The sequence below is a fragment of the Corapipo altera genome, unplaced genomic scaffold, assembly GCF_003945725.1.
Source record: "Corapipo altera isolate COAL_440 unplaced genomic scaffold, ASM394572v1 46, whole genome shotgun sequence".
Lineage (NCBI taxonomy): Eukaryota > Metazoa > Chordata > Aves > Passeriformes > Pipridae > Corapipo > Corapipo altera.
Window position 1 is genome coordinate 3,660,588 of NW_020884883.1, and position 144,179 is coordinate 3,804,766.

Consider the following 144,179-nt stretch of genomic DNA (forward strand, 5'->3'; position numbering starts at 1 on the left):
AATGATATCTTGGTTGGTGCTGAATAGACTTCTCCCCCATTTCAAGGCCAAGTGCAAGATCCTGCACCTGGGTCAGAGAAATCCCAAGCACAAGGACAGGCTGGGCAACGAATGGCTTGAGAGCAGCCCTGGGGAGAAGTATTTGGGGTTGTTGGTGGAGAAAAAGTTCAACAGGACCTCGCAATGTGCGTTTGCAGCCCAGAAAGCCAACTACATCCTGAGCTGCATCTAAAGAAGTGTGGTGTCCAGAGGTGATTCTATCCCTTTACTCCACTATTGTTGAGAATCCTGGAATTCTGTGCCCAGCTCTGGGGCCCCCAACACAGGAAAGACCTGGACCTGCTGGAGTAAGTCCAAAGGAGAGCCACAAAGATGATCACAGGGCTGGAGCACCTCTCCTATGAAGACAGGCTGAGACAGTTGGTGTGGTTCAGCCTGGAGAAAAGAAAGCTCTAGGGAGACCTTTAGGCAGTCTGTCATTACTTAAAGGGAAGGCTACAAAAAAGATGGAGAGAGACTTACATAGGCATGTAGTGGCAGGACAAGGGAGAATGGCTTCAAACAGAAAGAGCGTAGGTTTAGATTAGGTTTTAGGAAGAAATTCTTTACTGTGAGGGTGGTGAGGCGCTGGAACAGATTGTCCTGAGAAGTTGTGGATGCCCCAAGCCTGGAAGTGTTCAAAGCCACACTGGATGGGGCTTTGAGCAACCTGGTCTAGTGGAAGGTGTCCCTCTTCCTGGCAGGGGCATTGCAACTAAATCTTTAAGGTCCCTTCCAACCCAAAACGTTCTGATTCTATGATTCCACTTTTGTTTTTCAGCATTTATCAGCAGTGTGGCAATGAGTGCTACCCTACAGAAGGGGACCTCTGTGTATCAGAAGACAAATCCTTGCTACAACTGAAGCTAAGGTAAAGTTCCTAACCTTGAGAAGGCAAAACAAGTAGATAGCTCTAGAATTTTACTTTTTATATAGTAATTTTTTTTTAAGCTATCAGAAGAGCAATTGTGACTAGGAATCTTCAAAGAGAAAAATCTATTTCCTTTGGCTACTGTGTTCATGACCAGAGTCCAAGGGATCTAGAGGAAAAGATGCTGGCATTGTGCTCAGGAATATGCAAAGCTCAGGGCTTCTTCAGAGCTCAAGCTGTAACAGGCTTCAAACATGTGAGATGGCTTTTTAAATGACAGAAGTAACTGATCAGGAGAACACATAGATGGTAACATAGGAAAAAAAAATACTTAGCATGGATTGATGCAAAACCTGTATCCTTTCTGCTAAGAATGTGAGTTACTGGAAAGCTACATTAAGAGTATGTATTGCTTGAGAGTGTGATGGCCACAGAAAAAATACTGATTGGATTGTTTTCAGAGGCATATAAATACATCAATAATCTCTGTTTTAAACTGTAATTTGAGCAGCAGTCTGGCTCCTAGTAAAGTCAGGAGAGTAATGAAGAATTTAAGTAAATGTAGAATTTAAGTAAATGTAGCACCATTTAATATTTAGTATATCTTAAGCTACCAAAAGAATCCCACTGATGTCAAATGAGCTGGAACAGGCCCAAGTATTTTCAGCATTCCCAGAAGGAAACAAGGGCTTAGTCTTAAAAGTATGAAATCAGATATGTAGAAGGAGTGATCCCAAACATATCAAATACAATCTTCGGCTGCGAAATCTTAGGCAGCTTGTTCAGGTTCACATTTGTAACAATCCGATGGCTGACACAAAACCAATTAGAATAAGAGACTGATGTTTTGAATTTTTGGCTTAACTGTGGCCTTAACTTTGACATCAAATATGACAGAAGGAAATTGGGAAAATTAAAATACAATATGCACTAAAGGGAATACAAGGCTGAGAGTAAGTAATAGCCTGAGACAGATTTTAAAGTTAATGGGTAGATCTAGTTTCTACAAAAAATGACCACCACAGAATGTGTAAGACAAATCAAGCCTAGTATTTTAACAGACATCACCTCTGTTTAAAAATAGTTCATTTTGGCCCAAATTTCTGCAGTTGCTAAAATATTGCAGAATGGCACCTATTTAAGTGTCTTGATGCTTTAGTAATCAAAAATGTCTCCCAAGCAGCTAGAACTATCAATCTGTGACAATAGTTCTCCATCCAGGTGCTTTATTTATTTCCCTCAATAGCATTATCTAAATTTATTGTGAAGCATAAACTCACACGTAGTTGGTATGAAAATTAGAGTCTAAAATTATTTAAAACCCTCAGAGAAAAGGATTTGACTAGCATTTGCCTTTGGAAAATAAACTTATGTGTCTGAAAGTATAAAAGGACTGCAAATATTGTGAAAATACAGCGTTCAGAAACTCAGAATTCTAATAATGTTTGATGTGAGACCACATATCGGATTTGACAAAATAACAATTTTCATTTAGAAGAATGTTGTGAAAATTCAGGCTGCCAAAGCCAGTTAACTAGCCTTTTTTTTTTTTCCCTCCACAACTAACTACGTGGAACAGTGGTTAGCATTGCTCAAATGTTTAGAGGGAGGCCACAGGAAGGTTAGGTTTAATTGCCCTGGACACTCTCAAACATAGTCCTCGAGCATTCAGCAAGTCAGACACTAAGAGGCCACACATAGCACAGGAATAGCACAAGACTGGACAAGGATACATAGGTGGAAAAGGAGAAGAGTGGAGAAGAAAGTCTTTGCTTCAAAATGTCTTAAACCATAAAATTATTTTTACTATGATTATCATTTTTGTGAATGGAATTAATTGTATTCAAGCAGTTCTTGGATACACTCCATATGCTTAAAAAGCCCTTCAGGCTCATATTACCACTACAGACAATGTCCTCAGGTTTGACAAGCAAGCAGCTCCTTGTTCTTCAGCTGGACAGCTCTTCCACGTACGGTTAGCTCCTCTAGGCACTGCCCAGCTTGCTTTCTCTGCCTGTAACGGAGACTCCAGTATAAAACAACTTCTCAAACTGAAGGCTAGAAATATGCATAAGCATGCTAGAAGTATTTGCCTCTTCCAGAAAGTTAAATGGAATGTGAACTTTGCCAGGTAAAAGGGCTCAAGAACTGTTGAAGAGAACTGTAAAATGTTGAAGAGAACTGCTACGTAAAAGCTTTATAAAGGCAGATGCAAAGGCTCATCTTAGCAATGCAGATGGCAGAATTCCTCTGCAGTCTACAATTATCACAATTTTTAGTTTTACTGCTAAAAAAAGATTTAGGTTAAGAATTACAGGATGGATGGCAGATATAGAAGAAGATGTGGATATCAATCTAGTGTAAGGATTAGCATTCATTAGTTATACACTCCTCACATTTAAGGAACTATTTGCACTTCATTTTAAATGAAATTAACTAAAAATCTTTTCCAAAGAATGAAACTTTTTATTTATTTTTCTTACATTAGTTATGGCATGGGAAAAGCCCAAAAGGTTTTCTTTGCAGTATTTCTAATTCAATTAAGAGCAAAAACCAATTAAAAGCTCAAATGGTTTCCCATGAACTTTTAGACTGAAGTGTTGGATAAATTTAGATTCCCAATAAAACCTAATTTAATTTCAAAATGTTCTGGCCAAGTTTTTTTAGAAATAGATGCTTATAGGTAGGATGCTATGTCTATATTTTTAGGCAACACAGAAGAAGGATCTAAATTTCAAAAGTTCTGTGCATCTAAGAATCCTAAAATAAATCAACTGAAATAAACTGAAATAAATCAGCTGAAGTTCAGTTTCCTGAAGATCAGTCAATTTTTTTAAAGATCTATTGCAAACATGAACAACTCTTTTTGTCTTCCTTATGAACCTAGAGGCATAGTTTATGTATAGAACTGATAGAAATGTACAAAATATGGATTTAAGTCTCTAAATTTTGATTCAATTTGTAAAAATCTTGTTTAAACATTTGTACAGACATAATTAGAGTTACTGTAGAAATTTATTGAGCTTTCAAGGGAGAAATGCAGTCATTTTTCAGGCAGATGCCAGTACTAAATCAAGAATTTCTGTCTGCCATCCTACTCCCAATTTATTAAGGCCAACAGAATAGAACATCACTGAGGAAGACATTCAGTCTCAGATTTGGCTTATCCTTATCCAAACACAGATCCAAAATAACAACCCAGTGTGCATGTGTGTGTACACAAATACAGGAAAAGTGAAATTAAACAGTTAATCAAGAAAGACCGGCCTGAGGAGTTTTTGTGAAAGGTTCGATAAACAGGAATGTTTGCCCTGATATGAGAAGGCCAAACATATGATATGAGAGTGAGATTACATGTGTACTTGTTGCTGAAGACATGGAGATATTAGCCATCAGGGAACTTTACACCTACATCTAACAGAAATATTTTTTGGTCAGCAATGGTCTGCAAGGAAAAAAAAGAATTGAGGTAAAAATTTTGCAGTTACAGCTATTAGCAATGTAACTTTTAAAATTATGAGTTAAATTACTAGTAAATTAACAGTTGGGTTTTTTTTTTAAAGACATCATAAAGAATAGAATCTGAACACTGTCTAATTATGGTTTTGGCCAAGTATTTAGAGTATCGCAAACAAACATAAAGGGAAAAAATGATGTAAACTGCCAAAGACATGTTAGGAATCACAGAATCACAAAATGGGCCACATTGAAAGGGACCAGTGGGCGGTACAGAAATTACTGTTGTCTGAATAGCTGTGTTTCAACAATAAAAATAGTTGTTTTACATGCTGAAGGTAACTGCTTATAAAAGCAAGATGATGAATTGAATCTGCTCAACACCAGAAGTACTTCACCTGTAACCTCTGTACCTTTTATTAACTATCCCCTTGAGGGAATCCCATGGCTCCATAACTCATTTTTTCTTTCCTAGAACAGATTCCTACTGATTTGGTGCTACAGACATCTATTCTCCCAGCCCCCACTAAAAGCTGGATTTAATGTGTCGATAAACACATTAAATACTTTGTGCCAGAGGCACCATCTTCTTCAATATCTTCTCTTTCTTCTGGATCTAAGTCAAGTATCCAGTAGCAAAGGAACACATACATGGATTTTCTTTGATGGAAAACCTCTCTTACCAGAACACGTGTCTCATGGATGACTCTGTATCTCTAGGTTTTTGTTCCTAGACCTACTGCAGAGAACCTGCGATACCATTACCTGTTCTTTACAGATCTCTTAGTTTACCCAAACATGCAGGCTGCCTTTTACTGTAGTGTTTTTGCTGTAAAAACACCTTTGGAATTAAGCCTAAGCCCACTGAGCTGATCCAGCCTGTGTCAATGACATTTGGAATCTGGTAGTAGATTTCTGTAGTGCTCCAAGAAGGTTTGGTTTTGACAACCAATGGCTTTTCTTGCATTAGGCTGAATCTTCTCTCTCCTATATGATATTTAAACAAAGTAAGACGTATTCCAGTTATGAGATAGGCTTCCCATTTAATATTTCCCCCTCAAAATGCAGCTTGGATTTAGTAATTAGTCAGTGATATCCTGCAGAGTCTACAGACTATCATGAGTACTTAAACAACCGACATATTTCCCCAAACTCAGCTAAGGCAATCCAAGAAACTGAATTTATATAAACAATAATAAGATTTTTCCATGCAAGTTCATAAATTCTGAGAGTTTCATGGAAGAAGACACTTGAGATGAGTTAAGAAGCTTTAACAACTCTACACAAAGGCAAGTATTTGCTGAAAAAGTAGTCAGCATTCTGGAAATGACTAATGAAGTATTACAGCACAATTCTGCTAGTGGATGCTTCAGTTTACACTGCACAGCTAAAGAGCAGCAACATGGTATCATAAATGCAGGAGTCATTCTTTGTGAATATGTGACATATCCAGCTTCTGAACATTATAAATCCTGTTCACTGAGTCTTGATAGTGGATTATTTAGTGTTTTCTGGATTAAGAAGCAATAGATGCAGCCTGTCAAAGATAGGTAAATACAGAACCTGCTTTCTCACCTCAAACTGGCAGATGCTACAACAGTCCTTCTAAAGGCATATATTAACACTTCCAGTGCAGCTACATAAAGGTTATATAACACATCCCTGCTGGTTGGAAAATATTTTCTAAAAAAATACCTGCAAGCAGCATGGATTTGTTTGATGATTGTATCTATGTGAAGACAGATCACACACACACATCTGTCTGGTCTATGAGGAAAAGTCTAGGAAGGATTTTCATTGAGAGATAGTAAACACGTTTGACTATGGTTTCAGTCTCTTCTGTCTCATTTTAAGTTTATCAAACATGTGTGGCCCAGTCTGAAAGAAATTCAGAAATTTTTGCCAATGAGTAGAATGGAATGATTTCCCCTAATGATGCTAAATCTTCATCTACACTAGGCTTAGCCTTGCCATTCAGATGAGACAACTTGAGGTTAAACATTATCTGATAGATTAGTGGATCATAACAGAAGATCAACTGTAACTTGCTTGCTGGAAATATCATACATACTAATTTTCTGGTACTTACAGCACTGCTAGAAGAAACAAGGATTTAACAAAATACATTTTCAAGTGGGGAAAAGCTGAAACTGAAGGAGTATAATTATCATTTTGTCCTTAACTCCATACAAGAGGCAAATTCAGCATATTCAGCATTGAGAAGGAAACTAAACTGGTTCTCAAAACCTCCAAGTCTCATTCTCACCTCTGCTCTGATTTGTCACATCAATTTTAAAGTTGTATCTGTGAAATATACTCAAAATTAAGCTGAAATATGAGAATGATAGTGCTTTACATTACTATTACATACATCCTACAGAAATACCTTCCCTTTCTTACTTATATATCCCTTACTTACTTATACTTTACCTTATAAATTTACTCTGTTTACTCTGCAGTTTACTCAATGTTGCTCTTTCCTTAAAGATTAAACATTATAAAAGTCTTAAATGAGAAGAAGCAGGCAGAATTCAAGCTTACTTATGTACCAGGCAGAAATTTCTCTATCTTGTCTTCCACCTGTGGAACAAGCTCCTACAGGAATCAAGGATAAACCTATATATGTTCTGAGGGACTATTCATGCATTTTATTTAAAAAAACCTTTAAATTCTTCAAAGATGAGGGCAATATGAGACAAGCTATCAGAGAAGTTGAACTGCTTAACTGTTAGAATTTAAAAAAAGGTCTTTGTATGCCTAACAATGACAAACATTAGAGACCAGACCTAAAATAGTTACTAAGAAAAACTGCAATATCTACAGTGATTTTTAAAACCAAGTATAAAGGCAATTTCATCTGCCATATCTGTGAAAAAATATCTGTATTTAGTAAAAGTAAGGAACTCCAACTCAGAGATGGTTTGAAGTAAATTTAGAGCACATTTATTAAAGAAAGAGACCATAAATTTTATTTTAATAAGAATCAGCATTTTTTCAGCATGTCTAGTTATAAGTTGTTTACAGTTTTTTCTCTCATGTAAAAAATAAATCCACACAGTAAGACTGAATTGAAACTAGACACAAATTGGATTACTTTTTATATGGCAACTCGCTCAAAAATAAAACTCTCATCAATTGATTATCACTTACTGTTTATTTAAGAAATAAGTTTAGGGGAAAGTTATGATCATTCAATGCATTTCATTTTTTTTTGTTAGAATAGTCTTGGTTGAGAATCTCATTTTAATAAAATCTGAAAAGTTAAAATATATTTTTCAGTATGAATATATTACTGCCTCAACATTTTATGCTGTACAAATCTAGTTGTTACTTATGGCAACATAATTGGCTGGAAAGATGCCAGTTTGTCCTCCTACTGTTCCTTCCCACCAATCAAACTGGGAATTTGTTTTAGTTGTGACTGTGATTTTGTCTCCAGCTTTGAAAGTCAAGTCACCTGGCTGTTGTCCTTCAAATGAATAAAGTGCTGTCACTTCTACTGGATCACTCCAAGAGTTATCTGAAATGAAAGAAATTAAATAAGAAGAAAATTACTAAAAGGAAATGACTAGTGTCTGCACATACACTAAGTTCTTAAATACAGTATTCTTAAACAATAGTAGAAAGCAGTGACAAAGACACCAAAATAATCTGAGCATATAAACCACTAATGAAAAAACCCTTCCATTTTCACTATATTCTTAAGTAAGTGAAATTTGAATTCCAACTTATTGGCACCATCTATTTAATAAAGTAGTACTCTATACAAAATAAAGATCAGCCATTTTTTCTGTATGCCTCATACAGTCAGAGACAGTGAAAGTGTGTTGAAGAAAGCATGAGTGCTTCCTGAACGATTGCTAATGGAACCCCTGCCCAGATTTTAGTTTTAGTATGTGTTGTGACAGTTTCTTCACAGAAAAGCAGAGAAATTGATTTTTTACTCAAAACTCAGCATACAGGATGGCAAAATACAAAATATCCACACCACTTTCCCTTCTCTTTTCATAGGGTTTGCAGTGCCTGGGATTTTCGTGTATCTTGCATGTTAAACAAAACACATAAAATGTGCCAGTGGAAAAAACTGATTATAGTTTGATGTACTGGAAGTGAGTTAGTTTGCATAGTGGTATTTTAGACCGCATATGCAAGTGGCTTTTATTCTGTTTACACCAGGTTTTACATATTTCCTTCAGTTCTTAGCTGGTGTTGGAATCATGCCATGAGTCTTCCGATCTAGTTTTAAAATCATCAAAATCTTGGATATCATTATCTAGCCTCAATTCCTGTTGAAAATTTTTAGTCAATGTCTCAATGTTTATTACTATTGAACTTTTAATCTAAGTGAATATCCTCGATTTACTAATACTTCTGTTTTCTCTCAATTTCTTTAACTGTCTGAACTATATGCGGTAGTTGCCTTTGTTTAACGTTGATTTAGAAAACAGTTAAATCTCTTGCATGAATGCATCTAGAAGTGAAAAACTGAAGGTGCAATGGAAGACTAGTTAAGAGGAAATAATGATGTTTACACAGTCAGGTGGAGAGATTTCAGGATGTACTTCTCATATGGACATGATGGCTGCACAAATGCACAAGCATGCAAGATTAAAGGCTTTTAGCATTAGCTGCACCTGCCTGCTGTCAAAACTGCTGCAAAATAGGAAACCCAAGGTCTTATTAATCTACACATTGCAAGCACAGAGTTAGAAAGGATGGTGAGAAAAGCATTGATAAATTTTTTTTTTGCAGTCTGTCTTCAACAACTGATACCCACAGATCTTTTCTTCTTATCATTTCAAAAGAAAGAGGAAAAATTCTTTCCCCCCAAGGCTCACAAACAAAAACAGAATCTAAAAGAAGACAGAGAAGAAAATTGGGCTACAAAGGTATGCATAAAGAGCAGAGGTTTTTTCCCCCAGCATCTGTCAATATCTATGTTCATTCTACAGGTCAGTTCTTTCCTTTCAAGATCTGGATTTGATGCAATCATCAAGGACTAATACAAGATTATTTGGCCATGCACTGGAAGATAGTTGGTTGCAGAGAAGTCAAATGCTGTCTTTCTTGATCACACAATCTCCCTCTCCTGACATCTGTATTCATGATCTAAAATCACACAACACTATTTCTTTTGATGTGAAAATGTTTATGAGGTTCATATCTTCACCAGTTACTCCTACCAAAAAAGGCAGCATTACAGCTTTTCTAAATAGCTCTTTTACTTTCACACTTGAAAGCCTGACAGACTGAGTATTCAGCAATTACATGATATTCCTCCAAGAATTCAAGCATTTGATGCAGTTGGGATGATATGATGTGCTCCTATGCAATGTGTGGTTTGAACATAGATATTTTGATTGAGGAAATCATAGCAAAACCCACAGAAGTAAAAGACTGACTTTTTATTCCTAGTATTAAATAATAGTCAGAAAATACTGTGGCTCAGGACTCTTTAGGCGTTAAGGCATGGAAACAGTTAATACTCAGTTGCGTATAAGAAGGAAGAGGGCGTTTTACCTCTCTGCCACATTTAGGCAGCACACGTGGGTAAAAGTACATTTATATGTTACAATGAAGGCAACAAATTCCTATACTTTGAGTTCTTAAATATATGTGTTTCTGTCACCTAAATGTTCAAATGAATCATCATTCAAAGAGAATTAGAGTTATTATGTATTTATAAGTGCCCAAAATCCATTAATAAACTTGGAAAACATAAATATTTGACAGAGCAAAAGAAGAAACGAAAGTGCTAAAAGTGATGTGAGAGCTTCTTTTCCTTACATTCAAAAAAAGAGCTGTCAAGACCACTATAATATGCTGGACGTAGCAATGGCAGCAACTAATAGTTACCTCCTCCATGGCTGAACTTGCATTAAGACTATAATTCCTTTTCCACAAACTCCTGAGTATTCTGAAATTAGCTTAGTAAAAGTAGGAAGAAAAATGAAGGGAAACTAGACACAACTTAAAGCATGAAAAGATGGAAAAAAAGAAGCATGTGTGAGATACTAAACTGTAGGAAAGCATTCAGTGCACCTCAACTATTCCTCCAACTATTGTTCGCTCTGTCATATGAACAAGATTATTTTATGTGTTTATCTTCTCACTTTTTGTCCCTGTACATGTGTATCTTTCAAAACATACAGAAACATCAAAGCACTGCAGCTGAATATGAACATTCAGTTCCGTGTCCTTGCCCCATTTGGTACCTGCTGTCATTTAAAAGTGTTTTACAGCTTTATTCCTGTCAGATATTTCATAACCATTTCTACTTAATTTTCCCTAGCAGCTTTTCCTGTATTATAGTTTCATTTCATTTCATTTTATGTTATTTCTCACAAAGATTCTAATTTCTGTGCTTAAATTCTGTAGTTTTGTAGCATAAAGCAGATAGAATGCATATTTATCATCTCCAGATTGTAGCATCCCATGTCTCATATTTATATGGATCATCCAAACAAACAGGTACCTTAAATGAATGCACTGTTACAAAATCTACCATAGATTATGAGGGGGAGCTATTTCATGTTCTCATTTCCCAATTTCAGTTGCATATAAAAGGGTTTTAAATAAAATTGTTTTATTCAACGTGAAGATTGCTGAATGCATATACAGAAAACACATTTGCAGCTCACACAAGATGGTGCTACAGTGCTACATACAGCATATGATACTGAAATCATTGAGATTTATGAGTATGCACAGTGCAATAAAAACAAACTACACTGTGGGAAATCCTTAATTATTGCTATTTGAATATACACATCACACTTCCAAAAACACAGTGGTCAAAACAGAAATATAGAAATTTTGGTTGAAGATCAATTAGTGCAGCAGCCAGCATATATATATACTTTAGCATACATGGGTATGGCATATGCTCGACAACAAACTACTCTGACCACAATATTCTTTCATTTTTATTCATCTTTACATAATGTAATGATTTGAAGTTTTTGCTAAGGACTACTTCTATGGATAAAAGACTTGGTGGGGTAGAAATTAGAGTGAATTTACAGCCTCTTGGGTGTGCTGTAGTACCAGCCTCAGGGTGAACGAAAGAGCGACAAAACTATCTTTAATTATGGCATGTTTTAAAAAGTTACAGATACACTGTCTACATTTCTATGAATAAGTTCAAGAGTGCCAGAGTCTTTGACTGTAAGGCCAACTGGCATAGACTGGCCACACAGATGCTAGCAAGCACTCACCACCCAGAGAGGAGAGCCACAATCAAACTGTCTACTGGTTTCTATTCTGGAGTAACAACTAAACCACATATAGGAATTATTTAGAAAACTGCAAGGTGAGAATAATGCCAAGGAGTTTTCTAACAACACAACCACATAGGTAAATGAGTTATAGTGCTTGGGCCCATGCGTTCACACTGCTTAATTTACTAGGAGATATAGTAGCCACTACTTTCACATTCTAATGTGAACATATAAAATATTAGTAAAGCCATAGGCTGTTTCTAAAACTGGTTTTCAGAGAAGATTAGGAATTTTACATAATTTTGGCTTGATCTTTTTGTACTTTCAAACCCCAAATTTGAGTTGGAACACAGAATAGTGGAGTCCAGCTGTGGGTCCCAAATTTAATTTTACTAGCATAGATGTATATATTCCCTAGCCACCAAATGCTTGATGCTGAACAGCTTGCAGGATATATGCTGCTTTTGGCCATGGACGCAGCAGTAAAACTGAAATAAGTTTCATGTACTTGAGGTTAGTGGTGAGATTGCTAAACATCCACTTTGTAAAATTTGCTAATTGTCAGTAATTTGAGAACTAGCATGATTTTGTGGGTCATGTGTGCACCTATGTCATGGTTTAATGCCAGCTGGCAACTAAGCACCACACAGTTTATTCCCTGCCCCCTCAGTGGGATGTAGCAGAAAACTGGAAGGCTAAAACTAAGAAAACTCATGAACTCATGGGTTGAGATAAGAACAGTTAAATAATTGAAATAAAATAACAATAATTTAATAAAAAATTAATGAAAAGGAAAATAACAAAAAGAGAGAGAAATAAAATCTGAGAAAAACAAGTGATGCAAACGAACAGCAATCGCTCACCACAAACCAAATGATGCTCAACCCATTCCCAAGCAGTGGCCCCCCAGGCAGCTTTCCCCTGAGCTTATAATACTGAGCATGACACTGTATGGTGTGGAATACCCCTTCGGCTAGCTGGGGTCAGCTATGTGTCCAACTGTGTCCCCTCCCAACTTCTTGTGCACCCCCAGCCCACTTGCTGATAAAGCAGCATGAGAGGCTGAAAAGTCCTCGACTTAGGGTAACCCCTACTCTGCAACACCTAAAATATCAGTATATTACCAACATCATTCTCATCTTAAATCCAAAACACAACACTGCACCAGCTACTAAGAGGAAAATTAACTCTACCCCAGACAAAACCAGGACAAACTATGATAGCAACTATAACTGAACTACCATAAACTATTACTGCTGATTTTGGGTTCATCTAAATCATATTAAGAAGCTTGCAAAAAACAGCCCTGCAACTCAGTTGTCACCACCAACGGGCCATCTGATCAAGGGTACTGATCACTGACAGGGTGTCCCTGTTGCTGACTGTCCATATATTATGCATGTTCTGCTAAATACCTCCTTCAGTAAATGGACTGGGGGTCCAGTTCCTTTTGAAGTTGAAAGGTTATAACATTTCTTTTATTGGAACAAAACATATCATATGAAAATGTGTCTATGTAGATATACTGAATAGTGTCTCTATCTTACTCAAAATTTTTGTGCAACCTTTAGAATGCATGGGTATAGTAACTGCTATTTAAAAATCCATCTGAATGAGCAACACATTTCATATTCTGACTCCTACTTTCTTTGTGTTTTTTAAAGTAGATAGAAGTGACTGGAATTGCCACAAAATGTTACAAGTCTGATGAGTCTCTAGTATCAGAGATGACAGAAGTTGTACAGTGCTGGCATAAAAGCTCCACCAAAAATTGTCAACTTACAGAAAAGCTGTAATAGAATTCTCATCGTTTAAATGGAGACCTAGAAAACTAAGCAACTCCATGGACCCTGTTTGTGCAGAAGTAAGAGAAAAACAACAAACAGACCAAATGATGGAAAACAACCAACGGATTAGGTAGATGCAAACACCTATGCTTTTGAAAACAAACCTATCAAGTATCAGAAAACATATCAAAGTATCAGAACATATCAGGTATATCAAAACATATAAAGTATCAGAAAGGTTTAGAATATTAGTACACTGCTCAGAGGCATTGAAAGGATCAGGTACTGCTCATAGGTTGAGGATGACAGATGTTACTAGCAGTGAACAGACAAATCTTAGTTTTTTTACCCATTATGGGACGCTGGGCTTTTGTTTGGAAAGGATTAGTATTGAATTTATAATCAGAGTTCAGGAAAGAATCCAAAGTAGGCTGAAGAACTAGGTTAATTACTGGGCCCATTGCAAATCTGAGTAAAAAATGATAGTTGGTGCCAGTGAAAATGAAGACTTTATAGGAAATTTTAATGGCCACCCTTGGAAAATGGTCTGGACAACACCACCTGTTAAGATATGCCTATGAGTATAAATACTGTGTGTTTATACATATATTGGTTATACTAAAATGCCCGAAAGATGTTTGCCCTAAATTAGCACATTAAAAAGGAAGACTATTGTCAGGCCCCAGCTACCAGTGATGCCCAGTGACAGAGGCAATGGGCACATACTGAAATAAGTAAGGTGCCATGTGAACATCATGTTTACTGAGCTTTAACTAGTAGTTATAATGAAAGGACTTATTTAACTAGTAAGGAGGGCAAGTATGTGTTGTGATGATACAACTGGGCTGAGAGGAGAAATTCAAATATATAATTAAAAGCTCTAGCAGTTCCCTGAGAAGCTAGAATGACTGTCCTTTTTTGTAAAAACAAATCAGTTTAGCCTAGGACTGACAGAGTGACTGGGGTTACTGTTATGATTAAGGCAAGGATGAGAGTTTAATAAAATAAGGGTCTGAAGAGAAAGATTCATTGGTGGACAAGGAATACCAGAAATGAGATGAGGCATTAAATGGCAAGAGTAAGGATCTTACAGATACGTCTGCATTTGCTGTGTTCCTCAACAGATAGAGTTAGATTTGAAAACTAAAAGATAACACTGGATCCTTCCAGGAGAAGTGAAGGATAGAAAAGAGCAACAATTATCTTACTGCTCACTGAGAGGCATACAAGTTACTGCATTACAGTCAAAACCAGCTTTAAGGGTGGAACTAGAATATGAGTACAGAATACAGACAGCAACAGTTATTCAGCTTCTGCACTCACTGTTACTAGGGGTCTGAACCAGTCCAGTTCTTTTAGTGACTACACTGCCCTTCCTCCTTCATATTGCCTTCACTAAACCTTGAGATAAAGGGTGGATCTGTCAGGGAATGCTTTTGGATCTGTGAGAGCTCAACAAGCCTTGAGGTTTATTGAACTACATTTCAGGAAGGGTAGGGACTGCAGGCACCAGAGAGATACATTTTCTGCTGGATCCAGCATACTATGCATTAAAATGTGAAAGGCAAGGGGTAGGCAAAGAAAATGGTATATAGTAAATTCTGAAGGCATCAAGGTAACTAATGACAGAGATAGCTTCTGAAGTAGCGCTAGGGCTCCTGATAGTAGGAAGTAAAGATATAAAATTCTGATTTGAGGAATGTAGAAGCATTGGGTCACAATCGTGCCTAAAGGCAGGTGGAGAAACAGCTTAAGTTCAGCTTTGAAGTAGGCAGGTGAACTAAGTTAAATCTGTAATGCTAACAAGACTGAAATGAAAGCTGGATCTGCCAGGGAGTGCTTTATGTTCTGTTTGAGCTCAAAGACATACTTAACATGAGAGCCAGTGGAGGAATGTGAAGGATGGACAAAATGATAGGGAAGGAAATTAAATGTGATGCAAGAACTGAATCTAGATGAGAGTAAAGGAATATTGAATTTGCAAAGGTCACAGAGAAGGATGTTGCAACAATTGAATCATAACAGGACAAAAGCGTAGACACAAGCGGAGACAAAGAAAAGGCTGCACCTTTAAAATATTATTCAGAGAACATCTACAGGACTCATTGCTCCTATAGCGAAAGTGAGAACTTCTAAAGAAATTCGAGTTGAAGAACACACAGGCTCTGCAATGGTCAGTAACAGGAAGTTTCAGATTCTATTTGGCCATTTTTAGCTTGAATTCATAATTAGTTACGAGAAGAGTACCAAAGTCAGGGAGAAACAGAAATATTTCTTTGCAGGAAATGTTATCTAGCAAATTAAAGGGACAAAGGATAGCTATCTGGGAAATCTTAACAGAAAAAGAGAGGGCTAATATGGAGGCCTTCTCAGTGAGACACTCAAAATATACATGTAAATGCAATTACAGACACAGCTCAGCAACAGAATTCAGGGATCACAGATACTACCAAAGAAGACAGAAGATAAAAATTAATCTATCAGGTTGCATACAGAAGGATGGAATGTAATTTCTAATATGTGATTATAAAGAAGTCAGCAGAGACTTGGTGGTAACAGTTACATTTACATCAGTGAATGGAGCAGTACTGGCCCTTTCCATGTTATGTTCCCTTTTCCATATTAACTTGATGTCTCCAAATCAGAGTACCTTCATTCATATTGACTACTGGGGAAAGTCTCTGGCACATGCTAACTTCCCACTTACTAAGGACAGTCATACTAAAATCATCAAAATCATGGATACCTGGGACAGAGAGAGAGAGGGGGAGGGGGGATAAAACAATGAAAATCTTCTGCATCTGTGAAAGCTATAAAGTATAGAGAAGATATGAGATGAGGATGAGTAGAACCATTATATCTGTATCAGAATCCTCCTGAAATATACACTATGGACTGGTCTGAGGGGACAGACCCTGGCTAGAACCTGAAGAACAGTCTGGTAATGCAAGGCCTCCATAGAGGTGAGACTGGCAGCACATAACAAAATAAAGTACATTCTCTGAGACCTATGTCAGAGTCTGGTGTGTAGCCAGACAATAAACCACATTTTTGGCCACTCCTCTTTTTACCCCCATTAGTCATCTTGGAAGGCTATTTCAGAGCTGTACTCTCCCTGTTGCTAAGATGGCTCCCTTAACGTCTAGTGTCAAGTAATTCAGTACTAGTATACATCCTTTTTTCGTTTGTTTGTTTGCCAACACTGTCCTTTGGTTGAAACTTTTCTTTCTTGACATTTACCTTCCTTATGTTGTGTAGTCAAAAACCATTTTTTCAAACATTCAGACTGTTACACTAAAAATCAGTGACTCCTTGCTCCACTCATTGAACTTATTGTTCTCCACATCTATTCAGATGAACCTATTGTTTCCTGAAAATGAGTAAACAGAATATTATCATTGGGTAAAAGGCCTTTAGGTAACTGACCTCTCACAGTACCATTAAATAAAGAGTTGTTTAAATGGAAATGTGAAAGAATTGAAGGAACAGAGAACTCATTTTGTGGAGATCACGGATTTATTTCTGAATGTGAAAATAGTAATTAAAAAAAATTGGGATGAATCAGCACAGCACTCTGTCAGAACATTTTTTGTTGATGAGGAGATAGTCATGAATGAAGAAATCAGCAAATGTAAAATGGAAGGGGAAGGAGAGCAGAAAACACTGGAAGAACTGGAAGCCACAGAAAGCTGATGTACAAGAACAGAAGAGATATTAGTGACGTAGCAGAGACATTCAGCTGAAGATTGAGCTGAACGCAGAATATGTAATAAAGCTAGACAATAGGTAGCTAAGGGGTCAAATCTATTTAGCAGAATTTTAATGAAGTTACAAAAACTAACAACAAAGATAGAGAAAAATAAAGGGAATCTGTACACAATTCACTGCAATATAAGAAAGATATTAAGCTCTTAGAGAGCATCCAAAGGAGGGCAATGAAGATGGTGAAGGACCTTGAGGGGAAGCTGTATGAGGAGTGACTGAGGTCACTGGGTCTGCTCAGCCTGGAGGAGACTGAGGGCAGACCTCATTGCAGTGACAACTTCCTTGTGAGGGGAGAGAAGGGGCAGGGCACTGATCTCTCTATGGTGACCAGTGACAGGACGCGAGGGAATGGACTAAAGTTGTGTCAGGGGAGGTTTAGGTTGGATATCAGAAGAAGGATCTTCACCCAGAGGGTGGCTGAGCACTGGAACAGGCTCCCCAGAGAACTGGTCACAGCACCTGACAGAGTTCAAGCCTGACAGAGTTCAAGAAGCATTTAGACAATGCTCTCAGGCACATGGTGTGACTCTTAGGGATGGTCCTGTGCAGGGCTAAGGGTTGGACTCAATGATCCTTGTGGGTCCCTTCCAACTCAGAATGTTCAGTGATTCTGTGTAAAGAAACTTAAATATATATAGAGAGATCTTGAATACAAATGGATGTATTCCGTATCCCAGAACTGTAAACCCAGGGCCATATTACAATACAACATAATACAATATTGAACATAGATGTTACTCATTAAATTGATGAGTGTTAATCCAACAAAAAGTCATTGGTTCTACAAAGTGCTCTAATATTAGTCACTTCTGAAAGGAGAGAAATCTCTGTGTACAACAATGGAACCTATTCCAAGGTTACAAAAAAATAACAACAAAAAAAGGAAGCTAGCAAACAGAAAACTAGAGAGGTGCAAAGTTAGGAGGGAAAATAAATATGTCTTTGCGATTAGTGCTTTTATGTGTTCCCTGACTGTAAGAAGAAATATGAGCACATGATGTAAAAGGTGCAGCTGTTTCAAGGAGTCTAAGGAAACAGGCCTAAAACTGACCTGTTGATATTAATTTAGAAAATAGTTAAGAAAAGCATTAATCAAGCTGAAGTCAAAGCATTAATTGTGTACTGGACCACCAACACAGAGAAATTGGATGGTGTGTTGTTCAATACAATGCTAATTCTTCATCTCTCTTTTCTCTGAAGAATTATAAAGCTGAAAGTACTAATAGCCTCAGTGATACAGCACCTTTTTCAAGAATGAGGCAAATCCAATGTCTTGGTTATGTATAATCAGTCATACTGGGGAGTATCGACCTTTTACTATATCTAAACTTACCTTCTTGGTTTCCATTACATTTTAAGTCTATTTCTGAACTATTTTGTAGAAGAGCAGCTATGAAAATAACTTATGAACATAAAGTAATGCCCTACAGAGATTTGATTTCTTAGGTGAATTGCATCAGGGATAGTCAAAGAAGCACTGGAAGGGAACTGAGAGGGGGTGTGTGGCAACAAGATATAATAAACAGTTTAGTGCTCGGTTTTTGAGGAAACCACTAATTATTTAACAGACCAATTTTCTGAAAGCTGCTCAGTTTAATGTTAAGGATCTCACACCTTAGGTCACTATTACATTTTATAATTGTCTTAAACCATTTTAAATCAGGAATGAATACTAGGAAATTATATGAATAAATGAAAAGTTTAAATTCAAAATATGTGAATTGACCGTGGTCTTGATCGTAATAAGTCTAATGAGTCACACTATGAATTAGAACAAAGGAACAACTGAAGACACACTTTGTTGATATTCTAAAAGCAATCTCAGAAATTTTTCAGTATCTGAAAGTATACATGTATGCTAAACTTGTCTCCTTAGAAACAAAGCAAGGGAAATTATTTCATTTAAATTACCTTATATGGCAACAAAATATTACACATTCTAATGGCTACTTAAAAAGTCTTCAAACAACTCTCATTTAGAAAGAAAAATAGTAGCCTATCTCTATCCTAAATACTAGAAGTCATGAAAATAATTTCAGTTATTGAATCACACTAGTATACAGATGAGCTCTTTTCTCCACCTAATGTGCTCATTTTCCATACTCTTAGCTCTCACCTCTCAGCTTTTAGTTTAAGACAAAAGGGGGTTTATCTCAGCTTCTAGAGCAGAACAGATGTATATCTACTTACAAATTTCGTTTTAGTTTCTGGACAAATCACAAAACAAGTGAAAACAAACATAAGTGAAATACAAATGTTCTATTTGGATTAAACTACTAATTTCCTTAATGGCTTTTTAAATTTTTTTTTTAAAGTAGACTCACCTCAAAAACCCCTCACCATACACAAAACAACAATCTCAGATCTCACTGAACAGATGTTTGGGAAGGCCTAAATATGCACAGTAGATTTGACATTTTATATCTACAGGTACTAATCTGCTATAATCAGATATATTCTGTACAGATACTGGAAGTATGTCATATGCCACCATTGATCCAAATAATCTCCAATAATGCTCATCTGATCAAAGGTCAGGAGACATGATATTCAGCAAATCACACTCAGAACAAATAATCTCTTGCCTTAGCTGGTTTTTTTTTGTCAAATATGGCTTTTTTGGGTAAGTAAACAAAACCACTTTACTTTCTGGAAAATAAAAAAGCTTCTTAAGAAACTCAAAATATTTAAATTCAACATCGAAATCTGAAAATAATCAATTCTTCATGTCTAAGAAACAAGGATGGACTTTTGGGGGTAAGTGAGCTGCACTATCACTGTGGTAAAACAGTATTCCTTAAATGCCCCATAAATGCCTATTTTGCTATCAGTTACAAAAACCTGCTCTGAAGAGGGAGAGAAAACATGAGTTTCATTGCTCTCTGTCACTTATGGGCAAAGAATTGTTCTATACCCAGAACACATGATGCCTGTTTTGTTACAGCAGCTGTAGATTTAAGCAATTTCAAAATCAAAGAATCACAGAATGGCTTGGGTTGGAAGTTCATACAGTTCCAACCCCCCTGCCATGAGCAGGGACACCTTCCACTAGATCGGGTTTGTTCAGGTCCCCACCCAACCTGGCCTTGAATGCTTTCAGAGGCAGGGCATCCACAACTTCTCTGGGCAACCTGTGCCAGTGCCTCACCACCCTCACAGTAAAGACTTTCTTCTAAATATCTAATACAAACCTATCCTCTCTTAGTTTGAAGTCATCCCCCCCAGCAGTCATTCCTACTTGCCCTTGTAAAAAGTCCTTCTTTATCTCTCTTGTAGGTCCCCTTTGAGTACTGACAGACAGCTAGGTCACCCCAAAGCCTTCCCTTCTCCAGGTTGAACAACCCCAACTCTCTCAGCCTTTCCCCATAGGAGAGGTGCTCCACCCCTCTAATCAAATTGGTGGCCTCCTCTGGACTTGCTCCAACAGGTTGATGCCCTTCTTGTGCTGGGAACCCTAGAGCTGGATGCAGCACTCCAGGTGGGGCCTCACAAGACCAGACTGGAGGGGCAGAATCCCCTTCCTTGACCTGCTGACCATGTTGCTTTTGATGCAGTCCAGGACATGTCTGGCTTTCTGGGCTGTGAGTGCACATTGCCAGCTCATATCCAGCCTCTCATCCACCAGGACCCCCAAGTCCTTCTCAGCAGGGCTGCTCTCGATCTGTTCATCCTCCAGCCTGTATTGATACTGGGGGTTGCCCTGACTCAAGTGCAGCACCTTGCACTTGGTCTTGTTAAATCTCATGAGGTTCCCCTGGGCCCACTTCTCAAGTTCGTCCAGGTCCCTCTGGATGGCATCCCATCCTTCAGGTGTGTCAACTGCACCACTCAGCGTGGTGTCATCTGCTAATTTGCTGAGGGTGCACTCGATCCCTTCATCTAGGTCATTAATGAAGACATTAAATAACACTTGTCCCAATATGGACCCCCAAGGGACACCACTTGTCACTGATGTCCATCAGGACTCTGGATGTGACAATCCAACCAAATCTTATTCATCAAACAGTCCACCCATCAAATCCATGTCTCCAATTTAGAGAGAAGGATGTTATGTGGGATCACGTCAAAGGTTTCACAGAAGTTGAGAGAAATGACATCTGTAGCCCTTCCTTTGTCCACTGATGAAATCACTCCATCATAGAAGGCCACTGGGTTGGTCAGGTAGGACTTGCCCTTGGTAATACCATGCTGACTTTCTTGAATCACCTCCCTGTTCTCCATGTACCTTAGCATAGCTTGTAGGAGGATCTGTTCCATGATCTTCCCAGGCACGGGGGTGAGGCTGAAAGGTCTGTAGTTACTGGGGTCCTCCTTCCCACCCTATTTAAAGAAGGGTACAATGTTTTCCTTTATTCGGTGGAATATGTGTTCAAAGTACATGGATAATATCAAGGAAGGCCCGTATAATTCCAGGAACTACACTCTTTAGTATGCCTTGGTACTAAACGTATACCCCACTTCTTGAAAGGAGAGCAAAATGAAATGTTAAGCCCTCTTCCTCTTCCATGGGGACTGTCTCAGCCAACCCTATTTTCTGAATTAGTTGCCAAGATAGATGTTATATATTACTTCAACTGGGTACTTTGTCCAGGTTTCCAGTGTTACAAAGCCTTCCAGTTGATTTTCAGAATAACTTAATAACTACATTCTCCCTTAACAAAGAAATGGTGGCTGGAAAAAAACTGTTCAAAGCAAAGTTAGCCAGAGATGTTCCATACCAAGGTACACCACCCTCAATTTTGCTCCAAAGCCTCAACAGATGAGAAATTCATCATCAGCTGAAAATTTGTATGTATGGAATGGAGGTATTATACACACTTTTAATATAAGAGGTTCACAAAACCCAGAAAATGGCTCAAGTATTTTTGACCTCTTCTATATAAGCCGGAAATGGATCCTTTCAAAGCAGATTCCAAGTCACCAACTCATGCCGCTACTGAACAGTGTCATGTCTAGCAAACAAAACTGATGGTTGAAACAGACTCGACTATATTTAAAGTTTAAGTTACTGTGCAAATTTAGCTCATTCAGTATAAAACGTATTTCGCTGGTTTTGAGTTTCTGGCCTAGTAGAGAACATGCTGGTTCATCATCTTCATGTGCTGATGGAATGCTTTCTATCTTTGTTTCAGCACACTCAGCTTTTGCATTAAAGAAGTGCCTTTTTTTGTTAAGCATCTGTGGATGTATTTGATATTTAGGATACAAAACTCCCCACCTCCTGCTTGCAAGAGTCAATTCCATAACAATACTTTTGCTGATTACTTTTTGGATTTTTCTGACTTTTCAAAAAATAATTACATTTTAATTCAAACTGAAATGGTCAAATAAACTGTATCAATGTCAAGGGTTTTATCATGTTCAAGACTACATTAATGCAAATAATGTCTGTGATGAAATCACACTGCAAAAGCTGAGGTGCATAACTTTCATGTTCTGAAAAGTAAAGTACAGTGACAAGAACTGAGCTCTGTTTTATTCAGGTCAAACTGATGATTTAGGAATGATTTGCAGATCTTTTATGTTGACAAGCTTCTCCATGTTTCCTCTACATACACCAAGTTAGCATCTCAACCTGAATATACTGTCTCTGCATTTTGATTCTCAAATCTCTGTACTGTCAGATTCAAATGGTATTATTGGCACATAAGCTAGTTCACTCGATAGAAGTCTTAGCTTTTACTCTAGTCTAGGAAACAATCTACAGCCTCAAGAAAAAAAAAGTAGTAAATGCAACAATTCTATATAGTTTCTGCTCGTTTTCTAGGGAAGTGTTTTGTGATTGAAATTTTATAATTTCAGCCTTGCACAGAGAAATACTTCTCTGGACTGGTTAGAAAAATGGTAAAAAATAATAAAATTATATGAGACGAAGAGGTATTTCATATGGAAACATACCAAATAATATTATTGTAAAAGGCCTCATCTGAAGGTCTGTTCACAGTCCTCATCATCAATATTTTAAACTGGTTGAGAAAGTAGATGACCAAGAACATAAAACCTGTTTTCAAGGGGACATCAAAATGAGCTTCAGAGAAAGAAAGAGGTTATTTCACAGCTTCACAAATGAAAGAGGTTACTACTACCAGACAAAGAAATCAGACAGAAAAGTATTTTAGCTAAAGAACAGGAAAGCATGAGAAAAAAAAATGATTTAATCTTTCTAAGAAAAAATATAGATGAAAAGCAGGAAGAAGTTTCAAGTAATTATGGGAGATTCAGAAACTGCTTTCTGTAACAGGAACTAGTGAGTATCTGCTAACTGTCTTAATAAGAAGTCTAGCACTTTCATGAAAACATTTATATTATATGAACACCTGCAATGTATAGAAAACTCTTTGTTAACTTTGGTTGTGCTAAGGGGCTCAAGGGCTGCTGGTATCTATGTTAGGATTTATTCTTGCCACAGTTACTTATTTTCATTGCTTTTATGTTACTCCAACACCAGTACAGTCATTATTAACTTTACCTATACCACAAGCTCCATCAAGTAATAACTTCAAAAGGTATTCAATAGATGTTCCTCTCCTCTGCCAAATGGTGACCCAAGTAATTGTACTTCCACTTACAGTGTCCCACGGTGCAATCCTGTAATCATTCTATCACAGTCTAAACTGGAAGGAGAAAGGTAGATACCCCTATTCATCACAGAACAACCTCAGTAAGAATTAGAAACAGCACAAACCCATGAACTAGAGCCTAAACTGACCAGTGAAAATTCTGCAACCTGCAACTTCCACCACCAGGAGGATGAAGCATCTTGGACTGTCATCATCACCTACGGTTCATGTTACACTTTCCAGCTGAGCAGAGCCAAACTCTGCAGAATACTTGCTACATTGGCCTGGCCAAAAAGTACAGTTATGATAAAGTTATTGAAATGAAACAACAAATAGTTCTGGAATTTTCAGTTGAAATTTAAAAATGGTATTAACAGTATTTTTCATACTTCTATGAACATGATGAAATGCTATGTATGCTTTTAAGTCAAGTGGAATATTGGATGTGTAGATGCTCTTCCAAAAGAAAAAGCCTACAGTAACTACATTTGTGAAAAAAAATATCCCTTAGTTCAAGCATGAGGAAATTCAAGCTTCCAGATGGCATTCAGCCACTAACTCAAATTTGCCCAACATGCAACAAATGTGAAGACAGATTTTTCCCCCAACAGTACCTCCAGACTTTCTCTACTGTCCCATACCCAGCTGTACCACTAATCTCAAATTCTTCCTCATCCTTCTGTAGTTGTTGACAAACGGTAGAACTGGCAGGAGTAGAGAAGACACAGTCTGAACCTTACGGCAGGGACTAATACATAAAACTGTGTACCAGAGCTAGTTTTTCCATTCCATTTTTCCTTGCAGAGGAGTTTTCTATTTTTCTTATTTTTAATCTTCTTTTGACACCTTCCTTGCTAAAGAGCAAAGGAGTTTCTAAAAGTACAAACATGCACCATTGAGGGAAAAGGGGGAAGAGGGGTTCAAGTCTCATAGTACATGGAAAAATTAATACTTCACTTCCTTTCCACGGGAGTAATTTTCAGTTGAGGTTGCCTAATATGGTAATAAGATTGCTAATGAGAAAGAGAAACCCAACGGAATGTAACCAGAGAAGCCTTGATGCAATCCTTGATAGACTTCCCCATGAACAGGTAAGAAGTTTCTTGAAACCTTGTCTTTTTGTAAAAGTGAGAACCATTATTGCACCATTTCTAGAACAGTTATTTCTCATACTAATTTTGGAGGATCTGCAAGACGTAACGCTGAACCAGCATAGCTATGGTAGATGTAGGACTCCAGGTCCCATCATGATAGAGAACACATCACTTTTTGGGGAACCGTGGCACTTAATTCTACTGCTAGTGGAAAAATATATTTAAAGTGGGTACTCAACTGGGGTAAAAAGTAATCAATTTCCAAAGAAAGGAAAGTATTATCAGAATCTTCCCTTAGCATTTAGTATAAATTAGATGTTTTTGTCTCTGCTATCAAGATGGATTGATAAAGCATCCCTCTACCCTTTACTGCAAAAAGATCGCCATTCCTTAGAACACTATTAGCTTTTGTCTCATGTCAATCATGCACAAGGCATTTTACCACAGTCTGGATAGAAATTCTGTGTATCTATCACTTCCTTGAGGTAGTCAACATTTTTGTTTGGCTTCTATTACTATTAATGAAGCACAAGCTCCCATACTCCCAAAGGCTTTTCTAGATAAATAGATAGGAAAGCAATTTAAACTTGCTTTTGTCCTACTACTTCAACAACACAAAGACAATACTAATACAGTATACAGCTTTGAAAAAGCTTTTTAAGCATATATTTTACAAATACAGTAAAGCATTAATCTCTCTGTGTTACAATGGCTTCAGACAAGATTTTAACCTGTACCATTTAACATTCGTATGTTACTGTGAAGAATTTCATATTTTAATGCTATGAATCAGAATTATTGCTTTAATGGTGTTTTACACTTAAAAAATAAGCATAGATTGCACTGAAATTTTCTATGCTTTAGCTCTAATTTCCAAATTTTTATTCCAGTCATCAAAAAATGCCAAGAAAAAATAGTTACTCATGCCAGAGTATCTGTTTCATATTTAGCACAACAGCTCTCTGCCCACGCATGTACACATCAGGAAGACCCCAATTTCATTCTAGCATGTCTGACCTCAATCTCTCTGTGCCGTGTTGTATTTTGAGTTAGCTGATTATATACATCAAGTTCTTTGTTTCAGTATGGCCAGTGAAGTCCTGCATGCTACATATTTCCTCCCAGCTTGCCACAACATAAGCCATAAGCAGCTTGATTATCTGACTTATCACATTCATGATGGTAATAGTACGATCCTAGTAAAAGTGAATCAGGGATAAAAATAGCCTCAAAAATAATTTCCTGGGATTTCCTAGGTTTGGTTAGTATTAAGAAAGAGCTCATAATAGCAAGAAAATGAATACTGTGGGGAACCACCAGATGGATGTTTTATTTTTCTGGTAACTAAATATAAACATGTCACAAGTCTTGCCACGAAAAACACAAAAATAGACCAAGCTTAGTTAAAATGCTTAAAACAAAACGAAAACTCCCATACTTTAGTTTACAAAATTAGTAGACGATGTCATGAAGGATTATGGCAGAAACATGGCAGAAATATCTCACTTTGTAAAAATTTTGTAAAACAAATACCTATTTGTCGCACTGAGCTGCCTTACTGATTGTACAGTTTATAATCTGCTAGAGTTCCTCATCAAATTATAGTATAGAAGGAGCAGATTACTGCACAGCTTAATGAGGGTGCTTCCTTACAATGTGAAACAGTTCTACTTGATCCTACAGCAAATCTCTTCCTTTCTTGGAAAAGGAGTAATTAATAAACAGAAGAATAAAAAGTGGCCCTTTTTCCAGTTTCAAATACACAGCACATATCCAGAGTACCTAAGGGAATATGCACATATCTGATTTTATCATGTTTCCATGGATGATTTAAATTTAAATCATTTAAATATCCAATTTAAAAGCAAAATGGATTCTTCCCTTCACGGTGAACCATGAAGTCTTCTCCCATCCTTAAAAACAATAGGTTCTGGATTCCAGGTCTATGCAGATATCAGGTACAAAAAACCCACTTAGTAATCTTACTTAAAGTCTTTTAATTCAGTTTAACTACAATTCAAGTTGGCAAAGGAAACTTCAGAATGATTACATCATTTTAAATAATCTTGATCCAGAAGAGACTGAAAGAAGAAAATGCTGAAACGCTGACAATATCCCAGAAAGGTAGACTTTAAGGATATGCTTTCTGACAACATAGAAAAACAAAAATTCAGGTAATATACTGGGAAGAAGTTAGCCTGAGACCACAGAGACAGCTGAATTTTATTGGCTTCAGATGAAATATTTTTACTTTCCTGTTGTGGTGTTTAGTCTTAATGAAAACAAAAATGCCCAAGTCAAACGTCACTCATCAAGAGGAGATTTGGACACACATTTTTCTTATAGCACACTTGTCAAAATTTTTTGTCAGTGGGTATTTCTAAACGTGGAACTGCACAGCTGATACAAATAATTGTATGCTAGATTTCCAGTTAAATTTGAGTTGTTCTAAAATAAGTTTTGTTAAACCTAAGTTGAGAAGCATATAAAAAAAATAAAATGACTGCCTCAATGCATATTTAGCAAAGCAAGCCTATTTTAAAGTTGCAAGCACACACAATGATGTTTGCTTTCATCAGTTCTAACTAAAAATTCCATTGTTTCATTACACTGTGTTAAACAAGCTCAGCAGTACACATAATTAGAGGTATTAATTAATGCAGAGACTGCTAGAATGGTGTCCATGTTCCAGGTCATATTTTCTTTTTCAATTTTGAGCAATATTATCCTAGTGGGTAGTAGCTCTAAAAATAACAAGATAATAAGTCAGATGGAAACTGAACTGCAGAACAGGCATGCAAATAAAATAAGTGAAACAGGAGGTGAATTCACAAGTAAAAATTATATTATTGCCCTCAGAGAGCTGTAAAACAGATTTTTTTAAAAATCTTTTTACCTCAGAAGCAGTCTATGAATTCTTAGTCCATATAATTGTGTTGGCTTATTTAACACATTTTTGACTGGCCACAAAAACGTACTAAGAAAAGCAAATTCACATACAGACCCTCAAGTTTGCTTGACAAAATATATTTCAGACGGCATGAAAATCTGTCTTGGAATTCTCTCAGGAAACAGATTTTCACAGATTCACTGAACCATCTGGCATTCATAGATTACTGAAAGAAACACAGATCATCTCGGAAATTGTGGAGAACTGGGCCAGACTTGGTTACTGGAGAACTGTAACAATGAAAAGCAGCATCTCTGAGATGGATTTAGCTAACACAGACTGAATTTACCACCTCATGGTACCACCAAATCAAAAAGGGTTGATATTGTGTTTTAACATAGATTAGTAACGTGCAAGAAGGTTAAAATAAATGAATAAATAAATAATAAAAAAGATAAGGACTGAAGTTTAGTCCAAATTCATTAGAGCTTTTAGGAGCCCAAATCTTACTGATCTCAGTGAGTTCACAACTCAGAATTTGCTATTTTTAACACTACTTAAAATTTGAGAGGAAAGAGAAAATGACTTATGACAAGGAGCTCATCAATCTGTTTATCATCAAGAGAAAGATCAAGGAAGACCAAAAAGTGATTTGATTACAGTTCAAATGTCTCAAAGGGAAACAAGAAGGGAACAAAAAAAAGCCCCTCTGGGTAGGGAAGTGCTCTTTAATATAGTGAAGAAAGCCACAACAAACATTGTCTAAAAGCTGCAGACAAATTCATATGGGAAAGCATAAATTTTTAATAATGAGTTTCACAAATCACTCAGATTATCATTGAAGGAAGAAGTGGTGTTTTAGCTTCTTAAAAACAGTGACAAATTTGTCATCTGCTTCTGTGTCTTCATCAGTATGCTTGATACAGCTCTGCTTTCAGTATGCATGAATACAAATATATGTCTAATGGGACAATAAGAATCTGTTAATATTTTATTTTATTTTCAAAGTTAAAGGTTTCTGCAGGAAAAAACCTAGATACAATTAATATTTTAGGTTTTTTTTCTTTAATTTTACTGTAATCAATTTTGGGTGTGCTGATTTTATGCACAATAGCTAAAGAGTTCAATATCTGCAGATAGATAATTAATTCAGTTCAAAAATCAAAGCAAGAGGGCATATATTTTTTTGCTCAAGATAAAATTTAAAAATATTTAGCTCAAGTACTTGTGGGAGATAAGAAAGCCAGTGTTTCTGAGAAAAATCTAGAAAAAAAAATCCTTGAACACTTAGGCTTCACAGCCACAAGTTCTTACAGCGTTTTTAAGTAAATCATATGACTGCTTAAAAAATGCATACAGCATCATTATTTTCTCCAAATTATGATAAAATACTTACACTGTTAGCAAAAGAAATGATTTTGTGTTTGGTATGAGCATTTTGTCTTACAGTATTGTAAGAATTCAAACCCATATTGACTTTTGAGAATTGTGAATGAACAGTGAAAGAACACTGATTGGAAGGAAAAACTTTCTTGCATTTTCATCCCCACTTCTGTCTCAAGTCTATTTCCTGATTGTTTCAGCATCTTGGCAATTTTAAGTGATTCTTTTCCAAACACGTGAAACAGTCCTTTTCTGATTAGCTGAGTTGAAGAAAAAGTGAAAAAAAAAATCTGATATCTGATTTGAACAAATTGCCTGTTAACGATTCAGTTCTCACAAACATTCACCTCAACCCAGCTCCTATTTTTGCTAGCAGATCACTACTCTTGCTCCTACCACTTCAGCTGGGAAACCACATCACTGTCACATTTTCAGAATTGTACATTATTCAGCAAACTGTTAAGAGGATAGGCAAGTAAGTCAAGTAACCACTTATCTACATGTTTCATTACTTGCTGCTCCATGGCAGAAACCCAAGCACAAAAAAACTAGAAATCATAACAATAATGAAAAACTAATATTTAGAATTAGATAGTCTAGTGTAACAAACTATGAACCTAATGTGTCTAAAAAAATTGTCCTAGTAAAATAAACTTCTCCTGAGTCTACAATGTCCAAGTAGTCGCTCAAGAATCAGGAGTCGTTTGTCTTACAAACATGGTGCAGAACTCCAAAGAAATCATGTGCCCAGAAAAATAAAAGCTAGATTGTGGTAGTAAAGTTTAGAAGGACCAGTCAGCTCTTTCAGTAGATTTTACAACAAAGAGGGGACAACTAGAAAAATGAAGACGCAAATCCCTAATTCTAGTAAGGGAGGAGGCATGAACTTTCATACTCATAAGCAAATCTAGTTTCTTTATTTAAACAGTCTCCAGAAAAATCTCTACTACTATAGAAACTTCATACATCACTGAATCACAATAACTGTATCAGCTATTAGTTTGTTGTGGGTTTTTGTTGTGGTTGTTTTGGGTTTTTATTTCCCAGAATTGTAAAAGGTCTCTCCAATTTTTAAATTGCATTTAAATAAAATCTGTGGTATTCCCAAGTTTCTGGAAACATTTAAGGCATTACTGAACCTCGTTTTACAACTAAATGCATTACCTTAAGCACTATTCAGTTACATGAAAACAATCTCCTTGCATCTGAGTTCAAGTATCACATTATCAATTTAGAAAACCATGTTTTTCATTTATCATTCTTTTTACATTTGAAATAGGTTATATTACATTACTTATCTAGATAATTCAGGTCCACAGAAAATAATTAAAAATGTTTCATTCACAAGTCTAGCTCTTCTTCCGTCTAATGAGAAGAACTAATGTTTCAATCTTTCTACTACTTGTATAACTGTTGCAAAACCAAATCTTGGTAACACAATGCCAACTTCCCCAACCAAAGGCAAGTTCTTATTCCTTGCAACCTGGACAAGCTTGTTGCTCAACATCAAAACCTATCCCTGCATCAGCCATTATACCTAAAATGTAGCTTCCTAAAGATTAGATTCATTCACTCTTCTATACTCTAAATGTATTTTTTAAACTAGAAAGACACAAAAATTTTGGATATTTTTTTTTCCAGCTCACTGTAGAAAAACAGCTGTTGCAGCACTACTCCTGCAATAAAGATGGACTAGTACATGCTACAGCTGCTTGGTAGCTCTGATGAAATAATTTGGACTACAAACAGTCAGAAACATTATTGACAGGGGGTATGGCCTCAAGGCTCCTTCTATTGCATCCCCCAGCATTAGTACACCCTTCGTTTCTGATGTGAAAGGGATTGAAACTCTTTTCCAGCCTCCCATCAACATGCACATAGGCTATAGTGTTGAAACACTCATGGAAACCGACTTCAGCCTTGATTGCTCCCTGTGATAAGAAAACTTTAGCCTTCAGAAACATATAGTACTCCTGTGGATTCAGACAGCGTTTGAACTGTTACCTATGGAAATATAATCTGCAAAAGAAAGCAAATTATACCATGCAATCATTTACACAAGATTCTGCTGCCTCTTGCATTTCTCAAAGATAAGCTTGTGTATTTCTAGAACTTGTTATAAATCCTCAGTAGTAGACTAAGTCTATATTTGGATTTCAAAAATCTTGAAAGCCATCAACAGATGGCTTTGTAAGATTTTTACCTTGTCACTTGAACCTGAATAGAAGAACACTCCCTTCAATATAGCAAATGTGTGCAAGCTTTAGAAACCTGTTCTCAGTTGGTCAGGGCTTTTTTAAGACTGAGAAAGCTTAGTTTCAATGACCAGAAGGCAAAATCTTCTTTCTTTCTGGATGATAGTTAGTGAGTACAGACCACTAGAGCATCATTGTTCTCCTGGTAAAAGTCCTACCACACAATAACAAATTTTGATTCTCAGGAAGTCACATCAAAAGCTCAGCTTAAGATCCTCCTACGTTGGTGGCCTCAATAGACGCACATATCAACCACATGTGCGGAGAGAAGATATGAAAAGGAATGTAAAGACAATGCCACATACAATTTATCTTAATTTTTAGTGAAAACCTCTAATTACTCTCTGCCTGAAACAGACTTTCCATTGTAAAATCAAGCTTGATTTTAGTTCTATTTGCAAAAGTAAAAAAGTGATATTTTGATTAATTTTATTTTCAAGGAGGCACGCAATATGTGAAAATGTGAGTACATATTCATATATATAAACATATCATAGAATCATAGAATCAGCTGGGTTGGAAGGGACCTCTGAGATCATCAAGTCCAACCCTTGATCCACTATCACCGTGGTTACTAGACCATGGCACTAAGTGCCACATCCAGTCTCAACTTAAAAACCTCCAGGGACGGAGAATCCAACACCCACTTCCCTGGGCAGCCACTCTGTCCCCAGCCCATAGCGCTGCAGGGGGTTGTTGTGGCCAAAGTGCAGGACCCAGCACTTGGCCTTGTTGAACTCATCCTGCTGGAATCAGCCCAACTCTCCAGTCTGTCCAGGTCCCTCTGCAGAGCCCTCCTGCCTTCCAGCTGATTGACACTCCCCTGCAACTTAGTGTCATCTGCAAATTTGCTAATGTTGGACTCAATCCCCTCATCTAAATAATTGATAAAGATATTAAACAGAACCGGGCCCAACACTGATCCCTGGGGGACACCACTAGTGACCAGCCGCCAACTGGATGCAGTACCGTTCACCAGCACTCTCTGGGCCTGGCCCTCCAGCCAGTTCCTAACCCAGCACAGAGTGCCCCTGTCCAACCCCTGGGCTGCCAGCTTTTTCAGGAGTGTGCTGTGGGAGACAGTGTCAAAGGCTTTGCTGAAGTCCAGGTAGACCACATCCACAGCTTTCCCCTCATCCACCGGGGGGTCACCTGATCATAAAAGGAGATCAGGTTGGTCAGACAGGACCTGCCCTTCATAAACCCGTGCTGGCTGGGTCTGATCCCTTGTCCATTCTGTAGGTGCTCTGTGATATGTAACATGGAATGCTTCGGTCTTGGTTTTGATCCTAGCAGAAGCCACTAACACATTTATTTATCAATATATTTCATGGGAGAAACAATTTATTTCACTGACTTTGAAACAGCTAACAGTCTTTTTTCCTGTAAATGAACCTAACTAATTATTTTGTAATAAAACTTCTTCCTAAGTTTTCAGACGATGACCCCACCATTCAAGAGTTACATTGCAAATATGACAGTCAGATTCTTGTATTAGAGTTGAAACTGCTTTAAATGTAAGAAAATCGGAATAGAACAACAAACAAGTAGTATCTTTAGTATAATGCAGAATTATTTCAACATAAAGACCTCGAGAAGCAATGTAAATCTGTGCTTATGTCAGCATAATCAGATACGATCCATGGAAGGACTTTTAATATTAAAACAGAAATCATAGGACATTGCATAAGGACTTGAACAGAAGCTTGTTATATAAGATTTCTTTTTTATTGCTAGTAGGTGGTAACATACAACAATTTTACTACTTCCAGTGCATTTTTCAAGCTCACGGAATAAAACAAAAGAAGTTTTGCTGTTCAGAAAAAGAACATCGTTGTTGGAATCTAAAGCCAGGGAATAAGATGTATATGGAATATTTTCAGGAGAGCATACAAGACCTGAATCTCATTTTAACACATAGACAATAATGAAAAATACTTTTAGGTATCTTTCAAAGTACTTTTAGGACTTCTCAGATTCCACGCTGCATTAGTAACATTAGTGTAAGCTCAGTACTTACCTTCAGATGCATTGGGAAGTTCAGGGTAAAGTTTGTTTGTATTCTTTTTAGCTGGAAGAGAAAATAAAGCAGCAACTTACATGGCATGCTAACATATATTGCTATATTTTGTATACTGCTTTTCTAATATAAGCTCAATATTTATTAAATGATTGCAGTTATATAAGGAGCAGTGCAGAACTAAAAAATAAGGACTTTACCTTATATCCTTGACTAGAAAAATAAGTTAACAGGAGATGCACAGTAAAGTCTCACTTTCAATGAAAGCACTTTGCCAGACAAACTGCCAAAGAGCCAAATTCTGCCTCTTCTGCTCTACTGTAAGACCCCTACCAATTAAAAGATATTGACAACCTAAAGGAGAAACTCTGATTTCTAGAAACCAGAAGTTTCTAGAACTAGGACTAGCGGTTTCTAGAAGGACTGTTCTTTTTACTATGAAGTTTCATTGTGGTGCTTCTACACATCCAAGAAACATGAATATTTCCTTCGAACTATTATATGAATCTGTAACTATAAAAACACTAAAGCAAATCTGTCAGAAAGAAAAGGTTTGTTAATATAAAGGAAACAGACAAACCCTTTATGGTTTATCACTCATGGCACTATCCTGAGTGATCACTGTCCAAGAAAGAGTATTAAAAAACATTTTTATAGAGGCAGCTATTATAATAAATGCATAATATGAATGAGCTTTAGTGCTCTAATTTTATAATGAGAATTAATTAATCATTATAAAAATATTTTAACCTGGTGGCGGAGGTCTAACAGTAGGTTTAGGTGGCTCTGGTCTAGATGATGGTCTAGCAGGTGGGTCATTTACCTAAAATACACAAATTTTTACAAAATGTTGCATCACATCTGGACATAGATTGTGACTTCAGGGCCTAGAAGTAGGCCCCTGAAGTTACACTGAAAAAAAATTTAAAATCACTCTTTCTCCACTCAAGAAGCATACAAAAAACTACTGACATACACATGACACTGAAGTAATTCACTACAGGTTTAATGAAGCTGAAAGTAAATGATTGTCTATCAGTAATATCAACATCTATAAGAAATCATCTTCTACACTCTTAGTATTACATTGTAAATGTGATTGTTTGAATGGAAGACACAAAAAACAGAAAAATTAAGAGTATCCACATCAACCTGCAATTAACTTGATTAGGAATATTTGATGAAACATTTCTATTCGTCACCTCAGATTTGATAATGTACAATTATAAAACAAGGATATACTTTGTTATTCTGGAGGATGCAAAGGAAACCCAGCAACATTCTTGTCCACAAGAGCCTATCAAGGGAATATTTGAACAAATGTATTATGTGCAGCATCTGCAATGTGCAGCATCTGCTACACCTTTAATCATCCAGTAGAGAAGCTAAGAATGCCACATGAACATCAACATTAACACAGACTAGCAACAGTTCAGGAACAGAAAAAGCCTATGTGAAAAAGAACTGCACAAACCCTTCTTTGTTCCCTTACAGATTTTCCTGGATTATTTTTTTGCTCTTCGTTTTCATACACTTCAGTGAAGGATGCTAGAGTTTCATAAAGATCATCTGCTTGAGCAGGAAAAGGCACATCACCAAGCAGGATGGCACTAGCACGAATATCCTGCCCATAAAACCTGATATAAAAAAAAGATGTCAGGTATTTGATAATTATTACATTTCAAATTCTAGATAAATTCACCTCGTGCAAATGCTTTCCCTCTAAATCCCTGGCCCTGAATTTTTCCTGCTGATCATATATTGAGAAATGACAGAACTGGTACAATGCTGTAAATTTGGAATACTGACCACAACCCTCATTCCCCATTCCCCTGCACTGCTTGGGAGGACGGTGTAGTGAAGCTGTGAGTGAAGTTGAGCCCAGTAAGATGGAAGGTGTGGGGAGAAAGGTGTTGCTTTTTAGATTTGTTCTTATTTCTCATTATCCTATCCTCTTATTAACTGACAATAAATTAAACTAATTTCCCCATGTTGAAGGGGTTTTTTTGACTGGTAAGTGATCTCACTGCCTTTATCTCAACTCTTGAGTTTGTCATCATACTTTTTCTTGTCCCATCCTATTGAGGAACGGGAGTGACAAAGCACCTCGATTGGCACGTGGTGTCTAGCAAAGGTCAACCTGCCACAGATAATCTCTAAACATTCAGCATCATCTCAATACCCATTGCAAGATGTCTAAATTGAAGAAACCCTTGTCCCCCCAAAAACTCTAAACCAACCATAGTATGTTCATAGAAAAAACTCTTTTTCCAAATTGAATGTGTCCTAGTTAATTTTGTCACTATGCCTTCACTGAATCACAGAATATTCTGAGTTGGAAGGGACCCACAAGGATCATTGAGTCCAGCTCTTAAGTGAATGGCCCATGCAGAGATCAAACCCACAACCTTGTAGTTATAGCATTATGATCTAACCAACTGAGCTAATCTCAGGGTCTTCTAGATTTGGAGAGAACTTACTTGCGATTTGTTTCTTTCCTTTCGATTAAACAGGTTCCTTCTAGAGATACACCTGCAAACAGTCCTCGAGATTTGCAGTATGTATAGACAGCCGCAGAGCTTCTTAGAGCAACATCCCCTTCTAAGTTTCTAGAAGAAAAATTTTGGTTGATATTCTTCAATATGGCTTTGTAGCACGAACAGCAGTCTTTTTCTTTACATTCTTTATTTTACTTTAATCCTATTTTCAGATGGGACCCAGTAAAAAGTAATTAATTGGTTTGATAAGGTTTCCTCTGAAGCACAGAACAATGGTGCCTCATGTGAATGCTTCCCATTAGGCTTCCTCTGAAAAGTATTAACCCACATTTTAATAACATTTTAAAATGATTAGATTATGTTTGGATTGGTGACTGGAACTCTACTCAATATATTCAAATCCTTCTAGATTTTATGGTCAGTACAAAATAATTCAAGTAAGGCTTCATCAGACCTCAACAGATCTGGAAGATTATAGTATTTGTCCTACCCAGGATCACATTTTAGGTTTGAAGACACTTCAGCCAGTCACCTCAGCATGGATACAACATCAAATTGAGAGCAGGCTGTCTGGACTTTTTGTAGCCAGTTTCTTATGAATTCTAAGGATATAATTTCACTCTGAGCAACCTGTATCGGTGCTCAATTTTGTTAATGTCAAATTTTTTTTGTCATATCCAGACAGAACCTTATGACTACCACCTCTCATTGTCTTGCCATGCACCTCAGTAAAGAACTGCGGTCCATCTTCTTGGTGATTCCCTGTTGGGAATGCAGTCCTTTAGAAGATTTCATGGTCTTCTCTCATCTAGGTTAAACAAGCCTCATTGTTCACATGCTGCATGTCCCTGGCTATTTAGGTAGCTGTTCACTGTACACGCTCTAGTTTATAAACTACTTTCTTCAGGGCTGAAACTGAACACAATATTCTAGTCACAGTCTATGAAATGTAAAGCAAAGGGGAACAGTCACTCCCCTTATCTACTTGGTACAGTCCTGTTGATGCAGCCCCCTACACTGTTCACTGTCTTTTCCGTCAGGAATCAACTGCTGGCTCAGCCCACTGCCCATGAGGACCCCAGCACCTTCTCAACAGAGCAGCTGCCCAGCCTGGCTGGCTCTGCCTGCATAACTGCAGGAGTTCATCCAATTGGAGTTGTAGAACTTAGCACTTGTCCTTAATTTCATGAGGTTTCCTATTGGATCCTTCCTCCCCACTCTCTAGGTCCATTGCTCTGAATGGCAGCCCCACTCTGAACTGTATTGGCTGCACCTCCTGATTTGGTGTCATCCACAAACTTGAAGAGGATATTTTGCATCTGCTCCTCCAGGTCATTGATAAAACTACCAAGCAGGAGAGGTCCCAGAAGAGTCTCCTGAGGAATTCCACAGAAACCTGGCTTCAGACTACAACATGACTCATTTACCACTGCTCTTCAAACCTGGTTCTTTGCCTGTTTGAGATAGCAATTGGTCAGCGATTGTTTGCTAGTCTGCCCCACCCTGACCTATGTCCCAGCTTGGACACAGACATGTTGCAGGACAGTGTACTGAATGCCTTTGCAGGGCAGATGACATTCATTGCCCTCCCCTGACCCACAGATCTCTCTCTCTTCTGTGAAATAGGTATCATCCTTTTATTTTGTCAGAAAAGATAAAAAAAAAGACATAAGGAGGCACATGTCCCATAAAGAGAGCTTGAGGCAACTGGGCTTGGTAAGCCTGGAGAAGAGAAGATTTAGGGGGAACCTAATGGCAGGCTTCAAGTATCTATGAAGAGGTAATCAAGAACATGAAGCCAGGCTCTTATAGCTGCGTATGGTAAAAGAATAAAATGTTATGGACATATATAGAAATAAGAAATGCTTCGACTGGATATAAAGCAAAATTTTTCCCCATGACAACAGATGACCAGAAGAGCAGGTTGCCCAGAGAGACCAAGCAGTCTCCATCTTTGGAGATTTTCAAGACCCAACTGGAAAAAAGGACTGAGCAACATGATCTAAAGTCATAACAGACCTTGCTTTAAGCAGAAGGTTGGAGTATCGATCTGGTTTCCAATTTCAATTATTCTATGATTATTTCATCTCATCCTTCAAAGTAAGCTGGCTTAATCACTTAAAGGTTTAAAAGAAATTTTTTGGTGTAGTTTTTATTTACTGTCAGGCAGATCAGTGGTGACAGAGAGCACAGACCCGCACATTAATGAAAATAATAGTTCTGTCAGGCACAGTAGCATCTGTGTTCTTCATTGAGCCTAGCCAAGCAGTCTCCTGCAAAGAGAGTAAATCTCAGAACACTTTCCTTCTACCAGTAAATGACTTAATCAGGAAAGAAAAAGAAAAAAGAGAAAAAAGTGATTGGCAAGAACAATATGGTCCAGTCAACATACAGGTTGCCCAGTTTGTTCTGTAACATAGTAAAAAAAGCCACATCAACGTTTATATGTAGCTTTTAAAATTATCTTCCATATACCCCATATTAGGAAAGTATTTTACCCACCTCCCCAGAGGTCCAATTGCCACAGTAAGATTTCCTCCAAGTGTAAGATTCCCTCCTTTGGCAAAAGCTTCCACTGCTCTTTCGTGATTCAGTATTATCACTAAGTCTGAAACCTATGAAATATCAAATAGTATGTATTTGCACTATGTTTTTGTATTATGTTTTACTATGTACTATTTTGTACTATGCTTTTTAAGAAGAAAGAATAGCACAGGAGAAGCACTTCCTTTCTTGTAAAGGATTCTTTTGAAACAGCTTTCACAACAAAGTTGATTCTTTTTCTGCAAGGTATTTTGAAACAAAAATTCCTCCCAATTAACTTTTTAATCAAATTTGACTGATTTTTTTCTAAGTGCTGATATGGTCAGTATGATATAAACAACAGTTATAACAGAAACTCTATTTTAATTCAAAATTTCCTAATTAACAATTTCTTATTTTCTATGGCTTATGCAAACAATTATGAAGGCATTTTCAGATGTAAATAATTTTGATCCTTCCATAATTAAACTAATAAAAGCAAGACAGAAATTACTAACAAAAATTATTGTTCAAAGAATAAAAAGCAAAAAGGATACAGGTCTTCTTGCTATGGATAAAATTTTATGTTTTGGCAGGGGTTTTATATATAATATGTGTGTGTGCATGTGTGTGTGTGCGCGTGTATGAATTATTAACTAACTTTTTAAGACTTGAACACTAGATGTAGTCAGTTCCTTCAAGAACCTATTAAATTAAATAACTGAAGAGGTAGCAATGTATTTTCAAAAGATGTAAAATGGAAAAAAAAATCACTATTTTTAAAAGACTTTATTTTGCCTGAATTCTGACATAAGATGCATGTATCAAAGTACTCCTACTACTATTTAAGCTGATACCTATTACCATCAGTACTGTAAAACTGTAACTCTTCAATTTAATAAATTTCAATAAGTCTCCTATGAAGATCTCTCTATTGTACCTGAAAGCTCAGTAAACACACTAAATGTTGTAAAAACCCCCACAAAACTACAGCAGTGTCAGCCTGTTCAATACAGCAGATTACACTTCAATAGCTAACAGTGACAGATTATCTTTTCAACAGGTATCTTGACTACCCAAGGACTATTGTACCTGATCTTTCATTTGGTGGACTTGACTGAAAGCCAGGTTCAGAAAAAACTTTCAACTTACCCCAAATTCCAAACAGTGACAGCAGGGAATACAAGAGGAAATACCAGATTATTTGCAAAACAAGGCTGGCCCTGAAGTATTACACACAGCATATGAGAGGTCTTTGTTATTAGCCCCCTGTGGTAGCCTCCACCCCATCCCAAATAAAAATCATCCAGGGATAGAGAAAGAATGTCATTCAGGATACCTCTACTTCCTTTTACTCATTAAGAGGATGATTCCACTGCTAAAGCTAAGTGAATCCATAGTGAGAAAACCTTCAAGGAAAGCATTTATATAAATTTTAAAATTGGTCTTTAATTGAGGTACGAATTTGTTCACTGTGACTTCCGAAGTCTGTGATTTCCTTCGTGTTATTTAAAACATCCATAACTACCACTACAACTATGTTAACTGTAATCTCCCTTCAGGAATAAAATTCTCCCAGTTTCTAAAACATTTAAGTTTATATGTGATTAAAAGAGTGCTGAAATTGGACTCTAGGCTCCTTGGTCACTCAGGTATTTCTGAATAGCATATATTTTGTAGAAGAAATAAATAAGACTGTGTTATAATAATATCAGTAAGGAAAGAGCATTTTGTAAGCTGACTAAAATTTCAAATGAAGAGCACAATATTACCCAGAAAAAAAACCTCTCACAAATAGCTTCTGTATTGAAATTGCTTAAGTGTCAACAGTAAACGGCTACATTATTTAAAATATCCGATGGGGATGATTAAAGGAAATTTTTTTATAGATTAATCAAAGCATATGAATAGTCTGTTTCATTGTCTTAAAAGGAAAAAAACCCCAACCTTAAATCCCACAAGAAACAAACTCTGGGGCTCAAACTGAATGTTTTATAATGCATTCAGATCATGTAGTCATGAAAATCAAAGAAAATCCCTCACAAAATTTAATGATTTTGTATTCATAGCATCCTTTAAAAAATGCACTGCAATAATGGCTGAGATCACACAGTGAACAAGTAGGATACAATAAAACACTGATCTGTTGCTCATTATGTGAATGCTGGCTGAGTGGCTGCCAGGACAGGGATAGCTGGTTAGTTGTAGGAGATGTGCTGGGGGCTGGCATGGACCATCCAGATCAGCTATATGTGGATTCTTCTGAGGAGTAGAATGCCCACTGCAAGAGATCTTGTTGGCAACATATTGTTACTCTGATGTTCTTTGGTAATAAGTAGAACAGAAGCTAAACATAAAAAAAAAGAGAAGGACGAGCCTGGAGACTAGTGTGGGAAAGAGAAGGAAAGATGAAAACAAACAAGTGTGAAGGAGCTGTGTGAAAGAAGAAATGGGAAGAATAGGTAGAGCGCTGTCAGGACTAAGCACACCAGGATTTCTCTGAACATGTTGAGAGTCCTTTACTTAACTATTTCTGTTGTCTGGAAATTGGCTCCTCTTCTGTAGCAATCCAGAAGGGGCACCACTAGTTTTGGTGCTTTCATACTGAAGGGTCATGGTCAGTAGCCACAAGTGTGAGTGGGAAATGCGAGAAGTACAGTAACATTAGCTAGTCTCCATTTTACTACACCTTCAGTTCCTTTCACTGTTTCTTGCCAGATGGAGTCCTTGTGCTCTTTAACAAAGCATTTTATACAGTATTATGTATAGGATACTGTTTTAATTAACTCCAATTGGCTTATATGTGAACACTGACAGGAAGCTTTCCATACATGAAAGTTTCTAGAAGTGAGAAATCAAGGAAACAAGTGCTATGCCACTTCTTTTCATCTAAATGTCTTCAAACAATTAGACTGATACGATCAAATCCCCTATTTTGTTTGTCTTGCATAAATGAATTTTATAATAACCTTTTTTTTGTACAGAAAAGTAGATTCTACTATTTCACTAGCATTTAGATCTTTGTCAATGCATTTTAATTTCTTGCAAAAAAAGTTACCAACAAGTATTTCAAATGCAAAATCATACCTCAATTCCAATTTCAAATCCACCACCAAGGCCAGCAATTCCTATTGCAGAAGGAGCAGACCAGGCTGTCATTCAAAACAAGATAAATTTACAGAATTTTAACCACATGTCACAAGAAATACTCATTTTATTATTGCAGTTAAAAAACACTAACAAATTCTCTATTTAAAACTATGTTCAAAACTACTACAATAGAGTCATGTAACTATAATGCCTCATCCCACAGGAAAGAATTTAAGAAATACAAACACTCATAATCCAAACAAATCTTTGTTACAAATTATTTATCACACAGTTGTTCCCAATCAGATATAATTAATTTTTCTAATGAGTTTTAAACTATGCACTATTTTATTTCATCCTTTTACACTAAGATACTGAAAGCATTTACATCTGGTCAGAAGAGGTACAAAAATTTGAAAACAGCTTTCAAACGAAGCACTGTCACCTACTGGCCTGACTCCTCACACATTTCCCGCTTTATGCTATGAAAAGAAATAACGAAAGAAAAAATATTTTTATTTCTTTTAATTCTCCTGTGAACTACAAAAGGAAAATATCCACTTACTTCCATTAGGAAGACGAGCTAATACAATTCCACTTCCTCCCCGAGCAGTCACCAAAAATCCAGCTTTGATAACAGACAAAACTGCAAGGCCTTTGGCTTTAGCTATTACGTGAGCTGAAACAGCAAAATCATTTATTCGAAACCTTGGAAGAGAAGTTCTAAGAGAAGGGGAAAACAAAACTCTACATTTAACAATTTTGGACACATAAGAGTCAAATACTCGAAGCAAGAGCTTAAAGAAAACTGAAGGAAGTTGAACTGATAATGACACCTTCATTCCAAAGTGAACCACAAGTCAGCTGCAGGTCATATTAGCCTGTGACAACCTGTATACTGCCACAACTCCTTGACCTGTGCTGATTAGCTCATAAAGAGTTAGTTTGCTTAGTGCCACACACATAGTGTGTCAGTACCCTTAGCAAGATAAACAGAAAAAGGCAGTGAATCTCATCTCCACAAATTTCTGAGGGAGTGCAAATTTAAATCACAGCAACATACAACAGCCTAATCAGCTTATATCATTAGGCAGTGTTAGTGGCAAATACAGTGTCAGCATCCTGCAAGTCTTACTGCAGACCTTCCGGAAAATAACAGTTATGAATTCAAAGCCACAAACAGCAACTCCAGATGGAGGAAGACACTAGGAGAAACACAGAGTAATAACTGCAAAAATAAAGAAGACAGCAGCAAATAAAAGTCAAACCAGCATCAAATGAGAACAGTGCCCTAATCTCTTTACTTCAACTTATTGTCGTCTAGCTAATTTTAATAAATACAGATATTCAAGAACTAGAGCTACTATTCTAGCTCCTCTCTTAAGAACATACATTTACAGGGTGGGCATGAGACAGTCCATCCATTCATCCTTCCAGTGCAGGAACCCTGTGGTTGTAAACATTCAAAAGATGTCTCCCAGTAAGTAACATCTGCTACGAATACAGCAAACTGAAACCCTTTACTTCCAAAATATTTTCAAAGAAGCTATGGCACCTGAAATCTTCATTCATCTCTAAGTTGTGGTCAGTGAAAGCAAAGAGAATTGATAAAGAGAGCATGACTGCAACACAGGGGAGCGGTGAAGATTTTAGCTGAATCAAAACATTTTCTTTACTCACGAGGTATGATTTTATCTGGTCCATTTCTAGAAGTTATTTCTGTAAATTCTCGCAATATTTTAGCTGCCTTTTTAGCTTCTGACTTCAGGTTGGAAGGTATAGGGTTGTTCACTGTAAAACATGAAAGAAATAAATTATATCTATGGTAAGTTCAGGATATCTCATACAAAAAAACCAGTATAATTTGTACAGGAAAACTGATTCTTTACAAATAAAGAGGAAACCACAGAGACACGGAAACAGGAAGCATAAGAAATGATCTTCTGTATCAGACCCACATTTTGCCTCTGACAATTTTAACGGAAGACACCACTTAAAAAAACCCACAAGCCCAGCTATTTCTTCCAATCTATTTCTCTTGTACTTGCTCAGAATCCACACTGGTAACCACAGGGTGTTGGAGATACATCCTCAGTTGTTCCTGTCTCTATTTGTTTATGGGCGTATTGCATATGAATTTGTCTAATACCTTTTCAAACCTATTGATACTCTGCCTTCAGAATTCTTGCTACACCAGTTGACCACCTGCTACTTAAAAAAATATGCGATCTATTTTAAATTAATTTACTAGTTACAGTTAATGCCTGCTAGCTCAAGTCTCTCAGGTTCTGGTGAACACCTAATGCATTCAACTTGTCCACTACCTTCATGCCTTTATATATAGCCAGGGCCCCCAGCCTTCTCCACTTTTTCAGGAGTCTCAACCTTAGTCTCTCCTCAAGGTAGTTGCTCCATCACTGATCACTCTAATTGCTCTTCTCTGTACTAGCATGAACTCTGCTGTCCTTCAAATTGGCAACTATTGACCGGTGAACTCTAAATTGTTCACGTCTCTTCAGGACACTTTTCTTATAGAGCTAAACTTGCAGCATGTTTTGTAAGCGAATAAAATTCTGTTTCAGACCAAGAAATTTCCTTTAGAAATCTACTTCCTGTGGAAGGGCTTATCAATATTTTCTTTCTAATGTGATCCAACATAAGCTCGTTGTACATTTCAACTGAGGAAAAAGCACATACTAGAGATAAATTATGTTTACTTTATAAAGCTGCAGACAACAGTAACAGACACAAAAAATCTTGGTATTTACCACCCAAATCCATGAAATCATAAATTCTATGGAAGTGCATTGATCCCACTCAGATCTACCAGATATGCTGTCATTAGTCAACGACGGAAAAGAGACAAGTAATATAAAATATTAATATTCTGCAACAGTATAAATACCATTTTATGTATGAATAGTATGTTTCACCTGTAGATTTCCAAAAAGACGCCTTAGTGTAGATAAAAAGATATGAGTTAGTCTTGATTGTTACACCTACTAAAATCCCTAAAAGCTATCACTTAAATTATTCTTATTTTCCTCTCTGGACATATCAATACTCACTATTTCCAAGTTTATCAGCAGCAAACTGCCCAGGTAACACATGAATATATTGCCAGACCAAAGACATACCTAGTCTCATGTCATGTCTCTGAAAAAAACTAGAGACAGCATTTACACAAAATTCTACTGTTCTTAAATTCATAAAAAGATAGAAAAGACCATGTATAAAGAAAAAGTATTCTGTCGAAAGTGGCCTAGTTTTTCAATTGGCGTTGCCTGAACATTCATTCATCTCTTCACTCTTCATGGGTAACATTCCCATCCAAAAGAGGACTAAATAGATTTTGAGATTAAATCAATGTTGCTTGGAGAGCAATTCAGTTCAGACTTGAAGCACAAAGCAGCAAGTCAGCCAAGTTTCTGTTCAGGCTCCACTGACTAGAACAGGAACTACACCTCCACTTTCCAAAATGAAGAATATTCCTCTAGTATGTTTTTCAGGCAAGAAGGAAGACTTCCAGAACAAGAGAGATTTTGACATCTGAATCTCTGGACTACTGTTCCCTGTGAAGTCTTGTAGCAACATTTGGCTTTGGCAAAAATGCAGCAGGTGTAACATTGGAGAGTTTGAAAAGACAGCAGACATCACAAGGCTATCCAGAAATATCAGCCTCTCTGGGAGCAAAAGGAAGTAGATGCATAGAAAGCAACAGACTCTAAACCATGGTGCTGTACCAGAGAAGAAATACTAATTCTATCTCCTGATCACCCCTTCTCAGAAAATTAAGATGATAGCCAAGTCCCTGAGTGTGGAAGGACAGGAGAAGGTGAAGCTCTACGTGCTCAGGACCTTCTGAAAAAGCTCTTGGCATGTGAAATTTTCTGTGACTGTTATGGCACTAAAATGGTCAGAATGCTTGCAGGAGTTTTGAACATACATTTCTTCTGTGATTTGAAGGTTTCACCAGGCTGGAATCTGGTTACACAGCAAGAAGAGAGGCCAGTGTAGCCCAAACAAAACATGAACAGACAATTGATTTTGGTAGATTAAACTGAGCTGGAACAAATGTTTCCATTGCTTCTGTTGTTTGTACTTCACAACTGCATTTTCAAGGTCCGAGGGTAAACATTACCAGCATAAGAGAAAAATAAGAAGATTTTTGCTTTTGTATGGAGATACAAAAAAGCATATGGAAACAGCATTCTTCTCAAGAAGGTATAAAAAATAAACTTAGCATATTATAATTTGTAATTAATAATTAACATTGTAATACACAGTGCACGTCCAGTTACAAAATCAGATAAACACTTCTATATGTAGTTTTTCAGTTAAGATACTTTGCAAGTCTAGAGGACTGGAGTTTGGGAAGGGTCACCTACCCAGTCTACCCAAAATACACATATCATGGTACTTAATTATTCTTATGTTTCAATAACATTAAAGTGGAAGATATGCTTCATTCTAACTGTGGTAAAATGGACAGTTATGTGCCTGACCATGCAGGACTTCTAGCAAAGTGATCAAGACAATGAAAACAAGATGTGTACATTAGAGACAAAAAAACATTGTGAAGATAAAAAACATGACGGACCAAAAGCAAGCATTATCAAGCTTTTAGATTAGAGAAATAAAATAAACTTCTGTGCTTTTCTCTCACTCTTCTTTCCTGTCTTTGCATGCATTCCTTCCTCCCTTTTGCTTCTTTTTGGCTAATCTCAGAATCTGGAGAAAGATCTCCAACTAATTCTTTCTACTGCTAAAAAAATAAAAAAAGCAAAAGCTCTCATTTCGTACGGATTAAGGAGAAATCCATTAACTAAGTCCATTGAGAAAACATGAGATGTTTTCAGACCTAAAGGCCTGCAAACAGGAAGAATAGTGACGGGGGAAAAAAAAAAATCACTTCACAGTTTTCATACGCCTTTCCGATTCAGAATTGGTTCAGAAGTATTTGATGGTTACCAGACAACACTGTGGCCATGCCTCTGTGCACGTAGAAGTTAACTGAAGACAACTCAAAGCTAAACTTCAGGAGTCAGCAAAAGTAATGCGGTTACTACTTCACTGTCCTTTCACCTCTCAAAACGTAATTGGTTTCAAAATCAGGTTTCGGTTGCATCTTGGGTCAGGATGGAGGATGTTTAAGTAAGACTTTCAAGTGTTTACTTTGAAAGTTTCACAAGATACCGAGGATGACTCCATGATTTTCCTACCTGGTTTATTTTTATCCTAGTGTTCCTATGTTGGAAAAAATCAGGAAGATTTTTTTTACAAGGATGGTATTTTTATGAACTGGTTGCCCAGGGAGGTGGTAGATGCTCCATCCATGAAAACATTCAAGGTCAGGCTGGATGGGTCTCTGGACAACCTGCTCTAGTTGAAGATGTCCTTGCCCATTGCACGAAGAGTTGGACTAGATGTCCTTTTCCCTTCCAACAGAAACCATGACTTACCTGCACTATGATTCCAAATATTGTATTCCAAAATACAAACTCTGGACAGCAAAACAGCATTACCTAAGAAAACTGAAAAGTAGGTATATCCACTCCAATCCCTCTAAAAGGATGGGGGGTTTTTTGTTGGTGGATTTTTTTTGGGGGGGTTTTTTTGGTGCCACATAGTGTGGGGTACCTTTATTACCAGGGTACAGAGAAGATGGAGAGAGATTCTTCATCTAGCTGTACACCACAACAGCAAGCACAAGAATAGCTTAACCTCCCATCCTTAAACTAACAGCAGAAACTTCACTTTCTCTCTGTATCATTTGTTTCCTACATCAATATTGCTTCTGCAGTCTCTGGGTAGCTACAGGAATTCACTCCTCCAGTGTCCTTTGCTTTTTCCCTTCCTGCCACAGACTGAAGCAATGCAGGGTTCTTTTTCTGGACTATGACACAGCAGGTGGATTTGACATTATTCTGTCAGTTACTTTGCAGCAGGCACACTTCAGTGCTTTCAGAAGTCAGCTAAGAAATGGGTGATATTTCTAAAGCACAGTAGAGATACAGAGAGGGGAAAAAGGAAAGAAAAAATAAAGAGGTTGAACACGCTACCAACTGAAGAGCTCAAAGCTACACATTGTAGAGAAGGGTTGCAAGTAAGATAACTTACATCCAGATTTTAATTTAGACAGTAGCAGGTATGAAAATTAGAGTGACTTTATTTGGCAAGCAAGCATGGCACAGAAAGGTTTTAATAACAATGGGCAGGATCAACAAGCCAACTGATTAAACACTTTCATGCTGAAAAACAACACAGTTACTCAAAGTGGCTACTATATGATTCTTTCCACAGTGGCTCATTTAAAGTTTCTTTATTTACTTTCATAATGTTGTGTAGATACTAAGGAACTGGCAGGAAGCCTACAGGGGTCTTGAGGAACTGATGACTTGTTTAAAAAAAACCTCAAACAAGTCCACACCCTGACCTTAGTTATGTATAATACAATGCTTGATAAAGCCTGGCTGGACTTGCATTTTGCTAGGATTGTTAGAGCCACAGCAAAAGAAATATAATATTTTTTATCACTGAGGAGAGGGGGAAGTTTGATTCTCTGTCTTGGGCTATGCCACACTCAAGATTTTGTTGACAGAATTCAAGTTTAAATAAGAACAACAGTGAACACTAAAAAGGCAAAGTTTAATGGTTTGCTATATAGTCCAGGTGAGGCCTCACTCTTACTATTAAAATTTAGATCAATTAATTTCATAAACCTTTGTCCAAAGGCAAAGAAAATGATGGGTTTTTTTAGTAAAAAACCCCTAGTAAATGGAAAATAGCACAAATATGTCAAAGACAACACATAATTAGTTATTCACTTAAAAAAAACCCCAACCTACATGGGGGTTTGCACTATGAAATAGTGACATCTGCCCCAAAATACAGTAGAAATAAAATAAATAAAGATTACGGTGAAGGTTGAGGAGCAAATTCTTGCTTCTGCTTATTTTAATCACTGTATAAACAGACAAAACTGTAAGTGGGATTTCTTTGACATCAAAAATGATTTCAACTTCTGTTCATCTATCATATTGTCCTCTTCGCCCTCAAGCTTATCTTATGATTTGAACTGTAAAATTAGTTCCTTAAAAACTAATTTAATACTGGAAGTCTATTGGAAAGGAATTATAGACATATCTGCTTTTTAACAAAAATACTGTATGAAATACTTAGACATAAGCCAAATTTCTGTGTTCACTTTACCCTGTCAATAACATAAGGAATCATCCCACAGCACTGCACTGGCTTCACTATAAGCTTTTAAGTATGCATTTATAATTGTCTGCTTTGTATTCAAGCAATGCTCAGGAAAGAAGTAACCAGGAGCAATAAGACAATAATATCTATCAAGGGGATACACTGACTGATGGATTTGGAATGCCGTGACCAGCGAATGCTCAGCTGGGAGCAAGCTTCATTTGCACTCCTGCTTGTTGTTGAAAGGAGAAGATATCGAGCATATGTGAGTCAGCAACACAAACCCCATAGGGGAATATCACACCAAAATTGATTAACTGCTTAATTCGTAAGCTGATGAGGTAAGTGCGTCAGCCTCTAATTTACATTCTGACTAACAGTAATAGCGTGTTGGCTGAACATTTGGTGAAATTATCTGAGCAAGGTGCAATAAGGAATAAATAAAGCCTTTTTACTTAAAAACTATAACTAATTCCGATATAATCAAAATTCTGCTGAATATGAACAGATGAAATAAAGCATGGTTGCATTATGAAAACCCAAACATCAAAAGTACAGTTTCGAAGAATTGATGACAAAGGGGAGACAAAGCTTTGCATGCAGACTTCATACATTTGTTGCCCCTGTATATATGAGCTTTGAAATATTTGGTGCTGGAAGGTGGTTTTGTGGGGTTTTTTTGGTTATGAAAAAAACAAAAAAAACAATGACAAATAGCTCTGTGAGCCTCAGACAGTAACTCAGTCTTCACTTTCCCTTCACTAAAAAGTTCAGAAACTGCACAACAATACATTGAAGTATAGATGCTTTGCAAATACTCACCGTTACACGAGCTACGTAAATGCTAAAAAGCTTGTATGAACAGAGAACATTCAAAATTATGATCATGAACATTCATCAATGTGAAAATTAGCATAGTCAAGAAAAGTTAAAGAACCACATCGAACGGGAAAGAGAAACCTGAAAAACAAGAATGTGCAGCATTGGAAAAGAGCCTAAACAAGAGATTTCAATTTGGCATTACGATCAAAGAGATTAATGTAATTTTGGTTTCACAAATGTGTAACAACATGATACTGTGGCAGCCAGCTCCAGCCTTGGGCTTCATCTGGTACCTGGAATTCCTTAAACAGCCTGCAAGACGTGCATTGTAAGCATTTTGCCTAGTCCAAGAAAAAGTGATGTAATGCAGAGCAGTGGATGACAGGCAGCAGACTATGCTAAACATGTCTCTATCAGTACCTCTCCATTTACTACTTCCAACACCTGAAGACAATGATAGACAGTAAAGAAGCCAGGTCAATGAAATGTCAAGAAAACACATCTGGGTTTCAAGGAAATAGTGACACAAGTTGAAAAGGAACCTGAAAGAGAAGGATGTAGTGAAATGAAGGCAATAACCACACTCTTTAGTTGAAATCCAGCAGACTACTGCTGTCAGTCTGAGTTCCTTACTCCTGGTTTTAGAATCAACAAGTATCTGCAACAAGCAGATACTGTTTCCTCAAGACTCTAAGGACCAGAAACAGGAAAGGCTCCGAATGTACACTTTGATCATTCTGCTGGAAAGGGCTAATGGTACAGCAAAAAGGAATATAGGAAAGCAGTGGAAGGGAATGACAAAGCATTACTGACACAGCAGTTCATGTCAGTTGGCTGGGTTATACAATTCTGCCATAGGCACCTGGAACAGCAAGTGAAACAGGAGACAACAGAAAATACATCAGTGTAAGGCAATGGAAGTAGACCTGAAAAGTAGAAAACAAGGTCTCTGTACAGCGAAGCTCTGCACTAATCTCATGTATTTCTACTATGATTTTTATCACTTGGATTCCTGAAGTTCTACCAACTTTCATGCTGTTCCTCAACAACACTGGTGTGAGAAGTTAGCGATGCATCAGTGACATAGGAGTTATGGCAGGACACAAGTACTACAGCAGGCACTTCATGGCGTTGCAGATGTCAGCTGAGCTGCACTGGAAGACTCTAATGGGTGCTTTCACAACCTTGATGGTTTTTACACTATGAATTAATGTAACTACACTTTCCTGCCTCCCCACCCTGGATAACAAGCTGTTTACTGGATTGCACTACACTAAGCTGGTGCTGGTAGTGGTGAGGGAGGGAGAACAGACCAGAAAGGCCTGCAAAACCTGCAGCCTTTAGCATACAGAAATCTAGGAGTTGGAAGCTTTTTAAGGTTTACCTAAGACAGATGGAAATATATTCTGTCCAAACAGTACACTGGAAGGAAGTGGAATAGTGCTTAAAAATAAAGCCAAAAATTTTAAAAAAAACCCCACTCTTATCCATGTTAAAACCAGCCTGTTTCTCCTTGTTTTACCTGCTAAAGTTAGCTGTTGATGACAGCCTGTGCACAGGAAAAACCTCACGAAGATACTCAAGTTACAACTAAATTCAGCCTTCAAGACCTCAAACATGAAAAAGGAATGACACATAACAGAAGAGAGCACCTTCCCTAAAAGGAAAGCAGCCCAACAGTCCTTATTTCAAAAAGGGGAATCTCACAGACATTTCTATCAATATAAAAACCTGAGATATTTACAGTATTTCGAAGCATTTTTTAATGAAGGAAGAGGGTTATAATAAGAAATTATTATTGAATTTATGAAGCTCGTATTTAAAAAATTACATATATTTATATATTTAAATCATAGCAATGGGGGGGAGAAATGACAAATGTAATTTTAAAGATTAGTACTTCTGAAAACCTTTATGGAAACTTACATTGCATCTGCATCTTTATTGCAAGACAGCTAAGAAGTCAGACAATGACAAGAAACTCAGCCATCTACATTTAGATTTTGGTGTGCAAATACACAGTAGGAAATCAAATCAAAACCTAAAAAATCACAAGTCTTTATTGAAAGAAAAAAACATTTCAAACATGGAAGGCTTCTTATTCATAGAAATGGAGTAATGGAGATAGCAGATGAGCAGATTTCTTCCTTTATTTGCACCTCTGAAAGTCTGTGGTTTTGAGTTTTAGGGGTTTTTTTTGTGTGTGTGTTTTGATTTTTTTAAAAATATATTACTATGAGTTACAAAAATCAAAATACCTGTAAAAATAACTCATAGGAAACATGTATTATTGGAAGCATGTAACTGTGGTGACTAAAGCAAACTGCCTCACCCCAACCTGCACTTTCACTGCTTCTACCAATGGTCTGTACTCCAAGGCAAATAACTCTTTGCAACCTTTATCAAAGATTCATAGCCTTTATTATAGAATCATTGAATGGTTTCCGTTGGCAGGGACTTGAAAGATCATCCTGTTCCAAGCCCCCTGCCCTCCTCTGGATTCGCTTCAACAGGTCCACATTTGTCTTGTGCTAAGACTTTCAGCAGTCCTGAAAATCCTCCTAAGCAGTGCTGTTCTTAATGAGTTCTTCTCCCAGTCTGTACTTGTGTCTGGGATTGCCCTGATCCAGGTGTAGCACCTTGCACTTGGACCTGTTGAACGTCATTGAGTTCTCATGGTCCCACTTCTGAAGTTTGTCCAGGTTGCTCTCGATGGCATCCCGTCCTTCTGTTGGATCAACGGCACTGCTCAGCTTCGCGTCATTGGCAAACTTGCTGAGGGTAAGCACCTAACTTCGGTTTAAGGCTTTCTGCTGTGACTTTTTTAAAGGAGTAAACTTCTTCATGGTCAAGTTAAGTTTTCAGGCTGTTCTCCTCTAGGCATAGGTATTTTATAAACTCAGGTTTACAGAGATAGAACTGATATGTTAGCTGATGACCTTTTTGAAAGCAAAGCAAAATTTATTTGAAATGCCATAACTAAATAAAATAACACAGACAAAATAAGCTTAGCCTCTACACAGGCTATCTGATATAAACTAAATTGTATGAAATGTGATAAAAGTATTTATCCCTGTTAGCTGTGTCATGTATAGTATCTAAAAGCATACAAGATTTTTGGTCAGCTCTAGTGTTTACAAACTGCCTTTTCAAATTTTGCTACCAATTATGTATGCACTTCTAGACCATGGGAGCTCAATATTTTTTACACGGAATATCAATTTTGTTAGTGCTAAAATAACCCTACAACATGCGAAAAACCCATGCCCCAGTTTCACTGTGTGCATATTTTTATTACTTTTCTCCACAAAGAGGAAAGGACTTAACTGATTCAAACACAAAGTTTATCTCTTTGTGACTTCATGTGATATCAGTCCTCAGTCCCACTTTGAATTAACTATTTCCTTGAGAAAAGTCAAGGAAAAAAACCCACCCTGTAACAGAGTCACCTGCATTATCAAAAGCATTTGACAAGTTGGGTTCCCAGCAGTTTTTGTACTCAAGTCAGCTTGGAGAAAATTCCAATTAGGGACAATGTTAATTTCCTGTCATATCCTTTTCTGATGAGAGGTGGAATACATAAGGGTAAAATGATACTGACAAAGCTGAACAATGTATTTTAAAGAAAAATATGTTTCCTTTGTATATGGAAGATGTTTCAACTAGGTGCTGCCTCCTTATTTCTAAAACAGTGGCATGTGAAGACAGGCGCCAACTGCCTGAGGCACAGAGGATTTGTTCCAAAAAGCACATAGACATCTGTTCAACTGCACAGGAGAGAGAGTAGTGGAACACCTCTAGCTAAAAGTCTTCAAAAATCCTTGTAACTTTTAGCAATTACAATATCTAAAATCCTGTGTCCACAGTTCTACAAGTCTTTGCTCCAGGAGAAAGGATAAACGCAAGAGGCATGGGAAAGAAATTGCTCTGTTTGTACAAAGATACCCAGAAAACAGCATTTTCAATAATACAGAGACAGTGGTGTGCTCTATAACAAGCATCAAAGGCGAAGTTATCCTGGGGGTTGTCTGAGACTAGCATGTGAACTCTTTCAAGAATTTTTACTATGAAAATTGCCCACTTTCGCTCAAAACATGTCACCACAACCATCCACCCTGCCACCCATCCCGCAGGAAACCAAGTACCTGAAATCCTTTTAGCAAACATAGTACACTTATTGTACTATGTTTGATTTGTAAACAGCTGGCACCAAAGGAGTGCTGCCCATCAAGCAAGATCAGTAGCACGACTGAAGCTAAGTCAGAGCTGCAAAGTCAGTTCTACCTGTCTCTTCTCATGTTAATACAAGAGTCGGCATGATATGTGAAATTTAGACATGGGGTAAGGCGAAAATCCCAAAGGGTATCCCAGCTTTGGCTTGCTAGCTCTATTTAAATCACCAAGAATATACTTCAAGGCAATCCAAGCAGATAAACAAGTACATTAATCTTTGTAGATAAAAGCTTTAACTAAAACAAAGCTGTTCTTTTTAGATGAAAATCCTAAACAAACAACTTGTTTATCTTCTCACTGGGGCCAGAAGTACAGAGAGAACAAAAATGTAACAGACTACCACCCCGATGTGCACTACACAATACCCCTGTATGCTACCATAATAATCTACATGAAAATACATTAGCCACCTTAAAAAATTACAGATGCCAGATATTTCCTGCTGAAAATATTTGACACTCCTGTCAGTAAAGTTGTCACCATCATTCTGACTCTCACATTTCCCCACTTTGTACATGTCCCAATTTGCTATGTGCGTGCATCGAATCCAAGAAGTTACTAATTCCCACAATGAATGAATTCCTACAATTAATCACACAAGAAACATTTCTTCAAAATAAAAGGAATAAACATGTAAAAAGTGCAGGTGCTTGATATTTATTAATCAAGAGTTTGAAGAGCCCAAGTTTTACCTCAGCTCTTGAGTTACCTTGTTCACAATAGTGTTTCTCTCCCACCAAGTCATGCAGCTTATCCTTCATAGCAGTCCTGCATGAAAGGTTCTTTTAGAGAAATGTAATGGCTGTTTCAAATCCCTCAAAAATATAAAGTGTTCATTACATCAGAAATATTAATTCTTAATGATGAGAAACTGTTGCAAAGAACAACAGTGAATTCTGCTATGGTTAATTTCAAAAGCAGGAAGTTGACATTAACTGAAGGTGGCACAAACTGACTTTCTTCCACTACTGAGGGATGAAAATCACAGAATCACAGACTCATTTAGGTTGGAAAAGACCTTTGAGATCATTGAGTCCAACCTCTGACTCATCACCACTTTGTCAACTAGACCATGGGACTAAATGCCACATCCAGTCATTTCCTGAATGCCTCCAGAGATGGTGATTCCACCACCTCCCTGGGCAGCCTGTTCCAATGCTTGACAATCCTTTCAGTGAAGAATGCAAGACAACAATCCTCCCCACTTCCTTCCCTAAGACATGGAACCATGAAATACTTTGCCTCAAAATTACTGCTAGGCATGTACCTACATGTAACATACACAGATACTAATACTGGGATGGTTTTTCAAAGCACTCTTATATACACCCTCACTTTCCCAGACCTTAAAATGCACAGAAGATAGTGCTGGGGAATCTGCTTCCAACATCAACAGATCCTGGGACTCCAGTTGCCAGCAAGCAGGCACTCTACATTGCTTGGTTATACAGGATGGCAGAGCTCCACCTGAGAATGACACAACTGATTCATCTACCCCCCCTCCTCTCGCCTCCTTTGCCAAGGTCACCTCTGACAACCAAGCAGAGCCTGGGCCGCTGCCTGGCTCCAGCACCCCGCACTGCTGACAGCCCTGCGGACAGCAGAGCACTGCAGGGCCTGAGCAAGGGAACACTGGGTACAGAAACGATGCTTCTGATACCAATAGCTTACACTGTGAAGTAAAATTAATAAACAATTTTAAAAAATGTGTATGCAGGACAGTGTTTCAAGCTGCATAAAAGAAAATGTTCTGTTTGTTTCATTCCACAGCAAATATTATATAAGCTCTTCAGCTTTTGTTTGAAAGGCACACATCTGGCATGCAAATTGACAATCTGGCATTTTTTATTTAACCTCCTAAGTGCTGTGTTTTGATGGGAAAACCAGGTAATCAAGTCTTTAAAAAACAGAGCAGAGGAATCCGATCCCAGCCACACCCTGCCACAGTGGGGCTGTGGCTGCCGACGTTACAAAACCCAGCCAGGTACACAGGATAACCCAGCAGGAAAAAAAATATACAGAAATAAATAACAAAAATATAAATAAATAAACAACACATTAATATATAGTATATATCAGGTCATGGCTAGGCTTCGTGAATGAAGATTTAGGAAGGCTCTATCCACATTTGTTACAGATAGTATTATATATACATATGTACTATATACCATATATTATATATATAGTATATACACATATTGTAGATATATATTAATATATAAAATATATGTATATATATCTTATATATAACATACTCGATATATATCTATATCTATTACAGATATAAAACATAACAAAAATAAATAAATAAACTAAACACTTGATCTGCCCTATAAAGCGAAGCGTCCGTGTGCTCAATTTCACCGGCAGCCTGGCGAGGCCAAAGCCTCATTCGACGCTTCCTAAATTTCTCCCAGGAAGAAGCAGTACATGCTGCAGCACCGGGCGAGAGGGGCAGTCGATGGCCAAGCGAAGCCTTGCCGGCCGCGTACGTCCCCCTCCTGTCGGACCGGCCCCGTGCCCGCCGCGGCTCCCCCGCTCGGAGCTCCCCTGTTTCCCGGGTACCCACTCCCGCCTCCTGGGTACTCACTCCTGCCCGGCCGGGCGCCCCCGCTCCCTTTCCCTGCTGCTGCTTCTTCTCCTGCCGCCGCAGCCTCACTGGGCGGCGCCAGGGCGGCTCCGCCGAGCCGTTCACCTGCCGCAGGTGAGACGGGCGGGGCCGGGTCGCCTGCGAACAGCCCGCTCCCCTTCCTGCCCCGCCCGGTCCTGCCCCATCCCGCCGCTCCCGCCTCGTCTCGTCCTCCTCTCCCCACCGGTCGCGGTCCCGGTTCGCGCTTCGCCCCTTTTTCCGCCTCCAAACAGGCGAATCCCGTGGCCACCCCTAACGGCCGGTGCCGTAAAGCGCGGCGCGGGCTGCGCGACAGCCGCGAGGTCCCCGTGTGGAAGATGGCGGCGGGGGAGGCGAAGTCGGTGCTGTTCGTGTGTCTGGGTGAGCGTGGCGGGGTCGCGTTACGGACGGCACTGCTCCCGCTCCCTGACCGCCGCTAATCCCGCCCGCTGCTCCTCGGCCCGGGGCGCCGGCGGGGAAGGCTGGGAGCGCGGGGAGGCGAGGGCCCGCGGCGGGGTCGGCGCGGCCCGCCCGCCCCGGTGCCGCGGGCGTCTCGCCCGAGGGAGCTCCGACCGTTTCCCTTGTTGGGGAGAGCCGGAGCAGTGGCCAGGAAGGCAGAAAGCGTAATCTGTCTGCTCCCTGGTCCTGATAGGTCGGAGTAATGAGGAGAAATTTTACACAGAGCGTGGCAGAGCACGGGAACAGGCAGACCAGAAAGGTCGTGGAGTCTCCCACTCTGGAGACAGTCCAAACCCACGTGGACGCGTTCCTGGGTCACCTGCTCTGGGTGACGTTGCCTTGGCAGGGGTATTGGACTGGGTGATCTCCAGAGGCCCCTTCCAACCCTAGCAATTCTCTGGAATCAGTAGGAAATAACAGGCGAAGTCCAGTGTTGAAAAGCGCGAAGGTTGTGCGTGGGGAAGAGCAGCAGCTAAACACGCATAAACCACCACCAGGGGTGGTGACTGTGAACAGCCTTCTGAGTTGTGCAGCTCTTGGCTCCTGGAACAGCCAGTAGGGAACAAGGAGCCTGCCCATAGGTTTGCTGTTTGGAACACCTGGCATGGAGAAGGGAGAGAAGACTGCAACAAAAATGACTAAAGTTAATGAAACAACCTCTGCAAAAGGAGGAAAAGTACGTTAGGACTTTAAGAAAAAGTATTTAGTGGAGGCTGATCTGTCATGATCTAATAATGAAATCTTGATCTGTCATGAAAATGAGGGAAAATAATAAGAATTTTTTGAAAGGCTACCAAAAGGAAGAAGTAGAAAACTTGTGTTTTACAGATATTCTGTGTGTTTATGTTGTAAATGCTGTCATGTAGAGTCATAGGAAATAGAAGCGTAGATGGGATCAGAAATGACTTGAATGTTTTTCTGAAGCTTAAGACAATCAATTACTGATAAGCAAGATGATCACAACCAACAAATTGCTGAATTGGCTGCACGGATTACAGAGCCATGCCCCATTTTGTACACACTTCCATCAGGGGATAACAAGCTGGATGGTGCTCTACTCTAATCTAGGAGTGCTTTTAACATTACCTGTGTTCCAGCCTGTATAATCTTACCTGTGTGCTGTGAATCTCTGGCATTTTGCCAGGTTTGTTACAAAACTATTGGTTTATGTTTGGGCTTTTCATTATCTGCTTTTCTGTTGTAACAGGAGACATGGAGATTAACTGAATAGCAAAACAAGAGTTTAGTTTTGTGGAATATGTTCTGATGTTTACCTTAGAGTAAAGTCAGCCTCTAATAATAATTCAGGAAAAACATCCTTCACTGAGGGATTATCAATTGCTGTATGTTTGGAAACCAGTGGCCTATACAAATGATTTTGTATAAAAACATCTTAATTAACATGAATCCTTCTTCCCAAACATGATGTTCCAAAGGCTGTAGTAATCACCATCCCCATGTGCTGAAAGATGAGCCAGCGGAGAAGGAGATCAGCCTGGCTGGACAGGGAACTTTGGCTGGAACTGAGGGAAGAAAGGAGAGATTATGACCTCTGGAAGAAGGGGCAGGCAGCTCAGGAGGTCTATAAGCATATTATGAAGTTACGCAGAGAGAGAAATTAGAAGACCCAAAGACCAGTTAGTACTTAATCGGGATACTGCTGTTAAAGATAACAAAAATGTTTTTGTAAATACATCGGCAACAAAAGGAGTGCTCAGTAGAATCTCCATCCTTTATTGGATGCAGGAGGAAATAGTGACCAAGGATGAGGAAAAGGCTGACTTATCTAATGCCTTCTTTGCCTCAGTGTTGAACAGTAAGACCAGTTGTTCTCCAGGTACCAGCCCCCTGGGCTGGAAGACAGGGATGGGGAGCAGTATCACCGAATCATAGAATAGAATCACAGAATCATTAAGGTTGGAGATTACTTCCAAGATCATCAAGTACAACCTTTAACCAAGCACCAGTCTCTCAACTAAATCACAGCACTAAGTGCCATGTCCAGTCATTTCTTGAATACTTTGGGGATTGTGACTCCGCCACCTCTCTGGGAAGCCCCTTTCAATTCTTAACCAGCCTTTCGGTGAAAAAAATTCCTCCTAATGTCCATCCTGAAGTTCCCCTCTTGTGCAGCTTGAGGCCATTTCCTCTTGTCCTGTTGTGAGTTGGCTTGGAGGAAGGATTGACCCCCTCCTAGCTACAACCTCCTTTCAGGTAATTTAGAGAGCGATAGGATCTCCCCTCAGCCTCCTTCTGTCCAGGCTAAACAAGCCCACCTCCCTCAGCTGCTCTTCATAAGACTGTGTTCCAGACTCTTCACCATCTCAGTTGCCCTTCTCTGGGCATACTTCAGCACCTCCATGTCTTTCTTGAAGTAAAGGACCCAAAACTAAACTCAGGATTTGAGCTGTGGCCTCACCACTGCTGAGTACAGGGGGATGATCACTGAGCTAGTTCTGCTGGCAACACTATTCCTGATACAAGCCAGGATACCATTGGCCTTCTTGGTCACCTGGGCACACTGCTGGCTCATGCTCAGCCAGCTGTAAAACAGCAACTCTAGGTCCTTTTCTGCCAGGCTGCTTTCCAGCCACGCTGCTTTCCAGCCACTTTTCCTCCACTGAGGGAGCTGCTGGAAGTGCTCACTGAGCCACTTTCAATCATTTATGAACAGTCCTGGTCAACTGGGGAGGTCCTTGTTGTCTGGAGGTTGGCATATGTGATGCCCATCTAAAGGAAGGGTTGGAAGGACGATCTAGGGGAGCTACAGGCCTGTCAGCCTGATGCTGATGCTAGAGAAGGTCATGGAGCAGATCATTATGGGTGTTGTCACGTGGCACATACAGGGCATCAGGCCCAGGCAGCATGGGTTTAGGAAAAGCAGGTCCTGCTTGACTGACTTGATCTTCCATGACCAGATGATCCACCTAGTAGATGTTGTCTACCTGGACTTCAATAAAGCCTTTGTCACCATTTCCCAAAGCATTCTCCCGGAGAAAGTGGCTGCTAATGGCTGGGACAGATGCACTGTTTCCTGGGGGAAAAACTGTCTGGATGGTCAGGCCTAGAGAGCGTTGGTGAAGCTGGCGGCCAGTCATGAGTGGTGTTCCCCAGAGCTCAGTATTGGGATCAGTCCTGTTTAATATCTTTATCAATGATCTGGTTGAGGGGATTGAGGGCAACCACAGTAAGTTCACAGGCAACACCAAGTTGGGTGGGAGTGTTGATCTGTTGGAGGGTAGGAAGGCTCTGCAGAGGTATTTGGACAGGCTGGATTGATGGGCCAAAGCCAAAGGTTCAGTAAGGTCAAGTGCTGGGTCCTGCACTTGGGTCACAACCCTGTGCAGAGCTACAGGCTTGGGGAAGAGTGTCTGGAAAGCTGCCCAGTGGTAAAGGACCTGAAGGTGCTGGTTGACAGCCAGCTGAACATGAGCCAGCAGTGTGCCCAGGTGGCCAAGAAGGCCAACAGCACCCTTGACTGTATCAGCAATAGTGTGGCCAGCAGGACCAGGGAGGTGGTTGTTCCCCTGTACTCAGCACTGGTGAGACCGCGCCTCAAATCCTGCATTCAGTGCTGGGCCCCTCACTACAAAAAAGACATTGAGGTGATGGAGAGTATCCAGAGAAGAGCAAAGAAGCTGGTGAATGGAGAGGAAGTCTTACGAGGAGCAGCTGAGGGAGATGGAGTTGTTTAGCCTAGAGAAAAGGAGGCTGAGGGCAGACCTCATCACTCTCTGCAAGTACCTGAAGTAAGTTACAAGCAATAGGATCGGAAGAAACGGCCTTAAGTTGCACCAGGGAAGGTTTAATTGGGTATTAGGAAAAGTTTCTTTACCAAAAAAGTTGTCAAGCATTGGAAGGGCTACCCAGGGAGATGGTTGAGGCTCTGGAGGTATTTAACAGACTTGGTGCTTTGGGACATGGATTAATGGTCAGCTTAGGAGTGCTGGGTTAACAACTGGACTCAGTGATCTTCAGGGTCTTTTCCAACCTAAACTGTACTATGCTTTTGTGAAACAATTCATACATATGAGTTTGTAAGCCCATGATGATTTTTACTGTAACAAGTTTCTAATGCAGGTTGGTGTCTGAGGAGCTCTTATTAGTGTAAGATAATATAATAATTTATATTAATTAATTATTAATTTTAAGCCTGAGGACTGGGTGGACAAGTCAGGACAAGTATTAGTGGGATGGGTTTTTTAATCAAATCACATATTGTAAATAGCTTTTAAATTTCCTCTTCTGTGTTACTGGGCTATAAAAAATAGCCATAATGGTATGTGGTGTGAAAAAGCTAATTGACATGATAAGCAGTTCTTTTTTCCGGTGAAATATACACTCTTTTCACTTAAATTTTGTAGGCAAGTTGTTTCTTCTTCCTGCTTTAAGTTTGCTTAATTTTCTCTGGTTGTTCTTGAAGAGTGATACTTTTAACTCATAAATTTTATTAGAAATAATAGCTGAGATTATTGCTGAAAAGAGTACTAAACAGATTTCTAGAACCACATTTATCCGTAGTATTCTTTGCTCGTTAATGAATTATATTAATTCTTAAATTTGCCACATCCAGTGAGAGTGGATCCCAGAAAGTACAATTCTTACATTTTCTTTCTACATTGTTGTGAAAGAACCGTATTACTGAAATATCTCTTGACTGTGTTCTTTGTAATGAAATAAGCAGATATTCATTACACAACAAAATACAATCTAGTTAATGTGCATAACTGCATTAATGATAAGGGTTCCTCATCACTGAGAGAATAATGAAATACTCAGCAAAATATGTAATTACAGTATATGAAAAGACACCAGGAAAGAATTTTTTTCCATTTAAGCAAAGAAATAATTAAAAGTGGAGGTGAACCAAAATGCAGTTTGCTCATTTTACACTTACATAGCTCATGTAATTAATGATTGAGCTCCAGAAATGAGTTTAGTATGATGCTGTGTTATATAAGTCAGCCTCATCCTCTCTGATGACTTGTCCACTATAACATAACAAGCTGAATGGGCGCTCTAGGCCAGGCACTGCTTTACTGGTCTCCTCCTTGGATGGAGGAACGGTTGTAAGACAGGTGGACTGTTTAGCAACGTGGTTTTGGCTGAGTCCTCAGAAGATTAATGCTTGTTGTGAATCACTGAGTATGAGTACTGTCACCAGGGATTCCGACTGCATAAAATCATTTCTGAAATGGCAAATTACTTGTTGGGTATAGGACATTAGATGACAGAGAGATTTGAGTTTCCTGGTTCATTTGTCACAATCTCTTATGTGTGTTCAGATATAGCCAAATACTAGGCTTCATGGGACAAAATGCTGTTTCTAGCTGCAGAACAGGAAAGCAGTAGGTTGGGTAAGACATTGAAGAAGTCATGAAAAGGAGATGCTCTAATGAGGATTCTTAGCAAGCTGACAAAAAGAAATAATGCTTTTTTTGGATAAAGAAGAGAATGTTAGATAAATGTAAGGAAAATGACTTGTGCAGCACTGGTAATATAGCTGTAAGAATACAATGTTTTATTTAATCTGTGTTTCAGAATGATGCAGAAGTACTAGAGAGTTGAAAGCATGGTTGTAAAAGAGATCTTGGAATTGAAAAACAAGATATATGCTTAAAACATACTAAGAGTCTGATTGTTGTGAGTAGTGCTTATGTGTTGAAAACTTGTATTTTCCTGGTCAACCTTTAGGTTGCTGAGAAAAGCATAATGTTCCAGCAGTTGATAATTCAGTATAACTAACCTTACTGCAAGGAAAGGTTTCACACACGCATACACACACACACACACACAGAGACAGATGAAAAGATCAGGGAATCTGAACTAAAATCAGTGCCTTGAATGCTTCGTTACAAAGCTAATTGAATGCTAAGTGTGACAAGATAGACTTAACTGTAAAGAATTATGAGCAGTTAGTTTTAAACACTTGCTTATGAAGGGGAACTGCTGAATGATGCAAATGATGTCGGGAAGCATTATTACAATTTCTAGGATGAACTGACCATGTGTGGAAAGATAAGAGCAGTTTTTTGAATGTGAGAGGATGAAATGTAGTAAAACTTTTGTTACAATCAGCAGACAGGAAAAGAAAGGAACAAAAGAAAAGCATTGTTGTTTTCATTTGGGAAGGTCTGAAAGAAGTGGGGAGCTGAATAAGGAACAGCCAAGATACAAAACCAGTTGAGGGAATAGATGATTGGATCAATATACTTAAGAATGGGCAATGAACTTGAGTGTGAAATGGATTCAAGTTGTCTTTCCTGCCAGGAGAACCAGTGCTACCATTTCTGTCTGGGAATAGGTCAAAGATTAGAGCAGAGACTGGAGTAAGAACTCAAAAATTAAGCATTGGCTTAGATAGCCATTAGAGAAGTCCTTGTTCCTAGAAAATGAGTGACAAAGCTTGGCTTCTTAGAAGTGATTGACAAATGGTTCCAGTACTGATTCTGTGATTCAAATTTCTTAGCCTTGTATTGTCGTATTGGGGATGTTTGTGGGATTAATTTCAATGGGTCAACACTGTCTGGGTACCTTGGGTACTAGTTTTCTGATTGAAAATGTCACTACAACTTAAATAGCTTGAAATGTAAAAAAATGAAGGGAGAAGATGGAGATTCAGTGAATTTGAATACTGTTATCTTCTACATAAAATCAGCATGATCAGATCAGTCAGAAATACAACAAAGGAGAAAAGAACACTAGAGGAGGATAGGTAGCAAAGAGGAAGTGTAGATAACATTTAAGGAAATATGGTTCAAGTCCAAGGAGGAAGGTAATTGCCCTGTGATTCTTTTTGTGAAATTTCCCCCTTCACTCCCCAAATACAGCTGTCAGTCCATAGCTTAGGGAATACTGTGCGTCTGCAAGGGATCTCAGAAAGCCTGGAAAGACCAATGTGGGACGTAAAACTGGATGTGAAGTGGATAGAAATTATAGTGGGAAAGGTGACTGGAAAACAATGATTGAAATTTGCATATGTCAGTGGGATGAGATAGGACTTTACATCAATGTTGAGATGAACGATGACTGTTGCAAGGAGTAGTGTGGGTAAAAGAGTTGGTTAGGATGAAAATAATATTGCAGAGTGTGCAGGTAGAAGAGCTGCTAAGTCAGTTCTGTGGTTCTGTCTGTAGTTGCCAAGAATAGATCTGAATGATGATTGCAGTTCCCTAACAATGCTGATACCTCTGGTAATATCTGGAATGTGTTGTCCTGGAAGACATTAATTTTTAAGTCACAAACTAGGTTAGATGTATGTTTCAAAAATGATGCAACTAATTTCTAGTTATTGCTAGAAGTGATAGTTAATAAGTTTAATCAGCTGGCGATCATGGTGTTTGTTCATCATGGTCTTTTATATGATATCATTAAAGATTACATTTATAGCATTTAAGTAATGAGTAGGTTACAGAAGAGTGAAAATTTGGAGCAAGTAATTCAATCCATATGAAGCAGAAGGATAAACAAATGGAAAAAGCCATGAAATTTTTTTTCAAAACCACCATTTTGAAATTCTGGGAGCTAGTTAAGGAGTTATGAGGACCAATAGTATTAATAATTTTTTTGCCAAAATGTTGACTGTAGTAATGAAAGTTACTGTTCACACACAGTTGTGTGGGATCATTCATACAGAGGAATAATTTTGTACAGGATCAAATAGATGGCCTCAACAGCTGGTGTAATGGAAACAGAATTTAATAGTTTAGAAAGAAGACTTAAAGAACACCTGTTTGAAGCAGCACAGAAAGAGAGGAAATGCACAAATTAGGAGATGATGATTGTGAATTTGATACTGATCAACTTGTCAAATGTTGTAGTAATCTCATCTTATTTTCAAAAGAACTAAGTACGTATGTCAGACTTTTTTTTCTTTTATAAGACAAATTGGAACAAACTTTTCCTGCAGTGTAGTCTGTGATTTTATTTGTCAGCATTCAAGAAAAATAAATTCAAATTAGAACAAGTGCAGAGTTGACTTAACTGGAGTGATTAGATAAGGGTCAGTTAATTTCATGAGGAATTTGAGAGCTTGGTTTGTTTAGTTCAGCACAGCTATGCTTGGCAAGAGTTCTGTATCTGTTGAAGGAAAGAAAGGCTTTTAAGGTAGAGAGTGATGTTAACCAAGATCAGATGAGCACAGGCTTAAGTGGAAATTAGAAGGTTTCAGGAAATTAGTATCTGGAATAGCCTTTAAAGATAGATGATGCTTTTTGAAAGGGAGCTGGGCTGGATGTGTTTTTAAGAGAAGTGATGCTGTATATGTTTGCAATATTGAAGGACTGGGCTCACTGATATGAAGATTATGTTCTATCTTATGCTGTACCACGTTCCCTGTTGAAATTGTATTGTTTAATGCTTAACTCACGTACTCAAGTAAAGAAATGAGATTTTTTTATTTATTACCATATTTAAAAACATTTCTATAATTAATAATACTAACCTATTTTCTCACTTAACTGTTTAAGAAAACCCAAAATTTTACCGTTTTATTTTCCTTCCAAGACTGATTTTATTTCTGTGATGGAATAAACTAATTCAAACAATAGAAATAGTATGTCTTCTCCTGGAAGATCTACTGCCATCAGAATTCACCTAGTATTTCAGCAAGATCAGTTTCTCAATGATTAGCCCATTCCTTTTGCCATTTAGTGATTCAATGTTCTCTAAATCTTTGACAGTCAATTTGTATTGCTTCAGTTCTTCACTTCCCTCTTTGTGATTTTTATAGTTGGCATGAGTGACAGCACGTTATTAAACATCCAGATCATACCAGCTTTTCTCTCTTTAGAAGTGAAGTGTCTACCTTGGTGCTTTGTTTGAAAATACAGGCATGAAAATGAGCTTAAGTGCCCAATCTGAAAATTTCTTTTTGCTGATGGAAATTTAGCTTTGTTCATGGGTATTGGTTTTTTGGGTTTTTTTTACTGTTTGAGATTTGGAAAGAATCAGTAGCAGAAGAGTACTCTAGTCAGAGGTACAGAAGTGAGTTTTGCCATTTCTGGTATTTTGTACTTGTCTGCTCAAAAGTCAGTAATGAGCAAAGTTACATATTCTGTTTGATGGAAAGTGAAGATTTGAGTGTATGAGTTATTGTCATCTTGGTGACATCTCAAATATTATGAATTTCTATCTAGTTACTCAAAATTTCTGAAGGATGAAAAGGTAGAAAGACTTAAAGTAATCACCGAATAGGCTTTTTGTTTTTGTTGAGACACTTAATTCTTTTTCCAAGAATATGACTTTCTGAATTTATTTTTAAGAGGTCTACCACAGATGGTTAACTTAGTTACAGCTTCAACAGTGGAGCAAAAATGCTATAGCTCCATCATTTCTGGTTTTTTAGTGGGGCAGTACTGCATTGTTGAAACAGGTTCTTTCTAAAAATAAGGTCAGATCAAGTGGCTAGTGCAATTGGAGGCCATTGGAAGGGAACACTGATTATGTATATATATAATTAAGTACCTTAACTGTTTGTTAGCTGATTGACAGCACTTCAGCTTTACCACGTGTTATGTTTTGTTCCTAATCCTCCATATTTTGGACTAAAAAAGTTTGTAATCTTTTTTTCTGAGTTGTTTTTAGTGCTTGTGTCATTGAATTCTTTCTGAGGGGGATTTGGAATTGGTATCTGGAAGCTGCTCTTGGTGAGGGTTCTGTTTGACCTGCAGTGACTTCAGTTATCAAGAGCATTTTATACTACAGGTTGTTCAGTCATTTCACTATGTTGTTTTCACAATGGTGGTGGCTGTGTTTTGGAGTTGTCCAAAAGTTTTTGTTCACAGGTAGGTAGTAATGTAAATACTTTAGGCAAATATTCATGATTCTTCATGCATTATTGAAAGTGGTATGTAGTGGGTTGACCCTGGCTGGATGCCAAGTACCCACTAAAGCCACTGTCTCACTCTCCCTCTGCAACTGGACAGAGGAGAGAAAAAAATACAGCTAAGGATTCATGAGTTGAGATAAGAGCTGGGAGAGGTCAGTGACTGATTACCTTCACAGGCAAAACAGACTCATAGTGGGGATATTATTTAAATTTATTACTAACAGGATAGGAGCCAAAGAGTGAGAAAAAACAATAACCTTCCCCTCACCCCTCCTTCCTTCCATGTTCTCCCTCCTCCCCCCCAGTGGTGCAGGGGGACAGGGAATGGGGGTTACAGTCAGTTGTTGTTTCTGCTGCTGCTCAGAGAGAGGAGTCCTTCCCCTGCTCCCGTAGGGTCCCTCCTATGGGAGACAGTCCTTGATGGACCTCTCCAGCATAAGTCCGTCCCACGAGCAACAGCTCTTCCCAAACTGCTGTCCCGTGGGTCACTTCTCCATGGGTGCAGTCCTTCACAAATGAGCTGTACCAACATGGGTTCCCCACAGGGGCCACAAGTCCTACCCGGGAAAACCTGCTCCAGCGTGGTCTTCCCTCTCCACAGGCTGCAGGTCTCCAGCAGGACCCTGCTCCAGCGTGGGTCTCCCATGGGGTCACAGCCTCCTTCATGCATCCACCTGCTCCAGCAAGGGCTCCTCCATGGGCTGCAGGTGGGTCTCTGCACCCCGATGGTCCTCCATGGGCTGCAGGGGCACAGCTGCTCCACCATGGTCTGCACCATGGGCTGCAGGGGCCTCGGCTCTGGTGCCTGGAGCATCTTCTCCCCCCCCTTCTGCACTGACCTTGGTGTCTGCCTTGTTGTTCCCATGTTCTCACTCTGCTCTTCCCTGGCTGGAATTCTTTCTGCGCCACAACCTTCTGTTCTTAAATATGTTATCACAGAGGCGTTACTATTGCTCCTGATGGGCTTGGCCTTGGCCAGCGGCAGCAAGTCCATCCTGGAGCAGGCTGACATTGGCTCCATGGGACAGGGGAAGCTTCTAGCAACTTCTAACAGAAGCCAACCCTGTAGCCCCCCCTCCGCTACCAAAACCCAGCCACAGAAACCCACTACATGGTATTAGTTAAAATCTGGCAGTGTGTAGGAAGATTTGAAGATAAAAATTATATGCTACCATTTAAATTTCATAATTTTGTCTGGTCTTCTGTGATCACATACTCTTTGTGAAGGAGAAGAGAGTGATGTGCTTACACAATATTCCTCCTATTTAATGATTTATTTTCATATACTATGTTTCATATAATAATATGCATTTCAAGAGACTGATGGATAGTACAGAATCATAGAATGATTTGGGTGGGAAGGGATCATCAGCTAGATGATCTAGTTCCAACCCCCCTGCCATAGGCAGGGAAACCTTCCACTAGACCAGGTTGCTCAAAGCTCCATCCAGCCTGGCCTTGAACACTTCCAATGGAGCATCCACAACTTCTCTAGGCAACCTGTTCCAGGGTCTCACTACCCCTATTGTAAAAAAAAAAATAAAAATTTCTCACTCGTGTCCAATACAAATCTTCTCCATTTCTGTTTAAAACAGTTGTCCCTTGTCCTGTCACTACAGCACTATTTATATATAGAAAGGCTGCACTAGGATCTCCCCAGTCCTTCTCCAGGCTGCACAACTTCAGTTCTCACTGAGAGGTGCTCTAGCCCTCTGATGATCTTCATGGTCCTCCTTTGGACCCACCCCAGCAGGTTCATGTCCTTCTTGTGCTGGGGGCCCCAGAGCTGAATGCATTAGTTCAGGTCGGGTCTCATGAGAGCTGAGTAGAGGGGCAGACTCACATCCCTCGATCTGCTGCCCGTGCTGCTTTAGATGCAGCCAGGGATTGCATTTCTGGGCTGCAGGTGTGCACCACTGGCTCATATCCAATTTTTCATCCACTGGTGTCTCCAAGTCCTCAATCCCTTCATGCCACAGTCTGTATTGATACTGGAGATCGCTCCAACCCAGGTGCAGGACTCTGGGTTTTCACATAAGCAATATACATTCTATTTAAGTAAATAAAATCTTTAATCTGATTTGCGCTGAAAAATCCACACAGTTATTGATATTTTTGTTTCAATAGTCTGAAAATTCACTTTAATCTCTTGTTTCCATAGGAAACATCTGTCGCTCTCCAATAGCTGAAGCAGTTTTTAGAAAACTTGTAACTGATGAAAAAGTTGAACATAAGGTAAGCCATTTATTTCTCTTCCTGCCTAAGAAATTACTGTCTTGTAGCCAGTTAAAATTGTAAACAGTGAGAAAGGAAACTTAAAAATATAAATTTGTTTTTCTGTAGTGGAGGATAGACAGTGCAGCAACATCTACTTATGAAATAGGAAGCCCTCCTGACTATCGAGGACAGAATTGCATGAAGAAGCATGGCATTCCCATGAATCATATTGCCAGGCAGGTACTGTACTTTAATTTTCTTTAAATATATGTATGTATTTGTTTTGTTGTTACAGTGGAGGACAGACAGTGCTGCTGTTTCAGACTGGAACGTGGGGCGCTCCCCAGATTCAAGGGCTTTAAGCTGTCTAAGAAATCATGGCATTGAGACAGCCCATAAAGCACGGCAGGTAGAAGAGAGTATATTTTCTTTTTTATTCATACCCATGCTTTGTTTAGCCCTAACCATTGCAATCACGGAAGTCATTTAAGCAATGCATGGTTAAGCATCAAGTAATAAATACTGTATGTAGTTTTTCAAAGGACTTCAAAGTGGCCTTACTTTTCTAGTTGAGCTTAATGAGTTTCTTGTTACCAAGCTTCATTGGAGGTATAACTAGGAAGCATCGGAGCAGTTTGTGCATTATGGAAAAATCTTGCCTTTAAATGTTTAGTATTTTGGGCATTTTTTAAATACTTTTAAAAAATGGATTTACTCTAGTAATCTGTGATGCATCCTTCAGCAAAAATTTCCATATTTATTATCAAGTCCAAAAAGAACTGGAATACCTGTTCATCTGTCACAAAAAGCTTCTGCTCTTGCATGAAGATCTTTTAAAAATATTTAAAGTGCTAAATTAGAATGAAAGCACTCAAACCCAAGATTAGTAGCACAGTTGGTGGTAACTTCAGAGGAAAACATACCCTTGAAGCATTCTTAAGGATAAGACAGGTTTGTCACTTAGTGAAATCCTCTAAGTTTTACCAAAACTCGTATCTGTTTTCATTAACAAAAGAACATGTATTTCCATGCTGCATTCCAGACAGATTGGAAGTAGTGTCTGCATCTGTTTAAATAATTCAGACACTCAAATAAATGCACATAATTTACTTCAGTTAACTATTCTCTGGATATAAGATATTCCTTTAGGGCTTGACCTTTACTTAGTTTGAGTTTATGCCACTAGTTCTTGTACTGACAAAAAGATCAAATAGTCTTGGTATTATCTTACATTTCTGTTCCCTTCAGAATTTTACTAGACCATACTGAGGTCATATTTACTTTCTTCACTTTCAAAGACCACATGTTTAGTTTTTTGACTTTTTAAAATAAATTCTCTCAATTAGTCAATTGCCCTCTACTGACCTCTTCTGATGTTAATCTCCATTTATATAATAAACAGAATTAAGCACAGCAACATTTCAGATTTTTCATTATTTTACTATTAGAATAATTACTAAAAAAAGTCTGTTGTAATCTTTTCCTGTTACAAGTTCTGGATTTACTATTTATCAGTGCTTACAAACATCATTATTTGTCAATATACAAGCTAAATGGTACTGAAACTATTTAGCCAGTGTTTCAGTCACAGCAGTGTAACATGTTTGTCTTCTTAAAAGATATGCCTTGGAAACTTGAGAACTGTTCTTAGATGTTCCTAGAGTAGTTTGTGAGCAGTTAAACTAAAGCAAAGGACCCAAAACGACTTGATCCTCTGCCTTGAAACAAATCTATATATCCTCCTTTGGCAGAGAGGGAATGAAAACACTTTAATGAAGACATTTGCTTATACATTCTGGCAAATGAAGAGATTTTTAAAGCAGAAGACCCTAAAATGTTACATATACAGGGAGAGAAAATTAACAAGAATGAGACAATAAAATGAAAGACTAACAGGATGAAAATTTGTCTAAAACATCCCAGTACAAGCAGTTTCTTTTATAAATTTAAAGAAAATCTTCAAATCCCCGAGCTGCAGGTAACTGTTCATTTTGCAGTGATGTTAACTATGTAACTCCAGTTTACTTTTTTTTCCAAACTTCTGTCAAATGGTCTCTGTTGATTCTCTAAACTGCAGACCTGTTATGGTCTTGTTGTACTTCTGAAGAGAGAGGGACTCAAGAGTGTAAAATAGGACTTTTCAGAGTGGTCAGATAAATACAAGTGGAACTGTGTTTGTTTTACTCTTAGAGACAAACTCAAGGATAGAATTTTGTGTGAGATTTGTTTCAGAACAGATTAAGGAAAATTTAATACACAAGCTGCAGAAATAGAGAGCAGGGATTTATCTTAGTTGCCTTTGAAATACTGTCTTAAGATAAGTACCTCATACAATTATCCTCTTCACTCCTGTGGAATACTGGTACCCTCCCAGTGAAAGTCACTTTCTTTCATGTAATTTTGTGCATAATTATGATAATCATGGATTTTACATTTTTTTAGTTCAAAACTACAAGAATGATTTATGTAAAAGGGAATGTTAAGTTGGTTGCATCCTACCATCATATGCAGTGATCTTTTAAGTGAAAGGTGAAGTATAAAAATAAATGTATATATAAAATAAAGAGTTGTTAACATTTTAGCCAATGGTGGGCTGCTGTGTGTTTATGTACCCATTGCAGTTCTCTAAGCTCTTAGTCTTCATGCACAAACTAGATAAGTTTTAATCAGTTTCACTTTTATTCATGCTGAGGCCAAAATTGATTTTCCTATGACTCATACTGTGCATTTGCCTTAAATATGAAATTGAGATTAGAAGCAGGTTGTATTAAACACTGTTTCACAACTGGATAAATTTGAGGATTATTGCTTCTCTTGGGGTTTTAGACAGAGAAAATGAGATTTTCCTTCTGTAAATAAAGGGAAATGTTTAACAAATAAATTAATAATGGTTATATGCATTTTTTTAATGTAAGGTTATTGTTGTCTGTGTAGTTCCATTCAAAGTTGAACTTGAACTCTCCACTACTCTTCTCAAAATGTACTTAAATTTTTATGTTCTCAATTCCCCCAAAATACTAGTTTTCATAATTTTGAGGAATATCGTCAGTTCCCTGGAGTTTGCTCAATTAGGCTTTTTGTGTCTGATGCTGCTGTAGGGCTTAAGAGCACAAGCCAAATGGTAATCTTGTTTTTAGGGCTGCATTTGCACCTGTGTTAGTGCTGGTCATAGGATAATAACTGCAACATTGTCAAGTGGGAAGTGTGGCAGGTGTGTTTTTCCTTTTTTTCTTAATTTTTCTTCTTACATATGTCTGTATAACAAAGAAATCTGTGCCCTCCTATTTTCATAGGGGCCTGTATTTAGCTGTGTAGAGCAATCAGAAGCAGCTTGTAGAGGTACTGCTTAGATTTGCCAGGAAAACAGAGCTATTTCCACTGCAAAAATATTTTCATAGGTCAAAGGCACTGCACGAATACAGCAAATATTTTTACAGTGAAAATAAACAAGTCTGCATTAGTTTTCACCATTAACCCTTTCTTTTCTCATACTTCCCCGACACACCTCACCCCTTCAATTCTCTTTGTGTGGAATGTTTCATTTATGGTTTTATTCTGGTGATAATTTCTGTCTGTCTTACTCCCTGTTATGGGAGCTTAATCAGTATCTATTTGCTGTTTGCACAAAATGGATGTTTTGCCATCTAAATCTTTTTTTAGTATGTAAGTAATTTTTACAAGTTAAACCTCTGACTTACAGTATGATGTTTTGTCTTTTTGTCTGTTTACTTGCTTACTCAGCTCTCTAGCCCATCCTTCTCAGAGATGCCTGCCAGAAAAACCTGTTCTGAACAAACTTTCCAAGTTTATTGGTTATGATACTTCACATAGGACACATAGGCCACTGTGTGAAATGCAGTCTCAATGTGAACTCATTATAGATTTTATTCCTTTTATTCATCCTCATTATGGACACTATACTAGCATTGTGAGCATGGGCTGGGAACATTTTAGCCTAAGCTAAGCCTTAAATGTAAACTGAAATACAATGACAGGTAAATATCTGCAGCTGTCTTTATAACAGTAGAGATGACATTAGTACTTAAGTTAGTGGTTTATCTGCTATGTTTGCCTATCAGCCTCTGAACTCAGATGTCTGAATTTAGTTAATATTCATGTTTAGGGGTCAGTAAACTACAGGAAAGCAAACGAACAGATTGTATTATGGTAGGAAGATTACAATAGATTTTTTCACATCATACTATACATTTTGTGAATTTACATGGCCTAAAATATTGTGGATGCATTTGTTTTTAAGAGATTGTAACTCATACCATCATACTTCAGCTTTGAATTTCACCTGGTAACTTTTCCTGTGCAGTGGCAAATTTCTAGACTGGAAGTATTGCAAGTGATTCCAGGTTACCTACATTTTTGTTGTTCTATCCAGAAAGTAATTTTTCTATTTTATTTTTAACCATTTTTATTGCATAGTTTCCACAGTTGGAAATCTGCTTTAGTTTTAGTAGTTGAAAAGTACTAGAAATGTCACTTGTAATGATGTCTAAGTTGCTGCATGAAATTTAAAAAAATAAAGAAAAAAAAAAAGGAAAGATTGGTTGAATAGCTGACTCGGAGTTTTTTATGGAATACCTGCAGAAATGGATAAATAATCATGGTAAAGTATATTTAAAATGCCACAACTTATTGTAAAAATTTATGAAGATGCGGTTTTATTCTTTCCACCTGTGTCTTTTTTAGTAAATCAGAGATAACAGAATTTGAAAATACTTTTTTTCCTCTTCTTATAAATCAAATGAAGCTTGTAGGCTAAAGCATCTGGTTTTAATTCTAGGTTACTAAAGAGGATTTCCAGACCTTTGATTATATACTTTGCATGGATGAGAACAATCTAAGGTAATGTATGAAGAAATTGAACAAATCATGTGGATTACTTATAGTGATGTCTCATAAGTCACTTTGAAGACAGATGTCACATTTTACTGCTTAGCTTGTCTTGGTGTTCTTTTGTTTTGTTTTGTTTTGTTTTTTTTCAAACGTGTATGTGAATGATATCCTATTAGGATAGATTCTTCACTTCTAATAAGTTTAATGAGCTAGAAGTCAATGGTTTATTTGTGTGATATGTGCCACTCAAGGATTAAGGATGGAAATTTAGGTACTTTGTGCTATATACAGCTGATGCCTGTATAGTTAAGAATGAGGGTGTACTTAATGTCTTGATTGAAGTGATCTGCTTTTCTAATTGAATGGTACTTAACAGACAAACTGTGGCAACTTGGAAAGGATTAAATACGGTAACGGTTTTTTTACTTTTTTTATAGGAATAGAATGAGCTCTGAAATAAGCAGAGTTGTTAGCTGGGGGAAGTCTTGTTTTATTGTTAGCTGTGTTCTAATTAAGTGCTCTTTAGAAAGATTTGGTGAAGTAGCTGCCTAGTGTAAAAATTTGGGTATCACTAACAAAATTTCTACTCAAGTATATACATATTGAGTATTAAGGAGTTGAGCTTTCAAAGTGCTTGTAAGGGCTACTGTAAAGTTAGTTTAAAAAAGCCGAAACCACCACAACCAACAACAAAACAAAACCCAAATGAAACCCTGTTAGTAGCACATAAAGACTTCTAGAAGAAGCATCACTTAACTGAAATAAGTATGATTTTGTTGAATTTTCTAGAGTATGCTGAATGACCTCTCTTCCAGAGTCTGCGTGAACAAAGGGTATATAACACTTGACTTGATTGCAGTGTCTCAGGCAATGACGTGACTAGGCTCACTTATATTTTCACTTGAATTCTTAAACAGAAACTTCAATTAACAATTTATATGATATGAACTATAGAGCAGAAGAAATGTCAGAACTACAACTGGGATATTGCTACTGCTACATTACAGTTTCACTTTAAATTTGCACTGAGTTCAACCATTTGTAGCACTAGGAGGGCAAGCTGATTACAGGTGTTGATGGAATGCCTCATGTCAGAAAGGGAAGATTTGGGACATCCCTTTCCTTTAGTACCAGAGCCATCTGGCCCTCTCCTGTTCACTAAGTGGTCTGCCAGAAGCCTTTAAGAAAATGGTTTGATGTTTTTTCCATTAATAAAAGGCTAGAGAATTTATTGAAAATCTGTAAATTCAAGCAATACCTTCTTGGTTGAAAGAGGAGCCCTGATTTTTCTTCAAGCAAAACCAGTATTGTGGTCTCATTGCTATTTCTAAACTATTTGAAATTAATTTATCAGAATGAGTAATTAGAATTTAATTTCTGAACACTGATATGCTTATGACTAAGTATTCACAGGGGCTTTTTTTGCCTTTTTTAATGTTAAGTAAAATGATGATTTGGTATGGAAATGTGTAATATTAAAAGAATTTAGTATGTTCTGGCAGTTCATTGTGAAAATCATAGTACTGAGCTGCCTTTACTCTGGAGATGATGAGAGGTGCATTTTAACTGCCTTTGGGATCATAGATGGCCATTTGTAAGTAGATGGGGAAAATGCCATCTCAAAACCAGAATGTTTTATCAATGAGAGGTGATGTAGAAGGAAGAGGATGTGACGACTGATAAAATGTTACAGTGTATCAAAAAGAAAACAGATGTAGATCACTCATTTACCATTTTCTGTTAACTGACTGTAGTAGGACTTCACATGAGTTAGAGGTAGTATTGATAGAACTTGCAGTATACCCATTTAATCTGGCTTTGAACAGGTAGGAGATGCTTACTCATACTTCTGGAGAAATATCTGGATAATTTCCATTGTGTTTTGTTCAACACAAGCTAAGGGTAGATATTGAAAGTACTAATAATTGATTTGAGGAAGAAGTTGCTGAACTTACTGTTACAAAGTTTTGTTAAGCTATAGGTTGAGTGCCTGACTGTTTATGCTCCGAATTAAGTTTATGTGTATGTCTTCCATACTCAATTAAACAAGACTCCACACAACAGGAAAGAAACAAAACCAAGCAGCAGCGTAGGGTCCACAGGATTGAGTCAAGACATGAGTTATTTTCCTGTGTTGTCTAGAAATGGTCATGAACATCTTGTGTTGATGCCAAAATTCTGGTGAAAAATTCAGGGGAAAATTTTATGTTCTCTTTTACAGAGATCTGAACAGGAAAAGCAACCAAGTTAAAGACTGCAAGGCCAAAATTGAGCTACTTGGAAGTTACGATCCACAGAAGCAGCTTATTATTGAAGATCCGTACTATGTATGTGTAAGAAATTCTTTGGGTGGCTTGATTAAAAATTGTGGATGTGTAGTATATAATCTTTCCAGATCCCACAGTTGACATGTGACATATAATGTAAAGTTATACAAAGCCAAGTGTAAACATTTTTTTTTTTTTTTATGACAAGGAAACAATATAAATTACTGGATTAGGAAAGGATAACATGTCTATATGCTTGCATTTATTTACATTTAAATGCAGTGCACCTATATTTTCAATACTGGGTGAAGCCCTGATTGATCAGCCTCCTTGCAGAGGATGTAATGAGGAAAGATAGAGACAAAGGCATGGACACAGGTAGTCAAAGAAATTGAATAATACAAGCCAAGAACAAACAATTAGATTAATATTCTTCAGTTTAGCAAACAGAAGTGGATAAAGATGCAGTAGGGTTCTATAAAATCTTGATATAATGGGAATAACTAAATAAGGAATTGCTCTTCATTACCCAGAAAGTAGAGAATATGAAATGGTTTTTATGGGGGAATAAAATTCAAAACAAAAAGAGTTTTGTTTTGGGTTTTTTTTCTGCACAGTGCTTCATTAAACTGTGAAACTCAACTAGACAGGTTAGTGTGAATGTAAAGAAAAAAGGAAAAAATTTATAAGGGCTAAAAAAGTGAATGGAAATAAAATGTGTGAAGAAAATATGTGAAGGAAAGTCATCTGGGACTGTTGAATACAAAGTCACAGCATTTGTCTATGGAAATTCTTGAGTTCAAATTAGAGAGAAATATGCAAAAACTATCACCATGTATTTGCACCATTTTTATTCTTTCCTCATGTCTGTTATTTGGCATTAATGACAATGGAGAAACCAGTATGCAATTTTTATTTTTTTTTTAGTTAGTATTGTTGTTCTTACAGTCTTTTTCCTCTCTTCTTTTCTAGGGGAATGAAAAGGACTTTGAAACTGTTTACGAGCAGTGTCTTAGATGTTGTAAAGCATTTTTGGAGAAACCTCATTAATGCTTCATCATTTAATTTCTAAAAGAAAATAATTAGCTTTTCCTGAAATACGTAAAGTTTACTTGATTGATACATTTTAATTGTAAAATTATGCCTCTGTGTTCAATACTTATTCAGTTGAATTTTGTATTTTAGCTTTTCTGTCATCTAATGAAAAAATATAGAAACGTTTTAATTGGATTACACGATCAACCATTTTGTCACTCATCAGTGTAGTAATAAAGTATATAATTCAGGATTAATTTATCTGTAAACTCTTCCAGTGCTTTCTCACAAGCGCTGCAAAAGTAACATCTTGCTTCTTTATGTGCTGTATTAACTAAACTGAGGTCTTGTCATTGTGTCCTTAGTGAGTTAATTTCAGTCAACTTTCAGTGGGAATCTGAGCTAATGGTTGATGTGTAACTTTGATGTGTCAGTATCATGAGGCAGCCTTTGAATGGAAGGTGTTTCACAGGAAGCCTTCTAGACTCAAAGAACTGCTGCCTGACAGACATTGCTCTTAGCACTATTGGAAAGCTTAAGCAAGCAAAACCTCCTTGTGTGTCATCAGGATCCAGTGAAAATAGCTTTTTCTGTCAGTTTAAATCCTTAGTTATTCAAAGAAGAAATAATTTTTGTTCCAGTTCACTTTTATACTATTGAAGATGAACAAAGTTCAGAAACTGATTAGGACTTCTAGTCTTCCTTTGGTCTTCTGGGCGATTCGTAGCACACTGACAGAAGTACATGAAACATAGCATTTACTTTGATGACAAAACATATCAGCTTAAAAGCTGAAATGTGAAATCACATTTTGTATCTTATAGCAGTAAAATACTCAAATTCATGCAATATAATAGATGATAAGTTTGCTATAATTCCAGTTCCTACATGAGGGTCAGACAGTATTTACAGATTTACTCAGGAGAATGGACAGCCTGTCAGAAGTGTTCTCTGAGAGCATAGTTCAACTCAAACAGAGTTCATCTTTACTATAGTACAAAGTAAACCAAAGGCCAGTAAGTAGATAGTTCTGCTCTTGGACAAAATGCTGTGTAAAAATCTGTACCTGCTTGTCTGAACATCACCTTTCTTGTCTGCCTTAGAAATGTAAATGCACTGAGATCAGTAATGTAACTGGTACCATGATGATTTTTCCTATTTTGACTAGTATCAGCATTGGTATGGACTAGCATTACCACATTGTCTGTAAAACTGGATCTATAAAATTTGGTTTCATATTTATTTAGCCTTTTTTTGTGTCTCTTCCTGCCTTCCAAAGTAGTAGTCTCTGTATTTGTCACCTACTTTATCTTCTGGGGGAGAGATGTATTTCAATAGAGGATACTGTTACTCCTGAGGAAGTTGGAATCCTGGTGTCACTCTGTGTGTGTTGAAGCCTTCACGATATGAATTAACTTTCTTGGGACTTTTGCTGTAGAACAGCTATTTTGTGTTAGGGAGGTTTCTGTTTTGTGCTAAAATTTCAGTCACACCTATAACTTAAGAACCTGCTTACAAAGAGGCAGGTGGTACAGGGAATGCTTAAACACAGAAATCAGAATCTTTGTGCATTATTGCATTACCAGTAGTTTTGACTTCTGAAAAACAAGCTAGAAATTTGCAAGTTAATAGCTGTTTCACTTCAGGGACAAAGAATAATACAATATTTCAGGTCCGACTAGGCACTGACTCTGGAAAAATTATTGTCCTTTGCTTTTATGCATGCTTTTACAAAGTAAATGGGAAAAAATGATGGGCAGTTAGGGACAAACCCTCTTAAATGTGGTTTTATGCATTAACCTCAAAGGTGGAAGTGTTTAGGCGTAATCTAATGTTATTCTCTGCCTGAATGACCATTTCAAAGATTCCAGTGAAATTAAAATAATTCACAAGATTTAGAACATGACGACTTGTACTTTCCCATTCATGGCTGTGTAGGAATTCAACAGTTTCCTACATATTAAAGCTAAAATTTAAAGGTCTTAAATCTTTATCTTTGAGCTGCTGGGGTAACAGAAAGGACATAAAAAGATATGGTTGTTTACCTTTACTAGGCTTAGCAATCTTCCCGTAAAGTGATACAAACTATTTGTGTTAAATTCAGTTCAGATTTATAAGTTTCAGCCTTGAGATACATATTCAGCACAAATAATCTGTTGGCTAAATAATTCACTAACTCTACTAGGAGGAGTAAGGTGATAGATTGATTTTTATCATTAGTAGTTTTTTTTCTGGAAGAGGGGAAGGAGATGACCATGGTATTATATACAAATTTGTAGAAGCCAAGAATAGAGAATTGGAATTGCCTTCAGGAGGGACAGTTGCACGGTACTGTTTGTTCAGTGGAAGCACAGTGAAGCACAGAGTTCCACTGACATGTTTACTGCAGGTGAGCAGCTGATTGAATCCTGTAGAAGTAGATTCCTTAAACTACTGTGTTTCCTGTAGCCATATATTGCATCCATTGAGAGATGAAACTTTAACATTTAGTGTGCACTGAAAGCAAATAAAAATTCGTAATTCTCTCCTGCTAAACACAGACACGTTCTTGCATGGGATTTTGTACTTCTGCCATTTTCTCTTTTCTTCTAAAGAGCTGGATGCTGAAGGCTATTAAGTGTCCATTTCAAGAACCTCAGATCCTAGAGTTTTCAGGGTGTGGAGGGATGTTAGTTTCGGGTTTACATTTTGTGGTTCAAATTGAGGATAGAAAGAAAACTAAATGCCAGTATAAGTTAAAAGTACACGTGGTTCATCTACAGATTGCACATAAAAAATTTCTTCCTGTTTGAGCCATTTTATTTTGTCAACTGAATTTAATATCTGATTTAAGGAAGAAAGGGAAATGTGTATCAAGGCTTCTCAAGTAAGTGTTCACTGACTTCTTAAAAATTCTACAATAGTAAAATGATTTACTGGACATTTGCTGATTATATTGCCTTGCAGTATCATGAATAGACTGCAGATTATTAAAAAAACCCCAACAACAATAACAAAACCCACAAAAACAAACAAAACCCCAAAACCAAACATGAACAGAAAGCCCCTCCCAAACCAAACCCCAAACAAACAAAAAATCCTAAAACAACTGTTATTCATAAAAAACTTTCCATCTTATAATGCTGGGGAGAATTGGAGCAGTCTTGTGGGCTTGGAAGACACACAGAGAGTGTCCAGATTACTGAACTTCTCTGAGGTGGATATAACTTTCCTTCTTACACTAGTGAGCTCTTACTGGAAAGAGGTTTAAGTGTGGATAAATGACAGTAGCTACCAGAGGGTAGCTTGTTTACCTGGATTCAATGAACAGAAAGCAAATTGAGAACAACTTAATACCAAACACTTTATTACTTACGCTCGTTATTTACAGTATTTACATATTGCACGTTCGCTGGAATGTTTTATACATTTATTATATAAAGTAAATTAATGGCAGCTTGTGTTTGTGTACAAAATCCATGCTCCACTGTTCCAAAAAGTATGTCTACTTGGAATTACGTTCCTGTTTGTCATGCAGTTTGTATTCCCAGGGTACAATGTGACCCCAATGCAAGTCTGTTTTAACCAAACTTTTAAAAAAATTGCATAAGCACGAAGGGTGTCAAGTGACCACAACTACCGTGGAGCAGATCTTTAGTAGTTCTAGATATACAAACAAACATTCCTTAAAATTTTAGAATTAAGCAATAGAACATCAATTTTCTTGGTAAAATATTTGTGTTTACATAATTTTTGGCAGCATTACACATCAATTGTAAAGTGTGTTTTTAAGTACGGAGCATTAAGTACTACTGGCAGTTATGCTACTGTAAAGAATGTCAATCTGCAAACTTGATGGCATACAAAATGCATGTTAAAAGAATTATGGGAAGTAGTCTGTCAATCTGCAAAAATAAATCTCTTGTTCACAATGGAATTTGCTAAAAGGTAGTAAGTTCTATTTCCCTGTTGGTTTCCAAGGCACTTCTCTTGGTTCTTGGTGTTTCTTGTCATGGTAATAACATCTGGTGGATTAAAAGAAAGAAGAAAATTGCCTTTCGCTATTTTTATATTCACATAGATATGTTTCAAAATGTGTTTATCATGCTGAAAATAATAAATAAAACTGGAGAATTCCATAATAACTTTTCAAAGACCCAGTAGCGCACTTCTGATTTAGCTCAGTTTGTATCAGCCTGACTGTTAAATTAATGCTTTGTTAATCGAGGTGGAAATTTTGGAAAGTGTCCCTTTTTGTGGTGTTTCATTTTAGGTAGACAGATTAGGAAAATCCAGTTCTACCTTTCAAAAAGTGCTCATAGTTAAGTCTGGCCTGTTCTAGTGACTGCAGCTGTGAAGTCAAAAATTGAATAAACCTCAGGAATAGCATTAACAGATTGCAAAACTCTGTCTAGATGCCTTGGTGTCAGTCAGTTGTTGCTAGGATCTCAGAAGGATTTGATGTATCATTGGGCCCATTTGTGAAGAAACTTGGAATCATATAAACAAGAAACAAATAGAAGTAACTTTCTGAGATTTGGTCATATAAGTATAGCTCCTGGAACGTGCAAACACTGAGGCAGCACAAACTGAGCAGGAGCTGCAGTGGTTCAATTTGCTGGTGGTTCTAGTAACTCTTCCCAGAATAGTTTCTTGGAATGAAATCAAAACCATTTCTGTGATACTGATATCAAAATCACTGATACAAAATGACAGGTTTCCACTTTGCATATGTATGCATATTGTCTATATTCTAGAAATGTTGATTCAGAGGTTGAGCAGTGAAGGTTTTCAGACCCCTGTTCCCCCACACCTTTAAACCATTCTAAGAAAATGTTGTGTAACTGAGTATACATATCTAGAAGTCCATCCTCTCTCCAGTAACTTCTGAGTTTGTTTTCTGCAACCAGATTTTCTAGACAGATGACCACTGAATGCTACAAGTCTGTCCACCTAGTTTCATGTCCTTCTAAGCCTGTTATTGTTCTTTTTTAGAAGTAAAAAATGCATGATGTCTTTTTAATCTACACAGTCGAAAGACATTGCTCTTACATGCAAACAGATTCAGTTGAAGCTTGTGTGTCTCACAGCTGTCAAAAGTCCTTGTGGGAGATAAAAAACAGTGGTACTCTGATGCTGGAGTTCTGCTGATGACATTTTTCACAGTTAAAGCTTTCATATTGTCTGTGAATGTAGGTAACTCTCCTTCCCATGATCAGTGCGAAGTCTCTGATACTCTGAGTTTCTCTACATATTCTACTGCTTAAGTATAATTCATAATAGAATCATTTGGATGCAAAGTCAGTTGGACTTGACATAATCCATTGGAAATCAAGCTATTGGTGCATACAGAAATACTTGTTAGTAGTATTTAAACATTTAGTTTTGCAATTTTTGAAAGCTGTTAGGAAATGTAATAATGTTACAGAACAGCTTAATGTAATTTAGGGGTTTTCTCTGGCTTTGCAGATAGGACAATGACTTTTTTTTTTCCCATCAGTGGAAGCTGATGTAAATTTTTCTTGTCTTGCACTGTCATCTAGCTTATTTTCTGTATGTATGGTCCTCCTGTACCCTATTTAGGCTATGGTGTTTAAAAGAAATTAACATGCTTTTGGTTTGATCAGTGTGTGGTATAACTGGCAAGTTAAACACTGAAAATGTAATAAATAGTTTTTTCATTACTAATGGAATATGCAGCTCACTGAGGGTAAAAAACACTGGACAGGATGCTTATACAGACCTGCTTTTGTATGGGTATCTGATCAAAAGCTCTGGATCTTAGATTCCCAGTGCTCAGGTAACTTACATTTTTCTAAACCCCTGGCATTTTCAGAGACCCTTGAAAAGACCTCAGATTTTTAGCATTGATAAATCTGCTGTACTTTCTTTTAAGTTTTTATTTCAAATCATATGGATCAGTCTAGGAAAATTAGACTGGAATTTAGCTGAAGGGTGATGAGTAGTCTTAGTGGAGTTCCTGAACACGATTTGACTACAGCTTCTGTTGAGAGCATAGGTAACAATTCCTTTCCCCTCTTTAACTCAATTTTTAGTTCTCCTTTGCTAATGCAAGGAAAAATAAACACAAAAGCCCCCAACCAAACCAACCAAACCAACCAACCCATGCAATTGTTCCAATTTTTAAAAGCAAAAATGAAAGCTAGTGTAAAGGCATATTACAGCTTTCCAGATTTGTTTCTGGTTATTATCTGTGCATGATGATAACCTCTGTAAGAAAAAGCTATTCTGTATGAGAAGAATTTAGTGGTTTAAAGATCAATACAAATCTTAAAATACTGTGCCAGTAGGATTTTGTAGCAGAACTTCCATGTGCTTACATCAAAAAATTCTTTCCCGAAGTGTGCACACCCAGGTGGAAGTCTGTGATGTAATCAGAGAGATCCATGCACTGAAGACGATAAAGCTCTTAATGTTCCATCTGGTGTTAGCCACAGACATCCCATAGTAAGCAAAACTACAAATTGCTGCTTAATAAAGTTGGACTATGCCACACTAGTAACTTACACTGGCTGCCTATTTAATGCAAAGCAGTAGTTCTGATAAAAGTCTTCAGTTAGTTACCTTGGAAACTACTTCCTGGCGCCAGACACAGAGGTGACTGAACATGCCCTGAGAAACTGTATGTGATGGATCAAGCTGTACATTCTAGAAAAGGAGGGTCTGCCTTCACTGAATAATACGCAACTCCCTCATCTTAACTTCTGTGAAAGCGTGTTACATTTCCTGAATGCACTCGATGTTACTCTGAATAAGAAACAGTGTAAGAGAGAAAGCAATCTGTTGTTTCCATTGTAACAAAACACTTGAAGCCAAATTTAAGTACCCAAATGTTAACTTGGTTTAAGAACAGTTTGAAAAATGGTGTATAGGAATGGGATATTCAGTGGGGTACTCTAGTTTTCATGTATATGAAGTTTCCAACTTTAACTTATATTTTCAGCATTTTTCATGTACATTACTAGTATGGACAATACATCTTGAGGAGTTTACACAGATTTTTCTGAGTTCCAAAGGAAATTTCAGTTATCAGTGGGCTTTAGCTTATTAGGAATTTTATAAAGAATGTCAGACCTTCATATGTACAAATATTAATTTTTTGTATCTGCTTCTTAAGGAAGGAAGCAACTAATAGATTTTTTCATACCCTTTTTATAGCATAAAAACCTCACTTTCTCTGCTTAGCCCGAGATTCCTACTACTTACACTAGTCTTGTATTTATTAGTGCAAAAGTGTTTGTCATTAGTTTTTACTTTGTTTATTTGAAATAACTGTAGATGCTTTAAAAAAGGTAAAAAAACCCCATAAAACTTGTCCGTATAGAAATTAGAAGAAATCTTCAAAACAGAAGGATGTAATAATATGTGATTAATGCAGTCCTTAGTTTTTGAACTAGTACTCATGGTACAAGGAGGTTTTCAACATATATTATGAGATCAGTATTGGGCTCTAGCACACACTGAAAGAACAGCTAATGGAAAAGGGAGGGCACCAACAGTAACACCTGCAGTTTTCAAACAAAAGCAGTAAAATCTGTATGACTGTAGCCAAAGTGGCTGTGACAGATGCTGTCAAAGGGGACAGATTTTCAGATTCATCACTGTCTGTCACAGGAAATACTCAAGCTCTGAATTGGGAACTTTATTTAGGTGAAGACTTCAGGAATTTTGTTCCTGACATTTCTTACCTACTGCAGATACGGACAACATTACAGTTGTGAGATGTATCTGCATAGGGTGGAGCAAAGCAACCATGGAATATGGGAAATCCTAGGAAGCTGACTGAAGAACAGAACAAAAAACAGCATCAAGGACAGGACACTTAACATAGCTGTGTTGACCACAAGAAGGGGTTACAGAATAAAATTAATCAGAAATGATGCTGGTGGCAGCCAAGGAATATGGCCTGGGCTGCTAATTGGAAAAAAAAAAAAAAGGACTACTGAGTGATGTGGTAATACAGATCTGTTGCTCTGGTTTCACTCATGCAATCTCAACTGTTACTGGGCTGTTACTGGGTCCCTGCATTGCTCCTATCTGTGGGACAGGCAGAATGGGAACATACACTAAAAAACAAGAGAAGATGGAGCCCAGTTACATATGTGTAGGGTAAATGAGAAAAAGTGAAGGCTCCATAAGACATGTTGTACTACAAACCCACACATGGGCCCACTCAGGTATGTGTTGTGACAGTCACAGATGTCCAATTCCTGTTTTCACATCTTATTTTCTTGTTTGATCTTAGCTCAGAGTTTCAATGTCTTGTGTGCTTTAAAGCTGTGATAGTCCAAAATGCATTTAGTGTACAAAGAAAAACAAGTCTATTTTTTTTTCCTTTAACTCCATCTCTAAACATGGATAGATGTCCACAGATCTGAAAAATCCACCAAAACTACCAGTTTGCCAGGGTAATAGTCCATCTGTAGCCCAGCCCACTTAAAAGCCTCCAATGAAATGAAAATCAGATAATGAGCAAAACAGGAAACCTAATTTGCTTCACACAAACTGAACTGATGCAGTAGAAAAGCTTTGAGGAGAAAAGATGATTAATCTTATGGAGACATTTATGAATCTCAAAGCATATGTGGTAGAGAATAGTCTGTCTTTCTACTAACAGAGATTGCTTAACAATTCTACCACTACTGATTTGTGTCTGTGTGGAGAATAACAGAAGTGGAGTTGTTACTGACATTGCAACATGCCTGCTAGTTGAGCAAAGGTGTTTTTTGAGAGATGGACATTTTTAAATAGACTCCCAGCTTGAGATGTGAATTACTTCCTGTTCCTTCATATTACAAGTTTATATTTACATGACAGGATGTTAAGATACAGATAAAACGTTCTAAAGAAAGGGAGAAAAAAATTTCCTACTCTGATGTATCTGCTTATTGGTAATAATATTGACCTATTTGCAAAGTTAAACAAATTATATCTCATTTATCCACACTGAATAGAGAGGATGGCTTGTAGCAACCTTTTATGAAATGGAATAGCTCCATGATGTTTTCCTGCAGTCATCTTTTCTTTAGACTAAATAATCCCAATTCCTTTAACTGTTCTCCTAAACTTTTTCTAGGCCTTTGGTAATCCACACTGCTCTTCTTTGGACTCTTTTAAGAAGCACCCATGTGTCTTCAAGTGTGGTGCCCTTAATTAAATACAGTATTCCAGAAACAGTGATTATTTCAGATGTTTCATAAACAATTATTTTATTTATAAATTCCAGTATGTTGTTTGACTTTTTTCAAGTGTAACATAGTTGACTTGTTTAGTTTGTGATCCAGTACAACCCCTATGACAAAACTATCTGTCAATTCACAAAATGCCATGGATTCTGGCATTCTGGTAATTCTGAAGCTGAATACTCCTACATGACTTCATAATTCTGCTCTTTAAATTTCATCCTTATTTTAAACTATTCAGCTTTTATTTTCTAAGATTATTTTTAATTTCAAGATTGTACAGTATCATGGTTGCTTCTCCTACACTACTCTAATCCTTAAATATAGTATTCTATCATTCAAGTTATTAATGAAAGTATTGAACAATATCACACCCATAATGAAGCTGTGTGACGCTGCTTAATACATTTTTCCAGTTTTGACAGTGAAACACTAATAACCTACCTGTGTATCTTTTTCCAGTCATTTTTACATTTATCTTGATTACATTTCCCTAGCTTGCTTCTGAGAATGCCATGCAAAACAGTGTCAATGCTTTAAAAAAAACCCACTAAAATGCTTAATATTTATTATTTTTTCTCACTGATTCTCTCCACCATAGAGTTAAAATATCTTGGTTTGACAGCATTCATTACTGACAAGTCCATATGGTCATTATTTATCCCTTTGTCTGAGGTCATATTTTTGTCTCAGGTAAAGGTTGAGGACAGAATGTGACTTAGTCCTTTTGTATTCTTTTGTGACAGTTTCCTAAAAATAGGTCAGTTGGTTGGCTTTTTATTTTGGTGCATGATGAAGTTTCCCAAGTATTTGTGGGAAGTAGAGGTACATGTAGGCAAAAAAGGAGGGAATTAACCCATAGACATGAGAGGTGAAAACAATGAAATCCCAGGAAATCCGAGTAGCTTGAAGTTAGTTTATCAATGCTACTAATAATACATTTTAATTGAATTACTATAAAAGCACCTGCAGCCTATCTACGTTTATAAAGCTTTCATGTGTATAGCTATGTATATATTAACTCAGACTAAAGAGTACACCATAGATGTACAGCTGCACACATAAAAGGGTGGCTGCTGCTCCTGATACAGGCAATTGTGTACTGAGTCAACTCTTGAAAAATAAGCCACAGCTGTAGAGTTTTGTTCTATAACAACAAATCACTATCTGCTAACTGTATGCTGCTATAAATAATTCACAGATGATGCACATGGACTTTTATGTAATGACTTCCAGCAGGGGGTACCCTTTCCTTGATGCCAAAATTTGCCAGATTAAGCCAGTTACTTTAAGTTGCGTGAGAGGAGAATACCTTAGCTAAAGGACAGTTGTTATTATATGCCCATAAATTCTCATGTATGAAGCACAACATCCTCTGCTTTGCTATGCAGTGGAATGTCATTACTGCTAAGAAAAAGCTTACCTTTATCCTTCCATGCACATTGGGCTTACTGCCAACCGAGTAAGAAGCCTGGCACATCTTTTATAATCTGTCATGAAAAAAGAGCATAAATAGATTACCAAAGTAACCAATTTTGCCTTTAAAAATCAACATTGATATCAGTGTCAAATTAGTATTGTAATAAAGTTTAATAAATACCTTAGTTTGCAACAGAATAAAAGTCAACTCCTTAGACTTAGAAATGCAGTGTGTACAAACTGTGTAACTGAAAGCCATGTCTAATGGCACATTAACCGTGCAACTGACTTTTGCATATGTTCCATCTGTAAACAAATAGCATGAATGTGCTTGGAGGCTCTCCAAGTGTTTGTATGTATGAAAATTTATATATCTGTGTCTGTGCTTACATGCAGGATCTAAACATGTGACTGTAGTATCTCCATACTAGAGGAAGAGTAAGTTGTGCTCATCCACCTTTGAAATCCAGCCCTCAATGAACAAGGCTATCAACTTAAGTAATGCCATTCTCCAGCAGATTTTCTTCAAATTAGACAAATAACATCTAGTCATAGGAATGTTAAGTCCAGCCTAAGTATGTGACCACATCACAAACATTCATAACTGTATCAAGTTTCATCTTAAAACTAGTAAAACTGTTTTTTTCCATAGTAGTCCTATTGTTGGTTGTTCATATTTTAGGTACCTTCTTCTTTTTGATGCATTTGTAATAAGGGACAGAACCAATGCAAAACTAAAAAAATAATCAAAAGGGTTTTTTCTTCATTAACATGACAAACTGAAAGCAAGTATTGTGAAAGCTGGTTATGGACAGACAGAAAAGTAAATTACTTTCCAGGTGTCAGTGCTATTACGGTGTACAAAGTACTAGAAAGTATACCAACAAAATTCTTTTGTACTGGCTACCACCATGTTGCAGTCTCATAGATGCTTTTAATTGCTTTGTTGTTTAGCCTTTGAATTTTTGCACAGAATGAACAGTATTATTTGAAGTCAGGATATTATCAAAAAGTAGCATCATTCTGTGCATGAAGAATTAAAGTAGGCTGTCTATGCCATTTTCCTACAGGAAAGTTACTTCAAAAGATGCTAGTCAGTCCAGTCCAGTAACTGATGTTGATTTTTGTTAGGCATTATTTCATTAATGAGTAACTACATCTAATGTTTCCTAGAGATGCAATGTTAACAATCTCTAACTCACAGCATAGTTATGCTATAATTGCCATTCATACCAATTATCCTCCATTATCCAGACATGATATTGGTGGGTATGTCACTTGTCAGAAGGAAAAGGCTAATTTAGACTTTAAGACCAATTACTTTATAGCTTCACAGCTTGGAGCTGTGCTGAGCCAAATGATGTTTGCATTGTGATCCTTATGCAAAAGGTAATATGACCATTTGCTTGTTCAAAACAGACAAGTTATGAACAACTTATATCTCCACCTATATAAACAGAATGTGATCTGGCTAGCTATCATCTATAAATCCCTATCTTTCCAAGGCATTCCTAATCTGAAGCCTTGCAAACAGGAAAAAAGTCCACAATTCTTATCAAATATGCCTTTAAAGTATATTGGGCTGATATATTTATTAATACTTGAAACTTGGAATCTGTAACTCTTGTTTCTATTCCCAGCTCTGCTACTGACCCAACTGGTTGACCTCAGACAAGTAAAATAAAGTGTGCTTCCATTCTGAAAAGGCTGTACTAAAATAGCATCTGCTTACTCAACAGGTCCACCTCAGTATGAATCTAGAGTCACATCTACTGACTGATAAATGTCAGTGTTTGATTTGATTGTCTCTGTGCTGCCAACAGTGAAGAGATATCATAAACTGCATTTGCTTATTTGTGTCCATCAGCACTTTTTTTTTTCCTAAGCCTTAGGAAATTATATTTTTGTAATTCACGGAACACAAGTGTTGCAAAGATTCATTGTCAACATCACTGATAGATTGGTAGCTGAATAGTCACAATAGAAAATATCTATAAAATATGTTCTAGATAAATAATCAATGAAAAGGAAATAATCCCACCTGGATTTCTGATCCTATATTGAATTTGTAGCACTAGAAAGTAAATATGAGATGTTTCTGAGAGGAGTCATGTTCTTGTGAAAAGCAAACACTTGGTTTGGAACCCAGGAGGCATATACTTCAGTACCTAAGGACACAGTGTTTACAGCCATTGTACACAATGTATTTGCAGTGAAAAGGTTTTGTTTCCATTTTCCTCTCTGTAATGCTGATGCTGTACTGTAATACTGTAAAGAATACTCAGTATATTTTAGAGCACTCAAAACTCTTCATTGCAAGGAATGAGTTCTGACATTGTATCACTACTGGTACCTGACAGAGCTATTAAATTTAAGTTTCCTTTTGTTTTAGGGAAGTTTCTCATTTTGTCACTTACATGCTGGGATGGTGCAGTCCCTTGTATTGTGATAAAGCCGATGAAAATGTTTACTACATTTTGGGCTAAAGTAGAGTGGACCTGAAATATAAAGAAATAATAAGTTATGAATTAGCACAGGTCACAGAAAGAGTAGTGCAGCTTACGGTATGTACTTGAAATGATGGATACCAATGCAAAATTAAAACATACCTGTTAAATGCTTTAAGAATTTGTCTTTCATCCTCAGATCTCTGGGAACTATTTCTGTTGGACAGAAAAAAAAATAGTCACTCTGCTGCACTGGAACTCTGCTTGCCAAGCATAGTATGAGGACAGGGAATATTCTGTCCAGCAAACATCACCACTATGTCTTGACAGGTACACAGAGGTCAAAAGCCCTTTGCATACAGTAGGCCACATTTCAAGCACTTGTTTTACATAGGAACCCCTATGTAAAATGCTCTATGAAACACACGGTGATGATGAAACAATGTCTGTTAGATGTGTGGTCATTAATGATGATGGTTATTAACTAAGAGTCAGATTTTAGCTCTCTATGAATTATATTATCAAGTTGACCTAAATTTAAATTCTTCAAGAAATTTTAGTTCATGGTTGCTCAGAAATAGTGTATTACACTAGTGGTAAAGATCCAAAGATAAACTCAAGTTTGGGGTTGTGTCTTCTAATTCTCTTATGCAAATGTGTCCACTATTCTATCACAGGTATGTTTGTACAAGCACTCTTCTGCTGTAATCATGGAACTGGATTGATCTACTTACAGGAATCTTTTTTTCCTTCCCCTTTAGCAGTAAATAAAATTCACAGGAAATGATTCCAAGCAAATTGCTCTCTTCTGGCTCCCTGTGTTTGTGGTTTACCGCCTTGCGTTTTCTGTTCAGCAGATGGCAAAATGAAACTGGTTTACTGAAATCCATTTTAGCCCTAACCCTCACTTGTGACTTCCTGATTTACAGCTATCTTTGATTGCTTTCCGTTACAAACTCTATGCTGATAGCTTAGTGCTGATTGTGTATGATACACTACATGGTGCTTTATTTATTTGACCATAAATGCCTGAGCAGCCTTTTTCACTCCCCTGGCACCTCTTATCAGATACAAAGTGAGAGAGCATTTCCATCCAGATCTGATTCACTTGTAAGGTTAGACACTTCTCGAAAGTCATTCTTCATTTATTTCTAACTTTAGTCAGTGTAAGTAAAATTGACCTTATCCAATTTGACCTAATTATGTCATGAAGAGCATTAAAAACACACATGCTTCACTCAGAAATTTCTCATGGGACCAACTCACTGGGAAAGTGATGCCAAAACTGAAATGAAAGACTCTTAACTAGTAGTTCCTTTTCAGAGTTGCTGGGAATAACTCCATTATAATAACAGAATGAAAAATCCTGCCTAGGAGTCAGTAACAACACTACCAACTAATCTGCTCTGAAGCAGGTTTATTAATCAAATAGATAACTGTTCAGCACAAGCCAGACGTTTCACACCAATATGCTGATGTAGGGTGACCAAAAACTATGCCCATGTTCCAAGGTGAGATTTAGAGTTGTGCAGATCAGGGTTCCCTGCTTAGTCTGGCCTCTTTGACTTTTTAACATTTATAAAACAAAATGTTCTCCCTGTGATGATCTTAAGTGGAACAAAATTGTCTTCCTTTGTACATTCATTAATCATCCAGATAGAGAAGCAACATTTTCATGACAACCACCAATAAATGCAAATCACAAGAATATTTGAATACGAATGAGAATGAAGAAAAGGTACAATGAAGTTTCATGAGATCAATAAAGACAAAATAAATAGCACACAAACAAAATGAAAGCCACATTGGGAAAAGGTGAGTAGGCATTTGCTGGAAAATACTCAGTCACTTTCAGTAGGAGGGGTAAGATGAGCAGCAGTAATGCTGTAGGGGCTTGGGAGTGACAGGGAACAGTAAATTAGACATGGCAGCAGGAGAAGCCAAATCAATTTTCAACTGGATGCACAGAGGAACATCATGGAACTGAGCAGTAACTATCCATCACTGTGTGACTGGTATGACTAGTTCTGGACTGCTCATGCAACCTGAACATCTTACAAACCAACCTGGGCTTTCACTGCAGGTTAGAGAAGAGTCATTTAAATGAACAGAAGTGTGACTGCAGGAGTTTCCCAGATTGGTCACAGCCTCTACAGTGGCAGAGGAGTACTGGTTCAGTTCCCTAGAATTTTAAAGGTGCTACCTCTGGAGTACAAAAGGAACGAACAAGCAGGGCGAAAAGTTCAATGAAGCTGAGCTTCAGGAAAGACTTCTAGATGTGGAGTCTTTAAGGACATACTATAGTCCTGCAGGGGAATTCTTGCTAGGGTCATTTCCAAGAAACACTTAAACCAATCACATTATAATAAGTGGTAACCTTCCAGGAAAAAGAGCATTTTCATCCCTTGTTTCTTTGAGCTCATCTCATTTCAGTCTTTTCCCTTATTAATAGGTTTTGTTCAAAGCCACAGGAAGTTGGACTTTCAGTTGAGTACATTATCCGGAGCGTAAAAGACTCTGAGATGTGACTGGAGGTTTTCTATTCTGAATTTGCCATCTGTGTCTGTTTCTGATACCAAAGGGAACCTGCAGTATTTTGAGTGGTGAATTCTTGATATAAAATTAGTAACCTGATGTGCTGTCTCATTCACTAAGGCACTCTAGAGAAAAAGATCTCCTATGTCATGGACTGTGACTTACCAACTCTCTGCTCATCCTGGTATCCTCCATAGTCAGCCACTTCCCTTCGATCCAAGTTATAGTCATGCTTGGAGAAGTACTGCACTCCACTTTCCTTCTCCAGGTGGTACCTCTTCAGTTCCTGAATGATCTCCATGATCAGATTTAAGAGACTTTGCTTGTCCTTCAAATCTGTGGAGTCAGTTTTCTCTTTGCAATATCCTGCTGAGAGCATTAAGAGTACCAGCCCCAGCAGCCCAGGAGACCTCAGTCCACTCATTGCAGTCCGACCTGAAGAGTGCACGAGGGGATGAAGAGGAAGGGTCTGCTGCTGTGAGAGGCCTCCTGTTTCACTGGAAGAGAAAATAGGGGGGGTGGGTCGAAGGTGGGGAGAGTCGGGGGGATGAAACAGGAAATATTACAGGAGGAGAGAGTGGAGACCACTCCGCAGGTTACACAAGGCAGGGGCGCAGACCGCTCCGGCAAACCCGCGCCTGGCGGCGGGGGGCTGGCGGGGCGGAGCAGGGCGGCGGGTCCGCTGCTGCCCCCGCTGCCCGCAGCGCCCGCCCCGCGGGCAGAGCCGCCCCAGCGCCCGCACGGCCTCCCGGAGCCGAGCCCGCGGGAGGGCACAGCCTCGCAGCGGGGATGGGCGGGGGTGCCCGGCGGGACCCCTCGCCCCGCGCCCGGCGAAGCAGATCGGCGTTCCGCCCCGCCTCTCCCCGCCCCGCCCGCGGCCACGGAGCGGAGCAGCGCGGGCGAGGGGCCACAACTTTCCCCGAAGTTTGTGCCGGAGAGTCGCGGCAGCTGCGCACCGAGCGGGTCCCCACCCTCGCTGCGGGGCTCGGCGCCCGGGCTGCGGGCAGGAGCGGCGGGACCGGCGGTGCGCGGCTGGGGGGCAGCCGTCCGGGCGCAGGGAGCGGCAGCGCCAGCCTCCCCTTTCTCTGTCCCTTTTCCCGGCTGGGGGAAGGAACGCGGGCGGCCGCGGGGAGCAGCCCGGAGCGGCGGCCAGCGGCATCCCCGGAGCCGCTCTCCTTCGGACGGCTGAGCGCCCCGCGCACACAGCGCCCCGCACTCCGCGCGGCGGCTCTGCCCCGACAACTCCGGCGGGGTCCGGCGGGGCCGCTCCCGCCCGCGGGCTGTCACCGGCCCCGCCGTACGCAGCGCTTCGGCCCCGCGGGGCGGGAGGGGTGCGGGCGTGGGGAGGGGAACGGAGGGGAAGGAGATTGCTGGCCCTCCCCGGCCGCTTTACCTGTCTCTCCGTCCCAGAAGCCGAGGTGTCTTCCCCCGGGGAGCCGCTCCCCGGACGGCAGCAGCCCGCGAGTGGTGGGGAGTCCAAGTATTCCGCGGCTGGCCCGCCCGCCCCCCTCCCGTCCCTGCGCTCCCGTTGTATCCACAAACTACTCCATCGCCGCCAGCCCCAGCGCAGCCGCTTATATAGGCTATAGGATGGACATGAGACGGCAGATAGTATCGACTTGGAAGTGGGTGGAAAACAATAAAAGTCCACTTGGCAACCTCGGGAGCGTCGCTGTTCGCACAAGCCCCCCCTTCCCGCCCTCTCTCCCCTCCCGCCCCGGTCCCCCCCGTCCCTCCCCCTGCTCGACTCTCCCGAGCAGGGCTCAGTCACTCTTTCGCCTCTCTCCGACGTAAGGAGACGGTCCCAAGTGTGTGTGTGGAGTGGGAGGGGGCGGCGGCGGGAAGATGGGGACGGGGGGGGGGGGCGCCTCGCCCGAGCCTTTAATTAGAAACGCGCTGAGGAGCCTCTGAAATATTGATGTCCCTGGCGCAGCTCCCGTCAAGCAGGTCCCCGGCCCGCGGCCGCAGCCCCGCGGGGGGCGGGCGGGGAAGCCTCCTGTTTACCGGGAACTCCGGGCCCGGCTGCGGCGGGGAAGGGGAGGTGTTGGGGCGGGGGCGAGCTGCCGGAGAAGGCTATTTCTGCTCGCGCCGGCCGGGAAGCCCGCGGAGAGGCGGCTGGAGCGGATCTGAGTGGAAGGAGTGAACAGGCGTGCCGCCTCTCTCGCCCATTCTTGGCACGGGCGGTCCCGGGTGGCGAGGCGGCTTCCTGGGCTCCCGGCGCGGCGCTGCTTGGAAGCGCTCCCAGCGGGGCCGGGGGAGGAGGAGGAGGAGAACGAAGGCACTGCCACCGGCGGGAGCGCCCTGTCCGCTCTCGCAGCCGCCGGCCCCTCGGCAGAGGTGACAAGCAAGCGGCGAGCGCTGAGCCCGGTCCTGCGAGACCGCTCCCCAGAACACACACACTCGGCCGCCCTGCCCGCGGAGCCCCTCGGGGCGTGGAGGGGGGAGGGGGGGCTGAAACACGATCGTGTTGAACTTTCCCTGTTTACTTTGATTGTGTGGATAAACCTCTCCCTTGGCAGCCGAAACGGGCAAACGCGGAGCTGGACCGCGTGTTGGGCGCGCTTCCCAAGCCCCGGGAGGCGGTGGACGGGAGCGGGCGGCGCTCGGGGCTGGGGCCGCCCGCAGGTACCGCGCCGGTCCCCTCAGGCAGCGGCCACAGCGGCCCCCAGCGGCCCCAACCCGCCCGAGCGCCTCGCGGCCACCGCCAGGCGGCGCTAGGGGCCCCGCCGTGAGGGACGGACGGGCTAGGTCGGGAGGGACCCCAAAGACCATCCAGTTCCAACCCCCCTGCCCTGGGCAGGAGCGCCTTCCGGCAGACCAGGTTGCTCCAAGCCCCGTCCAACTTGCCCTTGAACATTTCCAGAGACGGGGCATTCGCAACTTCACCCACTGTATGTGTCTTAACTGCATGCAGTTGTGTTCCCCAAATGGTTTATTATTTTTACCTGTATTGATCGATTTATCTTCAAAAACGGCATACAAATGGCACATATGTCTGTGACAGCATGGGCTGAGATTTTTGTAGTAACAGTGAAGGTACAAAACCATTAATAAAATACCTGGAAAAATACACACCACATGATGAAGAAAAAGACCCAGAGGCAAGACTGAGCAAGACAGCTTTGTCGAGAGTCCAGAATCCTACCTCCTCTTGGCTTCATGGTTTGTTTCCAGACAACTTAAGGCTCAGGGGAAAAAAGAAATTGAACAATCAGTTCAGCAATGAGAATGAATGTCCTATTGCATGACATAACTTGGTATGGCTGTATTTACATGTTAATCATTCCAAATATTGACACATTGGGGTCACATATTCGGGACAGAGAAAATGGAAAACAAGCCAGGCAGTATACAGCCTGATATTCTGTTCCTAAGATTACATTTCAAGTAGTGCTTCACCTGAAGTTCTCTCTTTGGGAAAAGGTAGATACAACTGCAGAACTGAAAGAGGAATTCAACTAAACACCTGGACAGATTCTCCCCTTCCTTACAGCTACAATATCCGTGTTGTTTTTGGTCACCATCCCATAAGGAAGGAGCAGCCTGTGTTTTGAGTACACACCAATTCAAGTCAGGAATGCAAGGCTGCGCCTTTCCTAGTATGTTAGATATACCCAGACATGCCTGTCATGTCTGGCACAGAGACCAGCTATCAAGGAACGACTGGCAAATTGTTAAATAATGTAACTTTCTTCCTTTTGAAGAGACATTGGACTTTATCAGAAACTGCACTAATCCCTCTTACAAGGTAATTCCACCATGAGTCCAGGAATGGGACAGCTGGAACTGGCCAAAGACACACCAAGGAAAAATTAACATTGTAAATAATTGAATTCCAATGCTCAGAAACATTCCATTTAAATTTACTAATACAGACGTAGACTCAGTACAATGAAGATGTTAACTGAGAGATGAGATAGATGAACAGTTGATTGTCTTTTTTTACATGCAGAATCTGATGCAAGGGTTTATTCTGATTTGTTAACACTGAATTATACAAAGATATATAATAGCTCCTATGTCTTCAATGGAGTTGATTGAAATTCCTACTGACAAGTTTAGGATGGGAATTTAATATTCCAACGGGTTATATTTTCTTAAGTATGTTTTCTTAGGGCTCCATCTAAGCTAACCATCTAGGTGATAACTACCTAAATGCTATCAAGTTCCTACTCTGCAATATATTGCCAAAACTGCAATCCTCAAGCCTTCCACGCACCCCTGGTGTGACTCTTGAGGTTTCTAAAGTGAATAGGTGCACGGTTTGCCATGACCACGCACAGGTTCTTGGACTTCTTCCCTGGGTACCGGGAAGTGCCTTTTGTCAATGCTTAGCAGCCAGGATGGTGTAGAAAGCATTGTTCCAGGATTTACAAGATGAAAGTTTTAATCTCTTCAGGCAGAGATGAAAGATGAACACACCTTCCCTGCCAGGATGCAAACCTGTTTGCTTTCCTTGAAAGAAGATGGAGAGGGAGATATGAAATTCAGTCCCAAAAAGCAACATGTACCTGGGAGAGCAGATCACTAGAGGCACTGCTATGCAATTAGTATTTTGGCTTGTCCCAGAGGGGTAGTTTTAATTTAAAGCTGGTATTATTCTTTTTGTCTTATTTTTACAGGACATCAAGTTAGTTAACCCTTCCGCAATCAAAATCTATACATACATAGATCAATAATGTTATTAAAAATGCCCTATCTTTAAAGTAAACTTCATGGTCCTCAGATTAAGGACCTTGTGAAATAAGCATACACAAATGTGAAGAGCAAGTGCAATATTTGGTGGATAGTTTTAACCAGTGCATTACTATTTTACTGTTCCATGTTCCCTTGGTCATTACGAAACAGAGACACTATATTTGGGATTTGGAACAGTTGCCGGGCAGAATTTCTAGCTTTGTTAAATAACACACATTAGCCACTATTTTCACCAATTCCATTCTAGTATGCCATGCTAAGTCAGTAAAGATATCTTGACTTCTTTTACTTACGTGGTGTACATGAAAACAAGAAAATGTGTTCTCTTTGGTTCTGTCGTCTAAGACTGGTGAAATTTTCATGCTAAGAGCCCTACAGTTTCAAGCATACTCTTGTTTCAGCTGATTATAACAGACATAAGGGTTCCTATCTATATTTAATAAAAGCAAGTGCAACATTTTCTGAAGTGATTGCAGAGCAGAGCTGATTGTCTAAATCAGGCTCATAACCAATACATGAACTGAGCGTATGCTGAGGAGAAAATTCCAATGGACATTCGTATGACTAGGCTAAAAAATGCTTCTTGCATTGCTCTTTATTGACCTCAAAACCTAAAAAAATATTTTGAAATACATTTTTTTTCCTTAAACATCACATCAGCTTACAGAAGTCTTGGTTTAAACCCCAGAATTTTCACAAAAGAAAAGCAGTACTTAGTCTTCAAGTTGCACATCAGTCCTAGTAGAGGTTAATATGATGGAATGAGATGGGGATGGTAATTCTCTTGGGTGGAGTGGGTATCAGTTGGTTGACGTGGCAATTGGACTTACAAAGTGTTGACCACACACATGGAATCTGCATGCATGATACTTAATTTTAAAATCTATATTGAAAGATATACACACTCATCTATCAGATGATACTTTCCAAAATCTCTGCTCCAAGTTATGAAAATGCAGAATATGTTTTCAGTATAATGTATTGTACATAAGAATGAAATAATATTTATGCACCTGGCTCGGTCCTTTCTGTGAGCCTCCAGCTCTCAGAGGCAATGCCCAGTGACAGCTGCTGGGGAGAGTAAAGATGAGGCGTTAAGAATTCCTGCAGCACTGAAATCAGCCAGAGAACATATATAACTAGAACAAAAACTTCAACAGATGTTAAGGGTATTAGAGCCAATTGAGCATTTTAAGGGCTTTCCCCACTTCCTACCTCATTCAAATGCCAACAAGATTAAAATCCCATTAACCATCACTGCAACCAAAACTGAAGAACTTTGATAGAGTTCCCAAATGTTTCATCAGAATTACAACCAGGGCCAGCTTGATGTTTGGTAGTCAGTTAAAAAAAGAAACCACAACAAAAATTCCCAGAAAGATTTTTGGCTAGAACTTTTCTCTTCCTGTAAATTCAAAAGTAAAAACAGTTCTGAGTTGGCCAGTGCTTCAGTTATTGAGCCAGTTTCAAGAGTATGTTCATTCATCTTTGCAGTGCTGCACCAGTGCAACAGTGCTGCACCAGTGCAAAACTCCTGTGGAAATCTTACTGAACCAGCAGGAGGAAATTTAAGCCTTAAAATGATAGTCTCACTTTTTTAGTTGCCTTTCATGATCTTCAGAGTACCCCCTGAAATCTCCAGGGATCACTTCTCTGAATTACTCCGTATTTAGGTTTTGAGAGATACTTTCTTTTGCACAGTAAGGATAAATGTCTCAGTGAAGCAAGTCAAACCTCTCTTAACTGTGGACTATTGCCTACCTACAAGAAGATGCAAACATAGACCAGACCTTGAAGTTTTAAGCAGGTAAGGGAGGGTGGGGAGTTAATGTCACTCTAAGAAACTGCTGTCCAGGCCATAAGCAGCTCTATAACTACTGTGCAGCACTGATCCTACTACATATGGGTTCACTGTTGACTCCTATATGTTCACTTAGAGTTATATAGCTGTAGCCACAGAAACTCCTCACACATCAAATCAAGATTACAAGTAAAAGCCTTAGTTGATGTCTCATCAGATGATGGAATGCATTACATTTTCTCGCCTACTCTGATCTTTCTGTGCCAAAGGAAAGAGAATGGCTTCAGCATACATAAGAACTCAGTAGTTTTAGAGGCAGAGTAGCTTTGTCTTTCATCCCAGCCATGTTTCTTATCTTGAGGAGACAAGTGGATCACATGTGTTTTTTAGAGCCATGTTTTGATAGTGTACTCTAAATTTGAGAATGTTATCTTACATTGTGTTTACACCACTTAAAAAATTTATGCTGAAAAACAAGTGCCATCTCAGGCAACATACGGATATCCCATATGACTCACTATCAGCATCTGAATGCTAAGCGCAAGCATCAAGAACTTTAAAAAGCAGTGGAACTTCTTTCCTTCTGTGGGTCATCTGTAGGCAGGCCCACTGCTCATTTAGTGAGCAGACCCTGTGACTCCCCCAGTGGAGAGATGGATGATGTTTCACAGACCAGATGTAGAGCAGGCCTGTTGGCCAGATTGTATTCCAGAGACCACTTGTAGGCAAGCATCCCCTTTGGAAGATCATGTGCCTATCAAAGCTGGTAAGGGAGAGAGGGGAGTTAATCTCCTTGTAGGAAGCTCTCTTTCAGGCCATGAGCAGTTCTACAGCTACTATGTGGCACTGAGCCCCCTACACATGTGTTCACTGTTGACCATGGGTTCTCTCCTTACAGAGACCAGCATTTCAGTCCCAAACTGTACCCAGGCAGCCTCCTCGTGACCAGCTTCATAATGGGATAAGCTGCTATCCACAGTAAAGGAAGCAAGTTTGTTTAACAGCAACAGAAGACTACTAAGATCTGTCTATAGATTTCAGAGTTCAAATTTTAGCTTTTCTTGATTCTACACTTGAAGTGATACAAAGCTATGAAAATGCAGAATATACTTTCAATATAATGTATTGTACATTGACTAGGCCAAGGCTGTGAATGTTGTCTCTTCTTGTATGGAAATTGTGATGTTCTTTACAGGAGAGAAAACATCCTAGGTCAGCTGAGCTGCGGGAAGTCCAGGACCTGGTATACACAGGATACATCTGCAGGAGTAAATATAATGCGGTCAAGAGCACGGATTAAGTCTGTGGCACTTAAGCCAGCTGGCACAGGATAGGCCACATCCATTCTGTCCATCCTTCTTACTGCCAGAGAGAGGACAGCCTTACGCAAACTTCTCATTAGGAACACTTTCTGGGCTGCCTGGCTTCCCAACAGTACACAGGAATCGATCAGAAGAGTTGTCACAGACTAACCACGTGCCAGGGACTGCCCTAACAATTTAGCAGTATTGATGGTTGGGTTCCAGTGCCAGGAAACCTCCCTGGCAGTGTTCAGGTTCCTCTTCTGGACACAACCTGTGGGTCCCACCCATGTTGCAAGGGGTAGAGGCAAAAAGCTTTGGAACTGCTACTGGTTGGTAGAACTGCCAGGAGCTTATTTTGCAGCATGGCCTGAATGGGAATAAAATAATCTCGGAACTACATCAGAGTCTCGGAACTACAACAGCTTCAAAAAGCAGTTTCAGAACTTGAAATCAGCTTAAAAAAATAGTTCCATCTTTATGGTCAGGCAACTGTACACAGCTTCCACTGGAGGCAGCAAAGAATCAGTGCAAATTGGGCAGAATCACAGTGAAATCAACATAGTTACACAACAGAATAAAAAGGGACTTTTCTTCCCCTCAGGTCTATTGTCTTTATAAAAGCAAGATCTTGTATGGCAATGGGCCAAATTTGTTAATATCTTTAGTTTTTGTCCTAAAGAAAAGAAAAGGTTAAAAAATAATTTTATATGACCTTTACAAGCTGGTCTGTCTCCTAAGACAGAAAATGACTTTGTCTCACTTTACATTATTTTTAACAAGCTATAACCTACTTACTGACTGTTTTGCTATTGTGACTGCTCTCTTCTGCCTCTTTCCTGACCTGATTTTCTTGTGCAGTTTTATTTTTATATATAATTTACAATTTTATTATTATTTATATTTAATATAATTTATATATTATATCCTATTTATAATTGTTTATGATTTTATTATTGTATACAATTTCAGTTACTTACCGATTTTTTAATGAAGAAATTTTCACACGTAACAGAATAATACCATTTTGAGACTGATCAAAAAGTTTGATTCATTTCAGGGATTATTATTACTATTAACTTCATTTTTTGTCTTATTCTAAGCTAAAATGCCAACTGTGTTCAAGTTTGTCTCAGAGCATGAAGGCCAAATGGTTTTGAAACTGGAAACTAACATGGATTTGACATTTGTCACAAAGTGACAATCTTCAATTTTTATGGGTTGTTTTATTGTTGGTGTTGAAGTTTCATATTAAAAAAATCACATTATAAAAGTCTTTTCTACGATTTTCACTCTATTTAGCAAACTTGGCTAAACAAATAAAAAAACAACAGATACAGGTATGAGAAGACCTTATGTTTTTAACCTATTTGGTTAAAAAAAATTATAAAAATCAAATTGACGATTCACTGTTTATGTCATTCATTTAAACTTTACTTTGAGCTCAGCCTGAATAACAGAAGCAGTGCAATTGCTTTTGCATTTTCCACTTGGCATACTCATCTGGGCAAGTCTTCTTGCATTTTGTGACAAATACCACAGGGGAAAGGTTTCTGTCTGAAAATGTTAATTTCCGATTAAAATATTCAAGATTTTAACCAAGAGGTTATTTCTCTAATATGCAAATTTTGTAAAACGTTGTTCTGATATATCAAGAATTTGTCTCTGTGTTGCCCAATGCAGCTGTGAGGTCTGCAATTATTCTACTTGAAAACATGTAATTCAGAGTAAAGAAAAAACCCCTTGTTTCAGATGGAGCTATATATCACCTTTTCTTTGTTCATTCCTCTCACATTAGAGAAGTAAGAGAATAATGCTCAAAGGAAAAGGGTTCTGATCATAGTAATAATGATTAGAAGCTAGATGAAATCTGGAACTTTCATTCTCTGAAAAAGTCTAACATTTCAAAATATCTTACTTTTGATTTGAGGCAGTCTTATGAACAAATAAAAAATCCGTCAAAGATATTGACAATGGAAAATAAATATTAAAAGAATTTCAGGAAATCAGAATACTCTATGACTTTTCCAAAATTAAACAGTGCACACAGCTTATTCAGAAGTGGGAGCGTTCTTGAGAGTTCTCCACAACTAGGACTAGCACAAGGAACATGTGGAACAGGATGACTAGCAAATCAAGTCTTGAAGACGTTTCCACAGTCTTTGAAGCTTGAATCTAGATTTCCCAAGGCTGCTGTGTTCTTGGCTCTATAATGTTCTGCAACTCCTGATTGTGCCAAGAAACTTGATCTTGAGACTGGCTGTTTAATCTGTTAAGTCCCCAGCTACCTGACTCTGAAACAATCAGTTTGTTGCAACCTACTAGGAAGAGGCATTTGTAATTCGTCAGAGGTTGATAGAAAGTAAAATATTTCTGCAGAACTTTAACAAAGGAATGTCCCTCTAATGAAATATTGCCATGTTTGAAAACTTCTTACTAGCTCTATTTATGTAGTAGGAAGTTCTCAGTCTGAAAAACTGGGTAAAGGAACAGAAATTCAATGAGCATGATCCATTTAGGGTATTTCTTGGTGACAGAACACTAAATATTTTTTATTTGTTTGGGCTTTTTTTTGTTGTTCTATAGACAGGGTAAAACTCTCTGTTCTTCAAGCAAGTCCTTGTGCAGGCAAGCAGATACCTATTGAACAAAAAGGCATGAAAAAACATCAGAAAAAGTTATGGTTTTTAATGTTCATGGCAAAAATATGTATTTTCATTTTATTCAGCTTAATCTGTAATCAGACAGCAGAACAGTTATCTGTTGGCAGTGTATCCCATGAGAATGGCAAATAGATCTGGCAGTCTTATGTCGCATACCTTGGAAAAGAAACATTATTCCAATATTGATCATATATGTGTCCAGAACAAATGGTTGCTCCAGATAATGTGGAAAACAGGTACATTTTGGTTGCCATGCATGGTTCCTTCTTATCTTACCCAAAGGAATACACAAAGAAGATCAAACTCAGGTGATATTTAAGTAAGTAAAACCACATTAACCTTGATCCTAGTTCTCTCAGTTGATGAAATGTCCATATACTTTATGCCTCTAGAAGAAGTCTTGATGAAGCCAGCCCAATTACATATTCAGACATCAGTGGATTAAGCATAGATTAATGGAAGATTACAGAGATAAGTTATTTGTTTATTATTGGCTGTTATGTTTGCCTGTTTTAACTGTTTCATGTTATCTGAGGAAAGAACAACTGACTCTTGTTACAGTTTATATAGAATGTTTCTTGTCTCACTTTCTACAGCCCTTAAATTATGTTCCCTTTTTTCTAGGCCTTCCAGTTTTTTCCCTGACATCCTTCTGTAAAGGAAACATCAGAAGAATTCATAGTATGCAGTAACACACCACTGCTGTATCTGGATTTACAGTTGTGTATCTCTTGTTAGTAAACTCAAGTGCAAATTCATTTGATAATTTTGCTACAGGATGGCATTGAGTTATTATGTTAGTAGCACATATTTAATTCCTTAACAATATCATATCTGTTTGGTTAGTTTGTCAATAAAAATATATTTTCTAAAAATATTATCTAAAATATACATTCTTTAAATTATCCATATTATCTATAGAAAATTCATCCCATCTTGTTTGACAAAATTTATTCTTTTTTTGTAAAATATGTGTTGACTGAGTTGAACTAGAATTCTGTCTTTTAATTCTTTTTTTATTGATTCTGAAATAATTTTCGATTAATTTACTTCTAACTGGAATCAGACTAATCGATTATCACTCCATTTCCTCATCCCGAATGGTGACAACAAAAATAATCAGTGTTTTCAGTCTTCTACTGTTCTATTGTCATGGTAATAAATAAGTAAAATTCAAATTAGGAGACCAGATATTTCCTCAGCAGTAAGTTACTAAAAGTGTTACTGGAAATGTCTTATGCACCTGTAAGATGTTTATTTGATTTTGATGTTGTCTAATATCTTTCTCAGTTACTAGTGAATTAAGAATCTTTCCTTTATTCCTATGTGATCCACGTATCTTATCTGGCTTTCTTCTAAAGACAGAACAAAAGTATTAATTGAATAAATATTCCTTTTCTGTAGTATTAATATTTTAACAATCCATGTCTAGTTAAAAGGTCCATTTCATTGCTATGATTCATTTCTTTTTCAGTGCATTTGAAGTCCTCACTCTTAGCTGTGCCACAAATGGATTTTTTTTTCCATTGCTGTTAGCTTTCCTGCAAGTTCAGGTGATTTTGGTTCAGGTGGTTTATTGTGTTTCAATATTATTAACACAAGTTTTGTAAAGGAAAGTCATACCTTACAATTTCATACTGTGCTTTACTTTTGAGAAATAAGCATGCATTAGGGAAATCTGACTGATACTGTCAACAAGCTATCTCAAAAGGCTCCTACATAAATAAATGTCTACTGAACAAGAACAAAAGTTTTTAAATATGTAAATGTGTAAAATAGAGAAAATGGAGATTGGAGTAAGGAGTAAATTTTCCCAGTGCAAGAAGGTTATCAATAAAGCCCTTCAGATCTGCTCTAAGATTGATAATTTCCAGCATATTCATAAATGAGGCAGTCCTTGGGAAATGTGGCATTGTTTACTGACATTAAGTTATTCAGGAAAGCCTGACCATGAAAAAAATAGGAAAGAGCCTTATAAGACTGAATGATCACTGTAATGGCAGGTGAAACTCAGTACAGGTATACCCAATGTTCAGTAAAATATAGGGGGAAAATAATCTAGATTTTACAGAAAAAGGAGATTGAACTGCTTACTATTCTGAATGTTGTCTTGAAAATAGAATAACTTGCTGTTAAAAATGTCATCCAGTTGCTCAAAATCAAGTCAATATCAAAAACTATTTAAAAAAGAGCAGAGAACAGGGTGATGTTTCACCATGGAGCGTGGTTATCTGTCTGCAGCTGTGTTCCTGCCTCCCTACCCACTGAAGAAATATATACTAGTACTGGAGGATGTTTTCAAAAGCTTAACAGAGGTGATCAGGTACTTGAAATAGCTTCTATACAGGGAACAGCTAAGTGGATTAGGACTTTCAACATGGAAATTATGAAGGAAGGTGTATGGTAGATATCTGTGGAATCAAGAATGCTACCCGTAGAGTGGTACATAGGGAATGATTGTGCCTTCCACTGAAAGGTTTGGGGGCCTTAAGTTCAAAACAGATGATAGGAACTGGTTCTTAACCTGTGGTTATCTGCAAAATACCCTGACACAGGATGCTCCCTGACACAAGGAGAGTTTAAAAGTATTCAGAAGTGAAGCCATTTCTGCCAATGCTGTTCTTGCCAATGCTGTTGCTGCCATTTGATCCTGACTGAGAACTCACAGAACCAGCAGGGGAAAGTATTGAAAGAGAAGGTGGCAAGCCTGTGCTTCTTGCAACACCTGGACAGGTGCTTGTATTACTCTGGAATTATTCAGGACCCTGGACTATCACACTGTAGTGTCTTTTTTTGTAACCAAACATCGCCATGCGCAGAATGGACTGGCAGCGCATTCATAACACAGAAAAGACTTTTCCGTGTAAAGATACTGAGGACTCTGCAAATGGTTTCAATGTCATAATGAATTTGATGAGAACTATAGTGTCTCTGAATATGTTGTAAGCTGATTTTGGTGCACCCGATTCCAAGGCAATCCCATATTTGATGAATAAAAGGGCAGCCTGTAGATACTTGTCTTTGCTTAAAGACCAGGCAATGTAATCACAGGTTATTTATGTTGTTACTCATGACAGCAACAAGTTACTTTATAGTCAATTCAGCAAATGTTAAGTAAAAACCATGCTTGTTAAATCCAGCCTTCACCTTACTCAGCCAAATATTTGAATTGTACAGCACTTTGTCCCAGTTCTTTACAACCCTAAACCTTAGTCCATCTCCAGATGAAACTGTTTGCTTAACAGTAACCCAGGATGCCATCACATACAATATAATCTATTTTGAGTTGTTGAAAACCAACTAAATATCTTATATCATATTGATGATCATGCTTGCTTCAGAAATAAATGTTATGGCTCCAGACTTACAGCTATCCCTGAAGATCTTGAAAATCCCTCTTTAAAAAAAAAAAAAAAAAAAAGATTTTCAGCAGTTTCTGTCGAGAAGCCTTAAATGGAAGTAGAACTAACTCTACTGTAGACCAAAGACCCATGACAGTTATGATCTGTGACCCTCATTGTAATTTTGTAGACAACTATGCCTCGCTCTTCAGCAATGGTAGTCATATAAACCACCTATCAATACTTGCTAGAAAATAAAATAAAAAACATTATATACCTACTGCTTCTGGTTTTATTCTAGCTGTGTGAGCTTTGCAGGGTTCAAGTTTAAAGCTAATTAATCTATTCTTCCTGTTCTGAATACTTTCACTTTACCAGCAACGCAGTGATGACTCACAAGAACTAATTTTGTTAGTTCCCTCAAATAGAAGTCATGTGTCTTTTTTTGAATCTAGCAAATCGACTGTTTGCATTCCATAATAAAATGATACACACATGCTTGTTAATTCCTACCTCAGTGAATTAAGGTCCAGGCTAGAAGGAGTGGGAGAACTTGCACACCAATTTTTCAAGTATTTGTGGATTTTAAAAGTGTGGGGCTGACACTGTGAGTGTCCTGATTCTTCCATAATAACTGAAAAAACTTCTTGGCCTACTTGAGAAAAAAAGGACTTTGTTGTTGTTCCCTGGATAGAATTGCTGAATTTACTGTGTGTTGAAACAGTGATCAAGAGTTGTTCAGTGGAGTGATACCAGCAGTCCTGTGATGACCGTAGGCAAAGCCAGACCACCTGAGAGGGAGAATGTCTGCAGCAATGCTGTTGCCGGTAGAAAAAACAGATTCAGAGTTCCTTGATAAGAAAACCAGGAGCTAGAGGCACACCACCAGAAACAGTCACAGCAAATGTACCAAATGTACCTAGGCACAGTAGCAACATTGAAAACAAGAGGCTCCAGGACTAAGAAAAAGAATTAAAAGCTGTTGCTCTGATCGCCAGACCACAATGAAAAGAGAACCAACATATAGGGTAAGTACGATAATGTTGAAACTCACAGAGAACGGTTGGCTTCTAATAAAATCAGCCTGAGGGTAACCTGGAAGCATTTGTAGAGCTTTCAAGGGGCTTACTGAGATCCAAACACCCTTGGGTTGTCAAATCATCCAGTTTGTGGAAAGCAGTTTGGGAAATCTCAGACCTGCTGCAGGAATTCAAGCGGGAAGGTAAGGTCACATGTCAAAATGACTAAAACTGCAGGCTAGATCTTACTAGTTGCTTTACCTGAACATAAAAAGCATTCGCTGGAGCTATTAGAGTATCCATGGACCAATACTGTATTTTGCTTCATTTAAGACAGATTAAGTTGTTGATCTTCTTGGAATTCTGTGGAATGTTGTGAAGGATGACTATAATATACAGGGCCTGGATCTGCTTTTTTTGGCAAGTTCTTGATGCTTTAAATGGCACCTGATTTTCAGGAATGAGGCACAGAAACAGATGTGAAGATTCTGTCCTCAGGATAATAGAGAAGATAAGCAGCTGCCTGGAAATTTTTCAGAGACATTTGTTTGTACATTAAGGACATATATTTTTTCTTTTTACATTTCTAAACAGGTGGTTGCACAACTTCTGAATATAGAAAACCTGCAGCATAGAACAAAAGGATAGCAGAGAAGGGTGTTAAGAATATTGAAGAGTTAGATCAGACATAGGTTAGCTTAACCGTATTAGTTACAAAGTGTGACAGGAGATCTGACTCTGTATTGACTGTACCATAATTACCTTTTGTGGGTGTTGGAACATTTTGATGTCTTCATCTCAGTATAAGCAGGCTAAACCTTGGGGCTTCTCTCTGGCATGGACTGCAACAATGTGAACAGGGCATAAAACTGAGAAATGAGTTGTGAGACTGATATGCTTTCTTAGGTGCCTCTTTCCTGTTTGCATACATTTCATCCATTCAGCTCTCATAGTAGAAGTTTATTGCTAAAACACTGGATAAGTGTTCCCCACCTGCTCTTGTTGTCAGGGCTCTGAGTGCACCAGTAACAGCCTCTTCATTCCTTTCATGTCTCTGAAATGTTTGACCACCTGTGGCCAAGGCCAATTCTGATAAAGTGCAGCTGTGTAACCTGCGATCAGATTGCTGTGAAAGGTTTGGTGAAAGAGATGGGAGAAGCTGTGTCAGACGCCTCAACTGGCTCAGGATCTGAATTTCAGTTTGGGCCCTTGTCCCTGGTCCTTATCAAACCTCTACATTCAGCCCAGACCCATCTTTACCCTACCAAAGGGTACCTCTAGTAGCTAGATAAACAACTGTAAAACATTTACCTGTATCACATCCTGTACATTAATAATTTTGAATTTATATCTGTTATGGTCCTAAGTAAAACCTTTACTAAAACCATAAACACAATTTTCAATAAATTGATAACCCTGAAATTCAATAAATGGGAATTATAGATTGGACATTACTGCATTGAACTCATCCACCTCTGTTGTTTCAAGTTTTGCTTTTGCTGGCCCTTGAGAACTTGGGAAAATTTAAATTTTTGCTGTCTTATATAAGAATCTCACACCTTTTCCAAAAGCATAGACACTTAACTGCAGCTAGGAGATTTCATTCCTCCCTAAATCCTTTGGTAAGATAATAATGCCCACCAGTTTCATATATTACTAAGTGTTATCAAGTGGAACTAAATAATAAAGTATTGGAATAAAGGCTTATGCTCTCGGAATTAAAGCTGGTGCCAGTAGGAGTGGGGTAGTCATGGTTCATTCTGTGGCAGTTATGACTAATAGATGCAAATTGAGAGCAAAGATTAGGAACAGTGAAGCAATTAATTATTGCAGACATCTTGCAAGCCATGCAGACCTAAGGTGAGTGTTGAAACCACTAGGGTTTTTTTTTATTTTTATTTTTATTTCTGGTTAAAGGTAGATGAATGTTTTGATATCAGGTTAAGGAGAAACTGGATACAGGTATTCTGGACCCAGCTTTCATCCAATTTTTTGTGTGTTTAGGAAGATCCAGCAATAACCTTAAGAAATCAATCACTCATATTTTTAAATTTAATCTCAAAATTTGTAGGGGGGTTGGGGGGAAGGGCCATAAGAGGTGCTAGGAGGGCAGGTAAAAACACCACGCATTATATTGCTATGTCCCCAAATTTCTATGATCTCCTCTCCCAATACTGCTATCAACAACAAAGTCAAATCTTATTTTCGGATTTATTATCAGCCTACAATAATCTAGGAATTAACCGTAAGATACAAGACCTTGCCAGTTCCAACCCAAGTCCCAATTTTCCAAGCAGCATTCCTTGACAATATAATGAATTTTGCCATAAGCCCAGCCTTTTCATTTGTCTTAACTGTACCCTACCAGCCTGAGGTAGCCACAGAGCTGTGTCCTAGAAAGTATCCTTTAGAGACTCCTTCCTATGGAACAGACTACTCTTAACAAGTTTAAAAATAAGGAGCAGGATTATAGCAGCAAGGACTACAGAGCTGGGATAATGGCTTTATCTTTCCTGCAAGATCTGTATGACCAGAAGGAATTACAGCTGAGTTTGGTCTGAATGAGATGTTAAGGTTAGTTCTGCAAGAGAAGGGATCATAGTTCTATGGAAAAGGTAAAGTCTGGGGCTAGTTTTATGATATGTAGTCTTTTAGATGTATTTTAAAGATGTATTTTACGAGGCAGAACGAGAGTGAGTGCTGTTAGAAGAAATTACTTCTTTTAAGTCTTTATGATGATTGAGTTGGAGAATTTATTCTTCTAATGAGCTTCAGGAGTAGAAATAAGTGAGAGAATGAAGAAATGAATGAAGATGAAGATGAAGAAATTAGGCATATTGCTACACTCAGAAGAACATACAGGACCAAGAGGTTGTGTAAGGAGTTTATGGGCCCTTAAAACATAACTGAGGAAAGGGCTAGAATGGAGGCGAGGGAAATGTAGGTTCTGTAAAAGAGGTGCTGTAAACTTTTGAGGATTTTGTGTTTTTAATGCCTGCAGAATTCTGGTTCAGTTGTGCCTCACATAAATCTAGGATGGGTGCTGTAATGATTGTAAGGGAGTATAACAGTTTGTCAGCAACTGAAGAAAGTTAATTGTTGCAGTCTCTGTAGACTAAAACCACTGGTGTTTAAAGAAAAACTGTGGCTAACACTCTAGAGTAAAGGTAGATGTATTGGTTAGGAGCTGGTATAGAATCTATGTTTATACTGGAACTACAAGTCTCACAGAGCTGGAATAAATGTTTAACTGTAGGAGTGAGTGAGTTTTCCTTAGATTTGAAGCATATTTAGATTGTATGTCTTATTTAAATCTATATTTATGCAGGTTTTAAAGATTAGGTGCTATAAGGCAAGGCTTCCAGAGTTAGGCTGGTAACAATATAGTTCCGGATCTTCTGAGCCAAGAGGAAGGATGGTCTTGGAAAGCCTAATGTCTAATATTGATGTGGACACTGATTGTTGGTAAAAGGAGGTTATTTATTACAGTTAGGATTTTTTAAGACAGAAGATCAACAATATGAAATTTGTTTCTACAGTTTCCAGATCTTGTTTTCTGCCTTTTTGCTGCTTCCAAAAATAGTCTCAACAATTTAACATTTTCTTTCCCTGACTCTACGAGTTTTGTGGGTTATGTATAGCCCACACCTTCTGTACGTCTTAGTCCGTATCTTTGAACTGAAATTAAATATAAACCAAACTTTGATAACAGATTTGCTGGCCAGGTCCATTTCATTCTGACCTATATGACACTTAGGCTTGTAAATTGCACATAATGAACGGAAAAATTCATTTTCTGCTTTGCAAAGGTAAACTGCTACCCAAAATATAATTTTTGTTTGTACTCTACAGTTGTGGACCATACCATGTTGTGTTGTGATCCACTTCAAGCCTCCATTTCTGTGCATTCTAGAGCATAGAGCTACAGGAACCTGAAAAGAAATACTTTCTTCGTATTCTAAAAGTTAAATCAAAGCTTTCTTCTGGTATACATATAAACAAACACTTCTCATGCTGAATTCTGTTTATATTCTCAGGGCTGAATTTCATCCTTATTGATAACTATACCCAGAACCCAATAACATCTAGACAATTAACCAAAACCAATTTGCTGCTCCACTACCAAGTCCTTCACAGCCTTTTGAGCTTTTCAAGTGCTGTCAATAACACTATGTTCCTTCATCGCTCAAGGTTGTGATCTCGCAGCTCTTCTGAAACTAGCAGTTCATATCTGCCTTCAAAGTAAGCAGAAGCCATTGTCTGCTTATCATGGTTGGGCTTCACGAACGAAGATCTGGGAGGGGCTCTACCCACATTTGTTACAAGCGTGCTGGTGGCAAAAAAGGCCAATACGAGATAGACAAGATTGGTTGCAAAAGGCACAGCAGAAAGACTCCTTAGGTGGTATCGACAAGACACGATTCTTTCTGTGTTTTCTTTTCTCCTCGAGAGTGATCCTGCGTGTGTTCTCAAAGGAAGCAGCTGCGTTATAGATGGTGTGTCTCCAGACCTCCCGATTGGAGGCCAGAGTAGACCAGTGATGATGATCAATATGGCCAAGGCTGAGATGTTGTTTCAGGGAGTCCTTGTATCTCCTCTTCGGGGCTCCTCTCTTGCGGCAGCCGGTGGCAAGTTCACCATAAAGCAGGATCTTAGGGAGGCGGTGGTCCTTCATCCTTGAGATGTGTCCTGCCCAGCACAGCTGTGTTCTCAGCAACATGGCCTCAATACTCGTAACTGCTGCTTGTTCTAGAACAGACGTATTAGTCACATAATCTGACCGGTGGATGTTTAGGATTGTATGGAGACACCATTGATGGAAGCATTCTAAGAGTTGTAGGTGGTGGCGGTAGATGACCCATGATTCGGATCCTTATAAGAGAGTAGACAGAACAATGACTCTGTAAACATTGATCTTTGTGCTTTTCTTCAGGTGTTTATTTCGTCATACTCTTTTATGGAGTTTTCCAAAAGCACTATATGCCTTTGCTAACCTGTTGTCTATCTCTCTGTCAGTCTTACCATCCAAGGAGATGAGGCTCCCTAGGTAATTAAACTGCTGGACTGATTTGAGCTCTGATTGGCCAATGGTGATATGGGGATGATGGAAGACTTCCTGACGTGCAGGTTGATAGAAAACTTCTTTCTTCTTTAAACTGACTTCCAGCCCAAAAAGCTCAGCAGCCTCTGCAAAGCAGGATGTTAAACGCTGCAGAGCTACTTCCGTGTGGGCGACGAGGGCATCATTGTCAGCATAAAGCAGCTCCTGGACAAGATGGTTTAAGGTCTTGGTGTGGGCCTTCAGTCGCTTTAGGTTGAAAAGGCTTCCATCAGTATGTTATCGAATGCAGATACCATCCTGATCATCGAGATCTGCAGTGGCCCTGTGGAGCATCATGCTGAAAAAGATTGTGAATAGGATTGGTACAAAAACGCAGCCTTGTTTGACACCACTGGTAATTAGAAAGGGCTCAGAAAGTGCATCACCATATCTGACTTGTCCGCGCTGAAACTCATAGAGTGAGATGATCATTTTAAGGGACTTGGGGGGACATCCTAAACATTCAAAAATCTGCCATAGACCTTTTCTGCTCACAGTATCGAAAGCCTTCGTGAGATCAACAAAGGTTACATAGAGACCTTTGTTCTGCTCCCTACACTTCTCTTGCAGTTGTCTGAGAATATTAGCTCTCTAGGCACTGAAGGATCCAGAAACTAACTAGATCTTCAGCCTTCTCTAACACTACAACTATTTCTAATCCAACCTTAGCCTTACCAATAGGCTGAACTCCCCTCCCTGAGTACTTTAATGCTATTTTCTCATGTTCTCTGGTATCTGTGTTCAGAATCCAAAAATAAAACTAGATCTTTAGTCCAACTATAACTGTAACCCCAAATTTAGGCAAATAATCTCAAGAAGATAAAGAACTAGCTAGAATTATTCTTGGCTTCCACTGTTGTAACAACTTTACAGGCCTTGCAAATGCATATTAATTAACTTTTCAGATTCTTCTCTCTAGGACTTGAAAATGTGTAATGGTAAATATGTAATTGTTTAACATATAAATGTGTGTCTAATAAAAAAATTTTTTTATGTGCTCTTTAGACTATCATTTTTGGTGGTAACATAAATCTCTGCTGGTGCCAAACCTGGCAACAGTGTCAGGAGCCTGCCAGTATTACTACAGGGAGTACAGCGCTGGACTAAGCGTCATGTCTGTTTTCAGACAGAGGACTTGCTTGATACGTGACCCGCAGTAAGTTTACTTCTGAACTGCATCATGAGGTTCACTCCCATTTGGGGTCTATTGAAGAAAAAAAATGCTTGAAACAGGTTATCTTATTATATATGTATATATATAATAAAATATCTTTATTATATATGTATATATATATCTTCCTTACAAATACATGAATCTCATTTTCCTATTAATATGATTTTTTAAAATATTCCATGACCTGAAAAAAACTTTGTCAAAACTTCTAATATGCATTAAACAATAGACTTTGCATGCCCAATTCACTGTATAAACAAGGCTGCTGCTCAACTTCAGAACAAAAATTCAGTAATAAGTTGCCAAACTTAATTAAAATTGTGTTATGTTTTCTGTATCAGAGTTAAGTGTTTATCTTTTCACAGATGCTTCCTTCTGTCATGTGTTTTCTATTCGTGAATGAGTTCTTAAACGACATAACATTCCCAGGAAATTTCATAATCCAGAATTTATGCTTACTAAAAAGACTTAAATTCTTTTACTTGCACATAAAAAAAAAGTAATACTAATCTCAGAATTGATGGACACAATTCAGATGTGTATTTTTGTTTTTTTGTTTTGTTCTGTTTTTCTGTAAGAACTGTCAAAAAGCTTACTGGATAATATGTCAAGATAAAGTGCTACCTTCCTCTTCACTATGGTAGAGCATATATATACAAATATACACTATGTGCTGTGATAAAATACTAAGTTTTAAAATATTTTGTTCATTGCCCTAGATTGTGTAACTAAACCAATTTTGTATTTATTATCTAACAGTTCAAAAAACACATTGTTTTTCGAATAATTGAGAGCTAAATCTTTAGATTCTGAGATGTTAATTTATGTTACCAATATATTTTACATTTAAAATGATGACTTACTGGTTGTTTGAAATAACTACAAGGTTACTTGTAGACCTTACGAAAAATTACAATGCTTTATTAACATTTAATTTGCTTCTTCTTTTTTTCGGTTTACAATTACTTCAGTTATAGTGTTTCTTCACCTGCCTTCCCTAAAAATTATCCTAAACAACAGAGCACAGTTGTAAGAATGATGTATTTAATATATGAGCTCATTCCTAGAAATGGATGAAGTGTTCTAACAGGTGCTAAAAAGAAAGTTTTCCCAAGACTGATATTCCACCCACAATTTCAGTGTCAACAAAGAATTAAAAAGGTGTTACTACAAATATCTATTAATTCTTTACTTAATAAAAATTGCATGTATCATTGCATACTACCAAATCTTTTTTTTCATTTCAATTTTCTTCAAATGCTTTCATGTATTCATGTATTTTTTCATTTAGGAAAGACAGATTTTAATAACTTAAATGCTAAATTAACATGCAATTTTCCTTTCTCTATACTTTACCCATTTTGTACATGCTTAAAGCATTTAAATGTGGGGAGAACTCTGAGGAGAAATCTTTTATTTGTGTTCCATTGCATGACTTGAGTTGATGCTGAGCTGGCCCTAAGTGCCCTTTACAAACAGAATCCTTTGCAAACAGGAGCACGTTTTTATGCCAAACTCAACCAAGCTCAGTCCAATCCTTCTCCTCCTCTCTATAGTAGTACATAGTTACAGCTTCCATCAAGAAAGCAGAGAACCTGAATTGTATTCCATATGCCACCCAAGGGGAATCATGTGCTCCAGGAGATTATAGTTTTTTTTATTTTAAGGTTGCTTTGGGTCATGTTGACCAGCATTTTGCGTCTCTTCGGAAGCTGTGTTTCCATTCTAGAAAGGGTTCAAGATTAAGAGAGTGAGAAAGAGCCCAGAGGATGGACTGTGACTTCATAGCCTAGTGACCAGGCATCTCTGCTGAGAAGGCAGCTCCATTTTAATCCTGCTCCTTGCTCACTTTCTACATTTTATACTAAACATTTAACAATTCAATAAACAACCCTCCTCTTTTCCAGAAGATTGTCCTAGCCACCTGGTATCAATGTTATATCTTTACATCTTTGATGAAGTCTTGATTTTTTTTTAGAAATTTGAAATTATGGATGATTCTTAAATCCTTCAGTATAGAAAAAGTCTACAGGAAATATGAAGAGTGTCCTTTCCTCCCGCAAAATGACAACTCTTAGAAACTACCTGAGTCACTCTAAGGTGTGTGGGGGTGTGTGCGTGTATGCATGTGTATGTGAGGCCCTTCTGACTGAAGAACAAAGTCAAATCTTCCCACACTCTACAAGGGGTGTGCATGCGCATGTGTGCAGCAATCAGGAAAAGATAGATTGATTTCTTCATATTTCTCCAGAATAAGATATGAAATCCCTCTTTTTTGGTATGAAAATAAGCAGGTTAGGGACAATTAAGGCAATAGAGATATTCAAAGAAACACTTTCCTCATAGTTTTTCTAGCAGGTTGAGGGAGGTGATCCTGCCTCTTTACTCAGCCCTAGTGAGGCTGCATCTGGGGAGTCCAGTTCTGGGCACCTCAGTACAAGAGAGACAGGGAGATCCTGGAGCGGGTCCAGAGGAGGGCTACAAAGGTGATTAAAGGACTGGAGCATCTCTCTTTGAGGAAAGGATGAGGGAGCTGGGCCTGGTCAGCCTTGAGAACAGACAGCTGAGAGGGGACCTCATCAATGTGTACAAGCATCTGAAGGAAGGGTGTCAAGAGGACAGAGCCAGAATTCCACCTGAATAGGAGGAAAAACTTCTTTACTATGCAGATGACCAATCACTGGAACAGATTGGCCAGAGAGGTTGTGGAGTCTCCCTCACTGGAGATACTGAAGAACTGTCTGGACACAATCCTGTTCAATGTGCTCTAGGATGACCCTCCTTGAGCAGGGCGGCTGGACCAGATGACCCACAGGTGTCCCTTCCAACCTGACCCATTCTGTGGTTCTGGAATAGTTGCTTTTAGATGGCTTCTTCTGTGTTACATGTTTTGGGTCCTATTCTAAGGTGGCCAACATCCACAAATACTATTGAGAGACTAGATCTAAGTTTCAGAGATCTAGAAGTTATTGGGAAAATTTAACTTTATTTGACCTAACCTAAGCTTGATTGTAAAAATGTCCTTTTGTTTATCTAAATGCCAATAATAAAACAAAAGTTATGTTTTCAGATTCATGTATCTTTTCAAGTTACTTTTGTCAATATCACAAGGGGAACCTTACTAACTGATATATTTACATTCCTCAAAATTTTATGTCTTCAAAATGAATTTTTCTTTTTTTGTAGGTTTGTTTCCCTCATTCCTGTGTAAATTCTCACTGGAGTTCTATCATAAATAAAGAGACAGATAATCCTGGCAAAGTATTTGCATCCCTTTTATGTCCTTGCTTAAAGAAGTCTGACTAGATGGGACTCAGTACCCTACAGGCATTCTCTTCCTAATAGAAGACATCTGTTGAATGTGTTATGGGAGCAAGACTTCATAAGGCTACCAGGAGTTTTTCTTTGTTTAATGTGAAAAAGAATGGCAGAAGCCCCTTGGTAATTCAAAATGCAAAAATATATTTGGACTGTTTTTTTCCAAATCCCTCACAGGATATGATCTAATTTTCTTCAGGAAGTAAAGATTTTTAGTTGCCTTTATTTAAACTGTTTTATTTGGCTTTACACTTTTTAATGGGAGAAGAGATGAATACAGATGTGAGAACCATACTTTGACACCTCAAGATAGAATCTGCAATTTGGTTATCTACACTCCCAAAGTATTCCAATATTCCAATAGCCTCTGCTATTCTGAGATATATAGTAGAATTAGTAGGGTAACCATGTCTTGCCAGGTCACTAGTCTCTTGCAAAACTTTTTTCCCTTCTTCACATAATTTGCTTTATTTTGAGCCATGCAGGCTCAAAATGCAGGGTGAAAAATCATGTCTGCAGTTTTATTTAACTGCTTTCAGAATGAAACAGAAATTCCTCAAACCAGAGCCACGAACAAAGGTAACAGGGAAATTCTACAATTTAACTTATTACTTGGGGACCAAGGGGAAGTCACAAGAACTCTTCAATACCACTTTTCCTTCTCTGTTGCACACTTCAGAACATGGGTGTTTACTGCATTCTTCATGAGCTGGTGAAGCTACAAAGTTCTGGAAAATCACTCTTTTGAAAGCAATTTTCATTGTAAAAATACCATCAGTCATTAAGGGTTCAGACATATAGCTAAACTATTCTGACTTTGTGAAGAACCGATTCTGTTATATTTAATGACAACCAACTTGACCAAGCTTAGCCTTCGTGGAAGAATTATTTTTTTTAATTATCTTACTAACAATATGCACTTACCTGACTTGGCAAGAATTTTTTAACAAGGCAACTTAAACATTTAGATAAAGACAGCTTAATAAAAGCAAAAGCAGGGACTGATCACAGAAACAAAGGAAAACAAAAGCTTTGTTCCCTACTTCCCCTCAGTCACTTCCTGGGAAGCAGAGCTTAAGTATGTGTAGTGGTTGCTCTGGAAGACAAACATTGTAATAATGAATGCTTTTGTATGTGAGCAGATGTCATACGGTATAGAATATCCCTTTGGTTAGTTTGGGTCAGCTGTCCTGGTTGTTTCCCCTCCCAAGATCTTGCCCACCACCAGCCTGGTGGTGAGGGGGAAATGCTGAGAGACAGCGCTGATGCTGTGGGGAGCACTGATCAGCAGTAGCCAGAACACTGGTCTGTTATCAACTCCTTTCTAGCTACCAATACAAAGCACAGCAGTGTGAGTGCTGCTACGGGGAAAATGAACTTCATCTCAGTCAGATCCATTACAATGATAAAGAATGAACCTCATTTTAAAAGAGCTACTTCAGAATCTAGACCTAATCTGCAACAGCCCTATTTTTCTATAGATGTGATCTCTGTCTGAAACTGAACTTCGTGTATCTTTAGACATATTTGACAGTGTAAATGGGATGAGGTCGTTTTGCTTAAGGATTCTAGTTTAAATCTGAAGAAAGGTTCTTATGACTTAAACTTTTTCAATTATGTCAGTTATAGTCCTCCTAATTTTGAAAGGATACTGTCTCTAAGGACATCTGTTCTTTTCCACTCTCTTTTATCCACACAATTTGACAACACTTGTACAGCTCATCCTTAGCTGTAGCCACTGAGAAGTAGTTCAGAAAATCAGAGAACAAAAGAAGCTAGATCAGAGTCTAAGTTGCAACTGTTCAGTTTAGCACCACTTCATCACTGATATGTCTTCAGAACAATAGCATCATGGATGAGACAATATTATAAAGTACGTCTGAATCATCAGAATGAGTGTTTTCTTTTCATGGGTGGTGTAGAGGCCTAGACACTGCATGCAGTTCCCCCTGTTTGTTCCCCATGCTACTTGCATTAGTGTACAGCCCATAGTTGTGTTAATTTCCCAGAAGTGTGAGAGCTTGTCCCATAGTGCAGCCCTCTCATCACTCCCTTATTTATGTCATCATAAATAATGTCTTCAGCCCTGTTCTATGATTGCCCTATCTCTCCTGTCCACATCACCCTGCATCCTTTCCTTGTCATTTGTATTCCACTTCCTCATCTTATTGTTGATTATCACCTCCCTCCTCCATCTTTTGTAGCTGAAAGCTCTACTCAGCAGTCTGGCCAGCCAGTTGGCAAAGACAATTTTGTCCCACTTGCTCAGATGGTCTTGTACCTTCAGAGAAATCCTCAATCCTCGTAAATAATCATAAAAGCTTAATCCCTGTTGTTGATAGTAGCTCTGCAAACAGCTGTTTACCCACAGGTTCCTTTCACTCCTCCTTGGACTCTTCCATCTCACGAGAAGGATTACAGAGGAAGAACCCTGGGCCACCAGGCCCTTGATCATTGCCCCAAGAGCCTTGTGGTCACGCTCAGTACACTCCAGGTCTTCCCTGGTACTGTCATTACTCACAAGCGTGTCCTTGTCATTGGAGCAATGAGGGGTAGTAGTCTGAGGGCTGGATAAGCCCTGGCAGCCGCCTGACAACATCCTGGACCGCATCAAACAGCAGACAGTGCAATTGCAAAAAAATAATCCTAGTTTTTACTGCAGAGCCTCACTTATCTGGGGCCACTGTATCCACACTGAGTTGTAGGCATGCTGTATCCATAGTGACAGAAAATCATCAAGATGTAAAAGAAATGTAACCCTCAAAGGTATACTCAGAAGAAGCTGTACTACCCAAGGAGGTGGCTTTTGCCTGTCTGAAGAGTGTGTCTATGCTCACAGCTGCTGGTTAGACAGAGTTTTCCAGGAGAGACTTTACAGGATTCCCATGTCCAGGCACTGGCAGTGGGGGCAGTAGGGGGGCTCTGTGAGGGGAGGTTTGGGCTGTCTGGTGCTAGATACAGTCAGTTCCAGCTGTCTCCAAACCACCCACCGCAGGGCATGGCTGAGCCTGCAGCTGAGGTGGGGGTGCCTTGGGGAAAGTGTGTGCAAGAAAGGGCAAAAATACTGAACAAAATGTTGTGAGGAAAAAAAAGTGAGACAAATAACCCTGTGAACACCAAGGCGAGAATAGAGAGGGAGAGGATGTGCTCTAGGCTCTGGAGCAGAGATTCCCCTGCAACCTGAGGAGGAACTCATGGTGATGCAGATTGTTCCCCAGCATGGAGAGGACGAGGTTGCCTGTGGAGGACACCCCACAGAGTAAGTGGATGTCTTCTGAAGGAAGCTGTAGCCATGGATATATCACAGAATCACAGAGCATCCTGAGTTGGAAGGGACTCACAAGGATCATTGAGTCCAACTTGTGGACCTGCACAGGACCATCCTCAAGAATCACACCATGTGCCTGAGAGTATCATCCAAATGCTTCTTGAACTGTGGCAGGCTTGGTGCTGTGACCACTGCACTGGGACGCCTGTTCCAGTACCCTGTTCCCATGCCGGAACAGGCTCCTGGCAGGAGCTGCAGCCAGTGGATAATCCATGCTGGAGCACATTTACCCGGAAAGACTGGTAGAGGGGGAAAGTGTGAGAAGGAAGGAGCAAGAGAGAGGAGCTCATATGGACTGACCACAGTGCCCATTCCCCATTCCCCTGTACCACGGGCCTGGGGGAAAGACATAGAGGAGTCAGGAATGAAGTAATGAAATTGAGCCTGGGAAAAGGGGGCATGTGGTGGGACAGTGCTTTAGTGTTTGTTTCTCACCATCCTAATATATTTTGAATTTGCAATAAAATAAATTATTTTTTCCTAATCTGAGTCTGTTTCGCCCATGATGTTAGTCGGTAAGTGATTTCAATGTCCTTATTTGAACCCATGGGGTTTCCATCTTATTTTGTCCCCTCATCCTGTTGAGGAGAGAGAGTGACACAGCAGATGGGTGGGCGTCTCTCTACTGACCAAAGTCAAAAGCACCACAGTCCTCTGTCTTCCTGCCAGATGCATATGGAAACAAAATTTCTTTGAAAAATGTATATTTCAGTGCTGATACCAAGTTTGTGATGTGAGAAATAGCCTAAAAGATGCAGCTGATTTTGTTATGAAAAATATTAGAAGACACGGGAGGAAAAAAGTAGAAATATGACTATTTCATAAACAAGGAAATAGACATACAATTACACAATCATATGCAGCAGATACAGTGCAATTCTGGCTATATTGAAGTTAGTAGTAGTTTTTAATTTAATAGGAATTTCTTTTCTTTCTAGTTGTCAAGGAATGAAGGGACTAGTTGGAACTAAAACACTGCTCTTAAATTCTTCTTGTGACTTTATGGATTTTTTCCACAGGGTGTGTCAGACTCCATATGTTTAAATTTCCAAATTAATTTTCCTGTGTGGGATCTATCATATTCCAACTAAATTATAGAATTAATCCCTTCTGGCACTCAGTTTAATAATATCAGAATTTCATCCAGTCCTTCTTTAAATTAAGGTATTCTTAATTATATCTTGCTCAAAATTTAAAAGTATGATTTCACTTTCTCACAGTTTTGACAGAGATTGTTCTAATAGCTTACTATTTGTATAATATACTGCAAAATATACAAAGTATTGGAAAAAATTAAGTTTGCGAGTGAACAGAAAATGTGAAATCAACAATAAAGAAACACTGTATCAACAATACTTCATATTATAATAGCCTGAAGGGTTTTGTATTTTCTCAAGTACCCTTTCTTTTCATGTTAGGAAATTATTTGAGGGTTTACAAAGTTAATAGGTATCATGACATTTTTCTGGTTTTACACAGAAAGTTTTAATGTGAGAAGAGTGAGAAACTTTTTCCACCCAGGCTTTTCTATGGGAAGGAGGGACATGGCAATTTAAAATTGTCCCAAGATATAAACAATATATATATTTCAAAACGTGATCTTGTCAAATGACAACATAGTGGACAAAACCTTACCAAGTATGGACATATGGGACTATTTACTTAAACCTAATGTGAATTCTAGTTAATTTTTATTGCTTTAATTAAGACTTTTTTGCTATCTTTTTATGATGTTTTCTTCTTTTGCAAAAGAGTGACATGAACTATGTATGTCTGTGAGACACCTCCATCTAATGCACAACTTTTTGTTTATGTCTTTAAATGTCTTTGTTCTATCATCCTTATTTTCTGTCTCCCTACCTGAAAATCACATTTATAATTCACTGTTTGGCCTAGTAGCAGACAGTTTAGGGTTTACACTGAAAATCAAGAATTCCAGTTTATCTAAGCCACTCCCTGTGATAAAGGCCAAGAGTGGTTGCTTAGGAAATAGTATTCCTAAGTGTGTCCTGACATGAACATTTTTCATAGAAACTTCACAAGGTTCAGTATCCATACCATTATTTTTAACTCTGCTATAAAAACATTTCTTCCAAAAATATGCCAAAAATTTGAATCCATTTTTATATCTTTATTATCCAGAATTTACTGTGGCAATGAGTTAGCACTGTGAGAAAATAGATGGTTTTTTTAGGCTTCAAAGTGATCATCTGTGATCACGTTGTCTGCTTTTAAATATTCATTTGTGATTTTCCACTTCAGGAGTGGCACTAAAATGCTTAAAAGCCTATAGGCATGGTCCTGACAGACAGGAAAGAGGTTTCAGCAAATGTGTATCAATCTCACTCATTATCTTCCTTCTAATTCCTCTTATGGATTTATTAGGGAGCCAATAGAAACTCACCCATCTAAATCCCTTTGGATTTTTAAGAAGTATAACGAGCATTCTCATTTCCTATTTTGAGGTATCTCTTTACCTTCCTCCATCATGGCTTTTCACCCTTGTCAGAAATAGATGGATGAAACAATATCTTCTGTCTTTTCAGTTTCTAGAGGCATTGTTCAATTCATCTCCTTAACATTTGTACAGCAGTTGATCAGGACTACTACAGAAACTGGAAATACTAATCCAAAGCTCACTGGAGTTAATGAAAAGATTTCCACTGACTCCACAGGGTGCCATGTGGCTCTTGGGTTCCAGAAAGGACCTGATAGCCTTCTTAAAACATTTTCCTTTCCTTTACATGTTTATCATAGTCTGGAGGCTTTTGTTACAAGGCTGGAGTGTCTGACATCCACTCTTGGATGCTACCCTTTAAAATACTGCATGACTGTAAATAAGGACATGCTGCGAAGGCTACTTAGCTAATGATAATACTGAAAATACAGAACTGTGCTGAGGCATCAATACCAAACATCGCATGTCACTCAACTAATGTATCATTTTATTGCAGAAGCCAGACTTTCCAATCTGTTCAATTGTATTATCTGTCAGTTGGAATGTTATAAACACAGACTCAATCATCACAAGCACAATATATCTGACATTGTAGTGTACACATGTAAATTATATAGCTGATGCCAGAGCTGCAAATTTACCTTGATATTTATCTGAAATTCACAATACCTCTAAATGAGGAAATACTGGGGAGGTAAAAGGTATAGGGAAGAACAGTTTCACAGTAATTTTCTTGCTTGTCCTATCTTGACTCAACTGAGCCATTCTCTAGGGCTGCCTGTCTTTACCTCCACAATAGGAAAAATACACGTTTAGTGTATGTGTAACCCCAGCCCAGAGCCCAAACAGAACTCACAATGCTAGTTTATCCTTCAGGAAGATGCTAGGTGAGGAGGGGAAAAGATCCATCCGTGGGTTACTTATGAGCTTGGCACAAGACTTCACAGGCTAAGGGTTTCAACTTAAGGGTCTAGAGGTTTGTGAACCTTCAAAATTTGAATAACTGACTTTCTGTTCTTCCCAGCATTTTTAACATCCTACTTCAATTTTCTAACAGAATAACCTGACTGCCAAGCCATAAGTAAGACTGTGAGAACCTTACCCATTCTTCCAGAGGTTGTGCCACTGACTGGACAAAGGCAACAAACTATGGCGTGAGAAACAGTAAGGATATGTGAGTACATATATCTACTACGCACTGATAATGTCCCTTCTGCCTGGTAGGATGCTGGGTCGAAACCTTAAACAAAAAATTTGCTTTTGACCTTTGTTGATAAATGGATCAAAAGAGAAATCAAAAGCTATTTAAAATTGCAGGTGGAGAGAAACCTCCCCAGGGAAAAAGTGTTCTGCCAGCATCTGCTGGCAAGTAAAAGTACCTGCCAGAGTAGGCTAATCCTCATTTGCAAGAAAGTTGTGTAAGGATTTGAGGCATTTTTAGCATTCCAGTACTCTTTATGGTTTTTATTCACATCATAAACCGCTGTCAAGAGATCGGAGTTCATGTGTTGTCTGCAAAAATCGAATTTGTTATCCAGTGTGCAACAAACCAATAATTACACACTCGAGAGAGACTTTGATTATCTATTTTGGAGTTGTGCAAGCCTGGATGCTCATTGGAATTCCACAAGTCAAGCACATCCGCTATCAAAACTCCTAAATCTTTATACGTTTTAACAAAAAAAGGAATTAGTGTTCATTGGCTACAAGTTGCGTAGTTCTCTTATTAATTTGTATTCCATCTTCTATTGGTTAATGATTCTCTTGCTTCCCATCCTAATTAGTCCTCATGCTCAGTCTTTCTCTTTGGTGTTTCTCTTCTTTTGGATCGGTTGGTTTCTTGGGTTGGTAGTCGTGAGTTGGTGGTTACCATCTCACCCTGCCAGAATTACCCAGTTGGAGCTGATTTCAGCACAGTTATTGAGTTGGGTTTATTAGTTTCTTCCTTATCTTGGGAGTTCTGTCAGTTGTCTTGGTGGCCCATAAATTGTGCATTCTCTGTGTCCGCTATCAGTAGGCATCCTTCTTCCCAGCCTTTGTTAACTTCCACCTAGATCTGAGATTACTGAAATATGTTAAGTCTTAAACTTTAACAAGGCAATTCTACCAAGAATATTTTTTTTTCCAATACATGGGCATCACATAGAGCTTGTTTGTTAGCTGGTCTCTGTTTCATGGATTAAAATCCCTTCTTGTTGATTAGACTTGAAAGTAGACAAAGTGCAAACAATAAGGAACATCCTTTCACAAGAAAATTTTTATGTATTACACATTTTGCAACAAATGGATTCATAGGTGAACATGTAACCACGCTGCAGCCTGTGACAGGATCGAGCTTAAAAAGAGTAAAATTGAGAAAATGGGAAGGAGATACCAATTTATTTTCCCTGACATGTTAAGAATTTTAGTCAGGAGCCCCAGGTCTTCAATGCAAGAAAACCTTGCTGCATTTGCTGGAAAAAGTGGCAGATGAGTAGGGTGATAAGTACAGCAGTACAAGTCACAAGTGGTGACGGTAGTGGTAAAATCATGACTAGGGCAAGAGATAAAACTTTCCAGCAGCTGGAGTTCTCTATTACAGGCTGCAAAATAGAATTGGGAAATAATCTAATGGATATACATAGTGATTTGTTATTTTGCCCATTAAAAGAGAAGAAAACCTTTTTTTTCTTTTTCCAAGTGAGGAAATATTCATTACACAGTGTTACTAACTTTCCCAGTTTTCTTCAGGGTGCTTAAGACATAATATTTATATCTGTTGTGGGAATAAGTCATTAGAAATTCTACCCCCAAATGGTCAAAGGAAAATATGCATAATTGCAGTAACACTGTCTCGGTTTAACCCCAGCTGCCAACCAAGCACCACACAGCTGATGGCTCGCTCCTTCACCAGCAGGATGGCGGAGAGAATCGGAAAAGAAAAAGCTAGAAAACTCATGTATTGAGATAAAGACAGTACAATAGGTAAAGCAAAAGCAGTGCACACAAGCAAAGCAAAACACAGAATTAATTCACCACTTCCTATCAGCCGGCGGGTGTTCAACCATCCCCAGGAAAGCAGGGCTCCATCACGCCCTGATGATGTGGGAATACAAATACCATCACTCTGAATGTCTCCCCCTTCCTCCTTGTTCCTCCAGCTTTATATGCTGAGTATGATGCCATATGGTGTGGGATATCCCTTTAGTCAGTTGGGATCAGCTGTCCCAGCTGTGTCTCCTTCCATCTTTCCAAAAAATAGGAGATGCACAAGTCCACAGGATTTGATGGCGTGTGCCTACAGGTGGCAAGAGAGCTGGCCAATGCCCATGTAGGCCACTTTGAATTATCTTTAAAAGGTATGGTGACTGAGGAGATTCATGGCGACTGAAGGGGAGCAAATGTCACTCCTATCTTCAAGAAGAGCCAGAATCCACAGAATTACAGAACAGTCATTTTCTCTTCAATGCCTCAGGAGGTGTTGGAGTAAACAGTAAAGGACGAAAATATGACTGGGAGCAGTCGCTATGGATTTTTAAATATTTTCTTAGTTGCATATTTTTAATAGGATGATTTTTAATCAGAATATAAATTCCATACCCACACCAAGCATGGCTGAGTGTGGTCTTATTATAGTGCCATAAACAGAGAAACTCCTACAGATATGCATCTCCCAACTTCTGAACACATTTTATCTGCTGTTTGAAGTCACCCAACATGATCTTTTATATGCATCATACATGAAGGAAGAACAAGCCTGTCAGTCATGCAGTATCTCATGCATGATCAGAAGTTCACATGGGATTTCGTGGTGTATTCTTCATCTGTTCTCCAAAGAGTATTCATTTTAATTTGCCAGCCTGTTTAAACAGGAAGATAACTATGAAGATTAAACTTCTATCTTAAAGGAATGATTCAATAACATAAATATATGAAGCTAAATACAATTCTGAAATTGTACCATGATTCCTGTGGGGTGATAGAAGCATGAGGCTCTTCTTGAATATTGAATGAATTTGAACTGTATTTATTGTAATACTGAAAGACAACTCACACACTATCAATGGAAGACTGAGAGCAACATACCTCTGTTGATATCTCATTTCAACAATGAGATAGCTGTGTCTATTAAAAAGAAAACTGCTCTTTGTTTTTAATTTACTGTGAGTCTGCTTTGTCAGTCTCTCTAACAAGAAGAGAAATAAAAAACATTCAAGGAACAAAAATTCCATGTTTCAGTCAAAAGAAACATGATCAAGTTTCAGCATAACACAATGGTTTTAACTTAGAGAAATGTTTATTCTAAGTAGCATATGACTTTTGTTTTGTGTGCCATTGGTCCGTATTTGTGCATACAAAAAAATATATTTCCATTAACAATATTAAACATAAACCTGTTGTTACCTGTTGGGAGCTGAGGAAAAAAAAACTCTGGAGCAGTTAATTGAGGATGAGATAAGAAAAGGGTTTAATTCCGTTACAAGACCCGCGTCAGCCATGTTCAGGTGTTACAATTTATAATAGTGTCTGTCCAATCCCAAGTGTTTCCACCCCATAGCTTTTACCCTGGTCTGCCCCCAGTCCACCCCCTGGGAATTGGGTCTGGGGTGCTTTTTGGGACCACTTCTTCATCACCTTCATCTTCTTCAGAGCACAGAGGGTACATGGTCACCCAGTTCTTGACTGTACTCTTGCAGTTCAGACAAGGATTAGATGTCCTCAAACAGAAGAGGACAAAAGACTTGACAAAAGACTAAACATTTTCTACTGGAATTCAGGGGTAGGATTGGTATGGGGAACATAGAATGGGGTGATGGGGTAGGAGAATGTATAAACTACTGTGCTAAAGGGTGAGAGATATAATAAAGCTTCTTCTAAAATCTACTTCTACTGTAATTACTTATCAAGTTTATAGAAATTAGCAAAATCAAAAAAACTAAAATGGTCTTAAGGCATCACTATAATTTAACAACCCACATTTGTATGGGTATCCAAGTCAGAGTTTAGTAGTGAGGAGCCAATAAAAAATTTTACAATTTTTCTTGGAGAATCAGTGCTGTCAATATATCATATTATTATATTCCGTCCCCTGAAGTATATAAAAATAATAAGAAAGATGAAGACAGGAAATGGAGATTGTGAATTTCAGCATGAAGGTGCTATACATGGTATGTATATATTTGAACACTAATATCATTAAGGAAATAGTGGACTCACAGAATTTTTTTTTGTGAAAAGGATTTGTGCTTGATTTGGCTAGATCTCAAGCTGCACTGTATTTAATTTAATCAATCACTCTTCAACAGTAAAGACACAATCCTAGATCACTTGAAAACAAAAGTTGTTGACTCCAAGTCTCCATGTCAGACTTTGAGAAAAGGATCAAGAGTTCATATTTTTCCCAACTCAGCATGTCTAGGTGCATATTTCAACAGAACACTTTAGGGGCACTTTAATTTGTACAATTTGCTATTTTAATTTAGAAAAACAATATAAAACAAAATGGTTTGTCTGTGGGTTGCATGAGATAAGGCCAACTCTCAAAAAGTCAGTGCCAATTTGCTTCAATTTGGAGAATAAAGTGGTGGGAGTTACGATGTAAAAAATCCAACTGAGTGTGAGAGAGCAAAACTTGTTTATAGTTTTTGTTTCAGAGTTCTGAAAATTAATCCTCATCCTCATTTAGGAGACATTCATGTAATAGCATAAAGCCCCTTAGTCCTTTGGGAAGTGCCATGAACAGTGCTTCTCATTACATCAGAGATTGAGCTGTCTGTACACTGAAATCAATACAGCCAAGAAGATGATTTGGTATATCCCCTTTCTCAGCTATGATTCATCATTACAAGTCATTTTGCTTTCAAAGATTTTTTTTCCTAGTCTGACTGTCCTGAGCAACCAGAAATACATGTTAGGAAAACAGCACTTTATCAAATTATTTCTCCTTTGAGAAGCCAAGACCTGTTTACCTATTTCTTTCTGAAATAGGTTTACAGAAACTTCAGAAAATAAATTAAAACAATCAGGATGTGTCCCCACTTATTCTTTTTTCAACCACCGCTAACAATATTAGCAGTTTATTCACAACATAGCAGAGAAATTTACAGAAATAATGGCCAAAGGATGAATATGAGAGGTAGACAGAGAAAAAAACTTGCAATAAAACCAATGAGATTGATCTTATTAATTCCAGCCATGTAAGAATTAGGCTTCTGAGCTAATCTATTTGTCTAGGATCTTTCTGCAGTCAGAGGGACAAATAATCACATCACTGTCGTGGTTCAACTGTCGATATTCAGTGATAGTGTTCAAAATTCAGCTCCAGATTACACATTACCAAATGTCTATTTTATGGGGACCTGAATAGCTCTTTTAATTTCTGTTGATTCTGTTAAATAACAGTCCATTGAATAAAATAAAAAATTTAAGAAACAGCATACCTGCAGACCTCTATGTGTAAAAACCTGCATTTCAGTGTCTTAATTCTGAACTGAATTCTTTCATATTGAGTAGTAGGTAGAGAAAATCTCTGTAGAGACCTCCATTGTCAACTATCTGTTGTATGTTGCCACCTGCACATTCTTAATTCATCATAAAAGTTAAACAAATGTTTTATTTTAAGTTTCAGTGAAAGAAGTTTATTCTAGTGCACTTTAAACACATTTGAGAAGGGCTAGTAATACACACAGGGTTGGGTACCTCAGTGCAATAGATTCACTCCATTCCATCAAACCATGTTAAATCAACTTGACTTACAGAATCATAGAATGGCTTGGGTTGGAAGGGACCTTAAAGATCACCTAGTTTAAATTCCCTGCTGTGGGCAGGGACCTTTCACTAGACCAGTTACTTCAGAGCCCCATGCAGCCTGGCCTTGAACACTTCCTACAGCTTTTCTGGGCAACCTGTACCAGTGCCTCACCACCCTCACAGTAAAGAATTCCTTTCTAATGTCTAATCTAAACCTACTTTCATTTAGTTTGAAACCATCCCACCTTGTCCTGTCACTACATGCTCTTGTAAAAAGTCCTTCTCCAACTCTCTTGCAGGCTCCTGTCAGGTACTGGGAGGTGGCAACTAGGTCACTCCTAAGCTGTCTCTTTTCCAGGTTGAATAAACCTAATCCTCTCAGCCTTTCCTCATAGGAGAGGTGCTCCAACCCTCCAGCTTAGTGTCCTCCTCTGGACTCACTCCAACAGGTCAATGTCCCTCTTGTGCTGGGGACCCCAGAGCTGGATGCAGCACTCCAGGTGGGGTCTCACAAGAGCAAAGGGGTAGAATCACCCCCCTTGACCTGCTGCCCATGATGCTTTTGCTGTAGCCTGGGGTGCAATTGGCTTTCTGGGCTGCAAGGCCACATTGCTGGGTCATGTCTGACATCTCATCCACCAGGACCCCCAAATCCTCAGCAGGACTGCTCTCAATCTGTTCATCCCTCAGTCTGGATTCATACTAGGGGTTGTCCTGTCCCAGGTGCAGCATCTTGCACTTGGCTTTGTTAAACCTCATGAGGCTCCCATGGAATCACTCTTTGAGCTCATCCATGTCCCTCTGGATGGCACCCCTTTCTTCAGGTGTGCCAACTGCACCACTCAGCTTGGTGTCTTGATCTCATCATCCATGTAATTAATGAAGATATTAAGAACACTGGTCCCAGTACAGGACCTCGAGGGACACCACTTGTCACTGATACCCTTCGGGACTCTGAGCCATTGACCACTACCTTCGGGATGCAACAGCCTAACCACTGCTTTATCCGTCTAACAGTTCACTCATCAAATCCATCTCTCTCCAATTCAGATAGAAGGATATTATGGAGGACCATATCAAAGGCTTTGCAGAAGTCCAGATAAATGACATCTGTAGCCCTTCCCCTGTTCCACTCCATCATAGAAGGCCACTGGACTGGTCAGATAGGACTTACCCTTCGTGAAGCCATGCTGGCTGTCTCAAATCATCTCCCTTCCCTCCATGTGCCTTAGCATGGCTTTGAGCAGTAATGTTGAGTTAGTGATCATTTTTATTGATAAGTCCCCTGATTTAAGTGCCTAAACTAGAACTGGTCCTCCCTGTGTGGGAAGAGACAGAAACACACCCATTTAGGCTCATTCTCCTCATTGCCAGAAGGAAATGCAAAACTCTTTTACTCTGCATTATTTAATTACTATTTATTGAGCAGAAAGGAAGGAGAAAAAGGACAAAATGAATCACTATTCCAGTGATTAGACAATTTATCTGAAGTGTGAGAGAATTTATTTTAGTCCTTGCTTCACTGTTCTTGTGATTTAATCCAAGAAACGTGGATTAAAAGAAGTGTATGCCTCAAGAATTTAATCAACTAGATAAAGCAGAGCTTTTGAGGTTCTAATGCTTGAATTTATGTGCCTAGGGTTGAACTAATATGTAGAGCATAGTCTTAGAGACTGATAGATCTGTAGAGCATAGCAGAGTGGAGTATCACTTCTCAGATAAAAGACAACTGTATTTGGGGATCACTAAGCTTGAGAAAACATGCCCTCACTTAATAAAGCTGCTTTAACTTCCATTCCTTTGCACTCCGAGGCTCAATGGCTGGTTTGGCATACAAACCTGTGTCTGAATACATCCAGTATGATCATGGCCTTCATCATTCTGGTCAAATTACTCTCTCAAAACCTCAGGAGACATGCTTTGAGCACCTTCAACTGTTCAGAGTGCTGCAGATGGATGTGGGCCTCCACTTCTGTGCTGTGTCTGTTCACTCCATGAGGATAGCTCAGATAATCTTCAGCATCTCTGTACAGGCACCTGAATCGTTCCTGAAATATCTAAAAGCTGTTCTTCTAAATCTAGGATAACAATAATTTTTTGGTCAGTGAAGAGAAAAATATACTTAGAGAGGGTGACTCAGGTAGTTAACTCATCTTGGACATGTATTTTATGATGCTATGAATCATTTGGTGAAGATACCTTTTATCCGTCATTATATATAAAGGGAGTAACTGAGTTAGACTTAGACATCTAACTTTTTAGACACAGTTTTTAGGTGAAATGAATATTTTCTGTACTCACAACCAACACTGGAACTTAGTGTCATAGTGTAAATAAATGTTGGCTACTATTTTTGGTCTAAAACCACCAAAGGTAAGCTTGATTTTTCACCTGATTTTAATAACTGTTGAATCAATCATAGACTGAAAGATTTTTTGGGAAAAAAAAAAAGATTAAAATTCTGAGAAAGGAAAAAAGGTTTTGTAAATTAAACACCTCCCCCCTCCAAAGAAAAAACCAAAAAGAAAGAAAAGAAAATTGAAAAAAAAAAAAAAAAACACTGAAAAAGAAAACACTGAAAGCAAAATGTTGTTTTACAGAAATTGTTTGGTTTTGGAGTCCTAAATCTCATAACTGTAGAACAGAAAGTAAAATGTTTATTTCTTCTAAAATCTTACAGTGCATCCCTATTTGTGCTATCAACAAGAGACTCTGAAAAAATCATGAACGATGCATATCTACACTCTAGAAACTGAAGTCTGTAGAGGAAAATCAGGTCATGATTCCACAGCAGTGTGAAAGAATGAGCTCATGTAAAACCTACTCAGCTGTTTTTGATGTATGCTGCAAGGAATTGACCATAGAAAAGACAAAAGAGAGACTTTACTTTGGTATAGGAGTACCTACATAAGGAACAGGAAACTGCTAGTAGAAAGCTTTCCAAATGAAGCAGGCAAGGTTATAATAAAATCTAAAGATTAGATATTGAGGTAAGTAAAATTTGGATTATGACATTAGACATGAGTGAATTAAGTACAATAAAAAGTTAGATAAAGAAAACATGAAAATTCAGGTAAACCTGGTGGCCACAGATATGCTAGATTTCAGAGATCACAATGGTCTTCTCAGTCTTGGACTGTCTACATCAAGAAATTGCATGATGACTGAAATAGAACAGGACTGTTGCTGATCCTGGTAGCAAACTTGTTTTTTTCTCTGTGGGACTCACTGATGATCAATGTTTCATCCCCAGTGACAGGAGTTAGGAACCAAAAATAAAGTTATATCTTTAGTATTTCTTCAAAACTCTCTAGGGATTACAATTGTCACACTTGCTGTTGTGGTAAATTAAAGGAGTGGTGTGCTCTCTCCTTAATTCTTGTAGACGAAAAGCAATTCTTGTTCAAAGTTGAAAAAGCCAGAATTTTAAGTGTTTGTTAGACTATGCTACAATGGATATCTCCAGTAGCTCATGTTAACTTGATGTAGAATCATTCTACTCAGCTGACTCCTTCCTTCCTTGCTTGCTTGCTAGCAGGATAAGTCTTCTCTGCTTTAGATTTATTCTGATTCTGTCTCCCACTTTTTATTTTTATATCAAGTCTTGACAAAAACTGGAACAAAATGAAACCTCTTCAGAGCCTGAGTGTCCAAAATCTTAATCTCTTTATGTGGCCATGCACTCAAGCCTCAGTGTAGCTAGAAGGGGCCACGTGGCTTCTATGGCCTCATGAGTCCATCAGGCTCTGTTGTAGCAACTTACACTACTGGTCTGATAGAAAGACTTCATTAGTAGAAATCATTTGTGGCGAGCATTCTGGAAATTCAGCTTTAAATTGTTTGCTATTGTGTTCACTGCTAAACTGGAAGTTCTTCATGACTGAGCAGACAGGATTTATGAGCATACTTTGCCTGAAAAATGCCATAAAGATGCATTCGAATGTAATCGTAATTTTTTATTTACTTCTTGATGTCTATTAAATTCAGGACATCAATGCATAATAGATCCGACTGTTGGAAATATTGTTTGGATATATGTTTTTCAGGCAAAGTAGGGTTTGGACAATACAGATAAAGATTGCGCAGTCAGAGGATTTTACTAATACACCCACAATATGGGACAAGGGAGAAGAGACCACAAAGACCACAAAGGTTTTATTTACACAGCAGATTTATTGAGAGAAAGCATTTAGCAGGAATTTCTTAGCATATGTGAATGGACCTAGGTAAATAAAAAATACTTTAATGGTAGTTGTGGACAACCATGTGTTTTTATCAACTGAGTTTGAACACAGATTATTTTCCAATCTTCTATCACTTTGAGTAGAAAAAAAAGATACGATGAATCTCAAATCATCCCTTTGATAAAAAGGTGTGAGAATACATTTTGGATGCTATGCAAAGATAAAGTAATAACAATAGGCAATAACGTAATACAGTCGTCTTCATTAACACTAGGCAATAGCAGATTACTCATTTTTATGCAGGCTAGCACATGAGGTGAGTGAAGCATGTGCTTTGTTAGCAAGTCTCAGTAATATGTTCTGAAAACAAAGAATTAGTAAGGATCAGAAGTACAGTTCCATTCAAGATTAGCATATGTTAGCCTGTTTATTAATCTTTTGTGTTTATACAGGTAAATGAAAGTGCACGGGTGCACATAGATTTGTGGTATTTGTAGCGCAAGTAGAATATTGTGGCTGTAATCTCATTCTCCACATATTTCTGAAAAAAAGAATGGAAAATAAGTGCTAATCCTCATGTTTCTCATTGAAGGGATTTTACTGATTGCTGTCTATATCATTATTAAAGACATTGAACAGTACTGGTCCTGATGTAGAGGTACACCACTTGATACTGTTTTGTATTTGGACATTGAATCATTGACTGCAACTCTTTGTGTGCATCCATCTAGCCAGTTCCTTCTCCATCAAATATTCTATCCATCAAATCCATCTCTCCTATTAGAGGCAAGGATGTTGTGTGGGACCATGCCAAAGACTTTACAGAGGTCCAGATGAATGACATCAGTTGCTCTTTCTTAGCTGCTCATGCAGACACTGCATCAGAGAAGGCTACCGGACTAGTCAGTCCTGAGCATACTGCTCTCTGGGACCCTTCTCTGAGTTGGAAGTTGGACTAGGCTCTCTCCAGAGATGCTATCTGAACACTTTCGTGATTTTTTGACTATGCTCATCATTTTGGAAAGTGTGAAACTGAAGGGGAGTATTATTTCAGTTATGCCTCTTTTTTCAATTCAGAGGTAAAATTGTAAAAGTCACAAACAAACATGTAATCCTTAAAGTTATTTGAGATCTGTAAATATTTTTATTGATTATTATCTATAGTAGACTGCAGAATATATTAGTGAAAAATTCTACCTTTCAAATATGAATTATTTGATGCAGCCTGAATTATTTGATGCAGCCTGATTAAAGAACTGAAAATATGTCACTTGCTTACATGTGGAGAAAACCAAATTATTCGGTGAGGCTCTTTATCAGCAACAATGCTGTGAATTGGGAAAGCCTAAATGTATTCACACCACTAGCTCAATTGATTATCATCTTCTAGAAACTGTTATGGTTATAGAAAAATAGATGTTGTAAGTCAGGATAAACCACATTAGTGTGAAAAGTCTCAAAGTCATTGGTTTCATTAGACTTTCTCCAAGACAGTGAGTTTTCCTTCTTCAATACCTACACAACATTTTGGACAGTTTTGAGATTATAAGGAAAAACCTGGAAAACTGAATTTGAGTTATGAATTTTTCTAACCAGATGCTTTATTTCACTAGTGTTCAACTTTCAAAAAGGAGTCCATTACAAATTGATGTGAACATGTTAGACATATCTGTCAAAGAATTCTCTTTGTTTTCTATTAGCAAGAGCTGTTATGATTATTTACTGATTCTCTCAGCTAGCAAAATGGAGAGCTTTTATTCAACACTTTGTAAAACAGAATGAAGATGCAATCCCATGTTACAATCACTTTTTCACAGTGTTGGATTTCAAAGTAACACGTGGCTGCTATCCAGTATAAATCACAAATTTAGCAAATGGGAAGAGTGCATAAAATTTTTAACAATAATTTTATAAATTAGAAAGAAGAGTATTAAGAGAAGCAATATAACCATGTACAAGCAGAGTAGCAAAACCATGATACTCCTTTAAAGGTACTTTAAAGCAGACCCTTAGCACTTTTAGTAGTGCCCCTGGGACTAATAGGTCCAGATTTACCTTTCCTAATTTCAACTTAACTGAGAAACTTTACTGTTCAGTGAAGAGAGGAAATGATAGGTATTTTCAAAAGGCAATTCACTCAGATCTGTGTTCTCAGATAGATTTACTAACTGGAGACACAAATCCTAGCTGTGGAGCTGAATTTTCACTGGAACTAAAATTATTCCTCAAATTCCATCAGTGAAGGGTCTGAAACAAATGCAATCAGTGTGGATTTTTACCTGCATACATCTTTGGGATGCCAATCTCAGGGGGTCTAGAAAAGGGGAAGAGTCACAGTCCCCAACCCTTTCTCGTGCCAAACCAATTTAAGATTGCCAAACCAATTTAAGGGGATGCCTTACAACAAGATCAAATTACATTCCTTCAGTTGTCCAGAAGTACTTTCTCCATTGCTCCCAATGACTGATGTAGCTCTACTCTGTCTTTATTTTCTGCACTGAAAAAATGCCACAAGTGTTACCTGTTGCTGGAAACGGGCAGGAAATAGTCTTTTCCATGCTGGGCAAACAAATTTTTTAAAAAAGACATTGCTATTGTGAGTTACAGCTAACTCTGCAAACATTCATTGTTCTGTGCTTTGAAAAGACCACTACTCTAAATTGCTCACACTTAAAATTTGGAAGGGACATCAAACAGAGAAGATACATTTTTAACTATGCCAATTTCAAAGCTATAGAGAAAAAAATATCCAAAGAAGAAAATAGTTACAATTGCCTTCCTTATGAACTTATACTTTGACCATACACCATTTATTATGAGAAAAGTATTTCCTTACAAAACTATTTGCTACTTTCAACTAGTACACCCCTCCCTTTTGTATTCTTGTCGTTACAAAATTCCATCCTTAAGATAAGTGTCCCTTCAGGAATGGGATTGGATTGGACCTGCGAACTGTGCTGATCTCTAATTTTTGTTATTGGCACTTTCAACACAAAGATGAGATCTATTGTTGTTATGTCTGTATCCTGATACTGCCACTACTGTCAGTATGATAAATTTGAACTGCACAGCAATTCAGAACAAGAATAAAGAACAGAAAAGACTATCTCAGTTGTGTTTCAGAATTTGCTAGAGCATCATTTCAATGATTCAGTTCTTGTGTTGTTTTTAAGCTTATTTTCCCCAAAGCATTCAGCAATTCACTGGTGGAAAGCTAGCTCTTGCATCTATAAAATTTCATGTGTTTGATTCCCAGCTGTTTCAACAATCCTAAATCACTATCCACTCTTGAAAATTTAGACCACGCTCCTATATTTTTAATTCTATAACTTGTTATTAGTAAAGATAGCTGAGAGTTGGAGAAATGTGGGATCAGCTGAATAACCAAGATGTGAATCAACAACACCAAGATTTGCATAGCTCTTGAGTTACCTGAAAACAAAGATAAAGATGACAAATAATAAATCAATAAAATTATTTTCAAAGTCAAAATTACACACTGGAATGTTGTATATAATTCAGGATTTTTTTCAGAATTTTTAGGTCTTTGAGAATCTTTTTAAAAATCTCGCTTCAACAGACTATATACACTAAAAAAAATTAGCCTTCTGTTTTGTATGAAGACAATGTCAAGACAGCAGAAAGGCATGAGACCTGAATAGCTTTAACAGTCCTCTCTATTTAGAAAAGAGGAAAATAGATTAAAATCCTGGGAAAAGTGTCACAGTGGTACCCTGCAGAAAAGAACAACAACATGGAAGGAAGGCTTTTTGTGATTATCAACAGTGAGGGTATAGTTGCTCTCTGTTGTTAGCAGAAACATCCCTTTTATTAATTCAAACTAAAATATTCAACTTTGGATCATCTAATGAACAGAATCCTTATCAAATATTTTGTCTTGGATGGCACTGACATGCTCCTCTCTTGATGAACTTTGTCCTTCTGTATTGGAAGATATAATGGATGCAGAGCTTTCTAATACATCAAACTCAGAAATAACCACTTAAGACATATGGTTTGTCTCTTATGCCCTCTACTGAGTACTGACAGATGCTGGCATGCTGGGATGAACTTGTGTTATTCTAGTGTTGGACAGCTTTCAACCAAAATGTCTTTTCTTTTACAAACACTGCCTTTGACTTTTTGAAATTTAATGAAACTATGAACACCTTTAGCGTTTCCTGACTTTTCTGATTTTAAATCAATATTTTGTTAACATATTTTAACCAAAATCATGCATAGTGTTTCACTTAAGTTTTTCTTATTGTTTCTCTTGCTCTTAGTTTCAGGAAGAGACCTGTTATTTTTCAGGAGTGTAGTCATTCTCCAGATTTGAAAGTAATTTATTTATTTCTCATTTCTACATACAAGTTCATGAGGTATCATGGGGAAAATATGCATGAATTAGAGTGATACAAAATGTCAAAATGTCTAAGTGGAGAACTTTTAAGGAAATAATTTTCTTAAAATTACCTAATTTCTTTTGCCTTATGCTATATCATTTTATTTCCAAACTGAAAAAGAATTATCACACTAGAAAGAAGGAACCCCAAATGAAAGTAAGTAATGGTTGAAGAATTAAAATCTCCACTAAATAGAACAGATTTGCTTTATGTCCTGAAGAATATATGGAAAAGAAACTCAATTCATTCCCAAACTTTAACTGTTGGTGGTATAGTTGTTTTTCTTTCTACATCATCTGTTTCAAATCATCTGTAAACTTAGGTCATCTAGGAGGCCAAACAGAAACTAAGAACTTTACTTTTAATATTTAAACATCTATAGTTTGGTCTTCTACCACTGAAACCAACTGTAGCTTTGTTTTTGACTTGGACAAACTACTTTCTTTGGTGGAAAGCTGTCAACTACATTTCTAGTATCAGAGGTTATATGGGTTATGGCTCAGTGGAAACTTGAACTAATAATATTTCAGTTCTTTATTCTGTTGCTCTGCCTATCAGATGATAGCATCACATTTGGTTAATTTAGATTTTACAGTCCAGATCCTCAGCTGAGATATGAACCAACAAATACAAACACAAAACCTTAGATATGGTTTGGCATTTCCATTTTAAAGGGCTGAAAGCCTGATCGTGTTTCAGCTTTCACTAGTCATTCTTTCACATTAAACAATGAAACAAGATTCACCATCCTCTAGCTTGTAGACACAGCTGAAAGAAATGAAAAAGAACAAATGTGTGGTGGTTAAGGACCATTTTTCTTCCTTCATTTTCATGGGTCAAAAACGAATGAGTACCCTGCAATTTACAGCTAAACCACAAAGAGAAATAAGATGGAAGGCGTATTTTGCTGAAGCTCTAGGTTATATCAAGAACTTACAACAGTTCTCAATAACCACAGAGCTAAAATCACCATAGCATTGGCATTAAAATAAGAAGGCACTTCTTTGCTGCAGATTGGCACAGACTGTTATCTACAGTATCTGACCTGGGAAAAAATATGAAGGATTTTCTGCACAGTATTTACAAATCTGAAGGTCATGGTTCACCAGGTTATTGCAAAGATGCTTGAATGTGCCATCAAGACATCATTTAATGGGCACACTCCTCTTGAGGAGTGGGTTTAGAAAGATCTGTGATCCTCTGTCCATTGTCTGAGCAGATGGCTTTGACCTAAAGTACCTAAATTAGGTACTTTAGTATTAAACCTCTGCTAATGAGAGAAGAATAGGTTGTTTGCATGGCCACTGAGTGTTTCCATTGAGGGATTAGAAATTGACCCATCTAAGTGGATTCCTGAGTCTAAAAGAAACAAAGGAATATTTCTAAGAGAAAAAAAAGCGAGTCACCAGAGAATAAAACCAAGAAGTAAGTGTTTCAACAGGACACTTATAGAATGGATACTTGCGTCAGCACATAAGGAAGCAAAGGAAAAGGTTTATTGTCCAAATTAATTTTGAGCTATGTGCTTTATACATTATTTAGATTTTGTTAATTCCTTGCTGCTCGTGGTCTCTCTCACTGTAATGTAAAAGTTTTGGGTTTGTTTGTTTTGTTTTATTATATGTCCAAAATTATGTACTCCTTGAGAACAGGAAAGTATTGGCCTTGAGAGGAAGGGTTTCCTTTTCCCAGGTGCTTGAATGAAATCTCATCTGGTTTTGTTTTGTAATTTTACAAAGAACTCACAGATTTTGAACCTGACCCTTCCTGCTGCTGACAAAACTTGGCAGAATCGTTCCAGTGATATAATACACAAATGCAACTCTGAGTTGTGCCTCTCCCTGTGATGTAATGCACCTCCAGTGACCTTACAGAAAGTGATTCATAATATAGATTTGTCATAGACTTAAAGAAAAACAGGATTACATTTATCTGAATGAAAGTAGAGGCAAATAATTGTGCTGCAAGTGCAGCTATCTTCCTGCATCCAAGATGGACAATAAAAATTATATTGCTAGCTTTACTTTATCAAGACAGGAAGCTTCAGTCATTTTATTTCATTTGTAGCAAAGTATGTATTTTAAGTGGGTTATTTGGAATTTTGTAGTGGTTTAACCCCAGTCAAACATCAAGCCCCACGCAGCCGCTCACTCACTCCCCCATCAGCAGGATCAGGGAGAGAATCATAAGGGTAAAAGCTGGAAAACTCATGGGTTGAGATAAAGACAGTTTAATAGGGAAAGCAAAAGCTGTGCACACAAGCAAAACAAAACAAGGAATTAGTTCACTGCTTCCCATGGGCAGCAGGTGTTCAGCCATCTCCAGGAGAGCAGGACCCCATCACACATAACAGTTACTTGGGAAGACAAACGGCATCACTCTGAACATCCCCTGTTCCTCCTTCTTACCCCAACTTTATATATTGAGCATGGTCATATGGTATGACATATCCCTTTGGTCAGTTTGGGTCATCTGCCCCAGCTGTGTCTCCTTCCAACCTCCCATGCACCCCCAAACTCCCTGGCTATTGTGGCAGTATGAAAAGCAGAAAAGGCCTTGGCTCTGTGTAAGCCCTGCTCAGCAATAACAAAAACATCTCTATATTATCAACCCTGTATTCAGCACAAATGCAAAACACAAGCCCATACCAGCCACTGTGAAGACAGTTAATTCTACTCCAGAAAAAATAGCACAGATTTCAGCAGAAGTTGCTCTGTTTATGCAAACTGAAATGGAGATTGGAGTTAGTATCAGAGGCAGAGGAAGAAAATGTAATATAGAGAGCTGAAGAGGATATGGAAATAAATATCCCATATGCAGGAGAATAACAGGTAATAACTTTCCCGCTATAAACATCCATGGAAATTGGGCAGTATGAAAGCCAAGAAAATCTTAATAATTCCATCATTAAAATTCTGAGTGCCTAATATTTTTGATTGGAGTAGTGACTACTGAATGACGAAAAAAAATAAAAGTTATTCAACTGAAGGCACAATTAAGAACGAGAATTTTAGAGGAAAAGCTCGGAGTACGTTTTCCTTTACATTAATTTCTTCTTGGGTGTTATTTGTGGTAGTTTAAATTATGCATATAGGAAAAAAAGAAGGTAAATAAAATTAAAAGTACAGACTAATATGGATGTGCATGGAAAACTAGGCCATAGTATACTTGAAAATAAAGACAGATTAAATTATATCTAATGTATACCTAAAAGCTATTGCATACTTTGGTAAGTTTTATATTCCATTAAAATCTCTGCTACAAGATCACCGTAACAAGTATCTCTGATAAGGATGACCCTACATACTATCTCCACTTCCTTAGATTATTGCATTATATTTAATATTTAATTGCATTAGAGCATTATATTTTTTAATTTTCAATATTATATATGACACTATGTCAGTGATTATAGTCACACATGTCTAAGAAACATATGTTTCCCAGAATATTTCTTAGAAACCCATAAAAGTAATTTGTACAGTGCACTGCTGCCAGTTTCTACTTTTGGTTTTTGTCAAGGTCTTTGGATTTCCTTTATTCTGATGGTGATACCACACTCCTCTGTTCCCATTTTCCTGCCTAGTTTTCCTACATTACTCAAATTTCTTTATCTTTTGCTAGCTGGAACCACAACACGACCTACTTCCTATTCTTCACCGTGTATATACTTATGTGCCCTTGAACTATCTGTTTTAATGGAGCTGAATTGCCTGCAGATGAATAGACACAGAAATATGATGTGTATGTAATAGAAAAAATTAATTTTGCTGAATAGTGAATATCTGTTTTTGGTGAGTGGATCTGTATATTCCTGAAGCGGTGAATCACATGGAGGCAAGATTTATTGCTGAGAATTAAAACTTGTTTTTAATGTCCCTGAAGAAGACTTCCCTAGCTGCTGTACATGTGAATATAATTTCTTCAGCTGGGACAGCTTTTCTTTGGACGTTTTGATGGATTGACTTGTGACCAGGGTTCTGCAAATAGTGAATGTTAAACTGTGTGTAGAGTGAGTGAAAGACAGAAGATAATGCTAGAAGCAATTGTTTCCTGAATCAGTCATCTTTAAAGGGTTATTTTTCATTGGTTTTTTACTGATAGAACATGAAACCTCACAAATATCTCTGTGATTTTGTTGTGAGACAGTATAGAGATAGGTAGAAAAAGCTGGTAAGAGGGGAGGGGGAGAAGGGTATGTTATCTGCATCCACCAGCCCTTAGCTGAAGGAAGTTGCATTTAACCATAACTTGGGACTTCTTAGAGTGGATTCCCTAGACAACAGTCATGCTTATGTGTTCATTGCTGAGTTTTGTGACTTCATTCTGTTCCCACCTTTTTTCCCACTTAATAATAGTTTCAAGATTCAGATTTTGATTGAGGAAACGTTGTTTGATAATAATAACCATGGAAGCTAATTTGCTGCCCGAATTCCTGGTAAAGGAATTAAAGACTTTCTTCATTTGCTGAAGAATCATTACTTATAATGAAGTACATGTTTTTGTCTATTTTGTTTTGTCTGATTATTTTATGATTCAGTGTATTAAAGGAATCAATATAGTCTTGAAGCACTAATGAAGGACTAGGTGAGGGAATATACAAGACCACTAATCTGACTGGTGTAATTCTTATTCCAAGTGACTTTTAAAAATTGGAAAATTGGAAAATTGGAAAATTGGACATACCTTACCACTTTTCCATTTATGTCTATAGTTCTAACAAATTAAGTTATACCTTTCTTCAAATTTTGACTCAAATATAAATGTGAATGTTTGATTTTACTGGAAACAGAAGCCTCTTCCTTACATTGTCACAGAGGAATTCCCAGCTGTAAGCTCTGAATTCATGCTTTTCTACATAGAAACTCTGTGTTTAGTGAATTAAAGACGAAAGTACTTGATAAAATTTGCTGACAAGGCCAATCTTGGAGGGATCTCAAGAACCTTGGGAGACTCATAATGTTTTTGATAAATTGAAGAATTAATGTGTATAACAGTAAGAGGAAAACTAGTGTAAACAGATTCTATTAAGAAGAAAAGAGTCAGTTACAAAATATAGACTAATAAATATAAAATGTAGCAAAAGAAGGCCTGCTTTTTTAAGACCCTGGATATTATAAATAAAAGGAAAGAAGGTAGGCTTTATAACTGGATTTACAAATGAAGTAATGGATGAGTTTTACTAATAACAAAATACTTGTGCTAGAAATGTTTTTAGACACCGTAACCTCAGTCCTGTTATTTCTTAAACTAAAGCTTTTGAGAAAGCTCTAATGAAATCTAGATCAAATTAGATGGCAGAAAGGGGTCTAAGTTGAACAAAAAACATCTACCTTTTTGTTGTCACAAGAAAAAGTATCCATATTCTAATGAGAATTTTGCAGAGAAATGTTTATGGGAATATTTTTTTATTCAATGATTTTATTCAACGATCTGTCAGCTAAATCTTAAAAAAAGACACACATACAATGTTCAGTTAGCCTTGGTCAGCAGCCAAACTCCCGCCCAGCTGCTCACTCACTTCCCACCCTCAGTGGGACAAGGGAAGAAAATAGGATGAGAGAGCTCGTGGGTTAAGTTCGAGATCACTTACGAGTAGCCATTACAGGCAAATCATGTTTGACTTGAGGAAAAATAATTTAACTTGTTTCCAATAAAAATAGGTACAGATAGTGAGAAACGTACATTAAACCAACACTTTTCCTCCCCCCTCCCCTGTCTCCTCTCTTGCTCCCTGAGAAGCACAGGGGAGTTCTGGAGCAGAGGTCTGTGGCCAGTACATGGTGTTTCCTCTCTGCTGCTCCTTCCTCCTCTTCCTCTTAACTCTTTTCTTCTGCTCTGGCATGGGTCCTTTTTGCGGGCTGCAGTCACTCGGGGTGAGTCTGCTCTGGTATGGGGTCTTCATGAGCTGCAGTTCTTCAGGGAATATCCCCCTGCTCTAATGTGAGGTCTTCCATGGGCTACAGTGTGGGTATATCTGCTCCCCCATGTTCTCTACACAGGCTGCAGGAGAATCCCTGCTCTGGTGCCTGTAGTACCTCCTCCCCTCTTTCTCCTCTTTTCTCCAGCTTACAGGCTCATTTCCCTCCTTTTTTTTATTCTC

General features: G+C 38.3%; 4 protein-coding genes across 8 annotated transcripts; 2 read left to right on the forward strand and 2 right to left on the reverse strand.

The window, feature by feature from the left end:
- Positions 1–7,283: 7,283 nt before the first annotated feature.
- On the reverse strand, positions 7,284–56,510 carry SH3YL1 (SH3 and SYLF domain containing 1). Of its 2 annotated transcripts, none has more exons than XM_027640883.1 (10): positions 56,303–56,510; positions 43,132–43,242; positions 42,017–42,130; positions 41,449–41,513; positions 38,341–38,453; positions 35,821–35,949; positions 34,833–34,977; positions 34,091–34,163; positions 33,341–33,391; positions 7,284–7,886 (listed from the first exon to the last, which is right to left on the reverse strand). In XM_027640883.1, coding segments are annotated over exons 1-10 (1,002 nt in total). In that variant the 5' UTR covers positions 56,304–56,510; the 3' UTR covers positions 7,284–7,686. The 2 variants fall into 2 exon arrangements, with proteins under 2 accessions (XP_027496684.1, XP_027496685.1); XM_027640884.1 differs by having other exon boundaries at positions 34,815–34,977.
- A 62-nt stretch (positions 56,511–56,572) lies between these two features.
- On the forward strand, positions 56,573–78,417 carry ACP1 (acid phosphatase 1). Of its 2 annotated transcripts, none has more exons than XM_027640885.1 (6): positions 56,573–56,701; positions 68,770–68,843; positions 68,952–69,065; positions 73,621–73,682; positions 75,895–76,000; positions 76,913–78,417. In XM_027640885.1, exons 1-6 carry the CDS (start codon positions 56,659–56,661, stop codon positions 76,988–76,990), a joined length of 477 nt encoding a protein of 158 aa, XP_027496686.1. In that variant the 5' UTR covers positions 56,573–56,658; the 3' UTR covers positions 76,991–78,417. The 2 variants fall into 2 exon arrangements, with proteins under 2 accessions (XP_027496686.1, XP_027496687.1); XM_027640886.1 differs by lacking the exon at positions 68,952–69,065 and adding an exon at positions 69,121–69,234 and having other exon boundaries at positions 56,597–56,701; positions 76,913–78,217.
- Positions 78,418–80,714: 2,297 nt separating this feature from the next.
- On the reverse strand, positions 80,715–95,120 carry ALKAL2 (ALK and LTK ligand 2). Of its 3 annotated transcripts, none has more exons than XM_027640888.1 (6): positions 95,045–95,120; positions 92,724–93,055; positions 90,186–90,239; positions 89,994–90,074; positions 87,581–87,647; positions 80,715–80,979 (listed from the first exon to the last, which is right to left on the reverse strand). In XM_027640888.1, exons 2-5 carry the CDS (start codon positions 92,980–92,982, stop codon positions 87,583–87,585), a joined length of 459 nt encoding a protein of 152 aa, XP_027496689.1. In that variant the 5' UTR covers positions 92,983–93,055; positions 95,045–95,120; the 3' UTR covers positions 80,715–80,979; positions 87,581–87,582. The 3 variants fall into 3 exon arrangements, with proteins under 3 accessions (XP_027496689.1, XP_027496688.1, XP_027496690.1); XM_027640887.1 differs by lacking the exon at positions 95,045–95,120 and adding an exon at positions 93,952–94,212; XM_027640889.1 differs by lacking the exons at positions 80,715–80,979; positions 95,045–95,120 and adding exons at positions 84,693–84,757; positions 93,952–94,212.
- On the forward strand, positions 93,348–94,352 carry LOC113946053 (uncharacterized protein C10orf95-like). Its single transcript, XM_027640919.1, has one exon. It carries the CDS (start codon positions 93,348–93,350, stop codon positions 94,350–94,352), a length of 1,005 nt encoding a protein of 334 aa, XP_027496720.1.
- Positions 95,121–144,179: the final 49,059 nt, after the last annotated feature.

Coding starts and splice junctions, on each gene's coding strand:
- ALKAL2 (XM_027640888.1), bottom strand. CDS start 92,982: ATGAGTGGACTGAGGTCTCCTGGGCTGCTGGGGCTGGTACTCTTAATG. Junction 90,240..92,723: donor CCAGGATGAGCAGAGAGTTG/GTAAGTCACAGT, acceptor TCTGTCCAACAG/AAATAGTTCCCAGAGATCTG. Junction 90,075..90,185: donor ATTCTTAAAGCATTTAACAG/GTATGTTTTAAT, acceptor TTTATATTTCAG/GTCCACTCTACTTTAGCCCA.
- LOC113946053 (XM_027640919.1), top strand. CDS start 93,348: ATGGGCGGGGGTGCCCGGCGGGACCCCTCGCCCCGCGCCCGGCGAAGC.
- ACP1 (XM_027640885.1), top strand. CDS start 56,659: ATGGCGGCGGGGGAGGCGAAGTCGGTGCTGTTCGTGTGTCTGG. Junction 56,702..68,769: donor GGTGCTGTTCGTGTGTCTGG/GTGAGCGTGGCG, acceptor TTGTTTCCATAG/GAAACATCTGTCGCTCTCCA. Junction 76,001..76,912: donor TTATTGAAGATCCGTACTAT/GTATGTGTAAGA, acceptor CTTCTTTTCTAG/GGGAATGAAAAGGACTTTGA.
- SH3YL1 (XM_027640884.1), bottom strand. Junction 42,131..43,131: donor ACCAGATAAAATCATACCTC/GTGAGTAAAGAA, acceptor TTGCTGTTTCAG/CTCACGTAATAGCTAAAGCC. Junction 35,950..38,340: donor GCAATTGGACCTCTGGGGAG/GTGGGTAAAATA, acceptor TTTTTCTTCTAG/AAACTTAGAAGGGGATGTTG.